Raw genomic sequence first — 144,179 nt, 5'->3', positions numbered from 1 at the left:
GTTTAATCATTAAAGTGGATCCTTTTTGAAAAGGAGGCAGCAGCTGAACAGTGCCGTTTCTGAGAGTCTGCCGCACACTGTCGGTGAAGTGAAAGATGTGGACAGAGCTTGGTTGCCTCGCTACCAATAGCAGACTTGGGGAGACCAAGCCTCCGATTTCTGGCCACATCAAAGCAGTGATTATGCAAATACCCCCCCCTTTTTTTTAAGAATAAAATGGAGGGGGAATTATTTATCAAACAATGAACCCCCTGCCAGGGCGGGAAACAATAGATCAGACTAGATAGCCCTTCTAGCCCGAGGCTGGGGGAGAGGGAAGGGGGTGGTGGTGCTGGCGCCCTCACGTTTTATTGGTCTAACCTAATTTCACTAATTCTCTTTTCACACATTTTCTTTGGCGGATTCGGAGGCCAGGACTTTCACGCTCCCGGGAGCGCCCTGCATTGGCGCGATTCAAGGGCTGCCTGCTTTATTTAATTAATACATTCAAAGCTCGCCTGGGCCCGGAGAGCCTGAGGGTGGGGAAAGACGGAGGCCGGACGTGAGGAGGAGGTGCTTTTAACGGGTTCCAGGTGTCGATGCCCAGAAGTCACAACAGGCCCAAGGCTGTGCGATGCAGGGGGCGCACGCGGTGGGCGGCAGCGAACCGCAACTTCCAGTCTCTCCAGCAAACCCGACCTTGCCGCAGCCGGGAGCCCAGGCGACCCAGACCGGAGGGTGGGCGCGGCAGAAGCGGGCCTTGAGCCTAGATATCCTCTGCGGGTAACGGGACCCTTGCTCCTTCCCGGCCGAGGCCGCCCAGGGCCTTCCGACGCCCTCACCTCCACCGGGCCCTCGGGGCTCTCTTCCCGAAACGGCGCCCACCCGGCTCCTGCCCAGGGGCGCCCGGGTACTCCTCTGGCTCTCGCTTCGCCTGGCGGCCCTCTGTTTTTTCTTTTCCTCCTTGTTCGCCCACAGATGAATGTATTTTAAATCTGGTGAAGGAAAATCAACCTTAAGTCCTGGGCACTTCAGAACAAGTATATACAATCAATGCCTGAAGCCTGACGGCGCCAAAGCGACGATCTACCCGGGGCAGGACCAACCCTCACTCTTCTCCGCGCTTAGGTAAACGCGCCGCCGCCGCGCGCCGCTGGCGCTGGGAAGATCTGGCAACTGTAGCGGTGTGGGACGGTCATCAGAACATTTCCATGGTCTTGCTTGAAGCGGCTCTCAGCAGAGAGCTCCAGAAATAGAATGGCTTGGCTTAGCTTGCCCAGGAACCTACTTGATACAGACAAACCAAGCTGGTCACAGGGCAGGGACAGTGGGGGAGGAAGGAAGGGATTAAATCGAGGAGCGACTATATTCCCTTCTGCTGAAGCTGCGACCTGTAATTCTCATTCTTACAGGGGAGGGAAGAGGACGACTGGGCCTCAACCCACAGGCTGTGGAGCTTGCGGTGGGTTGGGAAGGAAAACTCCTAGTGCGAAGTGAGGCAGAAAGAACGTTCTTAATCGCTAAAAGTGATCAGACGCCATAAAGAATAATTGCACCTGTTTAGTGTAAAATAGGGCTTCCCTGGTGGCTCAGTGGTAAAGAATCAGCCTGCAATGCAGGATACCCGGGGTTCGATCCCTGGGATGGGAAGATCCCCTGGAGAAGGGAATGGCAACCCACTCCAGCACTCTTCCTTGGAGAATCGCATAGATGGAGGAGCCTGGTGGGGGACAGTCCATGGGGTCGCACAGAGTCGGACACGACTGAAGCGACTAAGTAACAGCAGCAGTGTAAAATAAGGTGTGTTGTAGATAGAGAAGGAAAAGCCTGAGTGTAGATCACAGGTGGTAGACGGAATTCCTACCATATATGAGGTGCTTCTCATGTGTAAGAGGACCTGCAAACTCTGGCTGAATGAGACTCTGGCCCTGGAGTAGCTGTGCAGAGGTGACTGCTAGATTCAACTGGGTTACAGGTTAAGTCATTAGCTGTATTACCATTAATCAGACCAAATCAACTGAACCCTCTCTCCATCCATGCCTCTCCAAATAAGCCATTAGGGTCACCACCTAGTTATAGGATTCCCATGCCCCCTTCCCCCTCCAGTTGAGTTTTCCTGAGTACCTGCACCTGAAGAGTTGCCTCCCCAGACCTGTGTCAGGAACCTGTTTCTTGGCAAGTTTCCAAAAGAAGTCTGTTCTCACAACCACCATCATCACTAAAAGAACAGTGATTTGGCATTAAAACTGTGATGTTTTAGAATTCTCATACTACAATTGCTTGGCTTTTTAAACACTAGAAACATAAAAGTGTAGGAGAAATATCTCTTTCTCCTTATTAGATAATCAAGAGTGGTTATGAATAATAAAATCTTTAAACTACAAGAGGTTTTCCAACAAGTCTCCCTTACATCCAGAGATGAAAACCAAACAAATCCTGGGTTAGTTCTTCCTTTTATTAAAAATAGCTATTCAGTTATTAAACACAATAGTTCTACATGAACAGAGAGGAGGAGTAGTTAGGACATTTTAGAATGATCATTAGTTTATGCAGAGTAGTGGAGGATTTGTTTAAACCGGAAGCAGATATGAAATTCATGAGGGTGGGGGCAACTACGAACAACCAACATTTCTTTGCTGGCTTTTTTTTTTTTTTTTTTGGCTAGTGAAGTCTTGGCCACCCTTCTCTAAAGTGGTCAGCCTTCACTTGATCATCTTTGACCCAAGGCCAGTCAAAGAGCACTGATTTCTGCTTTGGAGACTGAGCGGCAAGTTACAGAGTTATGTATCCTGGTGATTAGGAAACCATTTTTGCTTTCTCTCTGAAGATGTTTTGACTGTGTAAACTGCTTTAATAAAGACTGAATTGGCTGACATGAAATCAGCTTCCAGTAATGAATTTATAAACACTTCAGTTATGTCACTGTGTTAGGGATCACTGTCTAGTCTCTTTTGTTTACAGACTATAGCTGAAGCTCAAAGAAGTGAAGTGTAAGAACCAAATTTCTACACACTCCGTCAAGATAGTTCAACTCCACTATTTTTTAAAAGAAAAGTTTCTGAACTTTGGTGCCCATCATTACTTAATTATAATTTAAATTCCCAAAACTTTTTTTTAAACTAATCTTGTTTGCTCAGAAATTGATTTCTTAAAAATCAAGCTTTTATTTGTATGGAGAGTTAACTTTTATGTCAGTGTTAGTGTCTTGAATATAATTCAGCTTCCTGTGATTGCTTAGACCTTATGTGTCAATGAAATCTACACACAAACATTGACAAAACAAAAACAAACTAGTACTCTACTCACTTTGATATAGGGAGTTAAGAAAAAAATGCAACTTATTCTTCTAAAAGCCACCTAAACAGGAAAGTAATAATGAAACACAAAAATTATGAAAATTAGATACTTTATTTATAGTTTAATCACAAGAACAATTTTCTTGTTCTTTCAAGACGTAAATACATACTAGAATAAACTCTGTAGAATATACAAAAAATACATACTTTTCCCATGAAATTTTTCTTTATAATAAATAGAAGGAAACACGTGTGTGGCTGATCCTGATAATGCTCCGTGTCTGCTTAGGTTTTCAGTCTGTTGATTTATTTTTAATCTCTTGAAAGAACGGGGGAGTTTCTTCTCCCCTAAAAGGTCGAGATAAATAATTCATGAAGCAATCCTCCCTCCTGATTTTTCCGTTTTCCTCCACATTTTTCCTTTTGATAGAGAGTTCAGCCTAAATTTCCACGCTTGCATTCAATCATTACAAAGCCTACAAATTATACAATGACTTCTAACCTGGCCCTCTAACAAAACAACTTTTTCCCCCTTATAAATCATAAGAGACAGATGGCAAAATGGAGAAGAAAAAGGAAAGAGAAGAGCAGGACAATAGGCATTGTGACAAATCTGGGAAACAGAACAAAGTGCACATCAGAGAGGGAAAGTTTGGTTTGACAGGTGAAATTCCCACAGCCCGCAGGCAGCACTGGGAATAAGGCAGATGCCAGCCATTGCAAATCTGTGGATAATATTATTACCGGTAAAATCATTCAGATGCTAAGATACATTTCTTTCTACTCGACATTAACATCTCTATGTAGAAGCAAAGGTGAAGAGATCACAGGAACCGGTTGGTTCCCCCTGGGAGATTCGCATGAATCGCACCGAGAGGGCAAGAGCGTCAGTCCGCTCTACAAACTCTTTAGACGTGTCACCTTTATCTCTTCCCAGCATCTTTTTACCTTAAGTGCCTCCCCCCTCCCCGCCCCAAACTCTACGATCCTCTTTGACAATAAGCTCCATCACACCAATAAATTAGAGAGCCCGGCTGAACTAAGGAAGCCCCTAGCCGAGGAATGCAACAAATAACCGAGTAATCAGAACGGCTACACATGCTCTGAGTAGTGAGACGGTTTCCCGGGCATGGAAAGCGGGGCCAGGAGCGGGGTGGGTGGAGGGCTTGATCGGGGGCAGGAAAGGGTACCCACTAAGGCCTGGCGTGGGTAGCAGAGACGGCAGTTCTAGATACAGTCCCTGACTATGGGGAGGTGAGGTGCGTAGCGGTGCTTGTCTGGAGGTGGGGGCTGCCAATAGTCCATGTCTGAACCCTCCGGGCTGGCGGGAGATAAAGTGCAGCTGTAGGGGGAGGTGGAGTTGGAGGACGCAGAGGAAGACTCCGCGGGGCTGTTTGTGCAGCTCCACGTGGAGGCGGGCGAAGGGCTGTCTGCGCTGTTGCTCAAGGCGGCGCTAGTGCCTCCCGGGCTCAGCAGGACTGCCTCCGAGAAGAGCGCCCCGGGCAGGCCGCCGCCCCCACAGTGGTCAGCCAGGCGCAGGGTCTCGGTGAGCGCCCATATGTAGTTGTGAGCGAAACGCAGGGTCTCGATCTTGGTGAGCTTGGCGTCCTCTGGGAATGTGGGGAGCACCTCGCGCAGCGCGTCCAGCGCCGCGTTGAGATTGTGCATGCGGTTGCGCTCGCGGTTGTTGGCCTTCAGTCTACGGGTCTTCTTGATGCGCTGTACGGTCTCGGCCGTCTTGGCGCCGCGAGAAACAGCCCTTGCCCTGGAAGGGCGCCGCTTGCACTCATGCACCACACCCAGCAGCCGCGCCGGCCGGCAGCCCTCTGCTCCTCCCGGCGAGCCGCCCAGCGCCGCGGGCCCGGCCTCTGCCCCAAGCTGCCGCCGCGCTCCGCCCGCCGCGCCCAGCTCCTCCTCTTCCTCCTCGTCAGCGCTGGAAGATACAGGGGTCAGAGCCGCCGAGGCGGGGGAGGCCGAGCCAAGCAGCACCAGCACGCCCTCCTCCTCCTTTAACTCCAAGGTCTCGGATTTGACGAACATCCTGGAGAAGAGAGCAGAGAGGGAGAAAGAACCAAATGGGGTCTGAATGTACCAGCAGAGGTAAGCTGTCAGTGTTACCGGGACTCGCTGCTGCGCGCCCGAGAAGACCCGCTCGGGATCGCGCCAAGGAGGAAAGTAAATTGGGGAGGAAACCCTGCCTGTGTTCTCCCAGCTCGCGGGCGCCCCTTGTTGTGACCCTGTCGCCAGCCAACTGGGTTCCGAACTCTGACACGCCCTGACAGCTGTGTTCTCTCCCGGGAAGGGACTGCGACCCCGCGACAAAAGATTCGTCGCGAGCGAAGGGCGTTCGGATGTGGTGGGACGCCGTGCGGGAAACTCCCCGAAGCTGGAAGCCGCAGCGCGGGTACTTACTTGGTTCTCTCTCTAAACGTGCCTCGGCGTCGCTCTTTGGCGCGTGCTGCGATTCTCCGCGCAGCCGGGAGCTCAGCGCTGCTCCTTCTGCGGGCTTGGAGGCACCGGGCCTGGCGCTGCTGCGGCGCGGCTCCGCGGGGGACCTCTCTGACCGGCGACTTTGCCAAGAGCCCCGGCGGCCTCGGCGACCCGCCCGGGTCTCGTGTGTTGTGGTGGTGGTGCGTGTCTGTCCTGTCAGTCAGTCCCTGGACGCGCGGCTCCTGGCACGCGACTCCCAGGCACTCCAGTTAAAGCGAAGCTGCTTGTGGTTCAGTGGCTGCGTGTCTGGCACACGACTCTCCTTAAAACCCCTTATATACCACCAAGAAAACAATCAGATCTGCCCCCGGGGCCCCCACCTCCCCCCCCACCCCCAACCCTCAGCCGCAGCTTTCTCCTCCCCTCCCCTGTGCTGGCCCCCCTTCTCCCCCGCTTTTCCCTACCCGGCTTACTCTTTTCATTGCATTATCATCATTCATTTCTTTCTTTCTTCACCCACTTCCCCCCCTCCCGTGGCCCTGCCATCCATCCATCCTCCTCTTTCCATCGCCCCCCGCCTCTCTTTCCCCCCTTTATCTAATCAGCATAACACGGTTCTAAAGCTCCCGTTGGAGCTCGAGGCTGCGGTCGGACTGCTGGAGCGGCGGCATCGGCTCAAGCTGCGGCTGTTGTCGCCGTCGCTGCCCATTGTGATTGGTGGCTCGCGCTCGGCTGGAGCGTGCCGCTAATTTATTAATGAATGGAGGTCGCGAGGCGCAGCTGGCCAATCAGGGCGCCCCGGACTCCGGGAGGCCTGCGAGCCACGCGCACAGGAGCCCGCTCCCTTTCAGCGGCTCATTAGGGGCCGGGGCGCTGGGGGCGGGTGGGGAGACCAAGGCGACCGCCCGGGTCCCAGTCCTCACGGCCGCACCCCACCCCCGTCCCGACGCGCACGCGCGCGCACCGCAAGGCATCCGGCGCTGTCTGGCCTCTGAGCTCCCGGACGTCGGGATCCTAGAAATTAGTTAATAGGGGTCAGAATCCCAGGAAAAGTAGTAAGCCCTCTGCTGCAGCCGGACGTCTCTTGGCAAAGCTTCTTAGGAACGGTCTCAGATAGGAAAGTATTTCAAAACGCTTTCGTTTGGTTAAAGGAGGCATAGGGTATGGATGGCGAGCTGTGCTCACTTGGCGGGCAAGCATGCTTAGGTTCCAGAAAGACTGACGTGGAAGGCTGAAGAGAGAGGATGTTGGAGGATTCATAGAGGCGTCTCCTGACAGAGAGATCGAGTAGAGGAGCAGCTGATGGACTTTTAAAGGAGGTGAAACTAAAAACACTGACTTATTACAGCTAAAAGGGGCCTCCTCATTTTACGTGTGACACACAGCACCATACAGGTTTTTAGTTTTCGGGGAAGGGTGGGGGGCGTTCGGGCTAACCCCTGTTTATGGTAGGGTGGGACCGCAAAGGGCTTCCTGCATAGGTGGCAGCGGGAGGGGCGGCCAGCTTGTAGCTCGGCAGAGCGAATGGGCTGCGTTGACATTTCCATGACCTCTGCTCCGCGCTGGGGGGCGTTGTAGGGACATGGGGCCCGTCCTCCCGATTCTCCCGGCTTTTCAATAGGAAAAAAGAGCTGGAGGGCTACTGGACCTCGGAGGGAACTTGTTCTGAATTGCTCAACAGCCATCCCTCCCTCCCTCCCTCCCTCCTCCTCCTCCTCCCGCCACCTCCTCCTCCTCACGCCCACCCTCTTGTCGAAGTGGCTGACTTCTTAGAACCACAGCACCCAGAAGTGAGTGCTGGGCCGAGTGTTAGATGGTGCATGGGGAGCGGGAATGGATCTGGACTCCAGTAGACTGCAGAGGAGTTTCTTTTGCAGATTAAGTTTCAGCAAGGCTCAATAGGAATGTTAAGATTTGAGAAGTGGTGAGAGAAAAAGAATGTTGTCTGTGGTCTCGGTCTCATTTGGATTGTAGGAATTGGAAACAAGCTGTATTTCAGAGAAAGGGTCGATGAAAGTGTTCGGGCAGGGTTTTAATTTGTTTAATGTTTCCTTCAGCGAGATAATCAGCAGGCTTGGAAGGCATAAAGTAAAGAAAATGAAAATTAGAATCTCATGAAAGGGACTGCTACCCGCTGCAGCTATCCAACCTCAGGCTTCTTTGTCTTGAAATAATTGCCACAATTTTCACCTTGCTGGTTGATACTTGTGCTTTGCCTCTCTTCCCCCCACCCCCACTTTAAAAACAAATTCCCTAAACATAATAGCATTATTTCCCTAGTTTCCTCCTCAGTTCTTTTAGAACAGCTTAATTTCATATGGTAGAAGTGCAGACATTAAACAAGAAAGAAGGGAAATGTTTAGTCTCTTCAGAACACAGCATCTGCCTGTCTCACCCTTCTTTGGGTGTCTCTCTCTGTATCATGAACCCGCAGAATAAGAACTTCATAAAAGAGTTTGTTCAAGAAAAAGATGCATCAATAGTGAAAGATACCAAAAGTGCTTACCATGGTTGATGCACACATTCGCATTATTTTATAGGATATGATCACTGAGGCCAAATAAGTAAATATTCTTGACAGTCCTCCTAAAAGAAAACTCTCTACTGTCTTGTCTAGTCAAAAATTGAAGGAACACATGGGAGCAGATGCAGGATTTTTGTATTAATTTTGAAAGAAACAGAATGAGAAAGCTAGATTCTGAGGAAATGATCAACAGCTGCTAAAAACAAATACTGGAATGATGGGAGATATTATGGAGTGTCAGCTTTTACATACCTACATCTCATGGCAGGAGTGGCCTGCAAAGAAAGACAAGCCAATAGGTTAATGTAATAGAAACAACGGAAAGTTTACTTTAGTATCAGTAGAAACATACTTCTTTAGATAGGTCTTTAAATTTTTGGTCTGGCTAGGAAGTGCTGGGTTGATTTGATGATAAAATATATTAGGGGGAAAACAGAATCAGAATCCAAGGCTTAAAGGAAAACCTGATGAATTTTGTATAACTCCAAACACACACCAAGGTCAAGCTGGTTTTAGTGAAACTAGCACTAAATGGATTTCTTTAGATGATTTTTAAGACTGTTTGGGTGTCTGATCCCTCAGTTTTTATGTTCTTCCAAGATTTTATGTTTTTATGATGCACTGAAAGGGTACGTGCTTTTCTTTGTCAAAACCCAAACTTTCTGTACTGTCTGTAAGAAGTTAATAATGAATATTTAAGAGTATCCTGTGTAGATATTTAGTAACAGTAAAATATTATTAGGGTAAATCGCACATTTCTGATTCTGGAAATTTCCAGGAAAGGAGATTCTTTCCAAAAGGAAAAAGTATGCAAAGAAACATAAGCTTGTGTACATATTCAAATGACAGAAATCAATCTCTAATCTATGTAGCCATAAAGATATCATGGAGTTTATGTAACTATTTTTAAAGTAAGGAATTTGTTGGCTATATGCAGTGAGTGCTTTGTGTTAGATTACTGTGCAAAAGTACACTTTTTTTTTTTTAATCACCCTCTATATTATCTTCCAGCTTCCCTGGTGGCTCAGTAGTTAAAAAAAAGTCTGCCTGAAATGCAGGAGACCTGGGTTCAATCCCCGGGGTGGCAAGATACCCTGGCAAAGAAAATGGCAGCTCACTCCAGTATTCTTGCCTGAGAAATCCCATGGACAGAGGAGTCTGATGGGCCACAGTCCATGGGGCTGCAAAGAGTTGGACTGAGTGACTAAACAATAACATTATCTTGGAATTTTAAGAATTTTGGTTCTGTTTTTGCTTTGTAGCCTTCAAGAAAAGCATCACTGTTCATAATATATCTGGAAATATTTCCTACTATGAAGAGTATTGTTTTTTAAAAGAAAAGAACATCAAGAACTATTAACACACAAGTGCAATTCAGAAGCCAGCCATTCACACTCAGTCGCAAAATTTTATTTGTTCCACATTTTGCTTGGTTTTGCTGAAAGAAAGCGATTTCGATTTGTACTCAGATTTCCAAAGACGCGGCTAGTGCCAGATATCCTTAGCTGGACCCTTCTAGCACTCTTTTAACTTAAATAAATTCAAGAGGCACTTGTGTGGTCTAAAAGATTGTCCAGATGAAACGAGGCTGAAATGTTATGCGAAGGGGGAGGGGAGCGCGTGAATAGCGTCAGTGAATTTGGTGACCGAGGGCCGCTCCTGTCCATTGCGTGAACTGTCCTAAAGGGTCAAACTGTTCATCTTCAGCCCCTCTTTCTGTGTGCAATCCCTAGTTTAAGAGAACAAAAGCTCAAAGCAGGCAGTTATCAAGAAATGGGAGCCCAATGATTTAAACTCATCCCCAAGCCTTAAAAAGAAAGGAGGCCCGAGATTGTGTAGGGAGAGAAAAGTGAAGTAAGGGGAGCAGCGAGGGGGGTGGAGACCTTTAGAAAGGCTTTGTTGTTTTTAAGAAGCTTGAACTTTGAGACGACCCAAGAGCCCTAAAGTTTAGGGTAGGTGTTGCTGTGGGGCCCATCCACACATCCCATCCACACTTCGACCTCACAAGTGGCCGAAGAGGACAAATGGTCACCCCACCATACTTTTGCTGCTGCAGGTGAATGTGGGGGGCGGGGGGCCCCCCCGAGATGGGTGTGAAGATAGGTCCTTTTCCCAGAAAGAGCAAAAGTTGCCTCCCCAGCCAGCCCGTCCCCCAGTTCACAGTAAACCAACTGTCCTGCATGCAAGGAAAGGGAGGGGCTCTGCTCTGCTAAAAAGGACTACATGATGCGTCTGCCAAGCATGGCTTTGTAGCCTAAATCCTAATCCACCCGGTTAACTCTCCGAAAGGCGGAAAGATGGAAAGAAAAAGTCAGTCAATCCTGAATAGCTTTATTTATTTGCTGGGGACTAGAAACACTCCGGTGTCCAGAGTGGTTGAAGACCGAGTGGAAATGATTAGCTCCCTCTGTATCCCCCCGCCCTTCCCCGCGGAGGGCTCTTCGCCACGCCAAAGTTCATTACTAGTGATGAGCAGATGGTGAAGCGCTGGGAGGCAGAGTGGGCTCGGATTTTTTGGGGGTCCCCTTCTGTGGAGGCAAGGAGGTCAAGAACAATAACAGTGTAAACTCATTACCCACTCCCTCCCCGTCTTCTTACTGGACCCCTGTGCGGAATTCTGTCTCATCCTGGATCTCTCCCTCGGGTCCTGTGGGGGAGGGTTTGTCACTCCAGTCCTGCAGAGGTCGGAGCTAGACTGGTGCGCGGCAGCTTCAGTGCGCCAGCCCCACCCCCTTCCGTATTTGGGGATCGGCCAGGCGAATCTACAAGAGGAGGTGCAAGGCAGAGAAGGTCGTAACCCCTCTCTCTCGGGACCCTTATTCCCTTGCCCTAAATCCGTATAGTGTGCTTTGGCGCCCCAAGCCAACCATTCAGAGAATCCAGCTTGACGCACGAGGTCTTCTGGATGGTGTTGAAATCCACCCGGCAGGTGCTGAAAGGCTCCCTTCCTTTTGCGCCCTCTCTACCCTCTTCCCACCAGCTCCGGAGAGGCAGCACCCGGCAGGCTTCTCTGCACTCGGTAGGCGACCCGCTGCCCGAGCACTCCTCTTCTTTCCCACGAAGGAAAGAAGTCACTAGGAGATTTGACCAATCTCCGCCAGCTTTCTGATTGTTTTCCTCAGGTAAGGGGAAAAGAACAGCCGGCTCTTGAATGGGGGGCTGGGGGCCCACTAGGGAGAGACGCCCCCCACCCCCCACCCCTCTGTGCCTGCAAAAAGGGACATTGGCCATCCAGGGGAAAGTGCAAGAAAGAGAGCACTAATCGCTGAACCAGGAGACAAACACGATTACCAGCTCCGAGCCTTGAGTCAGAAAGTCTCATAGACTTTAAGATGTTAATCCCCGGCATAATCCTTCCTTTGGCGTGTAGGAACAGTGCAGCCACAAGAGTTGTTTTGTTATTTATATTGGCGTTTAATAAAACTCAGCCAGTGGTGAATGGGCTGCCCACTCTCCAATGGTAATTAATTCCCTATTTCAGTGACCCAATTGTCCTGGGACAGAGCTGTGAGCCCGTCCCGGTGCCCCGGTCCCTCTTTGTGCGGATACATGGCCCTCGTGCTTCAACAGCTATGGAAACTCATTCTTTTGATGTCATTCAAGGAGTTTTCCTTGGGCATCTTCTAAACTTCAAGGACCCTTTTCTTTCTCCGTTTCATGAAAAGCAGTGCGAGCTTGACCACCTCTGTAGAATTTAATGATTTGGTGAAAGAACTCTTTGGGGTTTGTGTAAGGAGTTAGACAGAGAGAAAGGAAATTTGGCAGCCTGCTCTCTCGTGGGGACAGTCCCAAACCTGAAAAACACAAAACTCATTCAAAGCAATGGAAAAAAAGATCTGAAAGCTGATTTTCCCTCTCCTCTCCCCACTAAGGAAAAACGCACCCTCCCCAGACACTGAATTCTCTTCTGGAAATTATTGTTTGTTGATGATATAAATTAAAAGGGTAAGATTGGGATGAATAAATTCAAATCCTAAGCAGATAAAGTTCTTTAATTTGTTCCTTTGGACAATATCATCTTTCTACCTTAACGCACTCATCCAGTCACCCCTCCGTTATACATACACTGGCAATCAGTGGGTGCCAAGCACTGCACCAAGCCCTGGGAACAACCCCTGCACAAAATAGACACCATTCCTACCCCCATAGAGCTTACGTTTAAATCGGTAGACAAAAAATGGAAAAGTTAACACATATCAGAAAACCGTGTTAGGTAGACTATAAGACTGTAATGTAATACAGTGTCGGAAGAGAGCCAGGCTACGTTTTATTTTCACGGATCCAAAAGGATACTTTAGGACAGAAACCATTTGGGGTCGACCCTAGCACCTGATTAACTCATCTTTTCTTTCTCCCCAAATTTCATTCCCTCTGCGAGGCGTGAAGTCCGCGTAGCAAACGAACCGGCAGCTGCGGCCCGCGGGTCTTAGCCGCGCGACCGTGCAGTGGCCGGCACCACTTTCCGGGCAGCCAACCGCCCGGGCTCCAGGCCGGGAGGGGGCGGCCGCGACGCGCCGGGTAGCGCTCCCTGCCCAAGTAGCTCTTCTGTGTCTTTATACGCACTTCCAAAAAAACTTTCGCAAGTCACAGAAACAATTCAGAATTCAACTAAGAAAATACAGAGTGAACCATATGGCCTGGGTGGCTCGAGTCGGCTGCATTTTACTCCAGACAAAGAAGGGATTGAGAGTTGAAGGAAGGAGAAAAAAACCAACTTTCCGGCTGATGAAGCTGTTGTCTGGAGGCAATGATCCCAAATCTGAAGGCTTTATTCCGGCTCCGACGGAGACGTGATATGTCGTATGATTAGCATCTTTCATATTTACAAGAGTGGTATAGGCTGCCAGTCTTGAGAGAAAGGCTAGAGAAAGAAGGGGGCATATGCTGAAATGGATTTAGCATTTGAAAGAGAGAAAGGAGATCGGATAAATACACTTAAACGAGGATTTCGTTTTACTCCTGTTGAGTTCTAATGGATTGTTGATTGAGATTTTAGGGGCCTGGAACCGAGGTGTCAGCAGTAATTTAAAGAAGGCATTCAGTCCTCCCGCGCCTCTTTTCTCCGTTTCCCCCTCACCCCTCCCACCCTCTCTCATTTACGCCTTCAAGCAGTACCGGGGCGGGGAAGGCTTTTAAAACAAAACACAAAACGGGATCTCAGGCTCGGGCGCTGGCCGAGGGAGCCGGAAAGCGGCTGGGTTTGGAGGCGGCGCCCCCTACGCCCCAAGGCGGCCTGGAGGGTGGCACCCGAACGTCTGCAGGTCTGGCCGCAGGTGCGGGGCCGCTGCGCGCGCGGCGAGGTCCTGGTGCCCGCTGGCGGGGTCCGCGGAGGAGCCTTCACCGCGTGGTTGGGGGGGGGCGACTTTTCGCATTCCTCCTGGGATGCGCTCTGGGGCCTTCACCTGTGGCTCCGGTTACGAGCGCATAGGCTCGGCCACTTCTAACCTTCAGGCTCAAAATTGTCGACGGTGTGCTTCTGCGAGTCGAAATAAACAGACGCATAAGTCACCTCCCCCGGTAGTTCTCATGGCTGCCAAGTTTGAGACGAGCAGGCCTGGGTCCCAAGACTTTCGTTGTGAGGATTTAGCTATTTAGCAGCTAGAAGTGAGGCCAAGACTCAGTACTTTGGAGGAAAGCCCTGGACTCCAGACTAGGAGAAGGACCTCTTATGCGCTTGCTGGGAAAATACTGTATCTATACGGATCAGTATTTCTCCTCCCACCTACAGCCATTTCGAGATTCATTCTCCAGACTGCTTGTCGCTCCCCTGGTATTTTTTATTCTCTTCCGAATTGATGTTCAGTGCCCATTTTAGCTAGATGTCGGGTGTGTAAAATGTTGGGGAAGGAGTGCGAGAGGCACCAAGTGCCGTTGCCTTAGGCCTCATCCCCTGGATCCAGACACCCAAATTCCGATTTCCCCTCTGCTTCATCGCATTCCTGCTTCAGCTTGCTTGTCCTTAACTTTGTCACGCAAAATTGTACTTTGCCAAGTGTACCTGTGAATCTTTTGAGCTGTCCACATCTGCCAAGAGTAGAGATTGACTCATAATAAATACAATACTGCCACAATACCAAAATGTCAGGCAGACATTAAGATCATATTTAAGATCATATTTTTGATTGACATTTAGTTTTTAAGTTTTATTTATTCTTTGGCTGTGCTGAATCCTCCTTGCTGTGCAGGCTTTTCTCTTGGGGCTGCGAGCTGGGGCTACTCTCTAGTTGTGGTGCCAGGACTTCTCCTGGCCGTGGCTTTTCTTGTTGCTGAGTATGGACTCTAGGTTGCAGCATTTCAGTAGCTGTGGGTCCAGGGCTCTAGAGCACAGGCCCAATAGTTGCGGCTTACAGGCTTAGTTACTCTGCAGCACGTGGGATCTTCCTGGACCAGGGATCGAACCCATGTCTCCTGCATTAATAGATTCTTTACCACTGAGCCCCCAGGGAAGCCTGGATGTTTAATTTTTTAAAATTTCTATATAACGCTTAGTGTGACCCCAATACATATGATATGTATCTCTGACTGATTGCAGGGAAATACAAACACATACATCCTGGACAAAAAAGTATTCATAGTGGCTATCTTTTTGTTATTGGTAATTTAAATGTTCTCTTTTTGTGTTTTCCGAGTAAATTTTGGAACATTTATAATCAGAAATTGTTATTAAAAAACAACAACACTGGCCTTCTGCAAAGTGCCTCTGTCTTTTCTACTCTTATTATTAAAGATTGGGAGTAAATTTCAGATCAGAGATGTCTGAAGTAGGGGGAGTTATATCATAGAACTTGCTCACAGTTATAGTTAAGGCCCTAGAAGTTGGACCCTTTGGGTTAACATGGGATATTGTAGGGCTGCCCAGGTAAAGAATCCTGGAAAAGGCTTCCCTGGTGAAGAATCTGCCTGCCAGTGCAAGAGATGCAAAGATTCAAGTTTGAGCCCCAGGTCAGGAAGATCCCCCGGAGCAAAAAATGGCAACCCCTCCAGTATTCTTGCCTGGAAAATTCCATGGACAGAGGAACTTGGCAGGCTGCAGTCCATCAGGTCACCAAGAGTAGGACAGGACTGAGCACAAACACAGGATATTGTAACTTTTTTTTTCACAAACATTTAAAACTTGTTCTTGAACTATGATGGAAATGTTGTATGGAAGAGAAACATTCAGTGCTAATTAAAAAAACAATTTTGGGGGGAAGATAATTACTTTACAATATTGTGCTGATTTCTGCCCTACATCATGAATCCGCTGCAGGTATACACATGTCCCCTCCTTAAGCCTCCCTCCTATCCCCATCCCATCCTAGCCTCTAGGCCATCAAGACGCACTTGGGTTCAGCCCCCTGTGTCATGTGGGAAATTCCCACTGGCCACCAGGCTCCTCCGTCCATGGGATTCTCCAGGCAAGAGTACTGGAGTGGGGTGCCATTTCCTTCTCCAATCTATTTTACATATGGTAATGTATGTATTTCCATACTGCTCTCTCAAAATTTAATTTTTGTTAACTCACAGTTCCCGGGGGGTTTCACAGAGAAAGAAAAGCTTCTCAATGCTATTATTTTCTCTATTCTGGGCAAATCACATCTAATTTTCCCAGAGAGATGAGATCCCAGGGACTTGATGAATTTCTAAAGAAAGACTTTTTTACCAATGTCTCAAAGTAATAATTCTCTTATTTAATAATATTTGCTAACAGGAAATTACTTGTGTTTAATCTTTCTTAAATGTGTTTCTTGACCAGTCCTCAGAGGTGATTAAAAACTTGCCTCTTCTGTTATTCTGTGCTTGAATATTCGGCATCTAAAGCTTCTATTTTTAAAATAATCAGGATCCAGAAAATGTTTAATTCTGAATTTTGCTTACCTATGCTTTTAGGTCTTAGGCTTTCTCTGTTGACAGAAACCATCTTTACCCCAAGGAAGGCTATTGTGGGTTTCTGTTTAACTCTGCATTTTTAAAACAGCAATCACCACACTGAAACTATGTTGTATTATTGTCAGTGCATGAGGCAGCAGGACTTGGAATAAGAGAAAGGAAAGGATTTGCAAGAGGATAATTCTTGGCATTCTTCTCAGCAAATTCTCTTTTTCTCCGGGGTTTTTATTTTTGAGGATTTGAGAGTTCATTTTCTCTTGAAGGAAAAGAAAGAATAACCCCACAATGCAATATCGTGCAGAAAAATCAAGAGATATTTTCATGGTAAATGTTTACTAAGAAATTCTGAAAAAAAAAAAAAAAATGAAACAGGCTACAAATAGAAACTAAAATTTTATGTCAATATTAACCCACACTTGAACTCTTGTTACTGCCTTAACTCGAATATAGCTTTTCCCTTTAAAAAAATTTCCCAGCTGTAGAGACTGTGTCACTAAAAATTAGAGGGAAGTACAGCTTTAATATTTCCGTGAACCTAGTGACCACTGCTCTTATACCAATTATTGAGTTGTACTGGATTTGAGACCAACACTATTTCTCAGAAAACAAGTCATGGAGGCTCAAGGACATTGTTTTGGGGCTAAGTGTATTATTCCTTAAGTTGCCTGCCACGCCCAAAGAGACACATGGTATTTTGGATTTTGTTCTGAATGTTACTTTCATCCTCAGTCTCATGAAACTGGCATCAACAGTACTCACTTCTCCCTGTGCTGATGCTTGAAAACAATCTCTTTGTTTGAAATAAGCTAATTATGAAGTAACATGGTATTAAAATAACAGCCTTTTCCTTTCCTCTTATCCCAAGTGTTTTTCTTTTCCTCACAAAATAGGGATGAAATAAAAATATGCCGTACAGAATTTTAAAATAATAATGAAAACATATGCAGACAGTCTAATCAGAAGTCAGTAATACATTCCTTGGTTCCACACACTTGGCCAGGAAAGAATACCTTGATGTGATCTCAATCACAATTTGCTGGCAGCTGGAAATTTCTAATTCAGTATTTAAGAAGAAATAAACCTGTACCTATAGAACATACAGTGAATTTAATCATTGTAGGAAAGCTAAGTCAAAATTGAGGTCAACAAGGCATGAGGACTCACTTTTTTTATTTCCTCCTCTTTATTCATTAATATGGATCAGACAGCATGTACTTCATGGCTGTGCCAAGGCCGTGCAGATCAGTAACAGTGCTCTTGGCAAAACTTTTTTTCAAAGGGAATTAGTGTGTTTTTTACTTATTGGCTGCTTTGGGTCTTCTTTGCTGCACTTGGGCTTTCTCTGGTTGCAACAAGTGGGGCTTATTCTTTGTTGCAGTGCATGCCTTCTCACTGCGGTGGCTTCTCTTGTTGTGGAGCACAGGCTTTAGGTGCATGGGCCTCAGTAGTTATGGCTCGAAGGCTCTAGAGCTTGGATTCAGTAGCTGTGGTGCACAGGCTTAGTTGCTTCATGGCGTTTGGAACGGAGCACATTCCCAGACCCGGGATCAAACCCGTGTACCCTGCAGTTGGCAGGCAGATTCTTAACCACTGGACTACCAGGGAGGTCCAAAACTGTCTTCTAAGGGAATGATTTCTTTTGCAGTTTTTTCTTCATTTAGTTTTTCCCTATATTTTTATGTTGCAGTAAGTAGCCAAAGGAGGCAACATTTTCTGGAGTACTTTCCTAAAGGCTTATACGTGTGGCTGATACCTCATGAAAACTGGGGAAACAGGAACTACCTCTTGTAAAGGAAGCAGAACTACACTCAGCCTGTTGTTCAGTCGCTCAGTCCTGTCCGATTCTTTCCAACCCCATGGACTGCAGCACCAATAAAGTCTTTTTAATTTAAAAGCAAAAAAATAAATTCAAAGGAATCTCCTAGAGTACAGAAAAAGTCAAAGATATAAACAGCAGTAAGGATAAGATACTTATCATTCCAGGAGTCCATCATCTGACTAATAGGAATTTCAGAGAGAACAGAGAAACTGGAGAAGATGAAATTATCTCAGAAGTGAAGAACTGGCGAACAGATTTTAAACCACAACAAACTTCGTACAACAGAATATGCTCAAATTAACAGGAATGAACTGCTGATCCATGTAATAACATGGAAACACCTGAAAACATACTGAGTAAAAAGACTCAAAAAGAGTAGACACTGGTTCAATTTACATGAACTTTTAAGGCAGGCAGAACTGATCTATGGTGACAGAGTAGATTAGTGGTTACCTCACGTGGGGGAGGGATTGATTGAATTCGTAGGATTTTTGCATGTTAGAAAAATCATTTTGGTGGGAAGAGTGACTGTAAACAAAGAGCTGAGGCGCTTATTAAGGACGTATAATTTCTGGGCCTATGGGACCTGTGAGATCAGTTATCATAAATGTATTGTGGCAACATCTGCACGTTAGTATAATTTTTTCTCCAGCACCCTGCTGCCCAGGTGTAAGAAAATGGAAGAGGATGTTTGGACTAATCCCTGGAAGAACCTGCAGCAAAGAGGCAAGGCATCAGGACTGTTGAGAATGATTAAACACAATGGTATCTTGACAGACAGGAAAAGGCAAAAGGAGGCTGGTAGAATAGTAAGGAGTCAGGAGATGAGAGAGATGTTGGTGGAGCTGGCAAGTATGTGGAGGTGAAGTGAGGGTGAAGTTGTGGTCACCGACATGTTGAAGTAATTTCAGTTCAGTTCAGTCAGTTCAGTCACTCAGTTGTGTCCAACTCTTTGCGACCCCATAAATCGCAGCACACCAGGCCTCCCTGTCCATCACCAACTCCCGGAGTTCACTCAGATTCACGTCCATCGAGTCAGTGATGCCATCCAGCCATCTCATCGTCTGTCGTCCCCTTCTCCTCCTGCCCCCAATCCCTCCCAGCATCAGAGTCTTTTCCAGTGAGTCAACCTTCGCATGAGGTAGCCAAAGTACTGGAGTTTCAGCTTTAGCATCATTCCTTCCAAAGAAATCCCAGGGCTGATCTCCTTCAGAATGGACTGGTTGGATTTCCTTGCAGTCCAAGGGACTCTCAAGAGTCTTCTCCAACACCACAGGTCAAAAGCATCAATTCTTCGGCACTTAGCCTTCTTCACAGTCCAACTCTCACATCCATACATGACCACTGGAAAAACCATAGCCTTGACTAGACAGACCTTTGTAGGCAAAGTAATGTCTCTGCTTTTGAATATGCTATCTAGGTTGGTCATAACTTTTCTTCCAAGGAGTAAGCGTCTTTTAATTTCATGGCTGCAGTCACCATCTGCAGTGATTTTGGAGCCCCAAAAAATAGGTGATGACAAATCTCAGGCGATTTTTAAAAAGTATAGACAACATGGAATGAACTGTAAGATATGCTGTTTAGTGAAAAAGGCCAGGTACTGGAAGATGTGTGTGGTAGTTGTCGTTTCTTGTTGTTCAGTTCCCCAGTCGTGTCCGACTCTTGGCAACCCCGTGGACTGCAGCACAGTAGGCTACCATGTAAAAGGGGAGACCATTTGTATGTGTGGACTTCCATGTTAGTTAACTGTCTCCTGAAGGAAATATGGTATCAGTTGACTCTGGAGATGAGAGCTGGGTAGCTGGGGACACAGGATGGAGGGAGACTTTTCACTCTCTTCCCTTCAGTTCCTCTTGAATATTGACCCCATGCATATGCTGTTATCTATTAAAAATATATAAATAAAACTAAAAAACAAGGAAAAGGCAATAGATGTGCAATAATGAATACAAACAACACAAAATAAGGTCATCACACTTAGCATATGAAGGTCTCCTTCAAGTTATATATGCTTAGGTACATAAATGACCCAGTAGAAGATGGCAAGAGAAACATATCCTATTTGGTTTGTTTTGAAATATAGGAAAAAATGCTTAATAAGAAGGCAATCAAAGAAAAGAAAAGCAGATCACTTGATTATATTGTGTAAACACTTAGCATCTCCTGTGATGGTGCTGATCCCAAATTATAAATGCAAAATAGCATTCTGAAGAGCCATTGGCACTAAAGTTATATGTGTAGTTTCTTTGCAATATGTCATCTATTTTGTCCTTGACTCTTTATATTCAGTCAGCTTGCTTATAAAGTATGCCAGCACATAAAAGCAAGTCACATACAATATCTAGACTTAGTAATTACACTTTGCCTGATACCCTGACTCATGTGATGTCACCATATGGGTCCAGATTATCATTATGCATTCAAAACACTGGATAGGGCCCGTGATAGTTAAAAGAAGTCAAAGACCAGTAGGACGTGTCATTTGGTTTTACACATGCACACAACTGTGTTGAAAGACCTAGAATTTTTTTCATGCCTCAGAATTTGTCAACCATGTATGTGTCTTCCTCACCATGTATAGCCATCCGTCTTCTTACTTCTCACTGCCTTACTTGGTCCTCAGTGTCTGGTCTCAACCTCAAAACCCAAAGTGTGAAAGGCTGATACTGACTCTATCATAAGAAACCTGAGGATACAGGGAACCTGAGCGCAGGTGTATCTGAGCTCCCAATACATCATGGCCTTGTTGGTTCTTGGTTTATTTAGAAGTATATATTCCAAAATTAGGCCCCCCAAAAGCCCAATTTTCTTACTTCCAGGATTCCACTCAGTTTCTCTATTAGGAGAGCTGTAGCTTGCCCCATATAGGGGTAGAGTGATATGTAACGGATTCACCTATTCTTCATGCCTGGGCTGACAAATAAAACAAGTTGCACATGTCTGTTCCAGAATGAACCAAGCTATTCTCCATGTAACACAGACCAGCCACAGAGTAGATGCTTAGTGAATGCACTGACTTCAGTGGAGCCAAAGAATCTGTTCTGTTCTAAGAATCTACAAATCCCTCTTCATTCAGCCAATAAAATCAATGGACTTGAAGGTTTTGTTTTAATAAGCAATTGTTACCTTAAAACTCACTTAAATAAGTCTTCTCCACTAATTCTTTAACCTGCGAGTTGACTGCTTCTTAATTTTTCATACACACACACACATGCAGACCTTCATTTACTACATTAGCAAGACCAGATTTGCTCAGTTAGAAAGTAAAATAGTAAAGAATATCAATAATCAAGAGACTAATAGAAGAGTTTTTTAAAAATCAGCATAACTGGTGTTTTAGGATGAAAGGAATTCAAAGGCTTGCAGTGATATTTGGATTGTATTTTTCCTTTACTTTATAATTAAATCATACTAATATAAACCAAAAAACACAACTTGAACTAAACATACATTTCACTCAAGACTAATTACAAAACAGGCATTTCAAATCAGTGTTGAGCTAATGCTTTTAGAGCAATTATTTAATTTTCAGGGTCCAATATCTGTCGAGAAAATCACCAATTTCCATTTCATTCTTATTTAATATAAAAAAATCAAATTAGTATAAAGCTATTTCACAGCTGTCTTTAAATTAAACTGTAGTCAAGAAGAGCGTGAAGCATGTGGGGTTTGCTTTGGCATCTCCAAATCAAACATTCTTTTTGTTCAAATATTAAAGAACTATACCAATAGTTATGTTTTATCTTGAAGTTTTAAGCTGGGCTTTATAATCTCAGCTTTTAACTTCTGATTTTTCACAAGTAACTCAAATATTGAAACATATGTTTCTAAGGATAGGGGTTCACTGCAGAGTGGAGCAAAATATGAATCATAATTATTAGTTTTTCATTAACTTTTGATAATAAAAATCACCAGCTCAGTCACATTACTTTTTGTTGATAAATCAGTTTTTCTTCCATTATATCCAAACAGATCTTCTAGTAGCAAATGTAGACCTTCAAGAACTTCAAAGAAAAATCAACAATCCCATTTTTCTAGCAAAGTTTATTTACCAGGAAGGTATAGATTGTTCAAATTATTAGTAAAGTGTTGCATATAAATTAACCAAGTTAAATTAACAGCAAATCAGTCTGGTTTAATCAGAGAGGATTGTGGAATCTTTAGTTGCAGTCTTTCAGTTTGACAGAGTGAGTGACTTACCACTCAGGCAGTGCAGTGTAGCAAAAAAGCCTCAGTTGGATTGGTCTGGGTTCTAGCCCTGTCTTGTACTACTTATGGCCGATTAGATGGATCACTTCAATTTCTCTGTTGGCTTTATCATTTATAAAGTGGGGAAACTGCTTGTTCTCCTCCCTAGGGATCAATGTGGTGTTTGTAAAAGAATCTTGGAAAAAACCTAACACATATACCCAAATGCCTCTATAAAGCAAAGGCAATTGATGAGTGGATTTCAGTCTAGAAACTGGATTGTTTCATTCTATGATGCACACTTTTTTATAAATAAAAATTTAGAGAACATTCTTATTATTTCTTATGGCTGAGTAGTATTCATTATATAAATATACCACATCTTCTTCATCCATTCTTCTGCCAACAGGGACTTAGGTTGCTCCCATGTCTTGGCTTTCGTAAATAGTACCGCAGTGAGTCCTGGGGTGCATGTATCCTTCAAACCATGGCTCTCTCTGGATATATGACCAGGAGTGGGATTGCAGGATCATGTGGTAACTGTATTTTTAGTTTTTTTCAGGAACCTCCATAGTGTTCTCCCTAGTGGTTGCACCAATATACATTCCCACCAACCATGTAGGATGTCCTTTTTCTCCACATGCTCTCCAGCATTAATTATTTGTAGACTTTCTGATGACAGCCATCCTGACTGGTGTAAAGTGATAGCCCATTGTGGTTTAGATTTGCATTTTTCTAATAATAAGTAATGCTGAACATTTTTTCAAGTGTCTGTTGGCCATCTGTATGTCTTTTCTGGAGAAATAATCTATTTAGATCTTCTGCCCATTTTTTGATTAGCTTGTTTGTATTTTTGGTATTGAGCTATATGAGTTATTTGTATATTTCAGAGATTAATCCATTGTCAGTAGTATTGTCTGCAAATATTTTTTCCCATTCTGTAAGTTGTCTTTTTATTTTGTTCATGTTTTACTTTGCTGTGCAAAAAAGCTCTTAAGTTTATTTCTTCTCATTTGTTTGTTTTAATTTCCATTGCTCTAGCTGGTGGATCCAAAAAGACATTGCCACGATTTATGTCAAAGAGTGTTCTGCTGGTGTTTTCCTCTAAGAATTTTATAGTATCCAGTTTTACATTTAGGTCTTTAATTTACTTTGAGTATATGATGTTAGAGAATGTTCTAATTTCATTCTTTTACATGTAGCTATTGAGTTTTCCCAGCACCACTCACTGAAGGACTCTCTTTCCTCCATTCTGTATTCTTGCCTCCTTTGTCATAGGTTAATTGACCATAGGAGCATGGGTTTTATCTCTGGGATTTTTATCCTGTTCCATTGATCGATATATCTGTTTTTGTGCCAGTACGACATTGTTTTGATTCCTGTAGCTTTGTAGTATAGTCTATAGTCTGGGTGCTTGATTCCCCTAGCTGTTTTTCTTTCTTAAGATTGCTTTGACTTATTTAGGGTCTTTTGTGTTTCCATACAAATTTTTAAAAAATGTTCTGTGAAAAATGCCATTGGTAATTTGATAGGAGTTGCATTGAATTTGTAGATTGCTTTGGGTAGTATAGCCATTTTGATAATATTAATTCTTCTAATCCAAGAACACATTATATCTTTCCATCTGCTTGTATCATCTTTTTTTCTTCAGCATCTTAGAGTTTTCAGAGTGCAGGACGTTGTCCCAGAGGTCTCTTAAACTGTTGCAATTTCTTTTCATCCTTTTTATTCTGTTCCAGGGCAGCGATTTCCACCATTCTATCTTCCAGCTCACTTATCTGTTCTGCCTCATATATTCTGCTATTGTTTACTTCTAGTGTGATTCTCATTTCAGTTATTGTATTCTTCAACTCTGGTTGTTCTTTATATTTTCTGACTTTGTTAAAAACTTTCTGTAGCTTCTTGCTCTGTGCATCCATTCTTTTTCCCAGTTCTTAGAACATCTTCATGATTATTACTCTGAACTTTCTCAGGTAACCGCTTATCTCCACATCACTTAGTTGTTCTGGGGTTTTGTCTTGTTCCTTCATTTGGAAAATACTCCTTTGCTGTCTCATTTCATCTGTTTATATCTGTATTTTTTATATGTGGAAGGTTAATTATGTTTCTCAACCTTGGATAAGTGGCCATCTGTGGGGGATGTCCTTTATATCCTAGCAAGGGCCAGGGGCCAGCTGGTCCCAGGGTAGGTCTGATCTGCATCTGCAGATTTAGTTCCACAGGCTGCAGGATCTTAGTTTTCTTACTTCTGGTTCCTGCCCACTGGTGGGTGAGGCTGATCTGCAGGCTTGTGCAGGCTTCCTGATGGGAAGGGCTGGTGCCTGTCCACTGATGAGTAGAGCTGGGTCTTGGCCCTCTGGCGGACAGGGCCATGTCAGAGGATGTGTCTAGAGGTGGCTATGGGCTCAGGAAATCATTAGGCAGCTTGACTGCTGATGGATGTGGCTGTATTCCTACCCTGTTTGTTGTTTGGCTTAAGATGTCCCAGCACTGGAGCCTATAGGCTGTTGGGTGGGGCCAGGTCTTGGTCCCCCAGTGGCAGCCTCCAGGACCATTCACATCAGTGGATGCTCCCCAGTACCTCTGTCACTGGCGAGCTCCACAGTGCACCACACCACCCCAGAAGACCCTCTAAGACCAGCAGGAAGATCTGGCCCAGACTCCTATGAAGTCACTACTTTTGCCTAGGATCCTGGTGCACTTGAGACTGTGTGTGCCCTCCAAGAGTAGAGCTCCCGCACTCAAGCCCTGCTAGACGTCAAAACCAAATGCTCTAGAGACTCCTCCTCTTGATGCCAGACCCCCAGGCCTGATGTGGGACTCAGAACCCTCACTCCTGTGGAAGAACTTGTGTAATATAATTGTTCTCCAGTTTGCGGCTTGCCCACCTGGAGTGTTTGGGATTTGATTACATCAAATAAAATCTTGTTGAGTTTCTTCATTATGTCTTTGGATGTAGAATATTTTTTTGTTATTGCTAGGTTCCAGTCTTTTTACTGATGGTCTTTCAGCGGTCAGTTGTGATTTTGGTGTGCTCATGAGAGAAGAGCTCAAAGTCCTTCTGTTCTGCCATCTTTTCACATCATGAAAATGTGGTTCCTTTGTTGTTCATATTGTTGACATCATGTGGTGCTCAAGTTTGAATTCTCAAGAGAGCCTGGGAGTAAACTGGTCTATTAAGGTTACTCCTTTTCTTCCGGTTGTAAGACACACAATTCCAGGGTAGGATAGTAACTTCTGGCTCAGTGGGGCCTGTTTAGGGTAATGACAGATCGCTAAAGGCTTCTCTCCACTCCTGTCTTCCCAGATGGTGATACAGAGCTCAGCTGGGGCACGCAGCTGACTAGCCTGCAGGTGGCATCTCACACACTATCTCCAGGCCTGGGTCTCTGTCCTAGTTAACCTACTGAAGACACGTGGAGCTCACAGGGGTCTGCAGCAGGCAATGGGTGATTTCTGGGGTGTCTCCTATCCAGTTGTGTATCATCTGGAACTCAAGTTCCAGCTTTTATTTACATTTAAAGAGCACCTGTGGTGTAAACATTAACACTTTGTGGACAAGGCTTGGAGAATTACAACTTTTGTTCGTTAGATTCATTTTCTCCCAAACAAAATAAGCGTTTCATAGAGGTAGACTGGGTCATTTTTCATAGTGAATTCCAGTAAGCAATTTTCTGCATCTCTTTTTACTGTGCTGGATCTATATTGTGGCATATTATTCCTGTTGTGGCAATGTATTCCTACTGCAGCACACAGGCTCTAGAGCTTGCAGGCTCTCTAGGTACATAGTGCGGGCTTAGTTGCCCTGTGCAATGCAGCATCTTAGTTCCATGACCAGGGATTGAACCCATGTCCCCTGCACTGGAAGGCGGATTCTCAACCATTGGACCACCATGGAAGTCCTGCATCTTTAAAATAAATATTGAGTGACTTGAGCCATGAGTTTGTAATTGGTAAAGACAAATATTTCATTGATATTAATTATAATCAAGCCCTTGCTATTTTTCCATGAAAGATAAGTAAATGTTCCTTTGTTAATAATGGCTAAAAATCATACAAATGGTTTAACTTATTTATATACATAAATATAGACTATAAGCATAGAAAAAAGACTGAAGCAATGTATCAGCAATTATTATCTCTGGGTAGGGAATCTTTAGAAGCTTTTTATTTTTCATTGTGTACTCTTCTGAATTTTTCAAATTTTCTATAAGGGGAATGTATTCTTTTTATAATGGTTAAAATCCATTATAATATATACCAGTAACTACTGTGCAAACAAATGCACAGAAAAAAGACCAAAAGGAAATGAGCCAAAGGGAGTCTTTCATTCATTCTTTGTTCATCCAACAGATCGTTATTGAGCACCTACTACCGCAGAGTCATGGCCAGTTTTGAGCACCGCTATCTCTAGGAACGGACTTTTAGATACTTTTTTTTCTTTCTTTTGTACTTCTTACAAGTTTTACTGTGAAGGAATGTCCCTCATGGTCCAGTGGCTAAAACTCTGCATTCCCAATCTGGGCATGCAGCCCAGGTTCGATCCACGGTCAGGGAACTAGATCCCACATGCTGCAACTAAGACCCAGCACAACCAAATAAATATGTTTTAAAAGGAAGTTTTATTGTGAATATGTTTTTACTTACTGAATGATAGGGCAGTATATTTCTTAAGATTCTAATAGCACTGTAGTTCAGAAAGGAGCATGTTGGTATAACTGTGTAGATGCATTTTAAAAGATGAGTTTTTGAGATAATCACTTATTTTTGAAGTAACGTCCCCATAAAAGCTTTTTCCTGCTCCTTGAAAAATTCATTTCTCTAGAAACAGAGCCATAATTTTCAGAAAGAATTTTTATTGGTGAGATTTTATAGTTCCTTCAACATTTGCCTATCTTAATTATACTTTTTATGAAGAGCAGATTTTACTTATATTTAAATCTTTTTTCCCTCCCAATTACAAGAGTTAGGGAGTAATAAAAATATGCAAATGTATAATATAAAATGAATTTGAACTTTACAAACTATACCATGTCTTTTTGTGAATAAGATTTTTTATCTGTCAATTTATCTTTTTCAGCCTTTTTCTTCTGTTTTTCTTCTGCTTGTTTTTCAAGATAATCTTTAAGGAGATGGTCCAGTTGTGGTTCATACTGGCTTGCATGTTGCAGTCCACCTTCCCTCCCTTAAAAAGATACAAAACATGAGACAACTATATTTTACAGTGGTGTCCATTTCATCATTTCATTCATCACCCATAGTGGCAAATTCAGAGTAGTTCCTGAAACACCCCAGGCACTAACACAAAAGTCAGTTTTAATTCAAAATGCTTGAATTAAATACATTTTTGTTTTACCTTCACAGTGTTGGATCACACGGCCCCATAGTCGATTTTTCCTCAGACAGGCTAAATTTCCTACAATCAACAAATGCCTCCTTCCTCTGGTCAATGCAACATTCATTCTTTTTTCTGAATCAATAAATCCTACTTGTCTGGTCCTTACGCAGGACAGAATAATGATCTCCTTTTCAGCTCCCTGAAAAGCATCTACTGTGGACACCTGCACAGCTTTCATGTTAGGATGGTCGAAGTCCGCAGCACTGAGTAGGTGACAGAGCTACAGAGGAAAGATGACAAGAATCATGCGGCGCAGACAATGTCTTCATGAACCTACACCTCTCCGCCTGCCCTTGGCAGCCGTTATCATTTAACTAATAATGGGTAACTTTCATTTTGTTATTACTCACAGAGACTTAGTTTCTGAAATGATAAATCACTAGATGATAAGTTGCAAAGCAAAATCAAAGTGATCATTTATCTATTGCTGGGAATTCATCTGGATATGCTAATTTAGAGTTGATAAACTAATAATGAAACATGAAAAATACTAAAAGTAAATTCATACAAATTAAAACTAGTTAGAAGTAACTGGCTTGTGAGTAGATTAATATCTGGGATCTATCTTTGATTTACTGTTAAAATGTAACAATAGTGAAAGAACATTTTGGAAAACAGATTCAATCCCATCTGTCCCAAAACACAAAGCATACACCGTATTTCCTTCCCTCTAATTTGTTTATTTGCATTTTTGCCCCAACAGCTGTAAACGGAATTTAATTAAACCTTGTTAGGTTTACATCTAATTATATAGAAAAAAGCCACAGCAGACAAAAATCTAAATGCTGCTTTTTAATACCTTAAAGTCCTAAAAGCTTTTCTAGCACCAAACCAATACAACCTAAAGCACAATGAATGTAATACCAAATATTATAATATGAAATTATAATATTTAATAATGATAAGTATTATCATATTTAGTACGGACCTTGTACATCTGGGATTTGTATAATGTTATCACCCCAATCATGGAGCCCACTATTCCACTCGCAATCAGTGATTGAATCAACTTGAGTGTAAAAGCAGCTTCTGCCACATTATGAAAGCTGTTACCTCTTTCAATCTGGAATAAGAAACAGGACCTAGATTATATTTCCCAGAAATGCTACAGAAAGGCCAAGAAAGTCATACAGATAACTAACAATACAATTAAAACAGGAAACTAAACTGGGTTGACTCTTATCAACATTAATGTTATTTACCTGCTCCAGTCCTTTTACGTTATAGAAACACAGAGTTGGGAGCCATTCCAGTAAAGGGCTCCTCTCTGTTTCGGAAATGCCATTCATGAGATTTCCTTCATAAAACAGATCATTAGCAATAGCGCTGATTGTGGGGTGACAACGGTACTGAGTTCTCAACAGAATTGGCTTGTGACCCTAAGAAATTTAAGTACAGAAAAATAAGGAATTAAAACATTTTTTTTCCTTAGGGGGAAAAAAATCCACAATAATATTTTAAAGTTTAAAACTACTGCCTGCGATATTGTGCTCTTAGTAAATAAATCACAACTATGATAAAATGGACTATAAATAAAAAGAACTTTAAAAATTTTAATAAAAATATTTTCATAGTAAACTTTTTAATATTAAAATTATAAAACAAACGAATCTTAGACTAGTAAATTTGGTATCTAACATTATACCTTCAGAACCTATGTGGAGTTGGCCTAACACTAAATTGAAAAGAAATCTTTAAAAACAAATCAGAAATTGTTGGTGATAACCCATTAACTTTCCTCCTTGGGTACAAGCTATTTTTCACTCCGAATCTTCAAACAAATTTCCAATTATGCTAACACGTCATAAACTAATTCCCATCTATTTCAGGGCTCTCCTGGTCTTTATTTGCAAAATGTTCTATAATATTGTTTGAACATTTTGAAAAGTTACAAGGTACTCTGATAATAATATGTAACAAAATGCAGGGTTAGTGATCACATGGACAAAGGGGAAAAATATGTGAGGGAAAAAAATCGATCCCCAAAACTTTTAGGGCATAAATTTATGAACAGACAACCCATCAAATGGAAGAAAATATTTACAAATCATATATCCGATAAGGAATTAATATCTAAAATACATAAAGAACCCCTACAACTGAACAACAAAAACGACCCAATTCAAATATAGGCAAAGGGCTTGAACAGGCATTTTTCCAAAGATAAGTGCATGAAAGATGCTCAACATCATCATACATTAGGGAAAACACAATGAGATACTGCTTCACACCTATTAAGATAGCTATTAACTTTTTAAAAATGAAAAATAACATTATGGTAAAGATGTGGAGAAATTAGAACTCTTGCACATTGCTATTGGGAATGTACTGGTACAGCTGCTATGGAAAACAGTTTGACAGTTTCTCAAAAGTTGGATATAGAAATAGCATCGAAAGCTGAAATGAAAAAAAAGAAAATAGCATCAGACCCGCAGTTGCACTTGAGCTCTACAACAGTGGACATGGATAAGAGAAATGTTATAGCCTGTTTTTATTTTACAGCAAAATCAATATACTTACTACCCACTACTAAAATTCACAGGGGAAAGATTCATTTTATTGTTAGGTTATTAGTGTTCTCCTTTTCTTTAAGATGAGTATTTTCTAAACGACTCCAATTAAAATAATTTTAGGGCAAGGACCTGGTCTTGCCCTAAATATGTTTTATTTTCTATCAACCTACACAGTGTATAATCAATAACTGATAACTCTGTATGAATTTAGAAGTAGTACCATTAAGCAGAGTCGGTCAAAAAGAGTTTGTTCCAGTCCATTTTCATGAGCTGCATCAGAACCCTGAATAGTAGGAGGAAGCTGTTTGGGATCTCCAACAAGTATCAGCTTTTCACACTCAAACCTAAAACAAAATTCTAAAAATTAATCTAAGCAATGAGAAAAATATGCATTAATATCATTTATTGCACTGTTTTCTAAAATGTATTTCAAAGAATCTGAATACCATAAACTGTACTGTGAACATACAAGGCTACTAGGTGTATTCAAAGGCTTTCAAAAGTTATGCAGTAAGTAAAGAATCCTCTACATAACTTTACTTTTTTCCACATAAAACCTATTAAGTATTTCACAGAACACACTTTGAAAATAATGATTTTTAGAATCTATAAACTTAAGACTTAAAAACTTTCTTAGAAGTCATTTAGCTTAAACTTTTGTTTTAGAGATGAAGCCTATTAGGTTCTCAGGGGTTAAATGTCTTTTTAAATAGGAGTCATATATAGTAGGGGAAAATCCAAGTTTTGTAGAAAAACCTATATCCAAGTTTTAGCTCTGTTACATTCTATGGACACAGCAAATTATTTAATCTCTACAGTGTCAGTATGTTTATCAGTAACCTTGATATAATAATACCTTGCAAGGATTACTGCTGTTGTAAGGACTTAAGCATGTAATATGTTTAGTATACAGTAGATGCTCCATAAATACTGCTCCTCTGCCCTCTACGCAGGGCCTTACTCTCTCCATCCCTGACTCCAGGTTAGGGTGACCAACTGGTCCTGGTGCCCAGGACTGCCCCAGTTTAAACCCTGAAAGCCCCCTGATGCAGGAACCTCGCAAGTCTCAAGCAGAGCATAGCAGTTGATGCCCTCCTCCCTCATCCTTTACGCCTGGGGAAAAAGATCTGTAAATTCACCAAAATAATTGTGTACTTTCTTTTAAAAGTGTTTGTTAATGTTACATCCCCATTTTTTTTTTAAGGGAAGAAACCCCTTACTTTTGGTTACGATGTGTAGAGATTTATTGCCATATATATTGCATCAAAATATATTAACATAAAAGTACTGGTGAAGTAAAATCTAGTGTATTTTCAACACTTGTAAACTGGAAATCAGAAGATTAAATATTTACTATAAAGAAGGAAAAAGCAAAACAACAAAGAGGGACAGAACAAGGCCTAGGACTTGAGCCTATTAGTCTGGTCTAGTTTGGCACACCCTCCTCTACCTTTAGGATTCCTCAGAGATGCTTTAAAAGCAGTGTTTCAATGGGCTGCGACAGCTTAGATTTCATAGTTTCCTAAATTTTAGTAGATAAATTTTCATTTTCAACTTATTTTTCTTTATATATGTTATCTACTTTCATAATCTAAAAACTATTTCGAACCTAAACACTGGAATTATATCAAGGTATTCTTCAGTAGAGTTAGGTTCTTAAGCTGTGACTAAAGAGGCACCTTTAATCTGGTTAAGAGATCTGCAATGTCCCAACAGAATCCTAGCACTAGAACTTTCCAGGCTTTTATAAATTATGTGATTCAGGTGTCTAAACTATGATCTAACCAAATTTTGATATACTAACTCCTCCCCACCTCAAATTTCCTTTTACATTCTTTTAAAGAATCAGTTTAGTATTTGCATTGCTAGGAATTTTCACAAAAGTTTGGTAAGAGTTTCAACTGAGGAAATGTTTGAAATAACTGTAACATCTGAGAGTCTTTGGAAAAGAACCTTTCAGGTTACCTTGCAATGGGAAGGAGAGAAGCAGGTTCTGTTATTTGACTACACTCATCCAGGACAACCACAGGGAATTTCAGATCATTCATGCATGGGAACGGGCAGGCTGCACAGGTAACTCCGACTACTCGAACCTTCATTGTAATGAGAATGTTATTAACAACTATTAAACAAAAGAATATAGTTACCAAAGAACTTCTAGGCTAAAATCATAAATGAGCTGCTGCTGCTAAGTCGCTTCAGTTGTGTCCGACTCTGTGTGACCCCACAGATGGCAGCCCACCAGGCTCCGCCATCCCTGGGATTCTCCAGGCAAGAACACTGGAGTGGGTTGCCATTTCCTTCTCCAATAAATGAGCTAGTCCTAATTTAATCACCACCAATCAGAAAATAGGCCACTTGACATCTACATTTTCATTATTCCCACATAAGGAATTCCTCTTAAAAGAATTTTATTTATGAACAAGTGAAACCAATGAGCAATAGATTATAGTAACATATCAGTATGTTGGATAAGGATGTAAAATAAGCGTGTGTGTGCTAGTCACTCAGTCATGTCTGACTCTTTGCGACCCCATGGACTGTAGCCCACCTGGCTCTTCTGTCCATGGAATTCTCCAGGCAGGAATACTGGAGTGGGTTGCCATTCTCTTCTCTAGGGGATCTTCCCAAGTCAGGGATCGAACCCTGGTTTCCTGTATTGCAGGCAGATTCTTTACCGTCTGAGCCACCAGAGAAGCCCAAGTAGGTTCACATAAATGACTAATTTGCACTAGCTGAGTGTAGTCAAACTAAGCCTTTCTGGATTTGGTTGGGGAAAAAGGAGGGAAGTTAAGTCCATACTTGGGATAATAAAAAGCTAGTCTGAAGCATTCTGAGGACGCCTAGAACCAAAACTTATTGTAGACATTATTATTTCCAATTTTCTCTCCTTCACCATGAGAGTATTTATTACTCATCCACACCCTTTACTATATGACTTTGCAGCGCTTCCAACCAGAGAAGTAGGTGAAGTATATTTCCCAGCCCCACTGATGCTGGGCTTGGTCATATGACCCTGTTACAGCAAATGCAATGTTAGCAGACATGCTATGAACAAAAGCTTTACATGTATCTATAGGATCCAGCCTGCCCTCCTGCACTTCTGCCATCTGTCAGGAGAGGGCCATCATGCCACAGACAACTGTTCTCAGAATGAGAGGTTTGACCTACACCAACTGACCGTAGAATCACTGAATCATTAAGTTTGTTGTCTTCAGTTACTGAGATTTTGTTTGCTAAGCAATGGTATTTCAGCAGTAGCTCACGGAACCGGTGCGAAGCACCTTAATTGTCCCAAACTTCTTGCAGAAAGTGACCCATGTCCACCCTGTCCAACAAGTCAACAACCCTCTTTTCTTCCACTCCCTTTTCTTCCCCCATGCTTTGTTTATAGGAGAAAGCTACTGAAGACTTCTTTCCTCAAAGCTGACACCCTGTCTTGAGCCAGAACTTGACAAGGGCGATGATGCTACTTGCTACAGCCAGAGACCCTATGTGTCCAATGTGGGCTCCCAATACATGGGATCCATGGTCTGAGCCTCCCAGGTTCTCGGACAGATTTCAGACAGACCCTGAAGGGCTTGGTTTTCTAGGAGAGCATCAAAGATAAAATTCACTTGGATATTTTGCCCAGTGTCAATAAAATAAAACATGGATTGCATAGACAGGCACACTTTAGTTGAATCTAAGCTATCATAGTTGGGTTTTTTAATTTATTTACTTAAGGGAAATAAACAGGAATAATATTTCTCTCAATAGGAATAAAAATAATATAAATCATATATATAAATTAAAGAAATAAACAACTGACGCTGTTTCCTCTCACCTGTTTCAGCAAGGTTTTATTGGTCCCCAGTTTATGCTGCTCAATACTTTTCCTCACATAGACTCTTTCCATAGGAGTCAAGTCTTCTTTCATGAGTGCATGTAGTTCTTTTAATTGTTCATTTTCATTTTCTGAGCCAGCATACAAACTTAAAAAACAATTACATAAAAGAAGACCCTTGTATTCTATTTTAGTAATATCACAAAAAAGCAAAACACAAGAGTTCCTAAATTAACACCAAGAAAAAGGCTTTCTCTAGTCTTCCTCAAAATCCAGATTTAAGGTAAGAGTTATATAAAATTATACTTCTGTGCATTCTGTGACTTTTGGAATTTGGCATTCTTACCTGTAAGGTAAAACTGGCTTGGCAATCTTTCTGACACTCCCAACTCTGACAAACTTTTCAAATCCAAGACTAAGAAGCCTTTAAAGAAAACAGGGTGAAACAGATTTACTATTTAGAAAACAGAATCTAAAACAAACTTTCATATAATATACACATTATTAAAATAACTTTGTATAACAATATATTTTATAGTTATGTAGTTTAATGTGAAATGCCTAAACTCAAAGGCAATGTAGCTGAAAAACTTTTCATAAAATGTATTTCAGAGAATTTTTAAAAATATGTATTATCTTATGTTGAGGGCTCATGAAATGTTCATAAAATACTGATGTTAGAATTTATCACAAATAAAATTGCCCTAGGGACTCCCTGACAATCTACTGATCAAGACTTTGTTCTCTCACTGCTGTGGCCCAGTTCCATCCCTGGTTGAGGAATTATAGAAGATCCTACAAGCCGTATGGCATGGCCAAAAAAAAAAAAAAAAACAAAACCCCACAAAAATAAACAAAAAAGACAAAACTGCCCTAAAGACATCATGGAAAGCAATAGCTACCATATATTTAACGTCAAGATTTAGTGGGAAGAGTGTTAGCCTCTTTATATACCTTGCCTTGATAATTTAATACTCCTTACAGCTCTGCATGATATCTCATCTTAGAGATGAGGAACTGAAACTCAGAGCTGTAAGTCAGGTATTTTGCTAAGTCAGGCCACATGGCTAATAAGTGAGGCAATCATGAATCAAACCTGGGCAAGTCTGTCTACCTCCAAAAGATATGGGTGACTGTTCTTCCACACCCGTGACCCCCCTAGTAAGGGCTTTGTGCAGCAGCAGCCGTCTCCCTTCCCTCTTACGTATCTTACCGCTCCTGCTTTATGTGAGGAACAGAGGAGGGACTCATTGAACATCCAGACTTCTGAAACATCTATCACCTCAAATGGGGAATAAAGAACTGGAAAACGAAAGAAACTATGGCTCTCCAAACATCGTTTTCCTAGAGAATCTTGAAGCAATTTGTTTAATGTCAATCAATACATGAATAGACTTCAAGTTTTGCATTTTTTAAGTTTTTATCTTGGATAGCAGCTATTTTTCAGTCTGAAAAACTAGTTTATATATATATTTCAATATAAGTGTGTTAATTCTATGAGAACAGTGTAGTATCCTCATCATATCATGGGCAAAAAATATTTTATGTCTTCTCAAGAAATCCTTCATCCTATTCTGTCCATTGCGGTTGAAAGGCATTATCCAAGTACATAGCTAAATGTCAGTCCAGTGTGAAGAAATATCTGGGTCCAGCTTACACGCAGTTGGGATAGATACAGATCCTAACTGCAGTCCACATTCCTCAGGCCCTCATCAGAGGCTTAAGCATTAAAGAATCTCTTCTCTGTTTTTTGTTACCTTTCATAGTCAGTCCTCACTCTTCTAGCTCCTTGATTTTTCTCTTCTAAACAGATCGGAGTTAAATTTTTATCTCAAGCTAAGCAATCTAAAGTTCTTTCTAGTTTGTCCCCAAGTAACTGCTCATTATCCTGAGTCAAAAAATATCCTCAGCCACTGTTTTAGATTACTTAGAACAGTGCACACAGGTAGAACTTGCCTAGAGGGCAATCTTACAAAGTGTATCAAGAAGCTTTAAAACGTTCATATCTTTTGTTCTAGGCCTAGGTTTGTCCTCAGAAAAGAATCAGAAATGGAGACAAAGATTTATGTTTAAGGATCTTGGTTACAATATTATTTATAATAGCAAAAGCTTGGAAAGACCTTACTGATCAAAAATTGTTTATAGATCAAAACTCATGGCATATAATAGAGCTATGGGGAGGGAGGTGGGAGGGGGGTTCAGGAAGGGGAACATGTGTACGCCCATGGCGGATTCATGTTGATGTGTGGCAGAACCAATATAATATTGTAAAGTAATTAGCCTCCAATAAATAAATAAATATATATAAATAAATAATAAATAAATAAATATAAATTTAAAAAAATAGAGCTATGACAATTTTGGTTTCTAAGACAATACCATAAAGAAATAATCTGAGTAAAAAAAAAAAGCAGGACACAAAACAAACAGTATATACTGTTGAAAACTAAGTTTGGAAAACAAAATGAATGTGTGTATATGTACTGACAGTCTATAAAGAAATGTAATAAAATGTTAGAGCTGCATATTTTCTACTATACCCATTCACCTAATGCAATTATAAAAGTTAATTTTTAAAAAAGCTATACTTATAAATAATTGATTATTTCTCCTAATCAAACTTTATCATTTATGTTGAAATTCAGATCATTAAACATTGGAATACTGGTAAAACATTATGTAATACCTTCTTTGCACTTTTAAAAATCTTACACAAAAATTTTACCCTGTATAACAGATTGCACTATTGCTTCCATGAAACAGCAAGAAGCTAACCTTTTAGTTTGTAAGTAGGAAAAAAGATCAAGCTTCTCTGGTGGCTCAGTAGTAAAGAATCTGCCTGCCAATGCAGGAGACATGGGTTTAATCCCTGGGTTAAACCCCTGGAAGAATGGATCGGGAAGATCCCCTGGAGAAGGAAATGGCAACCCACTCCAGTATTCTTGCCTGGAGAATCCCACGGACAGAGGAGCCTGGTGGGCTACAGTCCATGGGGCCATAAAGAGTTATTTAGTAACTAAACAACAGCAACAAGGAAAAAAATCACATAGGAAACCTGATGATTTTGGCACAAGGATGGGATAAAGGTAAAACTAAAGGTGGATCCCTCTTATTGAAACCAAAACATAATTTAATCAAACTGTTAGCTATTTTACTTTTATGTGTTCATACAGGAAGGCAGACGAGAGAACAACCTGTAACTTGGTTCTGCAATTTTAGCCTACTTTCAAAGTAGCCACCCTAAGCTCCTGGGTCAGAGACAAAAGACTTTCACTCATGGCATAGGAAGCAGCATAAGCACTAATGTATCTACAGTGGTTTCCTGTGGTCCTCAAGTCGTAAGAAGAGACACAGAGAATGCAGACGGACACCTGCACTGCAGTGGACTGAGCTGTAGGAAAGAACACTGAGCCTGGACATCCACTATTTTTGTAACAAGAAATCAGCAACTCTGCTGTTGGTCCTGGAGGGAGATATCACATCAGTCAAGGTTGCTTACTGCAAACACAACCGGGAAAATGCGTTGGGTTAGCGTGGTCAGGCCATGCATGGTGGATTGCCTCCCCCAACAACATATGTCCTTGGCTAGATTTTTACATGAGTATCCCATCCTGTGTCAAAACTGTCAGGTTTCATATGTATTTTATCCTACTTACAAACTATTAAGTCAGCCTCTTCCTGTTTCATGGACGCTGGTTCTTGAGTCAGAGACAAAGGCCTTGCCTGTCCGGCATGCCCAGCACAAAGGTGCATGGACATTCAGGGCCCATGGTAGACTGCCTCTCAACAACAACCTAAAACATTAGGCACTCAAATACACCTGTCCTACCTACCCAAGAAGCACTCTATCAACAGCTACATTAGTAGAAGAAGAAATTAGAAGTTTCCACGGTCTTGCATTTCCAACTGTAAGAGCTTCACATTTTTCAAATAGTTGCACAAAAAACAAAATCACCACGGCCAGCAAGTAACTCTTTCCTGCTCCAAAAACACCTAATTATTTTGAAGGGGGGAAGAAAAGTAAAGGCAATATTGTAAATAAATTTCTGAAAAGCACAAGAAATATATCATCCATCCATCTCCCTCTCTCCTTCATTTAATTAATTTATTTAAAAATATTGTATGCCCACCATGTGTTTAATTAGCACAAGGAGTAAATGCATAGATAATCAAAGACTTTCACATTTAACGAGACCACAGTCGACTCAGGAAGATAGACAAGTAAAGAACAATGATAAAACAATACGGTTAAGTAACACTATTGGCATCAGAGAAAGAACATCTCTCTTTCCTTTGGTGGAGATGGGAAGCTTCCTAAAAATAAAAAGAATAGGAGAACTAAGTCTTCTGGGGTAAGATATCCCAACTCTTAAGGAAAGGATCATTCCAGGCAGAGATGTGACAAAGCATGAAGCCGTAAGTATTTCTGTATGGCCTGTAGCAAAAAGGCAAGAGAGGAGGCAGTCTGACAAAGAAGAAAAGGGGATAAATCACAAAGAGTTTTGCTTGCTAAGGCTAAAAGTTTGAATTATATTTTAAAGGCCAATGGAAATCAATGAAGAATTTTAAGCAATGGAACTGACTTAATCAGATTTTTTTTTTTTTTTTTTTAAGAAAAACTACTTGAGTGAAGCCTGGCTTGTTGCAGTTCATGGGGTTGCAAAGAGTTGGATACAACTTAGCGACTGAACAACAACTTGAGTGAAAATATGAAGAAAGGAAAAACTAAAGGTAGATCAATTAGAAAGCTGTGTGAGATCACGATAACTAATACATGCTAACTTTACTAAGTGCCTCCCATGTGCCAGGTACCATTCTGAGCTCTTTATCTATGTTAACATTTGATCCCCCAAACCTATGAGACAGATGCTATTATCAAACTTTATTTTACAGAGGAGGGAATTAAAGCTAAGAGAGCCCACACTCTCACTAACTAGGCGGTATGGAGGTATGTTAAAGACCTGGATTGAGTGGGTACAAATGAGCGGGAGGGGATAGAAAATATGAAATTAAAATGAAATATCAGTATGAAAAATAGGAGGAAACGAGAAGGGACATCTCAGTGACTGATCTAATGGGGGGAAAGAAACAGTAAGAGAGAGGGAGGAGGGTTAAGAGAAAATCACTTAATCTAGAGAGAAAGATACTAACGGGGGTTCAGGTTTGAAAAAATCTATTGAGTTATTCTGGAATCTTGTTTGACTAGGAAATTACAAAGGTGCAGATCGAGTGACACAAGCTTATATAACAATGTATTTACTATTGGAACTGTTTTCTTTCCTGCTTCTTACCGTGTATGATTGTGATAGGGAGGGTATGAATTGCCAGTTCCTTTGCTTCTTCAGCACTCTGGCGTGATGCCATCATTTGCGCTATCTGAATTAGAGCTGTGGCTTGATCCTTGTTTAACTTGTGCGCCTGAATTAACTCACTAGCCAACTTCAATGTTGCTTCTATACTGAGTAGTTCAAATTTTGTGTTGATATTTGAGAAGGCTGGTGGGATAAACTTTCTCTTATTGACTCTCTTGTTGTTCACTGTAGTTGATGAAGACCTAGTAAAAAGGCAGCGTGAAAAAGATTTTTTTTTAATGAAAGGTTTTTGAAACAGCTAAGTAGACCTATTTGTAACTTAGCCTTCACTTTATAAGCATCACAGAGAATATTTTTTTTGGAGACACAAATGAACATATACCCCAGTTTGGAGGAGGGTGGATGAAAACAGAACATTTGTTGAAAACCTACTATTTAACAAAACTAAAAAACTCAAAAAAAAAAGAAAAAGAAAACCTACTATACGCTGGCATTATGCTAAGCAATTTATGTTACTTGATGTAATCTTCACAACAACACTAAGTACTTATTTATCCCATATAGAGATATAGAAATATTAACCTTTTCCCGCAAAAGCACACAGTTAATAAGTGGTATGCTAACTTAAAAACCCATGTTCTGTTAAACAAAACCAACTAAGACAATTAATATAGCTTCCATTTAAGGTAAAATAGAAATAAACTGGTTTTATTTCTATTAAGACCAAATTAAAAAAAAAAAGACTGAATTCATTTCAAAGTAGATAAATGACATAATGGATAAGGATATTTACTTTTTTACCTAGGACTTCATTATGGTGAAAAAAAATGAAATACCACAAGTTAGATCATAACATTCCAAATTAGAATGTAGACTTTTTCTATCACTTTATAGTAAATTCAACATGTCACTTCCAATTTTTTAAAAAAAGGGACAAGGTGGTTGAGAAATTAAAAATGAAGATATAGGTTATGTCAAGAATAAGATCAGTATCAATACATATACTGTATTAAAGCTGTAAAATGTTACATAATTTTAAATGTTTAATAATTTGCAACATAAAAGTACAGATAAATAAAAAAAATAAAAACACTCAAAAGATCCTTAAGAAATTATTCCTTAAAAAATGAAAAATATCTGCAGTAACCCTTGTTAGCCCCAACCACAATAAATAAATAAACAGATTAATTGTTGGGAAATGATGTGTACCTCCCCTTTCTCTTTTTAACTACTAATGAAGAGGAACCCCATAATCCCTGAAAGCAGATTAACACTTTATTGGCAAAAATTTATGTAATGTACTTTTACTCCATTTTCATACTCATGATTAGTCACCATTTTTGAATACCACCAATGACCCAAAGGTAAACACTGACTTACATTGCTATCAGGTACTGTGTTAGAGGTAGAGTAGCTGGATTAAAGTAGTCCCGAATATTTTTTAAAGTGGTCAGCTCTGTGCTGGCATTACAAACCAATAAGGCGTGGACCACTGCTATAGACGGAATACAAAAAATGAACATTTAATGTAAACAAATGGACAAAAAAAATTAAAAAAAAACTATTAAATGTCCATATAACTCAGTTATATGGATTAGTCACAACATAAAATAAATCCTTAAGTATATGCAGAGGTCCTTTTATCCATTAAACCAGTATACTACCTGCTCATTCATACTTTATAAACTGTGTAACATATCAAATTTGGACTTCCATATATCAGTTAATGAAACAAGAACAACTATTTTGAGTTAGGGCATGGCAACACTGCTTAACAGCTGGCAGTTCCATTTAATCAGCATACCACATTGTACTATATAGTAGCATGTGTGTAATTTGAACATTTTTTTCCTCAGTTATTTTATAGAAATATAAGGAAAGCAGAAAATTAGAATGCTGTTTACTGGTGAGGAAACAACTGCAACAAATATGAAAATATGCATTCGAAAAATGACAAGTGTTCACTTAATTAGGCTCTTATTGAACTCAAGCTGATTGACGACGTTTATTCAGTTCTAAAGGGAAAAAAAAAATCAAGTTTAAAAAGTCTATGAAATAGGTGAAATGGGTCATTAAATGCTGTGTCTTAATTAGTTATGGATCAAATTCAACCATCAGAAATTATTCCAGAGATCAAAATGTATAGAGAAGTAACAGATTCATAGAATTGGATAGGGATTCAGCTTACCAGGTTGGGAAGATCGCCTGGAGAAGGGAAAGGCTACCCACTCCAGTATTCTGGCCTCAAGAATTCCATGGACTATATATAGTCCATGGGTTCGCAAAGAACCAGACACAACTGAGTTACCTTCACTTTCAGTTTGAGCTTACTAAAGCTTTATTAAAAACTAATAATAATTTAATAAATAAATAAGGCTCATACCCTATTGTGTTATTAAGAATTTCTTGGGACCTCCATGGCAATCTAGAGGTTAAGACTCCATGCTCCCAATACAGGGGGCACAGGTTGACTCCTGGTTAGGGAACTAAGATCCTGCATGCCACACAATATGGCCAAAAAGAAAAAAGAATTTCTAAAGGCAGATGATAAAATAGCCTCAAAATGAAAATCATCATATCCAACTGCTCACAAAATCTCTTGTAAAATCTACAAGACCTTCTCAATATAAAAAGTTTATTAAATGTATACTACTAGAATAAACCAAGAGAATTAAATAAATCAAGAACCAGAACTTATAAGAAATTAAGAAAATTCTCATTTATATTTTTACAAATCAATTATATACCATGTAAAATTCAACTATAACAGAACACTTAAGTGAGAGGTCAAGATTTTACTGCACTGTTTTAGCGCTCTGGGACTTGAGCTATAGAAATATTTTGTATACACATTTTTAGGAACATCGTATACAGTAACAGGAAGAAGTGAATGTGAAAGTAGCCCAGTCGTGTCTGACTCTGCGACTCCTCGCTGTCTGACTCTATATGATCCATGGAATTCTCTAGGCCAGAACACTGGAGTGGGTAACCTTTCCCTTCTCTGGTGGATCTTCCCGACCCAGGAATCGAACTGGGGTCTCCTGCATTGCAGGTGGATTCTTTACCAACTGAGCTATTAGGGAAGCCCAATAGGAAGTAGAGGCGGATATTTTTTGTTGGCTTTTTTACTGCTACCAATCCATCTGCCTCCACCCGCTCATGCCTGTGTGCTCAGTGGTGTAACCCCATGAACTGCAGTCCACCAGGTTTTTCTGTCCATGGACTTTTCCAGGCAAGAATACTGGAGTGAGTTGCCATTTCCTTCTCCTTTTTTGTTGGCTTTAGTCAAATAATCCCACACAAAGTTGGCAGGCTTGCTTACAGTGCATCACATGTCTTTCATTATTTTTTAATATAAAGTAATATGGTCATAGTAATACTTACTGTTAGTGGGCCAGTTTGAAGGGAAATAACCTTTCAGAGGTAGAAGCTCTACCTCGTTGATAGAGGATGGTCCAAAGAAAGTACTACATGCAATAAAAGTATCCAATTCAAAGTCTAGGGTTTTTGAAACCACCCAAAGATCATCTGAAAAGACAAACACTTTTACAGGTCTCAGAACAATGCTCAATCCAAAGCTACCTCAGATTTTCTTTGATGCTTAGTCCTACACTGTTTTTCAAAAAACAAATATGGTTATTATAATTAACATGATTCCACCCAAACAGAAAGCTGAACTCATAACATTTCATTTCCATGATTTTAACTCAATTTTATGCTTTTAAAGTTACTTCGTAATTATTTAAAAAAAACACTATAAAAACAATATCTAACTCATTTTTCTCTTATAAAACAGTTTTATAGCTACATTTGATTTTTCCAAGGGAGAATATTAGCCTAAAAAGATGCTCTGCGCTTTAATGGTTTCCATGCTCAAATAAATGTGGCAATCTGTGGATAGAATACAAGTTCTCTTAATAGACTTCCAGTTAACAGATGCTCCAGATTAATTAATGTTCTCCTTTCTTCTCCACAGTACACTGAGCACTCACGGCTAGTAGGCTACTTTCCAGACTACCCCTGCGTTATTTCTACCATCAGTTTGAATTTACACTTACAACGAGTCAATTCCATTTGTTCTAAAACTTACTTATAATATTAATAGCTGTATTTGCTGCTATACTTTCATAACTTAGTGATTTCCCTGGTGGCTCAGATGGTAAAACGTCTGCCTACAATGCGGGAGACCCAGGTTCAATTCCTGGGTCAGGAAGATCCTCTGGAGAAGGAAATGGCAACCCACTCCAGTACTCCTGCCTGGAAAATCCCATGGATGGAGGAGCATGGTAGGCTACAGCCCATGGGGTTGCAAAGAGTTGGACACAACTGAGCAACTTCACTCACTCTTTTATAACTTAATCACTATAAGTATGAAGGGGAAAATTATTGTTTAAAGAAAACTACGTTCCCACTTTTGTAAGTCCAATGCAAATCACATATTAAAACAGAAAAATCTTGAATTAAGGTTATTTGTTTAATGTGGAACCAATTTTTTAAATTCTTATATTAACTCACATTCAATACCCCCATAGAACTATTTTTTTAAAGGAAATATGTTTAGGAAACTGAGGAAAAGCTGACCTATAGTATAATTTATACCTAATTTACTGAAAAATATCTGCCAATTGAGGTAACATATACTTAAGCAATTTCCTATTTGCAAATACTTTATTTAATATTCACAATTTTAAAAAGATCTCCAATTCAAAATAGCTGACAGAAAAAAAAAAACCCTCTTTTTCTCCCTAAATCCTATTGAAACGACAGAAGAATATGAAATCCAAATCCAGTACAGTGCTAGCAAACAGCCAGCGGTGGGGCAGGGAAAGCCAGACTTATTTCAGAGATTCTTAAGGAAGTCACAAAGGGAACGGGACAAAAAGGATGATAAAATCTTACAAAATCTTACAAAGCTGGGAAACCACTAAACCTTCACAGATAGAAAGGAATTCTGAAAACACACACACAAAGAATTTCCCCCAACAGATTTCTACAAGGAATTATGGGTACAGAAGGCCAACTGGAACATTATTTAATAGATGATGGAATAATCCTATCACTCTTGGAGCAGTGGACTCCAAAATCCATCCTGAGGTTAAACTCTGGGCAAAAAACTAAGGCTACCAAGAGGACTTTGAGCATGAGAAATGCGGCAGCAAACCACATAACTGCTAAGCACCTAGGACAGGTAAATAGATCAGAGTCCATCAGCAGGTCATGTCTGTATGGGAATGTTGTTTTTTAAGTAAAACACAGTAACCTATGTTACGTTCTGGGTCAGCAGACATTTTAAATGTCAGATAGGTAGTATTATTACTATTTTATACATGAAGGAAAATAGTCACTATATATATATTTATATATCAACAAAAGATTACATGAAAAATATATAAAGAATGGTAAGATTATAAACAACACAATAATAAAATGGGTAAGAAGAAATATATAACTAATAAACACATGAGCTATTCAACATCACTGGCAAGCAGAGAAATGCAAACTAAAACCACAATGAGATCATTTTATACTCATTTGAGTATGCTGAGTCACAAGATAGGAGTATAAATTGACATCACCACTTTAGAAATCAGTTTGGCACTACAGCCTACAGGTTTGTGTGGCATTTTCATTTCCTGTAACAGCATTTTCATTCCTAGTATTATATCTAAAAGAAACTCTTGCACATCTACAGGATAGTGTAAGAATATTTATGGCACACTGTTCACAATGGCAGACCTTAGAAACCAAATGATCATCGATGGAAGAGTGAATGAACGAACTGTGGCAGTCACAAAATAAAATGCTATATACAAAACAAGTAATCTAGACTAGATTTTAGATCAACATCAATAATATCTGTATACTGCAGCAGTATATTATACTATTAAGTAAAAAAGATAAATTCTATAAGATTACTTACAGAACTATATCACTTGAGTAACATTTTAAAAACCTTAAAACTTAAAATATGCTTTCTAAGGACCTTATGTACACTAATTTGGGTTATTATGTTGGTTTCATGACCTACTCTTGTGATTTATCCTCACCTAGCTTGCTTTAGTTATTTGATTAGTTATTTTAAATGATAAAAGTGAGTCAACAAAGCAAAGCTAAATCTAGTACCTATTATAGCTACCTATAGTTCATACAAAGAGCACACAACACACCACACTTATAACTGAGCTACAAGGCTAGACTCAGTCACAGCATCATCACATCAACCCACCTTTGCTGTAAGCAGATGAACTTTCTTTCCGACTCAGTTTAAGATAAAGTTTGCTCTTAGGTTCATTATAAAATTCAGGATCTACAGTAGTAAACTTCTTTAGTTTACCGTACTGTTTTCTTTGAAAATCAAATCCTTTTCTGCAAAATGAGTAAGAGACAAAACTGAATTTGAATATTGAAGTATGAAGTTTTTTGAGATAATTAACATACATTTTATTATTCCAGGTGTACAGCATCATGATTTATGTGTATACTATGAAATTACCACCATGATAAGTCAAGTTAACATCCATCACCACACAGTCACAAAGTTTTTTCTTGTAAAAAAAAAATGAAGTGTTTTTGTTTATTTTTAAATAAATAAAGGGGAATTCCCTGGTGGCCCAGTGATTAGGATGCCAAGCATTCACTGCAGAGAACTTGGGTTTGATCCCTGGCTGGGGAACTAACATCCCACATGCTGCAAGGCATACCAAATAAACAAATATATTGAATTTTTTTAAAAAGCACTGAAGAACTCATTGCATGTATAAAAATTTTTTATTGTAATGAGAAATCTTACTTTTATCAACTTTAAAATATTCAGTAAAATAATATTAACCACAGTCACCATGCTGTATATTACATCTGCAGGACTTATTTTGCACCTGAAAGTTTCAAAGTACAAATGTTTTTTTTAAAAATTTCTTTAAAATAGAGTATGAAAAGGAAAGAACCAAAGAGTGTGTATGTTTATATGCTTTTATATACTGTTGTTCTGATTAGTCAATAAGTTATGTCCGACTCTCTTGTGACCCATGGACTGTAGCCCCCATGGACTGTAACCACGTAATTCCAGATGTTCAAGCTGGATTTAGAAAAGGCAGAGGAACCAGAGATCAAATAGACAATATCCGTTGGATCATCAAAAAAGCAAGAGAGTTCCAGAAAAACATCTACTTCTGCTTTACTGACTATGCCAAAGCCTTTGACTGTGTAAATCACAACAAACTGTGGAAGATTCTTAAAGAGATGGGAATACCAGATGACCTTATCTTCCTCCTGAGAAATCTGTATGCAGGTCAAGAAGCAACAGTTAGAACTGGACATGGAACAGCAGACTGGTTCCAAGTCTGGAAAGGAGTACGTCAAAGTTGTATATTGTCACCCTGCTTATTTAACTTATATGCAGAGTACATCATGAGAAATGCTGGGCTGGATGAATTACAAGCTGGAATCAAGATCGCTGGGAGAAATATCAATGACCCCAGACATGAGGATGATACCACCTTTATGGTAGAAAGTGAAGAACTAAAGAGCCTTTTGATGAAAGTGAAAGAGGAGAGTTTAAAAGCTGGCTTAAAATTCAACACTCAGAAAATGAAGATCGTGGCATACAGTCCCATCACTTTATGGCAAATAGATGGGGAAACAATGGAAATAGTGGCAGGCTTTATTTGCTTGGGCTCCAAAATCACTGCACGTGGTGACTGCAGCCATGAAATTAAAAGATGCTTGCTCCTTGGAAGAAAATCTGTGACCAACCTAGATAGCATTTTAAAAAGCAGAGACATTACTTTGCCAACAAATGTCTGTCTAGTCAAAGCTATGGTTTTTCCATGGATGTGAGAGCTGGACTATAAGAAAGCTGAGTGCTGAAGAATTGATGCTTTTGAACTGTGGTGTTGGAGAAGACTCTTGAGAGTCCCTTGGACTGCAAGGAGATCAAACCAGTCCATCCTAAAGGAAATCAGTCCTGAATATTCATTGGAAGGACTGATACTGAAGCTGAGACTCCAATACTTTGGCCACCTGATGTGAAGAACTGACTCATTTGAAAAGACTATGATGCTAGGAAAGATTGAAAGCAGGAGGAGAAGGAGACAACAGAGCATGAGATGGTTGGATGGCATCACAGACTTGATGGACATAAGTTTGAGCAAGCTCTAGGGGCTGGTGATGGACAGGGAAGCCTGGCGTGCTGCAGTCCATGGGGTCGCACAGAGTCCAACATGACTGAGTGACTGAACTGAACTGGACTGTAGCCAAACAGGCTCCTCTGTTCATGAGATTTCCCAGGCAAAAATACTGGAGTGGGTTGCCATTTTCTTCTCGAGGGGATCTTCCTGACCCAGGGATCAAACCTGCATCTCTTTCTACTCGTGCATTGGCAGGTGAGTTCTTTACAACTGAGCCATCTGGGAAACACACTTTCATATGTATATATCAGTTCAGTTCAGTTCAGTTGCTCAGTCATGTCCAAATCTTTGCGACCCCATGAATTGCAGCACGCCAGGACCCCCTGTCTATCACCAACTCCCGGAGTTCACTCAAACTCATGTCCATTGAGTCAGTGATGCCATCCAGCCGTCTCATCCTCTGTCGTCCCCTTCTCCTCCTGCCCCCAATCCCTCCCAGCATCAGAGTCTTTTCCAATGAGTCAACTCTTTGCATGAGGTGGCCAAAGTACTGGAGTTTCAGCTTTAGCATCATTCCTTCCAAAGAGCACCCAGGACTGATCTCCTTTAGAATGGACTGGTTGGATCTCCTATATATACACAATAAAAATATATTGTGTCAAAGACAAGCCTCACAGAAACATCATTACTTTTAAAAGAGACAGATAGGAATAGTATCTAAAATATAGAATACTTCAGTTTCTATAACTGTAAAATGGAGTAATAGATTATATTTCCATAGCTGTAAATTATGACAATTAAATAATATTGCAGAGTCTTTAGAAGAGTACCTGACATATACAAGCTCCCAATAAATGCTGTTATTATTAAATTATCATCCAAATGCTCATTATTTTACTTTTTGGGTAATTCAACTTTTATAACAACTGTTTCCAAAATGTAGCATTCTATGATACTATAAACTATGTAGCTGAGGTTTGTGAATGATCACTATGTATTATCCTGCACTGATAAAAATTATTCTTGGGATTTGTTTCAGAGTTTTCCTTAGGATTATGATTAATGTAAAAGTGGTTAGAAAAATGGCATTCCTGCCAGTAATCTTGATATTGCTGACACTGCTCAATGTTTGTTTAATGTGGTTTACTTGCTAAGTTGTGTCTGACTCTTTGTGACCCTGGGGACTGTAACCCAGCAGGCTCCTCTGTCCATGGGATTTTCCGGGTAAGAATACTGGAGTGGGTTACCATTTCTTTCTCCAGGGGATCTTCCTGCCCCAGGGATCAAATATACATCTCCTGCCTTCACAGGCAGATTCTTTACCACTGAGCCACCCCAAATATCTGCTCAATATTTAGAGGGGACCAAAAACAGCTTTAGAGAATTATTCCCATTTTATAGTTATAAAAACTGAGCTATCTTTTAGCTATTTTTCCTAACTTAATCTCTTTGAAAACTGGTGATGTGAGGTTACTATTTTGATACAATTAGAGGCAGTTACTTAGCATCATAAAACATACCTCACGAAAAGTTGGCATTCCTCATAGAGGGGTATGTTTTGACTTCTTAAGTAGAAGCCAATACTTTTTATATCACTTAAAACCATGCTAGGTAGAGATTTTTCCTGTGTTAAATATCCTGGGGTCATTTCTTCAAACCACTTAAAAAATTTACATTGGTTAGCTTTGGGTCCATCACAGGTATAAAAGAGACGACCCTGAGGGGACAAAGATATTGAAACTTAGTAAGAAAAATAATGTTTTTATTTACTTATTTATTTTGCTGTTTTAGCACCATGTTTGTCAAGACTTTTCTAAAGGCTGCTTGGAGACTTCTCAATATTATTTATGAATTCTTGCTTTTGCAACTAAATTTAAATCCAAATTTACAAACTCAGCTAACAATGAAGTAGAATATGCAAGCAGTGCAGGAAAGTTGTATTATGAGTGAAAGTACAGTTACAAGTACAAACCATCAGTCAACATTGTACACATTTTACTAACTTAACTTCTTCCATAATGTTATCAGCAATATGAATTAAGTCAGTATGCTTCTCTATTCCTCTGGCCTTATCAGTTTTGTTACTCATACTAGAGACCAGTTTCAGCCCTTACTTTCTTCAGGCTCATCCCTGCATTCGCTAAGCCCTCAGGTGGGGACACATTCCCTTCCCAGTGCTCTTCCTGTAATTTGCACATCCCTCCTATTTTATAAGTTCCAGTATTATATAAAATTCCCTTTTACATCTTTTTCTGCATCTGCTACTATGCAGCAAGTTCCCAAGCAATCTGAAAGCTGATCTTAACTCCTATTTTTGTTTCCTCGAATGCAGATCATCTTTCAGAAAAAAGGTACTGAGTGTTTACTACATGCTAGTTACTAATGCCTCAAGCAGAAGACTCCTAGTCAAGACTTAACACTTTAACCTTTTGTACAGCAACAGGTACCAAGACTTTTATAAACAAGTAAGTCTAACAAAAGGAGGGGAAGAGGGAAAAATACCTTATTTGGACCTTCCTTTTTAACCATGACCAGTTTTGCAGGCTGCTGATGATGGCAGGATGGCACATTATTGTCTACATTTTTCAGTTTGTCTCTATCTGATGATGTGTAAAATGATATGTCAACTTTTGAAAGAGCTTTGTGCAACCTTTGTGCCAATCCAAATAGCAATATATTTAAATGTTCTACAAAAAAAAATTTTTTAAGGTAATTAAAAAATATATAGATGAAAATTAAATACAAAAGAATTTCACATTTGTATCAGATATGTACTATTAGTTAAATCTGAAAATAGCCTTTGACAGAGTAAACTGTAACATAACATTAACATCCATTTTTAAAAAGATGAGTATTACTCTTGTATAAAAAAACAATCAACTAATCATATACCATACTTATAATTTCCTACTTGATTTATCAAAACTACCTCTAACACTTTTAGTTTTAAAAAAATTTTTATACTACATATTGAAAAAGATAATACAGGCATTTCCCACTCTTAAATTGTCTTAAATAGACAATTCTGATCTGAAATTAAAATATAAGTTACTGTCAAAACCTGGATTAAATATATAGAAAATACCAAATCTCAAGCAGAAATTTAATGTAAAAATTCATAATATAAGATACTACACTTTTTCACAGTTATACTATTGACATTAAGCAGCAATCAATCATAGTAAAATTTTTAAAAAAATCTTGTCTCATACCTGTGAGACAAGATGTAAAAATCTGCTTATAATGAGCAGGAGACTGAAAAACAGCTGGTATGTGAATTTGCCTTTGGGGAAGACATGCAGATTTTACTTTCTGTCCACTTGGGAAGCATAGCTCAGAGTCATTTACCTCCTAAAATGCAATAATTCAAGTTATTACAATAACTCCAGAAAAATACTGTTACTAATAAGCAAATTCTATAGATAATATTTTTTCTTTTGATTTCCAGAATGCACGAAAATCATTTTCTAATTTTAAATGAGAAATTGAGTACAGCAGGAAAGGCTATGACATCGCACTTTTAATGATAAATAAGACTAACTTTTCTTGTTGGCCCCTTAATAAATTTTTAAATATTTTTATAGGGAAAATTTAACTGATGTGAATGAATCATTATGTATCTCTACTTCTGGTCACAATTACAGTAAGAACTGTTCATAACCAATGTAAATAGGATGTACCTTTACCCTAATAATGATCTGGTCAGCAAAACTGAGCTGATAGTGAAATGAAAATAATCAAACCTGAGCTGACAGTAAAAATGAAAACAACAGTAATAGTAGTAGTGGAAGTGATGGTGGAAACAGAACTATAATTTAAGTACCTTTTATGTGCCAGATACTGCACCAGACACTTTCAAATATGTAATTTCGTGTTTACAACCTCTAGAAAGGTCTTAAGTCAAAGATGTGACTAGGACTTTCCTGGTGGTCCAGTGGCTAAGACTCCATGCTCCCAATGCAGGGAGCCTGGGTTTGATTCCTGATCAGGGAACTAAGATCCCATAGGCCACAACTAAGACCTGGTGCAGCCAAATAAATTCATTAAATAAATAAAAAGAATTTTTTTAAAAAATGTGACTGTAGCAAGAGTTCTGGAAAACTCTAAAAAAAAAATCCTAAAGCCACTGGCTTCAAGACTAAAATCATTTCACCTGTATGACTTTGGTAATTCTTTTGCTGAAATTCAGATAAGTACTGGAAAAGATGCACCAAGAAAACACTGGTACATTTCCTCACCTGTAAATCTCCTGTTAGACTGCAGTTGTAGTAGGCATACTCTCCTAACAAATTGTGAATTTCCTCAGTCTTAGAAGCCTCGTTTATATTCAAAGAAAATGCCTTCTTTCTGCAAACCCAATCTTGACTGCTAAAATCCTGCTGCTGCTGTTGAAGCATGTGTTTCATCATTTGTAAATGCACAGAGTCTAAAGAACTTTCATTCACAGCATCATTCTCTCTTTCACCTGTGTTACTAAAATGCATCCCAGAAACAGCCTCAGCAAAGAAGCCATCTGTTACTTTCTCATCAACTCTGTCTGGAGCAGTCAAGTTGCGCTGGCGTGTATTTTGATATTTCAGCCACTTGCTTTGAGTAGATGTATTATCAAGAAGTGAAACATCACTTGGAGTCACTTCCCTAGATTCGTTAGAGAAAGAACCTTCACTTTGGTCCTTGGGCCCAAAGCTAAAAGAAGGAACTGCTGACTCTTCACACAGGCTGAATATGGGAGAACCGGAAGACTTTTGCCTGTCACAGTCCATCATAAATGAACAAGAATCTAAGTCAGGTGGCCCACTGGCAGGTGGCAAAGTAACAAGTGGAGCTCGGGTTCTACTTACTTCAAAGGAAAGCCTTTGAAGGTTCTTCTTATTCTCCAGAGAACTTGATTTTTTCATTACTGAAAAAAAAAGCTGATTAAAAATGTATTATAGATATCACTCAATCTTTAGAAAACAGTGGGTATCCATACAAAAAAGCAAAAAGTACCTTCTGCCTTGTGCCAGAAAAAGAAAATCACATTTCCTTTTAAAAAATTTTAATGGTTTTGGTCTCAAAAAAATAAAGATTTCAAACTTAATTTTAGACTCTGAAACTTTTTTAAGGTTGATATTGAAATCCTTCTCTTTTTCTTTTCTTAGCTAATAATTTCCATTCACCACCACCACACCTACCCCACCAAATACTGCATTCTATTTATATAGCACTGAACTTTTCAAGTACTTTACAACCAAGAAGGGATTCATCATTCTCACTTTACAGATGAGGTTGCCAACCAAGGCCTAGAGGTAACATAAATACCAACTGGCAGAGTTAAGACAAGAAACCAAACTTAGGTTTTGTTCTCAACTTTATATTCCTTCTCCAGAGACTGAAGTTCAAGGTTTATTTATTGATGTGTTATAACCTCTCATATATTTATTATACTCATGGATTAATATGTTGACCTTCAAGGTAAAGAAGACTTTTAGCTTTATTTTGATACACTGTTATGTGATAAGAGTTCAACTGTGGTAAACACATGTTATGGCAGATTTTGGCTGAGTTTTAGAATTCCTTTCAGCATCACTAGTAGTTGATATATTCCTGAAAATATTAAAAGCAGTAATATTTGCTGAAAAAATAGTAATACTGCATGAGAACTATATCAGCTTAAAGTTTTTACCTAAAATGCTATGGTTTCCTATTTTATAATAATGTTCCTTCTTGACAGAGTTTCTGTTTCGTTGGAAATAAACCCTGGCAATCACTTGGGAAGGTAGCAGGACAGGAGGTAAGTCAATGGTATTCTTTTGTAAAGTGTTATGATGTAATCCTAACAAACTGCTTAAGCAACATTGACAGGAAAGTTAAACCCTGATTAAATAGTAAAAGTCATGGTAGGACTGTGTAGACCATCTGTCTGTCACTATCACTTCACTTGTTTTCAATGCTCACTCTTCCCACACTGACTCTTTCCTACCTTGCTTCCTCTACCACCCACACTCACTAAACCTTCCCCAACCCAATGCTCCAGGCACTTTACGGCTTTCATTTTTATATCATCCACCCACGACCAAAAAATTACCTACAACTTTACTCCTCACTCAGCCTAACTTCAGAATCAAGGGAAGATACACTGATGAGATTGCAAGAAAACAGAGAGGAACAGAAGTTAGTGGAAGAGATCCTATAGATATATTATCTTACCAAGAAGCAGGAAATTACTCATAGGGAAGAGGTGTAATGAGTGAAGACACAGAAGCCTGAGAATGCAGTTGAGGTCGCAGCAGTTGAAGAGCTCCCTGATAACGCCAGGATCCCAAAGCAAAAGAGGGGAAGCTAAGAGGTTATGAGGTCAACCATGACTGACATTCACAGTGAACCCGTTCCCTGGGAGGGGAAGGGACTATAGAGGGGCCAGGCTCTGGAGTTACAGCTGTGAGAAGTGTTGGCAATGGTAGAGGTCTGAGATGAGAAGATGAGAGGATAAAGAAGGTACCAGAGAGCTAGAAGGGAGTATTGGATTTGGAAGTAAGAGCCGTCCTCAACAGAAAAAGTCAAAGCAGAGTGTGGGAAGGAGTGAGGGTATAAGACAGTGAGTCTGGTTTCAAGATTATTTTTAGTTTAGCAGCAATCTCTCACAAAGAAGACGATGGCACCCCACTCCAGTACTCTTGCCTGGAAAATCCCATGGACAGAGGAGCCTGATGGGCTGCAGTCCATGGGGTTGTGAAGAGTCAGACACGACTGATCGACTTCACTTTCACTTTTTACTTTCATGCACTGGAGAAGGAAATGGCAACCCACTCCAGTGTTCTTGCCTGGAGAATCCCAGGGACGGGGGAGCCTGGTGGACTGCTGTCTATGGGGTCGCACAGAGTCGGACACGACTGAAGCGACTTAGCAGCAGCAGCAATCTCTCAAATGAAAAATTTCATTTTACATGGACAGATAGATTAGAACTCTAATTAGACAATTACGGGAGCAATTATGTACATTGAGAAAGTGAACATTACCAGGTAAAGTTTGCGTTTTCAGGGACTCCTCGGAGAATTCTAGCATGAAGTCATCATCTCTTGAGTTAAAAGATAAAGTAGAAACAGGGCTTAATGTTGAGATCTTCTGTTCTGGTGACATCACCTATTCAGAAAGAAGAGACAAAACTACAGACCAAAATCCTCTTATTGCATTTTTCCCCTATAGCCTGAACAAATTCTAGTAACTGTATTATAAAAACAATGCTTTCAAGCACATTGTGCAGAGCTATAGTGGGGCAAAGTTCCTCCCAAAAGGGGCAGGATAGAATAAATGCACTAAAATAAACAAGGATATTGGAAAGTGAAATACAGAACATAAACCTGTTGGATTTATTTGAAATGGTTCAGATTCTGATTTGGATTGATATGAGTTATGGGGATTTGGTTGTGAAGATCAGGTTCCAGTCTTAGGGACACAGGCTTAAGCAGACCTCATGTCTGGAGCTGGGAAGGCAACACTTCCTGTAAACCCAAGGCTTGAACAGCTTTCTCTTTATGTCCTTAGGTCTAGGGTATATCTACAGTTGATCTAAACTTCAAAATATTGCTTCTAAAGGGAATAAACTCTCAATATATTCCATATCTGAACAGTCATATCATCTCTATGTTATTCTCCTTCTAATAGGATTTAATTTTGTTGCTACTTCTAGAAATTAATCACCTTAAAAATCTAATATGGGTTGCAGTGCTCTGTGATAACCTAGAGGGGTAGGATGGAATGGGAGGTGACAGGGAGGTTCAAGAGAGAGAGGACCTATCTATACCTATGGCTGATTCATCTTAATATGTGGCAGAAACCAACACAACACTGTAAAGCAATTATCCTCCAATGAAAAAAAAAAATCGAGTATGAATTGAACAGAGCTGGGGCCAGGGCCTCAAAACCAGCTGGAATCGGGGCTTCTGCTGCCACTAACTCTGTCTCTTTCTCTCAAGGTCCGCTTCTGTGTCTCTCCCAGTAGATCAGACTCTTCTGCATGGCAGGAAGCACAGCCCACTGAAAAGTTCCTACGAGTCCCACCATTAACCACCGTAGCAGACGCTGTTGCTGTCCTGCCACGTCTCCCTGGCCTATCTCTGAGGTCATCTACAGTTGGGGAATTGCTCCTCTACCTGTCCCAGGCTTCCTACCTCAACATCTACATCTTTCTGTCTGAGGACAGTGGCTGGGACAGCAGGTAGAGCAGGCCAAACGTTCCAGGTGGTTAATATAACAAGGAGTAACCTTCAGCCAAAGAGATGGGAACTGGTATGTGAATACCTTACTTTTCTTATTCTTCAGGGAGGACAATCCTGAGTTTTGTTTTACAGGCCTCTTAGTGGGTCCCCAGTACGACGCAACGCCTTTTATTATTGCTTTCTTCCCCGTCTCCCAGTGTGACTGTGTTTGGAGATGGGGCCTTTAAGAGCTAATAAAGGCTAAATGAAGCCCTAAGAGTGGTGCCCTGATCCACCAGAATTAGTGTCCTTATAAGAAGAGAATTCTCACTCTCTTGCACTCTCTTTATCCATGTGCACATACCAAGGAAGTATACATGAGAACATAGTGAGAAGGTAGCCGTCCGTATGCCAGGAATAGAGTTCTCCTCAGAAACTTGATCTTGGACTTCTACCCTCCAGAACTGTGACAAAATAAATTTCTGTTGTTTAAGTCACTCACCCTCCGTTACCGCAGACTAATAGAGGCCTGCAGCTGACTCCACTCAGTAAAGCCCACTCCAGTCCACTTTGTTAAGTCAGAAATCCAGGAGGCTTTCTCCTCCCCTTCCTTCACTCTGCTCTCTACATCCAATCTAGCAACATCCATGCTTCGGACTCCAAAATTTATCTTAAATCTAATCACCAACTCCTCTATACTTTCACTGCCACAGTCTCTTCTTCAAGTCACTGTCATCTACAGCTCATTTTAACTGGTTTCCTTGCTTCCACCACAGTGTCCATCAAATCCATCTTCCACACAGCAGCCAGCAAAACCTTTTAAAAATGTAAATGTAATGAGTTTTCTGCTGAAACCCTTCAGTAATTTTGCAATGGAACATAGACCAATGTTAAACCTCTTAATCTGACCTGCAAGACTTCATGTATCTGGTCCTGCTCACTTTCCCAATTTCATTTGATTACTGCTTTCCCTGTGACTTTCCACAATCCAGCTACTACGCCCTTCGTTCACATTCTTGAACCCACCCAGCTCTTCAGTCTCAGGGTAATTACACTTGCTGTTTCTAAGATTCACCAAAATTTTTTACTCACAACTATTAAAACTGTTTAGGGGATTCCCTGGCAGTCGAGTGGTTAGGACTCAACGCTTTACTATCGGGGCTGGGTTCATCCCTAATTATGGAACTAAAATCCCACAAGCTGCAGGGTGTGGCCACAAAAACAAAGCAAAAAGAAAAACAACTTTGTTCACATTATACCTTATTTTTTTCCCACGAAGTCCTCTCTGTTGATTTAAAATTATTATCCAAATAATTATATAAATGGTCTGAATCTTTAGGAGGGAAATCTAAAATTGCTGTCGGGGGGAAAAAAGCATGAATATTTATATACTAGTTTGTTCAATGTCAAATAACTTTTTAATATTATATTTTATTTATAATATACTTACAATCATTTTTAGTCAAGTCCTTATTAAACTCAGCTCTCACTTGAAAATTGTCTTCAATAGTAAAGCTAGTATCTCCTTTTGGAAAGTTTTCTTCATTTGGAAACTAGAAAATAGAGATTCATTTATCAATTTAGAAAAAAGTGTGTATACATCCATAACTTTACCTATCTATATACACATACATATGTATGTAGTTTATAGTTATAACTTGAGACACAGAAAAACAAAGAGATGTTATGAAGCCAATTCCATTCAGGGAAAGTAGAGTATATTATATTTCATCAAATCTTATGGCTCATATTTCTTATCTCTTAACATCTTTGAGGTGGGAATACACCTTGAAAATAATGACATTTTTACAGACAACAGCTGTGACATAGTTATCTCTGCCTGTGCAAGTGCAACTATATGCAAGAGTCATACTGGTCAAATAATGATCACAAATATGAATTTGTGTATTGTTAATATTAGATATATTAAAACAATTCTATTGTTTATATGTCCTCAAGAAGATCAAACTACAGTTTAGCATCAAACAAAAAATACTGTATTCATGGAAAGACAAGAAAACAAAGCAGTGTGATATACAATAAAATCTATGTTCAAATAAATCTAAGAGTATTTCACTAAATATAACATTAAAAATCCAAGTGAAGGTGAACAAAGTTCTGAAGATCTATTTTGTAGCACTGTTAATGTACCTCCCACTACCAAAGTGTGCACATAAAATGGTGAAGATTGTAAATTTTATAGTATGTGTTTTTTACCACATTTTTTAAAAGGCAGTGAAAAAGCACTGTGTAAGGTTAATTGACTAGTGTTAATTTCTTAGTATCATACATTATAATGGTGCTTTTTACAGTTAATTATATTATCTTGGGATGTTATGAAATACAAGATAATTTTTTAAGTTCAGATACTACTTTGTGCAAGCAATCTGTCACACTTCTAAAAGTTCTCATCTCTTTTGGTATATCCAGTCATTTTGCCTTAGAACACTTTTTATAAACTTGGGATATAAAACATGACCATACTGATGTATGTGAAAATATTTAAAAATAAAACAAATGGACATAAATTTCTTTTTCAGTATGGAGTACTTCTTTATTCTCCTCTCAAAAACAAAACAAACAAGAAATGAGAAATAGAAACACCTCTTACCTTTGATGAAACTAAAAAATAATGGTATCCCTGAATTACAATATATTAAAAGGACGGGGAAACAGCATAGGCTTAGCAATATGGAAGAAAGTCAAACCAAAGTACCGACTACAGGAGATCCTAATAAGAAATAAACAAATTGATAAACCCCAATAACCATGGTAATGCTCTGTTTCTTAAGGGTGGAGGTTACATGGCTGTCTTCACCGTGTGGTAATTACTGAGCTGTGCACTTATGGTCTGTGTACTTACTGTGTATGTTTTATGCTTTAATAAAAAATGGAAAAATTTTAAATCTCTTTAACAGATACTGTTTCAAATACATGTATACATCCTTTTCTCAATAACCTCTTCTATCTGGTAGCAGTGAGGGTACTTGGCATCTACTTAGTGGGGGAGAGAGGTGGATATTAGAAGGAAAACAAATCTAGTAGCTGTTATAAAATATATTTTCTATATACAATCTGCCTATTTGCTCTTGTCATGAATTCCTAATATTCTCTGAAGTGAAAAATAATCAAGTTCCTGATCCTAAAAAAGGCAGTAAATCTTTCAAACAGTTTTGTCTTACTTAGTTTGATTTATGATGCTTCATGTGAATTTACTAAGCTGTTTTTTTAACTTACAGCTGTACGAGGATGTAAATATGCTTTCTTTGCAAAATTTAGTATTGACATAAAGAAAATGATTTGGCAAGGTGCGACTATAACAATAATTTTACCTGCAAGAAGTCAATCTGCATACAAGTGCTAGGCAACTCTGGTGTCAAAAAACAAGTGTTTGTTGTGCAGCTTTCATACACAGTGCTATCCAAAAACTGACTGCATTCAACCTGTGAGCTGTGTCCTCTGACCATCACAGCACTAGAAGCGGATCCTTTCACTTGGTGCCCTTGAAACTCAACAGGCTACAGTAAATTGTTAAAACGAGTAGTGAGAAACATATTTAAATGCATATATACAAAAAAACAATGCATAATTCAGTTTTCTATTAAGTATTACTTTTTTTTTTTTTTGGCCGTGACACACAGCTCATGGGATCTTAGTTCCCCAACTTAGGATCAAACCCAGGCCCTAGACAGTGAAAGCACAGAGTCGTAACTACTGAACCACCAGGAAACTCCCCACAGCTTTGCATTACAGACATCGTGTGCGTGAGTGCATGCTAAGCTGCTTCAGTCGCGTCCAGCTCTTTACGACTGTGGACTGTGGCTCACCAGGCTCCTCTGTCCATGAGATTCTCCAGGCCAGAATACTGGACTGGGCTGCCAGGCCCTCCTCCAGGGGACCCTCCTGACCCAGGGTTTGAACCCGTGTCTCCTGCGGCACCTGCACTGCAGGAGGGTTCCTTGCCGCTGAGCCACTGGGGAAGCCCCCATAGCCATCCTATTACGCTACAATGAAGTTTCTTCTTTTCTGTATACTAACTGAACTGCAAGCTCCTTGAGGGCAGAAACTCTTGCGCTTCTAGGTATTGTGTGCATTTAACGCCATGCTTGGAATGCAGGAAGGGAAGAAAGAGAAGGAACAGAGGAAGCATTTCCTTTGTTTAAAGGTTTTGTAAACTATCAGGCTATTAGCAAGGGAGATGCTGGGCTCTTAGCCTCCCAGATAATTGGTTCCTGTAGCTCTGAGGACAAACGAGGTCTAAGAATACCAAGACGGACATGGACATGTACTTCCGAGGGGTGCTCTCACCCACTCGAGACCTGGTCTGCTTTCAGACTGCAAATGGCTTTCTTTGCTGCCCTCTTGAGGGTTCTAGGATTTTTACTCTACACAAGGTGACAAAGTCTACCCAGAAGATGGAAAAATAGTGTGTAAAACTGAAGGAAAGGATGTAAAGAATGAATTTATTTCTAACTGATAAATTAACAAAGTGACAATAATATATAATCTGAACATTCTTACTTAAAAATGGAGATTTTAAACCACACATTTTAAAGGAACTAAAATGCCTCTGGAACAGGAGTTTTGTTGAAAAACACTCTGAATTTTAAAATATAACACATATCAATAAAAAAAGTCTAAACCTTTAAAGACTGTATATTTCTACATTGTTTGATGGGGAATACAAATTCTCTATAAGCAAACAGATGCCTTGCTTTGTTTGCCGCTATGCCTGTCTTTTCCAGAGGTATGTTGAGTTTTAAGAACAGAATCATTATTTACAAAACCCACCCATATATATCCTGTTATCTCTATCAATTTTTGCTGTGGAGTGGGTAGTACTACTTAGAGCTTTCGTTATATATACTTCTACCCATTTAGCCTGAAGTAAAAGTGGTGAAGTAAACTATAGTAAATGAAAAGCTATGGACATCTTCACTTTGTTCTGCACTGAACACTCATTAACGGTACTTTATATATATCATTGTGTCCAATCCCTAAGGTATCCTATGTATACATAATGCATTAGTCAGTGACAGAGGGAGGGCTCAAGAGCAAAAAAGGGGTAGCAGTCATTAGTTTTTCTTGTTCTTAAAATCAGGTTAATTCATTTTGATCACTAACCTGTCTATGAAAACTCTAAAGTTGTGTAAAAAACAGCAGGAAAACATAGTGAGTAAAAAAATCAATTCACAAATTTTACCTTGGGGTCTTTACAGGCTTCTCTCTCCACTTGTTCAGGAATAACAGCTAGAAAAGCAGTCTTTTCTTCAGTGCCCAAGGGAAAGAACTAGGATAAAATATCAACTGGTGTGTTAGCTAAAATAACTTTATAGGTGGTTTATGAGTTTGGTGGGAAAATGTTCCCAAACTTAAAGTACACGTCATCTCCATCTCGCATCTCTCTAAACATACACACAAACTATCCCTGGCAAAGGAGTGCTCTAGCAAAGAAAGGACTATACTAGTTAATGTAAAACCTCAGCATATTAGAAAATTTTAATTCTAAACTTTAATTATCTTCTAAAACAGTATGTTATAAATCTCATACTAAAATTTATGTTAATGCAGATTATTCAATTCAAAAATTAATGTGAAATTAAAAGAGGAAAATCATAAAAAGCGTAACACTTTATTTAAAAAATGAATCATTTTCTAGCAACTCTAAAACACAAAATATAAAAAAAATAAAAATAAAAATAAAACACAAAATATAGACCACAGCAACTAGTCATTTTTAGTTCAAGTAACTAAAATAGCCATAATTTCTCAGGTGAACTACAGACTTAGAGACTTTGAGACTTAACAAATGAACTCAACTCTAGGAGTAATTTTATGTTTAATAATTATGAAGAAAAAAATTGTCACTAAAAGAGGTAAACTGTTATTTCTTCACACAATGGTCACTTTCCTTTTATAACTCTATAAGCACAACTGCCAATCAGGTAGCTCTTAGAAACATTCAACTCATATTTTAGAACTAGCATTTTTAATACTAGTGAATTTAAAAAATTAATTAGCATAGCATAATAGCTTCTAGCTCCTTTGCTATGTGTGACTAATTACACTTACAGAACTAAAGTGAAAGTGGCATTAAGTATATCCTCAAAGAGCACTCTAACTTTAAATTTTGGTGGCTCAGAGGTTAAAGTGTCTGCCTGCAATGTGGGAGACCGGGGTTTGATCCCTGGATCGGGAAGATCCCCTGGAGAAGGAAATGGCAACCCACCCCAGTACTCTTGCCTGGAGAATCCCATGGAGGGAGGAGCCTAGTAGCCTACAATCCATGGGGTCACAAAAAGTCGGACACGACTGAGTGACTTCACTTCACTTCACTACTATATATGAAGAGTTTGTTTCAGAGTTGTAGCAAGAAAGCTATTATAAAAACAAAAATGTACTTCAATATTAATACTAAAGAGATTTAAATTACTTTTATTTTGCAAAAGATTATACTCATTATCTCATTACTGTGAGATTATAAAATATTTTGCTTTAAAAACATATGACATTTACTTTAAATGGCAACTCATCCTGAAGGGAAAAACAGTGACAGCGTTTATTTGAAATTTATACTTTGTGATAATTATCACAGAAAAAGTTTAAACCGTATTTTTTTAAGTGAAAAAAAAATAAGAATGTGATCATTTGTAAGTTAAATTAGGAAGCTACTGTTATGTTGTACATTTGATCCTGTAATACTAACTTAAGAGTGAAAAATGATTGAGTCCCCACAGTGAATTTTGTTTTGTTTTGTGCTGTTTTAGGCAACACAGCCTGCAGATGCAGCTGTAACTGTCAATGGCAATTCTTGCATTAGGTAATGCTTGCAAGTTTGCAAAATTAGCTTTATGATAAAAGATTTGTTATTTAACCAAATCCTATTGGCTACACAGGGCACTTATACAAGCCAGTAGGTTCATCTAAATGAGTAGAAAAGGGTAACTAATTACAAATAAATTTGAAAACTGGCAATATAAAACACAAACATATAATTACATGCCATACCTAAATATACAGATACAGTATCTGATTACATTTTTAAAGTTAACTCACCTGCAAAGACTGAAGTGATTCACTTGGTTCAGCTTCATTTTCTTTTATCATCTTAGGAATAGAACATTAATATAAGCCAAAAGGTAATAGTAAGTTAGAAAAAATAAAGGACACCATTGCTAGTAATCAAAGAAATAAAAGGTGTTGATTAAATACTATTTCACTTAGGAAGAATTTTAAAAGATCTTAGTACTGATAAATATAAAGTGAAACAAATATTCATATTGTAAAACATTAAAATATTTCAATCTGACTTATATCAACATCTAAGAAAGTTGTTCTTGGCCTTTCAAATTATCAGTTCCACTTCTGAGAATTGAATGTAAGGAAACACTTTAAAATGTAAATAATCATTTACATGCAAAATTATCTACTAAAGTTTTATTTGCAAAAGCAAAATGCTAGAAATCATCTAAATGTCCAAAATAGGGAACGGCTTGTCCAAAGCATAGGATATCCACAGGATGGAATGATAAGTAACCTTTAAAAGGTACATTTAAGAGTTTTAATAATGTGAGAAAATAAAATACGATATTAAGCAGAAAGGATATAGAACTATTTAGAAAGGACATAAAACTATTTGTACCCATTAATCTAACCACATTTTTTAATACGCCAAAAAAAGCTGGAACTGTTAACAGTAATTATCTCCAGGTGATATACATGCTGTCGCTCAGTCATGTCTGACTCTTGAGACCCTACAGACTGTAGCCTGCCAGGCTCCTCTGTCCACGGGATTCTCCAGGCAAGAATACTGGAGTGGTTTGCCATTTCCTCCTCCAGGGGATCTTCCTGAACCAGGGATCAAACCCATATCTGTTATATCTCTTACACTGGCACGAAGGTTCTTTACCATTCAGGTGGTTTGGTAAGTTTTATTTTTTTACCTTTTTCTGTATTTAAAAAATGAGGAAAAAATTGATATAATTTTTTAAAAAACAGTAACATGAAAAATAAAATATGATACAAACTAGGGGTAAATGAAACAATAAAAGAAATGTTTCTTCAATCGTGCTAAAAGCATCTTCACTGGGAAACACTAATTTAGATAATTTATTCTAGAATTTCAATTCAACCCTAATTAGTATTATTATTTTTTACATTATTTCCATGGTTCCCAAACTGGTGTAACAAGGTACTTTGGGGTGCCTCAGTGTACTCAATGGGGGCTCCACAAGATGATTTAAATTTGAGGGAAACACCATGTCATTAGACATCTGTCAGAAACTGAACAAACTACTAATTCAAGGTAGCTCAGTTTCAACATCAAATCTCCTGTCATTTCTGTCAGTGACATCTTATCTTTGTGAAGCTGGGTTTTAAGAAACTGCTATGATAAAAATCAATTACCATGCAAAAATCAGTGTGGACCTAGAAACTGAATCTATTCCAAGGTTTGAGAAACTGGACAGTGTCGAACAAGTACATGCATTCCATTAGTAAATGTTTAAAAATAAAATGCTTATTGTAATCATTTCACAATCATATATGCATATCCTACATCAAGTCATTATATATCTTAAACTAATACAATGTTATACTGTTAATTATATCTCCATAAAACTGGAAAGAAAAACCAAAATGCCTGCCAAGTTAATTGGGCATGGTAAGTTTTTAATACTACTAACTAAGTAAATGGAACTGCTAGGTATTTCCTTTGGCCAAGTGATGCATAAAATCACTGAGATACAGGGGAGGTGGTGAACCAAGAGGCCTTCAATCCCTCGGTATTTCTATAATATCATTACAAATTCTAGAGCATTCTATATGAAAATAATAAATATACTGACAGAAAAAAAAAATGTACCTGATGAGGATCCTGGTTCAGATGAGGAGACTTTGGTATAGCTTGTGAAACTATTGTAGTCAATGGTTTCCCAGCTATAATGGACAAAATCCAATGATCTTATTCGTCAGACATGTAGTAGTGCTCTAAAATTTTTTAAAACTTATTTCTAAAACTGAGTGAAACAGGGAATGTAACCATTATTTTGAAATTACAGTATGCCAGACACTGTGGAAATAGCAGTGAACAAAACAAGTCCCCTTGAAAACAGAGGGACACGGAAGGTAAATAAATTCAGCTTGTGATACAAAAGGATTTCATAACACAGGGCAATATGATAGAGTGGTTTTAGCTGGATGATCTGGAGAGATCTCTCATGGGAAGAAATGCTGAAACCTGAGGATAAGAAGACCGGCTATTCAGGAATAAAGATGTTCAGGAAAAAGGCAAAAGAAGTGTTAAGACTCTGAGACAGAAAAGCTGGTAAGGCTGCAGAATGCAAAGGAGGACAGGGTGGCCAAGTCAAAATATCTTATTAGTTATCTGTTTAAAGTGGGATTTTTTTTTTTCCCTTAAAAGAAATTCAATAATCTCAGTTTCTTATAAAGTCACCAATAAGACTATAATTTTTAAGTGATTAATTCTGATAAAATGAAACAAACATAGCTATCCAGTGTAAACTTCATTTTTTACCAATTATTATTTTTGGTTTCATTATTTTTCTGTAAACATTCAGACTATATTTAAATGAACAAAAATTTTAGAACTTGAGCTTATTTATAAAAAGAATTTTTTAAAGGTACTGGATGAAAATTATTTTTTCCTTCACTGCCTTCACTCAAGAAAAAAATTCTAAATTAACATTTCTAAAATGTATCCCATTATCTCACAAAAACTTTAACATATTGGAGAAAATGTGTTTTATGTTTTTAACATTTTCACACATCCTAAAATGGTGGTAAAACGGATTCTTCTCTAATTCTGAATTAAAATCCATGAAGTCATTTGTTAAATTCTAATAAGAAATTTCATCTCTTCAAACTGTCTCAAGAAAACCAACTTAGTCATTTTTTTAGAGAAACATCTATGTCAGAAAATAGTCGATCCTCATTATTCACAGATCCCACTCACTAAAATTTATTTGTAACCCCCCAATCAAAGCTATGTTTCTGAGGTCATTTGCAGACATGCACAACTATGAAAAAATGAGTTTCTTGATGTGCACATTCCCAGCTGAGGTAGAAGGAGACACTCCGCCTGCTAATTTCAGCGCTCCTTCTCCAAGGGCCCCTTTTGTGATCTGTTTAGTACATTTTTCATAGTTGAGGGCTTTTTATTGGTGACTTTGCTATTTTAAATGTTTCCTAAGTGTAGTGCTGCCTAGTGTTCCTAAGTGCAAGAAGGCTATGGTGTCCCTCATGTAGAAAACAAGTGATAAGTTTTATTCAGGCATGAGCTAGAGTGCTGGTGGTCATAACTTCAGTGTTAATCAATCACCAGTATATGTTAAGTAAGGCCTCTTTAAATGGAAACACACATAAAACAAGGTTTTACCACCATATGACCCAGCAATCCCATTCCTAGGCATATACCCTGAGGAAACCAGGGTTGAAAAAGACACATGCATCCCATTGTCCACTGAAGCACTATTTATAATAGCTGGAACAGGGAAGCAACCTAGATGCCCACTGACAGATGAATGGATAAAGAAGTTGTGGTACATACACACAATGGAATAATACTCAGCCATAAAAAAGGAACGAGTCTGAGTCAGTTCTCATGAGGTGGATGAACTTAGAACCTCTTACACAGAGTGAAGTGAGTCAGAAAGAGAAAGATAAATATCGTATTCTAACGCACATATATGGAATCTAGAAAAATGGTTCTGAAGAATTTACAGGGCAGCAATGGAGAAAGAGACACAGAGATCAGACTTATGGACCTGGGGAGAGTGGAGGAGAGGGTGAGATGTAGGAAAGAGTAACGTGGAAGCTTACATTACTGTATGTAAAATAGATAGTCAATGGGGATTTGCTGTATGTCTCATGAAACTCAAACAGGGGCTCTGTATCAACCTAGAGAGGTGGGATGGGGAGGGAGATGGGATGGTTGATTCATGTTGAGGTCTGATAGAAAACAACAAAATTCTGTAAAGCAATTATCCTTCAATAAAAAAAATAAATAAAAAACCAAGGTTTTATACTAATTAGCTGATGAAATGTTCTGACCAGAGGTTTGAAGGAAACTAACCCTGCATTTCTCCTAACCTTCATTTCTCCTAAAAGCAATGGCCTACTGTTCACTAATTTAGTGTTTGGTAACTTTACAGAATATATATCACACAAATAATGAGAATTAACTATAATCCTCTTCTCTAACTTGATGAGAAGAAAAAATTTCCCAAAACTAAAATTTGTAATTCCTAAATCTTATATTAGAAATTTATATCCTTATCTGATATTTCATCTACCCACATTTATTTTTCAATAGTTTTTCATTTTTAATTTTTTAGAAAATAAACTATAATAATAACCATCAGGTTTAACTACATTAAAAAAACATTTTCTAGGTATAATTTATTTCTATTTTTCTCAGGGATTCCTTGAGATAGTCAAATAAGAGTTCAATTTTACTTTTGAATATTATAAAGTACATTGTTCAGTGTTCATATGTACATAATATTAATTATGTCCTACATTATTTTTCTTTAAAAAATATGCTGTTGGCAAATACCACAAGCCAAGTCAAAAGGCCAATCAATAACATACTGAAAGAAAATATTTGCAACATATATCATAGATAAAGGGCTGATATTTCTAATCTTTAAAGAATTCTTCCAAGTAAAAGAGAATAAAAAGACCAACAACCATGAAAAGACTGGATAAAAAGGTAGAACAGACAGTTCGAGAAAAAAGACAAATGATGTTTAAGTATATGAAAAGCTCAATTTCACTTGTAGTAATAGAAATACAAATTTAAAATATACTCTCATTTCTCATCTATTAGATTGGTAAAAATTCAAAAGCTTGGCAACACACTCTACTGGCAATGCTATGCTGAAACTGGCACTCTCTTACATTATTAGTGGGAGTGAGAAATGTTATGATTCCTTTGAGAGAATTCTGAAGTATCTAACAGACACACACTTACTCAACAAACCTACTGCTAGGAATCTGCTCTGGAGACACACCTGCAATAACATGCAAAAACCCAGAGAGTTACACAGATATAAAAGCTTACTCACTGTCACATTACTTCCAATAACAAAATACTGGAGACTGTTGCACAAATGATGGTTCAACCCCACAGTAAAATATTACACAGCTGTAAACAAATAAAACAAGGATGAGACCTGCCATTCTAACCTTCAGGATTGCTATCTGGCTCATAGGTCTGCAGAGTTCCTTGTTGTTTAAAGGAGGTATTTTTCAATGCTTCCAAGCCTTCCAAAGCCGTACTGTGTTCAGTCAATGATTTTAAGAGAGAAATGCTATTTACTAATCCAGAAATTTCTGAAGAATTTCTAAGATTATTCCAGTATTGTTTGCTTTCTCCAGAAGTTTCTACATCAATATGGTCCTGGGATAAACTTTGACTCCTTCCCACCTCTTCAGATTCAGGAATATGTGATTCTGTGTCTTTGGAAATATGTGTTTTTCCCAAAGGGTAACACAAAGAATTGGAAGCTTGGGTCTGTGATTTATCAGGTGCAATACATTCTTTAGAGTGAATCTGTTTGGCATTTAATAGCTGGATACTGTTACCACTGCTAGAGGTTAATGGTAAAACCTGATTGGTATTTTTGTCTAAGTCACTTCCCATAATAAAAGCCCGAGTCTGAGCCTGTTCTGAAAATAGGTTGTTTTCAGGTTTCTGATCAGTGGCTATGTTTAAAAAATGAGGAATATGTAAATGTGTGTTCATACTTTCAGATTTACTTGGGAAGGAAGCACTAATGGATTTATTAGCACCTTCATCATTTTCTACATATCTATCATCAGTCCACTCTAAAGATGAGTCAAAATTGCTTAATGTGTCACTACACACCTCCTTTATTTCTTTCCCAGTGTTTCCAGCTTTCCAAGTTTCTGTGTCATAATCTACACAAGTTTTATCACAAAACTGTGAAGGCAGAATCTCTTTCACGGGCAATGTCTCTGAAAGTTTGCCCCCAATAGATGTTAAGAGAGGCAGATGTTCACTGCCATCTTCTTTACAACTTATATTCTCACATCTTGAATTGCTGCTATTAACCAAAGGTGCCTTTACCCAATCCTCTGAATCCTGGGAAATTTTGCTGCTTTCCTGTGCTTCCTCTTCAGTGTCACTGGTTTCGAAATTGTTTAGATTAAATGTGACTTCCACAAGTGGCTGTGATATATCACTCATGGGTTCATGAATACTACTAAGGCTTTCATCATTAGTGCTACTTTTAGAAAATATATCATCAGAGATCCCAGAATTGTTACTTAGTGAAGATTCAATTTGTAGATGTTCATACTTTTCTGGTGTTCCATTTATATTTGTCTCCTGTGCTTTTTCTCTAAGAAGAATTGATCCTTTTTTGCCTATCTGGTCATTTTGATCAACAGATCTTTTATTATTTTTTTGAAAGTCAGAATCTAACAATAAGCCATCATTTACTACAATGCTACAATTAATTGGTAAGCTACTGTTTTCATAGAATGAAGGAATTTCTAGTTTTCCTTCTTGATCCCAGGATTGATCATTATCATCTATTGGCTTATCTTCATTATACCTTTTTCCCTTTTCAGCACATGTTTCAAAGATCTGGATCCTTTTTTGCATCGAAAGGTCTTTCAAGTTTAAATTACCTTCTTGGGTCTTGGGTTTCTCTTCTGTATCTTTTCCATCTACTGTAGAAGAATGTCCAGGAGAACTCTGTGAGGATAAATACATGGCCCACCGGCTTTTATTTCTCATGGCGTTTTCTGATTGATGCTGGTTGTGCAAACTTTCTGTGCTCTTCACTTCAGCATACTGTTCCTGTTCAATTAAGCAATTTGGTTCAGCAGGAATTTCTAAACTTCCTTGTGGCTGTATCTGAGGGAAATGGCCTATAATCTCAGAATTTAGCTCCTTAGACATACTTGTAGATGTGGACTTCAAAAGAGCTAATATCTGGGCTTTGCTTCTAATGTTTTGTGAAACTCCTAAACCGTGAGACGCCACACTATTTCTTTTCATGGACTCATCATCAGTCAGTAAAGAATCTGAATGCTTATTTACAGAACTGACAGGAGAGCAAACATAATTTTCTTCACATAGCACTTCTGGGTTAATCTTGAAGGATGGAGTAGAGATAACTGAAGAAAAAGGTATGCCATTTTGCTCTCTGTTCTTGTAAGTGACAATGTTCTCAGAGTCTGTTGGCAAATTACTTGTATCTTTCTTGCCAATTGTAGAAAACAAAGGAGGTGTGCTGTACAATGGAGAAAGAAAAACAGGACCAGGTTTCTCAGACTCAAGTGAAGCAGCTGGTTCACTATTTTCTATAATAACCGTTTTCTTTGGCACTTGACGTGGTCCTTGAAAACCCTAAAAATATTAAACAATTATTAGCTATTCTATAGACAATAAAGAAAATGTAAAATCAACTGGCTAAAAAAGAAAAAAGAATGTGCATGTTTTACAAGATAAAGTAACAATTAAAATATAAATTTTGGAAACTTCCCTGGTGGTCCAGTGGCTAAGACTCTGCACTACCAATGCAGGGGGCCTGGGTTTGATCCCTGGTCTGGGAACTAGATCCCACATGCCACAACTAAGACCCAGCATAAAAAATAAGATATAAATTTTGCTATGCTAAAATGCAAACACTCATTTCTATTAAGATTAGAGTTTACTTCCTTTCTACCATAGTGAAAGTGAAAGTGAAGTCGCTCAGTCCTGTCCGACTCTTTGTGACCTCATGGACTGTAGCCTACCACACTCCTCCATCCATGAGATTTTTCAGGCAAGAGTACTGGGGTTGGTTGCTATTTCCTTCTCCAGAGGATCTTCCCAACCCAGGGATCGAACCTGGGTCTCCCGCATTGTAGGCAAACGCTTTACTGTTTGAGCCACCAGGCAAGTCTTTTCTACCATAGCCTATACTATGAAGTACTGTTTTAATCATACAGTACAACAGCTTTACAATTCACTACTTCTTGAAATGTTTTTATAAACATATATTGATTTATTATTTTCAACAGAGAAACTTACAGTAAACTTCCTTTTTAAACCAGCAGGCTGACACCCAAGGGATCGGCCAGAAGACATAAACCTCTTTGAATTTAATGCTGGTGCTTCTTGAATGACATCCTGCTTGACAGCTGTGCTTCCAGCAACTTTAACCTCCTCAACTGTGATTAAGTACCGATCACTTTCTAAATCATCTCCAGGTTTAACCTAAATTTTAAAGAATAAACATCAAAATCATATATGTCTAATTATTTGATTATATACGTGTTGCAATAAGCTTCCAGCACAGGCAAAGACACAATGGATATTCAATAAATAGTTGCTAAATGAATCAATAACTAAATTATTTATTCTATGCACTAGTTAACTATCAACAAGCACACAAAAAAGTAATACAACAAAATAAATTCACTAATTTGTTTATTCAGCAATACATATTAAGGATTATATGAGCACTTTTGCTACATGCTGGGGATACAAAGACAAACAAGAAAACTGCTTCATCTCAAGGATTTCACTTAGAATTCATAGAATTAAATATAATTCTTAAATTAGAGCTATTAATCAGTTATATATATATCTTTATAAATTAATTGAATTAGATATATAAAATGATCACAAATTATTATAAGCTATTACTTAAACAATTATATTCCTAATAGCATTTCTAATCAAAATAGCATTTCTAATCACTTTAATAAACAGAATACAGTACGATTACCATTTCAGACTGCAACATAAAAAGATCATCAACCTAGCTGGTAATATGGAAAATCTGTGTATTATCATAGATAAGGTACTCAATCTTTACTCATGAAATAACTTTAAATGAAATAACAATAACCATTGTTACCATCAGTTAAGGATCTACTAAAATAATGCTCCTCCTAGACCCTCTTTTGATCAATATTAGAATTCCACCACCATTTTTGTCATAAAATTTTAAAACAGATTAAGTACCATGGCCAAAATCAACACAATGATAATAACAATATACATTTTAGCACTTTGAGAATCACTGTACGAAACAGCGAGGCACTTTACCTAAGCTATTTCTAATTTTCTGACCAATCAAGTAGAATACATCCATGGTCCTCATTTTATAGCAGATAGGGCGAACACAGAGAGGTTAGGTTAGCTAGGAAGAATGTGAAAGTGGGAAATAAATCCAGAACAAATAACTTCTACTGTCCTTATTCTTTATACTAAAATATGCTTTTGGTTCCCTTTTCCTCCTCCAGAGAAAAAACATGAATATTTGAGAAAATATTTTAAATAAGAACAATTTCACAAAATATATCCCACTGTAGTTCTCTGCTTATCAAAACCACATAATAGAGTTAGAATAACTTTTTTAGCTCAAATCCTAGCCTTACCACTTTAACTCTATAAACACGGGTAAATTATTTAATCTTTCAGTACTATACTCTTAGTCTATAAAAATCACAGGGCTATATAAAGATTAAATAATATCTAAAAGCCTTTAACAGAGTCTAGCTAATAATAAATGTTCAATAAATACTATCTATAATTACTAACATTAATGCCATTACTATACTATTTAACAATATTCACAAAGGAAGTAAAGATTTTTTAACAATAGTTTAAATATAAGATATATTAAAATACCTCAGGGCACTTAAGAAATAAACTCTCCAAACATCCTCCTTTGTCATCATATAAAATTGCCTATATTAAAACAAAACAAATATTAACAATGTTTAAAAAAAAAGGACACAACATAATTCTACTTTTCTTAAATATCTTCAAAGCACATAAAAAGTTGTTATATAAATAAATCATGTCTTAAAGGATTACCCACTTTGTAAATTTGGATTAGAAAGTACATCTATCTCAAATGTTTACTAATCATCCATTCAGTGTGTATAAGAGAGCAAAGGCATACTCATAAATTCAAGAAATTAATCCCTACCAGGAGAATCTTAGAATGAAACTGGGGAGAAAACAGAATTGGAATAAGTTACAGGAGGCAAATCAGGAAACAGTATCAGTAAAGAGCTTATTGTAATGGTGTGATATGAAGGATCAAGGAGATGATTAGAAGTTGAAATAAGTCCTCAGCAATGGGATAAGACAATTGTTTGAGGCATAAAAAGTAAAACTTACTGAATATGCAGGATATGGGAGAAAAAGGAAACTAAGGTGATGATCATTTTCTGGCTTTCTCCTGTGTCTCTCTAGCTCTCTAGCCATGCTGCTCACTGTTCAGTCGCTCAGTCATGTGTGACTCTTTGCGAACCCATGGACTGCACCAAGCCAGGCCTCCCTGTCCCTCACCATCTCTCGAAGTTTGCCAAGTTCATGTCCATTGCATCAGTGATGCCATCCAGCCATCTCATCCTCTGACGCCCTCTTCTTCTGCTTTCAATCTTCCCAGCATCAGGGACTTTTCCAATGAGTCAACTGTTTGCATCAGGCAACCAAAATACTAGAGCTTTAGCATAAGCCCTTCCAACGAGTATTCAGGGTTGATTTCCCTAACTGATTTGACCTCCTTGCTCTCCAGGGTACTTTCAGGAGTCTTCTCCAGCACCACAGTTTGAAAGCATCAATTCTTTGGTGCTCTGTCTTCTTTACAGTCCAGCTCTCACAACCGTACAATTTTATGTGGCCACTGGGAAGACCACAGCCTTGACTATAAGGACTTTTGTCAGCAGAGTAATGTCTCTGCCTTTCCACGTTGTCTAGGTTTGTCATAGCTTTCCTGCCAAAAAGCAATCATCTTCTGATTTCATGGCTGCAGTCACCATCTGCAGTGATTTTGAAGCCCAAGAAGAGAAAATCTGTCACTATTTCCACTTTTTCCCCTTCTATTTGCCATGCAGTAATGAGGTCGGATGCCATGATTTTAGCTTTTTTAATAGTTTTAAGCCAAGTCTTTCACTCTCCTCCTTCACCCTCATCAAGAGGCTCTTTAGTTCCTCTTCGCTTTCTGCCATTAGAACAGTATCATCCACATATCTGAGGCTGTTGCTGTTTCTCCCACCTGTCTTAATTCCAGCTTGTAACTCATCCAGCCCGGCAGTTCTCATGATGTGCTCAGCATGTAGATTAAATAAACAGGGTGACAGCAGACAGCCCTGTCGTACTCCTTCCTCAATCTTGAATCAATCAGTTGTCCCATACTGGGTTCTAACTGTTGCTTCTTGACCCGCAAACAGGTTTCTCAGGAGACAGGTAAGACGGTCTGTATTCCCATCTCTTTAAGAGCTTTCCAGTTTGTTATGATCCATACAGTCAAAGGCTTCAGCCTAATCGATGAAACAGTTTCAAAATGAAACTCAAAATCTTCATTGTTCCCTCTAAACGTGCTTTTCTTTTTCAGAGATCCTATCTTACTCAGTACCATAAGCATAATACAGAAACCTAAAAGTCACTCTGGATTCTCCTCTCCTTCATATCCACGACCTTCAGATTCTGTATTTTCACAATTTCTCTCTATTACCATTTCTCTCCATTGTCAATGCTAATGCCTGCATGGTCAGAGCCCCATTATGTTTTGTCTATATTATTCTACAACCTCTTTATTATAAGTCTTTCTAAATCCAATCTTTCATCCTACATCACTTAAAAGGTATATTAGACATAGCTGCCAAAGGGATCTTTCTAAAAATAGAAACACAGTTATGTCATTCTTCTGCTCCTAATCTTCACTGGCACCTCAGACTGAGCACACAAAGTCCTTTATAATACGCCTCCTGCCCACGTCTTTAGCTGTATCTTCTACAGTTTTCCAACATGGACCCTTATTCCAGCCACAGTCAATTGTTTCTAGTTCCCAGGAGTGTTTCACACTGTGCTACACCTCCACATTGTTACAGCCATGACACCATCCTCTGCTTCCTTCCCTCAAACCTATCAACTTTGTTTACAAAATGAAACAAATACTCAAAAGAATACTCTTCATCCAGAAAGATTTCTTTGAACCAGAGTCAAATTTTAACATCTCTCATTTATAATCTCATAAAATCTTAAGCATATCTCTGTACGTATTTTAATTATTAGGCTCTTAGATAAAAATTAGATAAAAGTCCCTTGAAGACAAAATCTATAACAATAGTTACTATTCACTGCATGTTTTAAATGTGCCTGGTACCTCCTTAAGAGGTTTGTTTTCTTACAAGTAGTCTTTCTAAAAAGACTTCTAAAAAGTTTCTTTTACTGATAATTTCAGAGTGATAGATATGTATTAAAGAAGGGAATATGGAGATCTTTAACTGCTGGCTTCATTCAGGATACAATCTTGCCAACGTGTCCAATATGTTATCAACTCATCTGTAATAAAGTTCTTCTTTTAAATTTGATAATATTAAGAGAAACAATAGAACCCACATCTCCGGCATTGGCAGGTGGATTCTTTGCCACTGAGCCACCTGGGAAGTCCAAAATATACAACAGATGTAGATTCAAACCCTGGGTAGAGAAGATGCCCTGGAAAAGGAAATGGCAACCCACACAGTATTCTTGCCTGGAAAATTCCATAGACAGGGGAGCCTGGAAGGCTATAGTCCATGGGATCACAAAGAGACACAACTCAGCAACTAAAAAACAATTGTTTATTTGCTGAGAGTAAATCTTAAAAGTCCTCATCACAAGGAAAAGAAAAAGAATTTTTCTAACTATGGATGGTGATGGATGGGAAACAGACTTACTGTGATCATTCTGCAATGTATACACATATCAAATCATTAAATTGAACGCTTGAAACTAAAATAATGACATGTCAGAAATATACCTCAATAAAATAAATGACTACAGTAGATTGCTGTCCCTCATCCCTTCAGTGGAAGGCCTATATAGAACAAAAAGGCCAAGAGAAAACTCTTGCCTGTCTCTGAACTGAGACATCATTTTTTTCCTAACTTATAACTCAAACTGAAATAATGGCTGTTCTTGGGTGTCAGGCCTGTTGGCATAAACACTAAAACCACATTATTAGTTCTCATGGGTCTCCAGCTTGCCAACTACAAATGTTGGAACTTGTCAGCCTCCACAATCACATTACACAGTTCCTTCCAATAAATCTCCCTTTCCTCCATAGAGAAAGAGATAATTTATGTATCTTTATATATCTGTACAAAAGCATGAAGGCCTGAGTCCTGAGTAAAAATTTTAATCATGGGAAGACAATTAGCCAGCAGAAAATACTTAGAAGTGGACAGTAAGCAACATTAGGGGAGTGTGGTGTCACAGAAGTCAAATGAAGAAGAGGTGATATGATGAATGAGGAGACAAGGGTATTAAATAAGGTCATGAGAACGGATAAGAGTAGAACATTTAAATTTGACAGATGAAGATAATGATAATCAGGGTGGGAAAAGAAACCCATAGAAGGATCACTATATCTAGTAGGGTCAAAGATTTATCCTAGTAAATAGTTCTCTCAAAACTTGATATCAGAAAATAATGAAGAAAATCCAAAAACAGAAGAAAAGAATCCTACACATAATTTCAGAAATTTGGCAGCTTTTCTAAAATGTCAACTCTATAGGTAGCATTACACTGTGAGCATTATTGTGGTATAAATATACTTTATAGTAGTTTTTTTGGTATAGTTAAACTCTTACTACTGCAATGAAAAAAAAGTGCCAAAATTCCTAAAAAGTTTCATATAAAATCTGTTTTTAAAAATCAAAGGAAATTAAATAGTATTAACTGACTTTTATAATCCACAAATTAATCACTGTGATATAGGAATAATTTGACAACTTCTGTTTTCACATCATATCAGCTTATGGACATATCTAAGGTTTTATCTACAGACTTTTCTTAATATTCAATCAAAAGAACCCAACTTTTAGACTCCTTAGTACACTGTTTTGCACTTACTTTGTTTCCTAAGTGAGTGATCTTCAGAATTCCATCTTGCCATACTTTTGACTTCTTCATCTTTTGATGAGTATATAGTACCTTATTTCCAAAAGTATAAAGGAAAGAAATGGTTTCTACTTATACGTATTAAATGTTATATATGTATTTTTATACCCTTCCTTTAAACAAAAAATATGTAAGACATCACAAGGATCTTTTATTTATTAAAATAAAAGCACAGATATCATAACAATGAAACATCAATTTAAAAGAAAAGGAATAAAGAAACCTGGTCATTAAAGGCAATGGAGGGGAGAAAGGAGAGGTGAGAGTATAAAAGGGTCCTGACACCAAACAGGTTAAGAACCATTAATCTAGATAGAATAGACGTGCCAGTCTTTCAAGAGAAAGAAATTATGCCCTGGTTCCAAGCTTCCAAACAATTTGTTCCAAAGAACTTTGCATAACCAATGTGACTGGAGAAGGAAATGGCAATCTACTCCAGCACTATTGCCTGGAAAATCCCATGGACAGAGGAGCCTGGTAGGCTACAGTCCATGGGGTCGCCAAGAGTCAGACATGACCAATGTGAACTCTAGGGTTGACAGACAGAATACAGGGCAATATTTAAGAGATGCATACTCATACTAAAAAATTACTCACTGTTTATCTGAAATTCAAATTTAACAGAGTGTCCTATTTTAGGTTTGGGTTTTTGTTTTTCTTTGGTTGCACTAGGTCTTAGTTGCAGCATGGGGGATCTTCTATCCTCACTGTGGCATGTGAACTTTTAACTGCAACACGTGGGATCTGTTTCCCTGACTAGGGATCGAACCTGGACTCCTTGCTTTGGGAGCAAGGAGTCTTAGCCATTGGATCACCAGGAAAGTCCCAGGTTTGGGGTTTTTAAAAAATTTATTTTAGGTTTTTTAGCTAAATTTGGCAAATCATTTGTGAAACATGAAAGGAAGGAACGAAAAAGGAAACAGTGAAAACAAATAAGACTTACAATAAATTCTTGGCTTTCCATTATTTCTTCTGAAATTAGAGTCAGGTGCAGAAAATAATCAGTAGTCATTCAACTATTTATAGCACCTAAAATGAAAAATGACAAATATTCAACCCTGATGAACAGAATAAGTATCAACTACAATTTTTCCCCACAAACTCTTGACCAGAGAGAGGTGTTTAAGTGTTGAGACTATGTAATCACCAAGGGAAACACACATGTAGGGAATTCCCTGGCAGTCCAGTGGTTTGCACTCTGTGCTTTCACTGCAAAGGGCTGGCATCAATCACTGGTCAGGGAACTAAGATTCCACAAGCTTCTAGGGTAAGCCAAAAGAAAAAAAAACAATCCACAGATGAGTAGGCTGCAGACATTTTTCCAGGTGCCATAATATATATCAGAAAATGGATTCTCCCCTCCCCAGAAGCTTGGTTTCTCTAAGAGCTTCAATTTTAAAATTCTCTGAATTGCTACGATCACCACAAGATGGCCCCCTTGCATTTCAATTTTTTCCTTTTACATTTTCAAAGTCAATGTAACACAGTATCTAAAACCAAATATACATTATAATACACTCTCCAAGGAAAAACTTTTTCAATATAATTGCAATGAGTACTATGTTTATCCCATGCTATTGGATAAAACTTATTGTGGGCAAATCTGGAAATCTAAAATCACTGACAATGAACTGAAGTAAACAGAGATGCCAAAGAAAAGTATTATTATTTTTAACCACTGCCTTAGATCCCTGGGCCAATAGCATTAGCAACACCTGGGAGCTAGTTAGAAATTCAAATTCTTGAGTCTTGACCTATTAAATCATAAAGGCTGGCATTGGGGTCCAGTACCTGTAATTTAAAAAGCACTGCAGGTGACAGTGATACACACTCAAGTTTGAAACCTACAGGTATTCAATAAAGCAATAATGTGCAATTCTGGATTAAATTCATCCTTTATATGCATAAAATGTACAAAAATAGGCCATCTACATGTTATTTATAAATCACATATATTTAGTACTTACTGTGTGCTATGTACTGTGTGTACATAGCGCTAGGCCAAGATACTAAAATGAACAAAATACTACTCCTAGTCTCAAGGAATTTCAGTATAGCAGGGTAATAAACATTAATTACAAAAAATATGGAAGGAAGAGCACTGGAGGGGCACCCAACTCAGTCTAGGGCATCAAACAAGGTTTCCTGAAAGACATAATGCATATACTGTAAACCGAAATAATCATTAACCAAGGAAAAATTCCAAGGAGAGTATTTCCAAATAAGAATAACATGTACAAAAAAGCTGTGGAAGGCATAATCGAGGAACTCTAGTTTATAATCAAGTGTAAGATAGTGAGTTGTGAGAGATAAGTCTGAAAAAGTGAGCAATAACAGGATGCGAAGGGCATTCTATTTTATGCTAAGTTGTTCGGACTTTTTAAAAAGACAGTAGGAGGCCAAGGCAGAATTTCAAGAATAAGTTAACATAATCTGACTTGGGTTTTACAAAGATTGCTCTGGCTGCCAAATGGAGAAAGGGCAGGGCAAACGGTACACAAATGAGATATGAATACTTGTCCCATGATATAGTTCACAGCACAGGGCCAGACCTACAGAGGCACTGCCTTTCAGAAATATAACTCCATATCCTAATCCCTCCCCTCCAGCTAACAGGATTGATAGGTGCCTAGTGAATGCCAAGAAGATAACAGAGGTCCAGAGAAACACATCGTTGACTGCTGCTTGAACAGCAACTTGCTTCTAGCCACTGAGTGGGTTAGACATACTATATATGTAGATAAGACTACACAGTGTCAACAAAATGCTTGGCATGTAGCAGTTAACATTAGATCCCTTTAATAAGTTATTATTTATTCAGTGTAAATTATATGCTAGAACACTGTTAAATGCTTTAAATGTTTACACCTTATAGTACAGATACTATTTTTTATATTCATTTTACAAAAACAGAAGTGAGGTACATAAGTATGTAATTTGCCTAAGATCATGAAGTAAATAAATGGCAGATTCAGAATTCAAAACTAAGTAGTCTAAATTCTGGTATTCCCATTCACAAAAACTACATTATGTGACTATGCAAAACCTACTATAGCAGGCAAGAATGGGACTGGATTCTTTACATACAATATTTATCAGTTTCATAATCCTGAAAAGTTATTACCATCACAATTTACAGGTTAGAAATCCAGTATTTACTTCTTCAGGATTACTTATATGCTGTTTACCCACTGCAAAATAAATTCCCCCATTGTTTTCCTAAATTAGAAATATTACTTGAGGGATTTGCAATGTAAAAGGTATTGAGACGGTCAAAACTCTTGTTAAGCGGTAGATTAAAGGATTACACTTCAAAAAAAGGGGGAGAGATTAGTGTTTTGTGATAATTTAGTACAGAAATACACACATATCTTCACACACACATTATTGTGGTTTTTTAGCTTTATGTATAAAATTCGGTGTTATCACTAAAATATGACCTGTTCTTGCTAAGTACGATGAGATGTTTTTGGTCCTTTTCTTTTGGAACAAGCAGGATCTTTCGAATCCCTAAGTGGTTCACAGATTTAAAAATTTAAGAATCACGAGCCCAATAGCCTTTTAAGAAATGGTCCAGTCCAGACAACCAAAAGATGCTCACATTTCATTTGCCAACGTTCTAATTATCACTATCTTGTGTAACCAGATGACAATGTCAGTCCTAAAAATAAACAGCAAAACCATCCCGGGTTCTCACACGGATACCGGAACTGCCCAGCAGGAGTTGGGGGAAGGTGGTAAAGTCGAAGCACTAATTATTTACAGGTTGCTGGGGCAAGCCGTGAACCAACCTTGTCTCCACACAGCTTCCTTACCGAACCCCGTCTGGCGGAGCAAACTCCTTCGCCCGTCGCATCAAAATCAGTGACAGCACCTCGAGCTCAAAACTCCAGCCTGTCTACCCTCACTCCCCAGAAACTCCCGAGTGGAAACAGCTCTTTTAACTTGCTCGTTGCACAAAACCCACTTTCGAACTTCTCCCGCGAAAAGCCGTGACATCATCAACTCGCGACCGCACCAGATCAAACCCCACTATTTAGCCCTCCCACCACGGCTCCGGACCTGAACGGCCGTTTTCAAACTGCCAATCAAGCTCCTCTTTGGCTGCTAGCCTCTGTGGCGACTGCGTTCTCCGATGTCCCGCCCCCACGTTGAGCGGGCTTACGCCTGTGACGTAAACGACGGTCGCACAGCCTCTGGGCCTATCTTTTCCAAGGCGTTCGGAAGAATTGTCGCTCGTGTGACGCTAAAATAACCACGACTATAAGGTTCGGGGGACGCGAAGGACTGAAGAACGCAGTCTCTGGCCCTGTATTTTGGGAATTGGACAGAGTAAGTTCTAAGTGGACTCTAGGGTAGCCCAGGTTGGGTGAGGTCTAAATTACTTTCAGTCTTTTCCTATGCCGGTCCTTTCTGTCATCTCTGGTCCTTCTCATCCCGCCCCCTCCCACCAACCCATCAGAATGCCCTAGTAGCCTGGTTCTCTGTGCGCACGCGCAGGAGTCCTCCGGCAGCCCTTGCAGTTCCAGTTTTCTAGTGATTGGGGGCGCTTGCCGTCCGGTTTTGGGCGGTTTGGGGGTAGTCCCGCGTTTGACGGCTTCTTGAGGAAGGACGGGTACCTAAAGGGGCAGTAGTCAAAAGGGGAATTGCTTTTCTTCGCAGATTCGAGTTTTGGTGGCCAAAAGATAGCGAATGTGGACTTGTATTTTTAAATTAAGTCATTTCCTTTTTCAGAACTTTCGTCTCTATCATTCAGAGAGCTGAATATCCAGTTATGGAAGGAAGAAAAAATACAGTGTATTATTGAGTGCGTTAATAGACATACTTAAAAAGGGAAACAGATGAGGCGGTTGTTTAGGGGAAATGTGCTAGCAGAAAGCTAGAAAGAGTAAGATGCCGTTTAACCTGGGCCTTGAAAATTGAATAGGAGTTGATAAGACAAGGAAGACGAGAAGCTTTTAAAGCAGAGGCACAGAGACAAGAAAGTAGGCAACGCTGGATAGTCAGATGTGACTAGAACTATAGTTCTTAACCTTTTTGACACACCGTTTCCTTTTAAAACGTGATTTAAAAGATATGGATGAGCCTCCCAGGAAAATACATATACATGTCTAAACATTTTCTATAACCTTTTAAAGAAAAATTGTGAAAGACGTTGAAATAGCCAAGAAAAAAGGTGTCTAGCTTACTTTTCCAGCTTACCTCTGCTTTTCATTGTCATTGAGCTATGTTACAATTATGTAAGTTATAATTGAAATAAGTCTTAGAGTTATTGCCCTGATTAGTGTTACATCTGTTAACAAGTTTGTTTCAGTATTTTTGCTTGCTTGTATTTGTGCTTGTCTAGTTTCTGAGTTCACCTTTGAACTGGTTTTTAGCACTTAACTAGTTCCCTGGTTAATTACTTAAATAAAATGATTGACGTGTTCATTTTATAAATGTAGAAAAGTCATGATTTCACCTTTTCTTTAAAATTTACCTTTGAAAATTTCGTGGGATTTACATTGATTTTTGAAATCCATCCCAAATTCCATGGATTTCAGGTTAAGAATTTCTGAGCCAGGATGTAGAGAATGGACCTGTGGACACAGTCGGGGTGGGGAGGGAGAGAGTGAATGAATGGCGAAAGTAGCATCAACAGATACACACTACCGTGTGTAAAATGGATAGCTGGTGAGAAGTTGCTGTATGACACAGGGAGCCCAGTCCGGTGCTCTGTGATGACCTAGAGGAGTGGGATGGAGAAAGGGGAGGGAGGCTCAAGAGTGAGGGGATATATGTATATTTATGACTGATGGTGGCGCTACTGTTAAAAAAAATCTTGCCTCCCATTGCAGGCAATGTAAGATGCAATGTTAGATCCCTGAGTCAGGAAGATCCCCTGGAGGAGGGTATGGCAACCCACTCCAGTATTCTTGCCTGGAGAATTCCTTGGACAGAGAGGAGCCTGGATGACTGCAGTCCATGGGATCACAAAGAGTCAGACACTGCTGAAACGACTTAGCACGAACACACAGATGGCTGATTCGTGTTGTTGTACAGCAGAAACCAACACAACATTGTAAAAAAAAAATTTAACAATTTAAAGAAAGGATTTCTGGGTCAAAACATAGACTACATGGTAAAAGGTTGCAAGAGGTTCTACTAAAACGTAGGCAGTGTGAAAGTTAAACATACCTGAGCTTACTTACCTAGCTAGCTTTAGCCAGGTCACTTAACCTTTGAGCCTTTGTAAAAAGAAGTTAAGAGAAATAACCTAGAGGGATTATGAGGATTTAAAACAAGGTGTGTAAAGTAACTGGTGTTACACAGTAACTTTTATACTTTGTTTAAACCCTATGAAACTAGTTGACTCATTTAACATTTTTTTAAAAATATATGCTGTTACCAAAAGATGCTAAAGAATTATTATTGTTGAAAGTTTTAACATTAGAGTCACAAAATTAGACCTGTGTTTAGACAAGTTACACAGCTTCTGTGAAGGATGGAGGACTTCTTGAACAATTTATAAACTATTTCCATATTATTATAACAGTAGTTGTGGAAAACACTGGATGAAGATAGGAGCCATTCCAAAGGTTACATTGATAGGGGTTAATGACAGATTGGTAAATGATAAAATGATAATAAATAACAGATATTGTTGACTGTGTGCTGTATAGCAACAATGGAAAGTGCTTTATCCATTTTGATTAATTTTTAAAACAACCCTATTATGTCAGTATAAATTTTATTCCACTTTGTAGATCGTAGAAAGTTGAGTTCACTTGCCCCAAATCCATACAGCTAGTAAACAGCTCGACTGGTTAACTAAGTAGAATATATCGTCCTTAAATAAAATGGGGGTGGTGAGAAGAACAGCAGAACAGACGTTGCTAAGAAAGATAAGAACTTTGATTTGGAATGTATGGAATGACAGTGTACCTATTTGTTATCGTAGGACATTGAAAAAGTAAACTATGACTATCATGTAACTTCCTGATCTTCTGCAACCAATGTGTAGGGAAGAGAACTTGTACCATAGCTTATTTCCTGTTTAATCCATATCTGTACTCGAAAATGAAGGTATATTTGATTCTCTACAGATTTTTAAGATTGAAAATTGCAGAGTGTTATTCACATGGGGCAAGATTTTCTGAACTTAATTATCCAGCCCCCCCCCCCCGCAAAAAATATATATATATATTTATATATGAGAAAGGAAGGAGAGTATCAGGGCTGAGAAGAGAATGCTGGGAAAAGTCTGATTTCTGGGAGATTTGTGGCTTTCTCTGTTTATGCAGTTTTGTCCACGGTCTCCTTAGATAGTGGCTTTGACGATGAAAACAAATGGAGAAGTGGTGTGTGTGTGTGTGTGCAAGAGTACTGGAGTGGGTTGCCATTTCCTTCTCCAGGGGATCTTCCCGACCCAGGGATCGAACCCAGGTCTCCCACATTCCAGGCAGATGCTTTAACCTCTGAGCCACCAGGAGAAGTGGTAATCTGCCCTTTATAGATTTTTCAGATGAAAGAGTTAGTAGTGAATTCTTTAGTGACAGTCATAGCCTACATTTATATTTTGTTTATAATTCTACCCCCTTACAAAATAACTTGAAATGCTCAATACTTGACAATTTATTAGATGCTATTAGTTATATTACTTAACTATAGAGTAAATGCCAAGGTTGTGATCAAGCTGAAGTCTCTGCCTTCGTAGTGTTTATGTTATAATGAAGCAGGCAATAAAATTATAATTCCAGGTAGGAATAAGAGCATATAAGTATAGAAAGTGGTGAGTGAGGGAGGGTAGGGTTATGGTTGGCAGGGAAGGGATATTTTAGATTTGGTGAAAGAGAAAGCCTCTTTGAGAAAGTGACATTTGCGGAGGCCTGGGTGAACAAGGTGTGACAGGAAAGCTGGGGAACAGCAGGAGCAAAAGCCGGGAAGTGGGATGCATTAGACTGTTCAAGGAACAGAACGATGGTGTGTCGAGGTTGTAAGGAGCACCCTGAAAGAAGTTGCAAGTGATGACGTTAGAGCGAAATCCCCAGGCCAGATCTAATAGGACCTATAGGCCCCAATAAGGATTTTTTATTTTATTCTGACTGGGATAAGAAGCCTTTGGAGGATTTTGTTCAAGAGATTGACATTTTATTTATATATTTAAATGATCATTCTGGCTGCTCTTTGGAGAATTGATAATGGAATGTGAGGATGTGTTTGAACTGCAGGCAGGACACCCGGGATAGCTTGGAACAGGTGGTTGTGATGGAAGAAATGAGGATTCATATGAATTTTGAAAAGCTAGAGCTAACAGAAATGCTAATGAATTGGCTGTGGGGTGTGAGGAAGAAATTAAGAAGGATTTCAGTGTTTTTGCCCTCTCAGCAATTTTCACTGGTATTTTCTGAGATGGGAAAAACTAGGCAAAAAACGTGGTTTGCTAAAATTTGAGAGTTCAATTTAAGCTTGAGATATGCTTCAGATAAATAAGTGAAGAGGTCAGGTAGGTATTTGCGTGTTGGAATGGGGAGATAATGGGATAAGTCGGGAGTGGAGAAGATAGGTTTGTGAAACATCAACATACAGAGCCATGGAGCTTAAAGCCAGAGACCCTCTGAAAGGACATCTGTGTAGATAAGGGAGCCCAGTACTGCCTGCATTCAGTCCTGGGCATCATGAAAAGGTAGAGCAGACGGAGTCAGAGGGTCCAGAAAAGGAAATGGAGAAGAAAGACAACTCATGGAAGCCAAATGAAGAAAATGTTTTCAGTGAGGGAGTTAGCAATTGCAAATGCTCCTGAGAGGTCTGGTAGACAGTGGAGATCCTAGTTTTCAGTTTCATTAGAATGATGGAAAGGAAAGCCTGACAGGATGGATTGAAGTGAGAGTGTGAGATGAGAAATAAATGGTTATGCAGCACCTGATTGTTTTTCTAATGATTAACTTTGGCATGTACTTCCATTTTATGAGTTAGGCTACCATCATCAAAATAAATAATTACCTATGTTTTAGAAATTAGTACTTACCCGATCAACAGAAGCCTGTTTTTAAAATGCCAAAATACTCTTCCTTTGATGAGAATGCACATTTAGTTGGAGGTTTGAAGTGAAATGCATTAATGGCTTCGTACCCTACTTTGGAACAAAATCTGTTTCTATCTGTAGCATCACTGCTGCACTTTCAGATTATAGCTGACAGTCAGACTCAGGAGACACAAATAGGCTTTAATCTAATAACTGTTTACTGAGCTTTAAAGGATATAAGACAGAAGATAGAGTAGGGGCAGAATCTTCATCTCATCTGGAGACCTAGTCCCAGTCTTCCCAAAATACAGTAATTAACCCAAATCCACTGCTTCCCCCACCCCACCCCCGCCCTTATCTGAAAGGCTAGTATGGTGCTTTGGTCACCTTGATACCAAAAAGCCCACCAATCTATTCTATCATGCTGGTCACAGCCTCAAGGCCTGCATGCATACCAACTAATAGCATCTCCCACCCCAGTACACCAGAGAAGACAGATGAAACTTGCCATTTGTCTTAGTATCACCCCAGACTTCCTGTTAGTTCTTTGCTTACTCATTTTTGTGTGTATTTATAATTTAGTGTATCAATTGAGATGACACCATTCAACAGATTTTTGTATTACTATATACCAGGATATGGGAATGTACCAGTGAGCAAAACAAATAATTCTTACATTCTAGGATAAACAAATTAGTAAGGTTTTAAGTGCAGTAGAGAAGACAGGGAGATAGTTGTCTGTCCAGAACTTTGCAGTCTTGTCAGCAAGTAAAGAACATTTTTAAAAATCGAAAGTGTTTTTCTCTCATTGGAGGTTGTGATGTGAACATGTCAGTGTATCATTCTATACTAGAAAGTATGAAAAAAACGCTGTTGACATAAGAGAAACAGGCAAAATCAAAGTTTCCGCAGCAAATAGTGAAAATGTTTGTTCTCTGGTAGGGATATTTGAGCCCATTTCCCTTCAGATAAAGGCTAAATTAAGTATCTTTTGTTCACTAATTATACTTAATATTTACCTTTTCTTCCTATTTGACAGAAATGGAAACTGAAAGTGGAAATAAAGAAAAGGCAATGGAAGAAAGCATAGAAAAGAAAAAAGAAGTAGAAAAAAAGAAACGGTCTAGAGTTAAACAGGTGCTTGCAGATATTGTGAAGCAAGTGGACTTCTGGTTTGGAGATGCAAATCTCCACAAGGATAGATTTCTTCGAGAGCAGATAGAAAAATCTAGAGATGGATGTAAGTTTCCTTAAGAGCTGTATCTACTTCTAATCTATATATGCTGCATATAATGTACAATATACACAGTTGAAAATGTTTTTGAATCTTTTTTAAACTTATGTTTTCATTAGATGTTGATATATCACTTCTTGTGTCATTCAACAAAATGAAAAAATTGACCACGGATGGAAAGTTAATAGCCAGAGCACTGAAAAGTTCTGCTGTTGTAGAGGTAAGAGTCGTTACATATATTATGTGTCACATGATTCTGTTAATTAGTATCGACTTTATGTACTGTTTTAAAGCTGGATTTAGAAGGCACCAGAATCAGGAGGAAAAAGCCACTGGGGGAAAGACCAAAGGATGAGGATGAGCGGACTGTGTATGTGGTAAGCCATTTTTTCAGGAAAAGCTCAGAACTGTTGTCTCCCAACAGAAACATTGTAGGTTTCAATTTAAATAAAGCTTTATATTCAGTTAAGTTTTTAACACTTTTTTATTATTACTAATTTATCATAGGAACTACTTCCCAAAAATGTTAACCACAGCTGGATTGAGAGAGTATTTGGGAAATGTGGCAATGTTGTTTATATAAGTATACCACATTATAAGTCTACTGGGGACCCAAAGGGATTTGCCTTCGTGGAATTTGAAACAAAAGAACAAGCTGCAAAAGCTATTGAGGTAGGTCCACAACCTAAAAGAAAAGAGAAGGAAAATTACTTAGTGTTTTAAACAGTAACAAAATTTTCCTTATTTCATTTCAGTTTCTTAATAACCCACCAGAGGAAGCACCAAGAAAACCTGGTGTATTTCCCAAGACAGTGAAAAACAAGCCCATTCCTGCTCTCACAGTAACTGGTGAGTTATTATTAAATACTTTATTAAACATAGATGAAGTAAAAATAAGTAATTAAAATAACATTGTTACAGAAGAAAAAAAAAAGAAAAAGAAGAAGAAAGGCCGAACAAAGAAAGACGACAATATCCAGACCAAGGAGTCAAATATGGACGCGAGCAACGAAAGTGTCTGTAAGAAAAGATCAAGGACCACATCTGAGAGCTCTGAAGTAGAGGTTACTGAACCCCAAAAGCAACCCACAAAGAAAAAGAAAAAACGAGAAAAAAACGAAGTATCCAGCTTACCTTTAGTCAAAGCAGGGAAGAGGAAAAGAAGCGGCTTTGAAGATGCAGACTGCCTTACTCCTAAAGCGAAGGTTAAGAAGGTGTCTCAGAAAGACAACGCTAAAAAAGAAGCTCCCGAAGTTTGTAAAGAAAGCAAAGGTATTTCTGACTTTATGTTTAGGATTAGATAAGGAGGGTTTTCTTCTTAACTCATGTCTTTATTTCTTGTTAATTTAGAATTAGAAGTCTCTACGGAAGAGGAAAAGGATACTGGAGATATAAAGGACGGATCCCTACTGAAAGCAAAAAGAAAGCATAAGAAAAAACATAAAGAGAGGCATAAAATGGGAGAAGAGGTTATTCCATTACGAGTACTATCAAAGTAAGTCACCGGTACAAATTATATTGTTGGCAAATGACACACTCCATCACCATTGCTAAAGTGCAATTCCAATTTGAATTGAACAGAGTTGCATATTAGCAACAGTAATGGCCTGAAGCCATGATCTGCACAGAAGTTGCACAGTGTTGAGGTTTAAAAAGGAACCACCGCACTAAAACATGGAAGCACTTATTTTTTTATGAAGTCACAGCAAGTGCCTCCATGTTAAAGTAGAGGGTATTCCTTAATAGATTTAAAGGTACATCTTGAATATACCAAAGACCAGCAGTTTAAGTAAGTACTCCTTGCATTTTCTTGAAGATAAAATGAAAAAAGAAGACTTACCATCACTAAAACATGGAAGCACTTACTTTTTTAGCTACAAAGCAAGTACATCCACGTTTAAGTGGTGGGGAGCCCAGTCTTGGGAAAAATAAAAACGTGAATTTTTTTAACCTGTAAAAAATAACCTGTAGAAAATAATTTGGGAACAGAATAAATGCCTGACAAACTTACATTAAGCAAAATGGAAATAACAATTTCACCGTTAAAAGGACTGCTTGTTACATTTTCATTACTTTCAGAGCTTCATTAATAGCCAGTTTCAACAGTTTTGTAAAATGCCAGATCGTAAATCCTTTTAAAGTATTGACTTGGAGACACCTCCACTGAAACATGGAAGCACTTACTTTTGCTTTACACAGCAGGTACCCCCATGTTAAAGCAGAGGGGATCCCCTTTTAGCTTCGATAAATTATATAAAAGTTGCCATCCTGTATGCAGTGGCGTAATTTGGATTCACTTCTACTAAAACATGGAAGCACTTACTATTTCGAAAGTCACAGAAAGTCCTACCATGTTAAAGTTAAAGGGAGTCCATCTTCTCAAGAGGTGGAAGAGAAGTAGAAGAAAGGAAATGGCATACCTTTTAAAAGAGAGTTTCTTTCTTAACTTTCCTGGATTACACTTTCCAAAGACTCCAGTTTTCCTCTTGGAGGGTTAAAAGGCAAGGACTTTGGGTACTTCTATTTATACTATTCTTAACCCCTGAATTCCTTTTCCCTTTTTATCTCAGAGAATCATTACAAGAGCCCTTTGTTATTCTAATGTATCAGCTCTCAGGGAATGTATGGTCCTGGGTGGGTCTGGATTTTTTTTTTTTTTTTTTGAAGTATACAGATGTCAATGTTAACAGTTAAAACCATTACCACAGATATTCTCCTCTTTAAAAAAAAAAAAAAAAATCCCCTATCTGCTTGTTTGATGGCACAGATTAGGGTAACAATGAGTGCTCCTGCAGAGCCAGGAGAGGCATTGTGTTTCTATCTGGAGGAGCTCTAGCTGTTTGAAGAAACCTCTACACGTTAAATGTATGTAAATAAATAAATTGCTTCCATGGGGTGTTTTTTTTCTTCTTAGAAATTCCTTTGACTCCAGTAAATACTGAAGAATGTTACCTTTCAAATTGGAAGCAGTTTAACAAATCTTAAAATTTTAATTTTTCACCTAGAGTTAACTGACTTTTCTAGTAAATGTTACTAGTTAGTTGACTCAGTGCTTTTATTTTTGTCAGTCACATATTTGAAAAATACTCAAGAATTGAATCAGCAAATAAAAAACACTTAATCTGAATGTTGAGACAGAGGGAACTCCCCTTTTCTTGTTTGCCAGATAGACTTAGAACTCAGGAAATAATTTAAGTGTGTTTAAAGAAAGATTGGGAGAAGGAGTGGTTGTAAGTCACTGAATGTCTGTATTTTGAGACTTACTTTTTATTTAATGATCTGTTGTCACTGTTTAAAAGTACAATTATTTTCACTACAGAACAGAATGGTTGGATTTGAAGAAAGAGTATTTAGCACTGCAAAAAGCCAGCATGGCTTCTTTAAAAAAAACAATATCCCAGATAAAATCACAATCAGAAATGGAAACAAATGGAGTACCTACTAATTCCGGAATGAAAAATGAAAAAAGTAAGCATCAATATGATAGTTTTTGTAACATTATGTTGTACTTATGCTAAAACACACTGAGTTATCGTAGGATAAACTTTAGCTTTTGAAACTCAATTATATACTGGTTGTTATTAAAGCAATTACTGATTTCTCAAGTTGTCCAGATGTGATTTATCCTTAACCTAAAAATATTTGAAGGGCTCATTTTAAACTGAATCTTTTTTAATCACATAAATTTTCTCTATACAGTTTTCCTTAGTAATCAAAATTAGTGATGAGTGCCTAGTCTGTAGTTCATCGCATTTGTAGAAACAAAGATGATCTTTGATATTTATATTCTAAATTCCCATAAGTTGAAAATAAGTTCCACATTTGAATTGTAACGGTGTACCTATACCTGTTTATTTCTTTATTGAGTAAAACAATTTGTTATTGGTTCAGTGAAAGGGGACATTTTTTCTTTAAGGTTTTAAAAGTGTTCTAATGGTAAAAGTTTGCATTTACAGTAATAAGAGTTTCTGTATTTTACTTTATGGTAATCTGTAATAAATAGTATAACTTAAAACATAATGGCCTTATGAGTAAGTTTAAATTACTTAAATAAAACTAGGAGACCATTACTGATACTCTAGAGCAGGCCTATAAGCGTTAAATTATTAAATTAAGAGATATTTTTCTGGTCGTCTTCTTTTCGCATCAACAGCAAACAGTGAAGAGTGTGGTCCTCAGGAGAAGGTTCATGCAGCAGGACCGCAGTTTGTGAGTGGTGTGATTGTGAAGATCATTAGCACCGAGCCTTTACCTGGCAGGAAACAAGTCAAGGTAATGCTTTTGAATCCCCATGATAGTTGTTTCTCTTTCGTCTTAAAAACCCCCATGTGAAAGTGTTTTGAATATGGAAAATAAGGCAAATCAAATTAGAATTTGTTCTCTTGTGGTAAACTGCTTATTGGGTTTGATTCCATAATAACCCTTTAAGTCTGACTTGAAGCAAATTCTGATACCTGAAATTCCTCACTGAATCAAATTTATAGTGAATTTAGTTTGATCCTTTATAGGAAAACAGCAATTTGTGCTTATTTTTATTGGTGCCCCAATGGTTGTATATAGGAAAAGGATGAAACCCTACTGTAGTTATTATAGCAAAAGAGGAGATTAAGTTAAATGCTTTCCCAATATTTGTTTTCTCAGGGGATCTTTTCTGTTTTTTCAGAAAAAAATCCAGAGAAACTAGATTTTGGAGCAATACTTAGGTATAAAACTTTCATAAAGATTGAACTAACATTAAAGTTGGTTTGTGATTGTTTCTAAAATAAAGCTGTAACTATTTGCTGTTTTCTTATTTGGAGCAAACTAGAGAATTTGTAATTTGTTTTCATTAGAGCTTTTAGTTTTCAATAAATTCCTAAAAGATTTTGTGACTTAAAAAAAATCGGAACTATTTTGAAATAAAAGGGATAGTGTGCATATTTTTCACTTACCGTAGACTTAATTTTTGTCTGTTAATGAATCCTCTTGAGAATTGAAATTTTCTCCTGAAAAAAATGCAGGGTTGTTGTTTTTGGCAAGAAGAGCCTTTAAAAATTTTATTTCTAAAAGTTTTTTTGGTATTTTCAATCCACACCGATTATTTTAAAATTTTTGAAACAGTTACAGGAAAGTGTAAAGTATTTTGAAAATCTCCCCAAATTTATAGTTTACACTTTAAATTCCTCTCCCTGCAGTTCTCGTCTTCTTTTTTCATTTTATAGAGTTTATCCCCTACAGCATTTTGTACTAGCATGGCAATATTTGTTATTCACATACTCTTTTTAGTGGGAGTACCCTATTTACTTTTAAATTTTGTCATCCATTTAAGTGAAACACTTTCTTTTTAATCTAAGTAGTGTGTTCTGTAACATAGCAAATATATTTATAATTCTTAGCTGAGGTCAGCACCATATGGTATGTTGTTTTGGTTTTCCATAGACTGTTACCAGTCAACATTTTTTAACTTCTGTAACCATTAAAGTTGCTCATTGTAACCATCTGTAAGCACTGTTTATCTGAAACCCTATCCCTTAAAATCCTATATCTGTCACTAACACGTAAATCTAGACTCTCACTATAGTATTGATGAGGAATTTGGTCAATCCCAAATTGATGTACTAGCTTGCACTTCAAAATTTGGTAGCAAAATAGACTTTGCAATAAGAAGGATTAAAAAATTGAAGATGTAAATGCTGCGGTGGTTAGTCAGATGGCCCAAGTTTTAAAAGAAAAATTACTCAGAGTTTGTTATTTTGAATAACTGGAATAGGTTTAATTATATTTATCAGAGAGATTTTATTATCTAAATGGTAATTATGTCAATTACAAATTGTTCATTTTTGATCACCAAAATCATAAAATAAATACATTAACCAGGTTATTAATTACTTACATTTTGCTGGAACAAAAACTGAGCTATGATTCTTAACTGCTGTCTGTGAATTGCCCATGTGATAGCCAGGTTAATTTGTCATTCTAAGAAGGGTTTTAAATCTGGAGATTAGCCTGACATTATAATGGATATTTAGTAAATATGTCAGTTACAAAACTCTCGATACTATCAGTAAACACATTCAAAATTCATCACTTAATACTTTATATTTCCTTCTTTGTGTTTAAATTAAATACTCATTAACTTGATAGAGAAATGGGAAGAATTGGTAAGTATATTTCTCTCCAGTTTTCAGTTTTTAAATTGAATTTGCCTATAAAGTGTCTATTTTGTGATAGGCAATGTTTTAAGTGTTGGATAAATTAAGACTTAGTACCTGGCTTGTGTTAATATATAAGCATGGATTTTTACTACTTATTCTTTATTATTAACTAAGGCACTTTTCTTATGAAGTAATATTTCCAGGTATTGCTGAGTTCTTTCTGTAATTCAGAATTTTAAAATTCAACATCAAAATGTAATCTAGGGAATTCTCTGGTGATCCAGTAATTAGGATTCCAAGTTCTCACTGTGAAAGACTTGGGTTCGGTCCCTGGTTGGGGAACTAAGATCCCACGAGCCAAGACGCGTGACCAAATAAATATTTCTTTTAATAAATAAATAATCTAAATTAGTTGCATCTTGAAATTTTAGGTTTAAACTCAAGGGGTTGAAGTAAGTAGGGCTTTTTTTTTTCTTTCAGTTGGGAACCTTCAGTTACTTTAGCTTTATGAATGGAAGTTGATGAATTAAGAATTAGTGTAACATTCCTGCATAATTACCTTGCTTACACTGTAGAACCTGCTGTGAAAAAAAAAAATGACTTGGGAATGCAGGAATCTTGTTAATTTGCCCTCACAGCAGGCTTTATAGGTAAAACTTCTCATTGCTACGTGACTCTAAGAGGTTGCTTAGATGTTTTACCAGAGTAAAACCTCTGGCCCTATCTGTAGTCCCATAGACAACTTGAGAACCAAACATCTTTCTGTGCTCCTTGAAACATTTTTCACAAGTGGTTATAAAGAGTTTGCATATATTTTAAGTCCTAAACGATTTTATACAGGTAAGTGGAAACACACCTTCTTCCTTAATGCCATTTCAGTTTTGCTTTCATTTTACTCTTTAACTACACCCAGACATGGAACCCTTCTTCTAAATTTGAGGGTTAGAGGAAAGTGTTTGTACATTCTGTACTATAGATCTTTTTTCCTTATGCCACATTCCCATCTAGTACAGTTTTAAAGATACTGTTGAATGAAAGAAAGTTGTTAGAGTTGATGTTAAATTGGTCCTCAACTTTGTCCAAGTCCATTTCTAAGAGCATTTGTTTTGAGGTCTTTTATTGGGTGGTGGTTTGGTTTTTGGTTTGGGGTCTGTTTTGGGCATCTTTCTTATTAGCTTATGGGATCTTAGCTCCCAGACCAGGAGTTGAACCTGTACCCTTGGAAGTGAGAATGAAGAGTCCTAACCACTAGACTGCCAAGGAATTCTCCATTTGTATATATCTTAGAAGCTAACTGAAATGAAATAGTTACTCCTAATTTGAAATGATATATGGCTCAATTTTATAATAGATCCTACACTGGAATAATTTTAGAATTATAATGAAATGTTTTTATTATTTATTTTAAGCCCTTCTAAATTCTAATGCAGGACACTTTGGCAGCAATCTCGGAAGTTGTTTATGTTGATGTGCTGGAAGGAGATACAGAATGCCATGCTAGATTTAAAACTCCTGAGGATGCTCAAGCAGTAGTGACCGCACATTCGGAAACTAAAAAGAAACACTGCTGGAAACTAGAGATTCTTTCTGGTAAAAGTTTATAGAACCTCCTCTTTTTTTTAATTTTAACAATGCTTATTTTAGGGTGATTGTTTTATAATTTCTGAGTTTGGCAAATGAAACTGGGGGAGGTTTCTTTACACTAATATGTGCAAAAAGGCATTAAATAACTCAAGACAACTATTCTGGTTCTACTGAAAATACAAAGCTGTGGATGTGTTTCTTCGTTTATATCCTTATGTTCAGTGATGAGCATTTTTGTGTTTGTTTGTTTTTTTAAAGGTGATCATGAACAGAGGTATTGGCAGAAGATTTTGGTAGATAGGCAGGCCAAACTTAATCAACCTCGTGAAAAGAAAAGAGGCACTGAGAAGGTAATCAGTTCATAGTTTGTAATTTAAATTTCTGGCTGTTTTCTTTTATAACTTGGTGGTAAATGATTATTTAAAGATTGTCTTAATGGTAGAAAGCACAGTGTATTTAGAGTGTAGTTTTTAAAGATATGAGTCTCTACAGATAAGATTGAGAAACTATGCATATCATTCCCAATAGCAATGGTAAGCTTTATTCCTTTTTCTCTAGAGTAGCTGACAGGGGAAATAAACAAGCTTAAATTAGTACATTAAATAATTTATAGAAAAAAAATAATTTAAAGCAAGTCTGTCAATAATTTTACTTTTAAGAATTTGTCAGATGTTTATTGTTGCTAGTAAGCTGTTTATTCTTTTTAAAAATATTATATGTGTAAAAGTTAGTACATCTTAAAGTGCTTAGAGCAAAATAGGGCATATAATAATTTATATTATCAATTTCTAAATGTATTCTGTAAAAATCAGTAAAATCCAAAAAGATGTATGTGCATTATTTTATGAAAAATCATACTTCCTATGTTCTGAGTTTAATTGTTCCTATTTATAAAATTCTTTTTTTTATAATTGGAAAATCAAGTTTTTTCTTCAGCCTTGCATCTCCTAGGATTCATTGGAATTTAAAATGACTTGGGAGGAGGTTTTCTACTAATCTTTGTTAATTCTCTTTCCATGAATGCAGACTGAATTTGTTGAGATAGGGAGGCCTCCTTCCTCTTTAAGGACTCTTTCAGGTCTATGAGGTGTTAATTTCAAAGCCTACTTAAGCTTTGATTAACTTAAATGTTAAAATCATTAATCCAGAACTCACAATTGAAATCACTTTGTTAAATAATATTTTTCCTTCTAATTGGTGTAAAATATCATTTAAATTGTGTATATTTTTAAAACTAGAAAAAAAGCAGTTTTGTATTTAAGAAAGACTCCATCTGTATAAAGTAAATTTGAGACAAGGAAATATACATTGACAGAGAATTTTATAAATTGGGTTGAAACCAGTGAGTAGTTCTATCATTGAATTGAAGAGTTCTCATGTATTGATTAACAGGATCAGGCTTTTATCATTAGCGTGATTTGTATGTTAAGCAAACATCTGAAAGTAAGATGAAGGAAAGACCTGCCATAGGGGTCTCAATTCATTCTACCTCAACCAAATCTTTCTAGTGTACCCTATCGCGTTGAGCATTTTAGTAAAGTTAGATAACAGGTATTGGAGACACAGTGAGGCTTTTCTCATTTTTCTTTAGCTTGTAAAGCACATTTGAATTTTTTGTTGTTTTTATCAAAATCGTCTTTCCTTTATAAACCACTGACAGGTCAGCTATTAAACAGATAAAGATAGAATTCATAAAATTTGCGAAAAGCATATGGTTGTGAGTTTTAAACACTTAAGTTTTGTCTCCACTGATCAGTTTGCTTTTAGTTTAATCTGAAAGTGACTTCCTAAAAACTTAGCACAATTGAAAAAATGAAAAATAAATAACAGTGACTTCCTGCCAATGACCACTTATCACCAGCTTAAGAAAACTATTTTAATGAATAGTCATTAAAATCTGTGTTTATAAGAGAATAAGATTTTCATTTCCTCCAAAGCTAAATATGCTACTTTAGTTTTTCTATCAAGAAACCTTTTGGGCATTTTAAATGATCTTCTTCATTCTGCATAATTTCATTTGCCTTCTTTAAAATTTTTGATTATTTATGTATGGGTGTAATAATAAGTACTTTTAATAGCAGATCCTTATTTAGAATATTTCTCAAATTTGTAAGCAAAGTGTCTTAATACTCAAACCCCAAGGGATATGATGAAACAAAAATTGGTCCTCAACCCTCCTAAAATGTCAAAAAAATTTTTTTAATTTTATATGGACACATTGGTGATTAACGGTGTTGTATTAGTTTCAGGTGTATAGCAAAGTGATTCAGTTACTACACATATACATGTGTTCTTTTTCAGATCCTTTTCCCATTTAGGTTATTACAGAATACTGAGGAGCGTTCCCTGTGCTGAATAGTAGGTCCATATTGGTGGAATTATGGTTATTTATTAATTAAATGATAACCAAATTATTGGTTATTTTTAATTGAAAATAATTTTAGTAGTCTAGAACTAAAATGCAAGGATCTTAGATAATTCAAAGATTTAATATCTACATTTAATAAGCTCTAATTTAGGTAGTTCTCTCTGTAACTGATTTGACCTGAGCTTAATTATCTCATTTGTTTTCCTCTTCCCCTTTTTAAAATATTTTATTCAAGCTAATAGTTGTGAGATTTTTCTAGTCATAATTATCTTTCTGTTTTTAGGTATCCAGTTCCTTCTAATTTCTTTCTAATTTTTTCTCTGTAGTTAATCACCAAAGCTGAAAAGATTAGACTCGAAAAGACTCAACAAGCAAGTCAACACATTAGATTTTCTGAATATGACTGAAAAAAATTTTTTGTTTTCCTCTTCAGATTTCACTGGATACTAGAGCTATTCTTAGGAATATCTTTTTTTTTATGGTGGTAATGCATAATGTTTTTCTAAAACCTACGTTTAATTAAACAGTTGTTCTTAAATTTGTAAATACGACTTTTCCTGAAGACAGTTACATTGTTTACCACAGTTTTTCTGTAAACCCTGCGTTTGTTGAAATTATATGACACAAATCAACCTCAAAGTGATTTAGAAAATAAATGTTTGAAATTATCATTAAGTTTGCTGTTTTTATATTACAAAAACAACATATATGCAAAAATAATAATACTATCTAAATAGCTTGGAGGAAGTGTTTAACAGAGAATGATCATTGTGCTTTTTATTTTGTAACTTGCTTTTTCCATTTGAAATATCTTAGATATCCTTTCATGTTGATTTATACAGAGGCATGTGTGTGATATTTCATTCTGTTTATTGTACTTCGCCTGTCCGAGCTTCCGTTGAACTGACTGTATGAACTGTTTGCAATTTAAATGTTTTAAACATACTAAGTTTGTTTTCATAAATGAAGTTAAACATTTTATTTTGTCTAATTTTGATTAGACAAAATAAAATGTACCAGATGCTATAAACAAAGAAAAGAATATCTTCTAGGAACCAGCCTTTGGTATAATTGAAGTGTATCATTTTATTCAGGAAAATCACAGAAGTGAGTGTTGAAGGCCTTCCTAGAACTGAATGTCCAGGGATGTACATGACTGGCATCTTAATCTCTCATCAGGATATCAGGAAAGTACTCTGGATGACCTTGGGATTCATTTCCTTGGGCTACAAACCCATTTCTAGTGCCATCAGCTTTGTCCAGCAGTGGGGGATTAACTTGGATGTCCCTTGGATGCATTGTGGGAGGCAAAGAATCAAGAATCTTTTCACTCCTATGGGCCAGAGATTTGAAGAGATTGGCTGCATCAGGTTAGGGTAGCAGCAGCTTACTACCAAAAATAGGCATGCTGGGAGGTTGCCACTGACTCACTAGTTTTTCTCTCCCTATGAAGAAAACCTAGCATACACACTCATGAAGAAAAAGAATGATCAGTAAATTCTTGCTAAACGCTCTTACAAAGATTATGACTAAATATGCTCTGGTTGGTCCTGAATAATCAATACTAGGTGTATGTCTCAAGGATTCAGTTAATTTCAAGGGCTGTCATAAGGTGACTTTGGAGAGGTTATCAAGTAAACTTTCAGAAATTCTCCCCTTGGCAGTCTTTAAAACAAAATAGAAAGAAAGTGAAGTTGCTCAGTCGTGTCCGACTCTTTGCAACCCCATAGACTGTAGCCTACCAGGCTACTCCATCTATGGGATTTTTCAGGCAAGAGTACTGGAGTGGGTTGCCATTTCCTTCTCCAGAGGATCTTCCTGATCCAAGGATCAAACCCGGGTCTCCCACACTGTAGGCAGACACTTTACCGTCTGAGCCACCAGGGAACCCTAACCCAAGACACTGTTGTAGCACTTGGGAGGCATTAGTGAAGTAAGTCAAAGATCCCTCTCTCATGGTGCTTATATTCCAGCAGTAGGTAGAGACAATAAATAAAAATAAGTAAAAATTACAGTGTTAGATAAGTCCTAGGCACAAGCAGAAAAAGATGGAGGGGGAGAAAATTTCATTCATTCATTCTTGCATTTGTTCTTCAGTTCACTTAACTAACTAAAGGAATACTTATTCAACCCCGGCTTCCCTGGTGGCTCAGATGGTAAAGCATCTGCCTACAATTGCAGGAGACCTGGGTTCGATCCCTGGGTCGAGAAGATCCCCTGGAGAAATAAATAGCAACCCACTCCAGTATGCTTGCCTGGAAAATCCCATGAACTGAGGAGCCTGGTAGGCTACAGTCCATGGGATCACAAAGCATTGGACACGACGGAATGACTAACATAACACTAACTAACATATCAGACACTCACACTGTAGACTTGAGAGACATGAAGAAAAGGTAAGGTCCCCTGCCTTTGAGGAATTTACAGCCTTGAGGGACACTGGCAAGTCAACAACATAAACTGGCAGTACAATATAAGTAGCAGGACAGTTACTCCAGATGATACGGGATAGGTTCCTGAAAGAGTCCTAATTCTGCATGATCTTGTAAGATATATAACCTTTGATCCTTCAGGTAAGTATATTCCCTTCCTTATCTAACACTTAGCACATAGTAGCTGCTTAATAAATGTGAGTTGAATATGTGCTTCAGGATGTTCCCCAGGATCAGAGCTTGATTTAGTTGCATAAAGGATATTTTCTCTTTCGAGTCACTGATTCTCAGTGTTCATGTTCCTTTTTTTTTCAAGTGTCTGCTACACGCCTATCTGTCTGTCAGTGGGGTTTGCTTCCCTTAACTGCAGTACTGATTTAAGCACTTTGCAGTAGCTCCGTATCACTTTTACAAAGAAAACCTCATTGGCTATTGTCTTTTGTTGGTTGTTTGCAGTGTTATCTCAGTGAAGTAGGTGCCAGTGGTATCACCACTTTAAAAATGAAGAAAGCTGAAGCACTTGCCAAAGGTCGTAATAGATAGCTAGTCTAGGGTTTAAACTGAGTTTCTCTTACTCTGAAGACCACACATTTAATGATTAGGATACCTCCCTTTCTCCCAACCTCTTGCCAACTTCTTTTCTTCCTTATTTCCTTTTTAACCAGTGTTTTGCATCCCATAGTAGAGATGTACTGCAATTTATATAACTGTACTTCTACTGGACTTGTAGTTGTCTGCTCTATTTTACTACTAAAAGCAATGCTGCAATAAGCATTGTATCCCCCACCTTTGTTGACATGTGTATGTCTGCATGATGGATTTCTGGAATAAAGATTGCTGGGAGAAATCTATTTTATATAACGTGACTGAAATAGTCCAAAAATGCTGTAGACTTTCACTGCCAGCAACAGTTATTGCATTCTTATAAATATCTTCTCCCATTCAATCTCTTGCCTTTCAATTTGGTTTATGGCACTTTTATTTTATAGATATTTTATATTTTTACAGAACTATATCTTTGTTTTCTCTTTTCTTGGCCCCACCACATGGCTTATGTGATCCCTGACCAGGGATCAAACATGGGCCCATGGCAATGAAAGCACCGAGTCAACCACTGGACCCTCAGGGAATTCCTAGAGCCTTATCTTTTAATCTGCTGTTAACAGAACTTGATTTCTCCTGAAACCTGTGAGTCCTGTCTGTACTTCATTTCTTGATTTTGATACCCAGAAGATAGAGTTGTAAGCAGAAATCTTTCTTGAGTTAGCATGGGTTGAGTCTGTTCCTTGCAGCCAACCACAACCTTAAATAAATATCGTACTTCAAAAAAAGCAATACCATTCTTAAAAAATAAATCATACTTTTAAGTTCATGAGTTTATTAGGCAGTAGTAATTTCTCAAAAACTTAGCAGACTTCCTATCTGATTTTAGTGAATTCCACATGCTAATAACCACATCCTTGGTTTGTTTTTTTTAAGACATACTTCTGTGCTATCTTGGTTCCTTACCTCTCTAGATTTAAGAGAGCTTCGGTGGCAAAGTTATACTATTCATTTAAAAGTTTTTCCCCTGAATTCCCTTATTTTTTTAAACTTTTTAAAATTGAAGTATAGTTAATTGACAATGTTGTGTTAGTTTCAGGTATATAGCAAAGTGATATATGTTTTTATATTTATATATTTTCCAGATCCCTTTCTATTATAAGTTATTACAAGATACTGAATACAGTTCCCTGTGCTATATGGTAGGTCCTTGTTTTTAAATCACACATTTTTAAAAATGCCTCAGAAAGTTCATAATAGAGAAAAGCAATCGGAATGAAAAATTAGGAAAGAGTTACACTAAGAAAGAGTCAACCTTGTCCCTTGTACGTGGTCCACACTTGTCTGTTGACCTTCTTAATGATCCTATACCAACAAGGCTGCCTTATTCCTATAGAGGCACAAGTCTTACACTGAAGGCAGTATTTGCATAGGTTACAATGTGAATGGTGTTCTTGGATTTGTGCAGTGCACAGTCTGCTCACTGTTCATGGCAGCCCAGTGCACAAGAATCTTCAGCTTTTTGTATTTTGTATTTGAGAATATTCTTCCACTGTTGAAGGAAAGAAAACAAAAACTTAACATTCTTTTAAATCATCACAAATAGGTCTGAGGTAATCCAAACCTAGAGTCAGGATTTGTAATATAGACCAGATCATCATCTAAGTAGAGACTTCAGGGTCAGGAATTAAGAATCTCTAAATGTGGTCCATCTTCCTGAGATTTTCAACTACTAAAGGACACTATTAAGTTTTTCATGATTCTTTTCTGTAGCAGAACTTAAAGCTTAACTCCACTCCAAAGGTATGGAATATAATTTATGTTAGCAGAAGTTTTTAGATTTGCTTTGTCTTGACTAAACAGGGCTTGGTATTAAGTGTTTTAGTTTTTAACACTATAAACCAATGAGGAAAGATTCAATAATAGAAAAGTGAATAAGGATTAGCAAGTATTAATATAAATGGCAGAGGAACCAGAGATCAAATTAGCAATATCTGTTGGATCATCAAAAAAGCAAGAGAGTTCCAGAAAAACTTGACTACGCCAAAGCCTTTGACTGTGTGGATCGCGACAAACTGGAAAATTCTTAAAAGAGATGGGAACACCAGACCACCTGACCTGCCTCCTGAGAAATCTGTATGCAGGCCAGGAAGCAACAGTTAGAACTGGACATGGAACAACAGACTGGTTCCAAATAGGAAAAGGAGTCCATCAAGGCTGTATATTGTCACCCTGCTTATTTAACTTATATGCAGAGTACATCATGAGAAATGCCAGGCTGAATGAAGCACAAGCTAGAATCAACATTGCTGGGGGAAATATCAATAATCTCAGATATGCAGATAACCACTCTTATGTCAGAAAGTGAAGAGGAACTAAAGAGTCTCTTGATGAAAGAGAAGAGTGAAAAAGTTGGCTTAAAACTCAACATTCAGACAACGAACATCATGGCATCCAGGCCCATCACTTCATGGCAAATAGATGGGGAAACAATGGAAACAGTGGCAGACTATTTTTTGGGGCTCCAAAATCATTGCAGATGATGACTGCAGCCATGAAATTAAAAGACGCTTGCTCCTTGGAAGAAAATCTATTACCAACCTAGGCAGCATATTAAAAGGCAGACATTACTTTGCCAACAGAGTAATTCCAGTACTTTGCAACTGGAATCCATAGTGTAGTATACAGAGTAATAATTATACCAATGAGCAGTTATTTGAAAGAATAACTATCAATATCAGCATGCTTATATCCCTGCAATAGACATAGCTGATGCCAGGCAAAGAAAAGGCTATTTTATGTCTTCAAGCCATTTGATGAGCCTCTTGCTTTGTTAATCTTTTGCCTGGAATAGATTTAGATTTGTATTTCCGTGAGTCTCTAGTGGCATGAGTAAATAAAAATTGTCATGATTTAAGGAGTTTATTTTCCTGTACTTAGAGCAATTCGTGGAATTACTTATGAAGTAACGTTTCAAACATACACCTGCCTAATCCCTATTTTAGGGATATGGACAAAATTAGGATGGATCGTTAGCAATTAAGCGTCTTGTGGGTTAACTAGTGAATTCATTGTTCAGTTGATAAATTACATTCTCAACCGAATGAGTATAGAAAATAATAATGTACATCTTTACCTAAAATACTACAAAATTCATTATTTCTGTTGCAGCAGAAGTCAGCGCACAAACTAAAGTGTCCTAGAAATGTAACTTTATTTTCCTATATAATTCAACTCGGTTTCAAGCCCCACATCCCACAGAGGATTTTAATCTCAATCAATTGAGGCTTCTCTCCCTTTTGCTTAGTGTTGAGTCAGAATTCTCCACACTTGCAATACCCAGTTGTGGAGGCCATTTGCTCCAGAAATTGAGAAGACATCAAATGTAAAAATAATAAATTTGGAACTCGTCTGGCATGTTTGGAACATAGCAAAGAATTTCAGTTGCTGAAAAGGTAAGTAAAAAGAAAGAAGAAAAAGATAAAACGATAGGTTGATAAGGATCAGTTCAGTTCAGTTCAGTCGCTCAGTCGTGTCCGACTCTTTGCGACCCCATGAATTGCAGCACGCCAGGCCTCTCTGTCCATCACCAACTCCTGGAGTTCACCCAAACTCAGGTGCATTGAGTCGGTGATGCCATCTAGCCATCTTATCCTCTGTCGTCCCCTTCTCCTCCTGCCCCCAATCCCTCCCAGCATCAGAGTCTTTTCCAATGAGTCAACTCTTCCCATGAGGTGGCCAAAGTATTTGAGTTTCAGCCTCAGCATCAGTCCTTCCAATGAACACCCAGGACTGGTCTTTAGGATGGACTGGCTGGATCTCCTTGCAGTCCAAGGGACTCTCAAGAGTCTTCACCACCACAGTTCAAAAGCATCAGTTCTTCGGTGCTCAGCTTTCTTCACAGTCCAACTCTCATTTCCATACATGACCACTGGAAAAACCATAGCCTTCACTGGACGGACCTTTTTTGGCAAAGTAATATCTCTGCTTTTGAATATGCTATCTAGATTGGTCATAACTTTCCTTCCAAGGAGTAAGCATCTTTTAATTTCTTGGCTTCAATCACCATCTGCACTGATTTTGGAGCCCCCCAAAATAAAGTGACACTGTTTCCACTGTTTCCCCATCTATTTGCCATGAAGTGATAGGACCAGATGCCATGATCTTCATTTTCTGAATGTTGAGCTTTAAGCCAACTTTTTCACTTTCCTCTTTCACTTTGATCAAGAGGCTTTTTAGTTCCTCTTCACTTTCTGCTATAAGGGTGGTGTCATCTGCATATCTGAAGTTACTGATATTTCTCCTGGCAATCTTGATTCCAGCTTGTGCTTCTTCCAGCCCAGTGTTTCTCATGATGTACTCTGCATAGAAGTTAAATAAGCAGGGTGACAATATACAGCCTTGACGGACTCCTTTTCCTATTTGGAACCAGTCTGTTGTTCCATGTCCAGTTCTAACTGTTACTTCCTGACCTGCATATCGGTTTCTCAAGAGGCAGGTCAGGTGGTCTGGTATTCCCATCTCTTTCAGAATTTTCCACAGTTTATTGTGATCCTCACAGTCAAAGGCTTTGGCATAGTCAATAAAGCAGAAATAGATGTTTTTATGGAACTCTCTTGCTTTTTCCATGATCCAGCGGATGTTGGCAATTTGATCTCTGGTTCCTCTGCCTTTTCTAAAACCAGCTTGAACATCTGGAAGTTCACGGTTCATATATTGCTGAAGCCTGGCTTGGAGAATTTTGAGCATTACTTTACTAGCGTGTGAGATGAGTGCAATTGTGCGGTAGTTTGAGCATTCTTTGGTATTGCCTTTCTTTGGAATTGGAATGAAAACTGACCTTTTCCAGTCCTGTGGCCACTGCTGAGTTTTCCAAACTTGCTGGCATATTGAGTGCAGCACTTTCACAGCATCATCTTTCAGGATTTGAAATAGCTCAACTGGGATTCTATCACCTCCACTAGCTTTGTTCATAGTGATGCTTTCTAAGGCCCACTTGACTTCACATTTCAGGATGTCTGGCTCTAGGTGAGTGACCACACCATCGTGATTATCTGGCTTGTGAAGAATTTTTTGTATAGTTCTTCTGTGTATTCTTGCCACCTCTTTTTAATATCTTCTGCTTCTGTTAGGTCCATACCATTTCTGTCCTTTATCGAGCCCATCTTTGCATGAAATGTTCCCTTGGTACCTCTAATTTTCCTGAAGAGATCTCTAGTCTTTCCCATTCTGTTGTTTTCCTCTATTTCTTTGCATTGATCGCTGAGGAAGTCTTTCTTATCTCTCCTTGCTATTCTTTGGAACTCCAATTTCAAATGGGTATATCTTTCCTTTTCTCCTTTGCTTTTTGCTTCTCTTTTCACAGCTATTTGTAAGGCCTCCTCAGACAGCCATTTTACTTTTTTGCATAATCACAGAAAACTAGCCAATCTGATCACATGGACCACAGCCTTGTCTAACTCAATGAAACTAAGCCATGCCGTGTGGGGCGACCCAAGACAGACAGTTCATGATGGAGAGGTCTGACAGTATGTGGTCCACTGGAGAAGGGAATGGCAAACCACTTTAGTATTCTTGCCTTGAGAACCCCATGAACAGTATGTAAAGACAAAATGATAAGATACTGAAAGAGGAACTCCACAGGTCAGTAGGTGCCCAATATGCTACAGGAGATCAGTAGAGAAATAACTCCAGAAAGAATGAAGGGATGGAGCCAAAGCAAAAGCAACACCCATTTGTGGATGTGACTGGTGATAGAAGCAAGGTCCGATGCTGTAAAGAGCAATATTGCATAGGAACCTGGAATGTTAGGTCCATGAATCAAGGCAAATTGGAAGAGGTCAAACAGGAGATGGCAAGAGTGAACGTCGACATTCTAGGAATCAGAGAACTAAAATGGACTTGATGGGTGAATTTAACTCTGATGACCATTATATCTACTACTGTGGGCAGGAATCCCTTAGAAGAAATGGAGTAGCCATCATAACAGCCAAAGAGTCCGAAATGCAATACTTGGATGCAATCTCAAAAACGACAGAATGATCTCTGTTCATTTCCAAGGCAAACCATTCAATATTATGGTAATCCAAGCCTAAGCCCCAACCAGTAATGCTGAAGAAGCTGAAGTTGAATGGTTCTATGAAGACCTACAAGACCTTCTAGAACTAACACCCAAAAAGATGCCCTTTTCATTATAGGGGACTGGAATGCAAAAGTAGGAAGTCAAGAAACACCTGGAGTAACAGGCAAATTTGGCCTTGGAGTACAAAATGAAGCAGGGCAAAAACTAATAGAGTTTTGCCAAGAGAACGCACTGGTCATAGCAAACACCCTCCTCCAACAGCACAAGAGAAGACTCTACACATGGACATCACCAGATGGTCAACACCGAAATCAGATTGATTATATTCTTTGCAGCCAAAGATGGAGAAGCTCTATACAGTCAGCACAAACAAGACCAGGAGCTGACTGTGGCTCAGATCATGAACTCCTTATTGCCAAATTCAGACTTAAATTGAAGACAGTAGAGAAAACCACTAAACCATTCAGGTATGACCTAAATCAAATCCCTTATGATTATACAGTAGAAGTGAGAAATAGATTTAAGGGACTAGATCTGACAGAGTGCCTGATGAACTATGGATGGAGGTTTGTGACATTGTACAGGAGACGGGGATCAAGACCATCCCCATGGAAAAGCAAGGGAATGATATCATGAAATATCAGTCCAATAAAACCAACATCAGTATGTAACTCTTTGAAGTGAAGAAGGAAAATCAGATACCACTGAAAAAAGATTAGAAAGCCACTAGAATATCTCGGTCATGAGAAAGTAGATTTAAGTGAAAATGGAAAGGGTATGAAGATTTCAAGGCCTGGGTCCAAGGAAGAGCTGACAATCTGGATTGATTTATCAGACATAAATGTTGATGGAAGTAGAACAGCCAAAGCCTGGGATTTTAGGCTGGGTAGCAGAACACAGCAGTTGATTTTTTAAAACAATAAAAAGGGGTTAAGATGAGAATTGATTTTCAGAGGTAGGGTAGAGGCATGATTCTTAGCTTCTTAATATGTGCTAATTTGGGGGTGGAATTCTAAGTGGTAATGTCTTACAGGTTATTGGACAAATAGGAACCATGATCAGACGATGGCAAGAGGCCAAACACAGGGATTTGGGTTTCCCCCACATAGCTGTACTATGGAGGCTGTGATGCTAGAGCAGTACTCTGGAGAAGAGGGTATAAGGTCACATATATCATTTATTTATTTGTAACGTATATTTAGTCATTTAAACATGCAAAAGTACAGAATTAAAACTCAATGAGTGCTCGCTTCGGCAGCACATATACTAAAATTGGAACGATACAGAGAAGATTAGCATGGCCCCTGCGCAAGGATGACATGCAAATTCGTGAAGCGTTCCATATTTTTGAAACTAGATCACTTTTTCACACCGCACACAAAGATAAACTCAAAATGGATTAAAGATCTAAATGTAAGACCAGAAACTATAAAACTCCTAGAGGAGAACATAGGCAAAACACTCTCCAACATAAATCACAGCAGGATCCTCTATGATCCACCTCCCAGAATTCTGGAAATAAAAGCAAAAATAAACCAATGGGACCTAATTAAAATTAAAAGCTTCTGCACAAAGGAAAATATAAGCAAAGTGAAAAGACAGTCTTCCGAATGGGAGAAAATAATAGCAAATGAAGCAACTGACAAACAACTAATCTCAAAAATATACAAGCAACTCCTGCAGCTCAATTCCAGAAAAATAAACGACCCAATCAAAAAATGGGCCAAAGAACTAAATAGACATTTCTCCAAAGAAGACATACGGGTGGCTAACAAACACATGAAAAGATGCTCAACATCACTCATTATTAGAGAAATGCAAATCAAAACCACAATGAGGTACCACTTCACACCAGTCAGAATGTCTGCGATCCAAAAATCTGCAAGCAATAAATGCTGGAGAGGGTGTGGAGAGAAGGGAACCCTCCTACACTGTTGGTGGGAATGCAAACTAGTACAGCCACTATGGAGAACAGTGTGGAGATTCCTTAAAAAACTGGAAATAGAACTGCCTTATGACCCAGCAATCCCACTGCTGGGCATACACACTGAGGAAACCAGAATTGAAAGAGACACATGTACCCCAATGTTCATTGCAGCATTGTTTATAATAGCCAGGACATGGAGACAACCTAGATGTCCATCAGCAGATGAATGGATAAGAAAGCAGTGGCACATATACACAATGGAGTATTACTCAGCTGTTAAAAAGAATACATTTGAATCAGTTCTGATGAGATGGATGAAACTGGAGCCAATTATACAGAGTGAAGTAAGCCAGAAAGAAAAACACCAATACAGTATTATACAGAGTGAAGTAAGCCAGAAAGAAAAACACCAATACAGTATACTAACACATATATATGGAATTTAGAAAGATGGCAATGATAACCCTGTATGCAGGACAGCAAAAGAGACACAGATGTATATAGCGGACTTTTGGACTCAGAGGGAGAGGGAGAGGGTGAGATGATTTGGGAGAATGGCATTGAAACATGTATAATATCATGTAAGAATCGAATTGCCAGTCTATGTCCAATGCAGGATACAGCATGCTTGGGGCTGGTACACGGGGATGACCCAGAGAGATGTTGTAGGGAGGGGGGTGGGAGGGGGGTTCATGTTTGGGAACGCATGTACACCCATGGTGGATTCATGTCAATGTATGGCAAAACCAATACAGAATTGTAAAGTAAAATAAAAAATTAAAAAAAAAAAAAAAAAAAAAAAACTCAATGAAAGTAACCTAAGTATTCAGAAGAACCAGTGTTTAAGTCTTACAAACAGCAATTGCACTAACAACTCTCTTCAATTTCTTATTGAAGTACAACTTGTACACTGAAAACTGTACTTTATTTTATTTTATTTTTAATATTTATTTTTATTTATTTATTTGACTGCACTGAGTCTTAGTTGCAGCATGTGGGATCTAGTTCCCTGACCAGGGATCGAACTGAGACCCCCTGCATTGGGAGAATGGAGTCTTAGTCACTGAACCACCAGGGAAGTCCCCTGAAAACTGTACTTTAAAGCTTAGTAAACATCAGTGAAATTTTACAAAAGGAATACATTTGTACCCAAATAACCAGGATAACCAGCACCCAAATCAAAAAACAGATAAGTACCCTAGAAACCTGTCTCACTCCCTTCACCAAGTGAGGACTCAACATAGATTAATTTCACCTGATTTTGTGCTTTATGTAAACAGAAACATTTAGATGTTCTTTTTTGATCACTGTTTTGCTCATTCCAAAATTACTTCTAAAAGAAAAATCCTAAATCATCAGAAAGAGACTAATTGTTTACATAATGGTACATTTATACAGGGCTTTCCTGGTGGCTCAGTGGTAAAGAATCTGCCTGCAATGCAGGAGACATAGGTTCAATCCCTGGGTCAGGAAGATTCCCCTGGAGAAGGAAATGGCAACCCACTCCAGTATTGTTGCCTGGGAAATTCCATGGACAGAGAAGCTTGGCAGGCTACAGTCCATGGGGTCACAAGAGCTGGACATGACTTAGTGGCTAAACTACCACCATATTTATACAATTGAATACTCTGTTGCATTTAAACTAAAGCGGAGAAAAGATGTTACAAACCAGTAATATAGTATGAGCCCATCTGGGCAAACATATTAAAAAGAGAGTATCTCCTTTAAAAAAGCATATATCATATATGTGCTGTTAAATGTATTAAACACCCTTTAGAATAATACACAGGAAACTTGGTAATAGCGATCTCTTCAGTGAAGAAGAACCGAAGTAAAGACAAAGAATATTATGTCTTTCTGTCCTGTTTGCATATTTTTAAAAATGCATTACTTATATTTAATTTTTTAAATATAAATAGAAAGTTGAAGAATCCTCTAAACACAATTCTTACAGTTAAAATGAGAACCCTTCCTGACGTTTGTACAATAAGACATTGGCCCTTGAACTTAAACTGTAGTGTTGGAAAGGCTCTGCAGATTCTAGGAGGAGATGGTGACCCACTTAATTGTTTGTTTAAGCTGTTAAAATTGTTGGTTTAAACTTTGAATCAGGCCATTTTCACAGTCATCATTTTGAAAAAACCATGGAATAAAATTGGACCGATAATTAGTATGCATATCTATTACTCAGGAAATCCAAACAGTTTTAAAAGAAAGTAATGGGAAGAACAAAAAGAATGGTTGGAAGCTTTAGCTGCTATTACTAAGGAAACCAACTTTATTTGCCCCTTCTCCAGATTAAAAAATTTTTTTTTGATTAAGGGTAAGGAAGGAATACTAAATAAAGGAATGGAAATATTTTTTTTTAATTATCTCAAGTATTGAAAATTAACTTTAAATTTTTTATTTAAAAAAAAGTCACCCTGCTATTATATCTCAGATACATAAATAATACAAATTCTGAGGAAAAAAATAGAAAATATATGAGAAAAAAAGAAATTCATCAAAATTCTATATATCTTATTATACTGTTTCATAACTTTCTATGTTTACCGAGTAGTATACTATAAAGGTTTTTCTGTCAACAAATATATTCGAGTCAGGTTTTTAATCTGCAAAGTAGAGATAGTAGTATTACCTACCATTTGGCACAATCATTCATCAAATCTCTTAAAATAACATCCTTATTTTTAATAGCTATTTGGTATGCCATTATGTTATCTCCATAATTTATGAATCAATCCATTATTGCTTGACATTCAGTTTTCTATTTTTTTATTATTCTAAGTATTCATGTGTGCTTAGGATAAATTCCTAGATATGTTCAGGGCAGGTAAGGAGTGGAGTATAGAGAAGGCTGGGCCATGAAATCTTCAGTAAGGCCCTGCTAAATATTTCTAAAAGCCTTTCTTTGCCTCTCCTATAAAGTTAATATGGTTTATGCTTTGCATGTCAAGAACCTACTTGCTCCTGTGACCAGGACTGATGAGACCAGAGCCAAAGGCACACACGTGTGCTGGCCTGGGGGAATCCAGTCACTCCAGTCAGTGCGCCAGTGGGCCCCGCAGTAGCCTCACTCTCGGATGTAGCTCGCTGAGGAGCAAGCTGAGCTAATGGGAGGTTCTCCAACAGGACTGCTTTCATCACAGGCTTGACTGGAATGGCTGATGAGTTGACATCTGTGTCATATTCTAAAGTAATCTGAGTATGTCTCTCTCCTGCCACTTTAAAGGATCTAACCTTCCATCTTCAAAATGAAATAAGAGAAACTGGAAGAAAGGAACACCTAATGAGAAATTTCTAAGACACTATAATTTTTTTTTTTACCTCTGAATATGCCTGCTGTTTCTGAGCACCAGTTGCTCACTGTCAATGCCTGAATGAATCCTCAGATATGCTGTTTCTTCCCAATTGTGTGTTCAGTATTTTAGTTATCTGATTAAAACACTTCTCTAAAAATAAGCTGTCTGAGATATGCAGATGATACCACTCTAATGGCAGAAAGCGAAGAGGAACTAAAGAGCCTCTTGGTAAGAATAAAAGAGAAGAGTGAAAAAGCTGGCTTAAAACTCAACATTCAGAAAACTAAGATCATGGCATCCCATCACTTCATGGAAAAAATGGAAACAGTGACATGTTTTGTTTTATTGTGCTCCAAAATCACTGGGGATGGTGACTGCAACCACAAAATTAAAAGATGCTTGCTCCTTGGAAGGAAAGGTATAACAAACCTACACAGAGTATTAAAAAACAAAGACATCACTTTGCCAACAAAAGTCCATCTAGTCAAAGCTACGTTTTTTTCAGTAGTTGTGTGGGTATGAGAGTTGTTCCATAAAGAAGGTTGAGTGCCAAAGAACTGACGCTTCTGAATTACGGTGCTGGAGAATACTTGAGAGTCCCTTGGACTGCAAGGAGATCAAACCTGTCAATCCTAAAGGAAATCAACCCTAAATATTCATTGGAAGGACTGATGCTGAAGCTGAAGCTCCAATACTTTGGCCACCTGATGCAAAGAAGCGACTCGTAAAAGACTCTGATGCTGGGAAAGATTGAGGACAGGAGGAGAAGGGGGCTACAGAGAATGAGATGGTTGGATGGCATCATCAACTCAGTGGACATGTGTTTGAAAAAATTGCGGGAGATAGTGAAGGACAGGGAAGCCTGGCGTGCTGCAGTTCACGGGGTCACAAAGAGTCTGACACAAGTTAGCAACTGAACAAGAAGAAGCTGCTAATCACATTATGCTATTCCCTCGCATTCCTCACTGATCCTACCTAATACCAGCCCTCATGACTGTTCTCTGTTTCTATGGACTTATTTTGGTTTAGACGGATCTGGCATTAGTTTCAGATTTAATATATCATATAACAAGACTCATGGGATCGCAAAGAGTCGGACATGACTGAGCAACTGAATTGAACTGAACTGAAGAGTCCTAGGAGATATATTTTACCTTTGAGGAAACTGAGGTTCAGAGAAATTGAGAAACTTGTCCAAGGCCACACAGCAAGTAAATGGCAGAGCTAGGATTTCAAACGAGGTGTCTCCAGTGCCTAGATCTGCACCTGGTACATAGGAAGCATCAAAAAAGAGATGCTGGTCACCTCAAAATATGCAGAAAAAGAATTTACCAAAATTCAACATCCTTTCACAATAAAATTCTCAACAAATTAGGTATAGAAGAATGGATATCAACATAATAAAAATAAGAAATAAAAAATAATAAAAGAAATTTAAAAAAATAATAGAAATACCACAAATAGTCAAGTGTATCGTAGGGTAAACAAAATCCCCCAAATGTACTGCAAAAAATTGTTCTTTAAGCTCAACTGAGCCCATTTTCTACCACTCTTAGAAGCAGTCCCTCTTCCTACAGGTGAACACTAACGTATATGAGGGTCATGTCGTGTGACAAATGAATCTGTAAATGCTAGAGCACACTGAAGTGTAGCTTCATAATCACACTCAGAATTGTGGAAAAAGAAGTCAGGGAAGAGCATGCTCTCAGTTCCCAATTAAGGAGGCTTTTCCATACTAATCAAATTGTCACACTCTCAATCCTCTCCCCCTCTTTCCTCTTCTCCTCTCTCTCTTTTTCTCCCTTTCTCCTTTCTGAGCATGTATGGTTTGCTTTTCAAGGTCAACATACATGTTTTATGACTCCATCATGTTTGATGGACCCACAGGCACACAAGAGGAACTGAGATAGTGAGAAGAGAGAAGAAAATACAAGAAGGATGGCGTCTGCTGGCCAGGAGGCTCCCCAGTGATTTTCTCTGGTTTATATCAAGTAGGAAATCCTTACACTTCTTTTCTCACCATCCTAGTGGCTTACTTTCCCAAAACAAAATCTCATTTCTATATACTTTTGGCCAAAAGTTAGTGCTGACCCTTAACATGTATTGAATGAAGACCATGAGTTCTGACTTTTAAATACTTTGTTCTCCGTAGCTGTTAGAGTCCTAAACTGGTTTGGAAAAGTTTCTCTTTGAAATCATCACTTCCAGGTTGTGAAGTCTTGGCAAAATTCCTACACTGATTTATTATTCCTCAAATCTGCTCTTGATTTAAATTCATCATGTTATCCTTGATATAGATGGACCCCAGAGTGAACAATTAGAGCTCAATTATAGATGCCTTCTTATGCATCTAGACTATCAAAAAGAAAAATAAAGCTCAGGATTAGTACTGGACTGTATAGCATCACATTTTCCCTCCTATTTAATATCTTTGACATTTCTAAAATATCAAGATTTTTAAGAGCTATTTCCAGCTTTGTTGCTGCTCCAGTTAAAGATGGTGAAACTCAAGTCTTAAATGAAACTGACATTGTACACAAAGGATGTAGCAAGCAGTGACTTCACCGGTTTGATTAATGTAAAGTGGTAGAGCCTTCACAGTTGAAGGCAAGCGGAGGTTCAGAAATGTTCTTCAGAAATACAATGTTAGCATTGGTTCCAAAAAACCTGAGCTACTTTTGCATGATAGAAATTTGGTGTGTTAGAGATTTTTTTCCAGCCCAAGTTGTTGTTTGGTTGCTAAGTCCTATCTGACTTACATGAGAATTATTTTACATAGTGATGCTGAGGGAACAGGGGAGTTATAAAGCAGATTAAGTGTAGAAACAAAAGGAGAGTGATATAATAGTGCAAATAAATTTGTCTTATTCACAACAATTCCTGCTCTAAATGACTTATATTGCCAACAATATAAACCTGTGGATTTTACTTCAACATCAGCATGCATTTCAGATGTCAACTTTTTTTAAATTGTTTTTATCACATCTCTGCCTCATTATAAATCTATCAAGAGTCCCTGTTTACTAGTTACCGTATCTCTCAGTTTAGCATTCTGGGCTTACTGTCAACTCTCCAACCTCAACTTTTGTTATTCTCTAACATGACCTTCTTCTTGAGCCAAGTTAATTGGCAAATAGCACCCAGCATATGACTTGCTAGTTCCTCTCTTTGAGCCTTTGGAAAGGCCATTCTGTAAACCTGGAATGACTATCCTGCTCTCTGCCAATCCATATCTATCACTTCCTCTCAATGCTGATCCAAAACTTCAGGGAGCCTTCCCACTGTGATCACTTCTTTGCTGTGTATTCTCTAATCACTTAAGTACCGTGGTGCTTCTTACTAATTTCCTTAAATTACTTCATGTGATGGTTGTCTCTACAGAATTGGGACTGACTCTTTTTTTCTTTGTTATTTGAATTGAATTTAGCACATGGTAGCACTCAGTGCTGTTTTCTGCAGGAGATTCAAATGCTCTTGCCACTATTTGTCATAAAAATTGAGTTAGTTATTTTCTATTTTAAAGCCACTGAAAAGGAAACACACAGAAAGATTATAAAATATAAAAATGAAAAGCATATTGGCTAAACTGATACATGGGAGTGTGTACATAAACCAAGTGAAAACGAAGCAGTAGCCTCATATCCTTCATAGATAAAGGTAAAAGCATAAATAAAAAATTGAAATCATCTTGCAAAAATAACACATATACACTTATTTCAACTCAGTAAAATGTTATGCATACCTACTTCATACAGTTTAAATGGTGTTGGAGATTAATTTTTCTGTAAATTTGTTTTTTTCCAAATTGAGGTATAGTTGTTATATTTTATTAGTTTCAGGTGTACAATACGGTCCATATTTATATAGATTTTACTCCATTTAAAGTCATTGTAAAATAATGCTCTATTTCCCCGTGCTATACAATATGTCCTTGTTACTTGTTATACATACTAGTTTATATCTCTTTGTAAATTTGCTTGAGTATAACAAAAACCAAGACATGAAAGATGAATGATGGAAACTGCTAAGTTCTGCTTCTTTGAGAGATGTGAATAGAGTCCTCCCTTCCCTCTTTTCCTTTCTTTCAGAAGCCCACAAGGACTGATGAAAAGCCTAGTCTGAGCATGGCGTTAGAGGCTGTGATCTCTCACCAGGTGGTCATCCTGAAGCTCTTTAACACTGCAAAGCTCCTGCACAGGGCCCAGCTTCTCTAGTTCAGTGGTTCTCAAGCTTTAGTGTGTAGCAGACTCCTTGAGGGGCTGGGTGAACTTGTTGGGCTCTACCTGCAGGGTTTCTGATTCAGTAGGTCTGGGGTGGGACTGACACTCTACAACTGAAGCAAGTTCCCAGGTGATGGAGACGCTGCTGGTCCAGGGGCCACAGTTTGAGGACCACTGTTCCCGTGTCCGTCTCATGATTATACAGGGAAGTGTATTATTAGCTCATAGAACACATTATTGGAATCATCTGGCTTCTTCTACTTGCTTACGCCCCACATCATATTCCCTTCTGGGGTAACCTATAGTCTGCTTCCAACATACTCCCTCTCTATTTATACTTAATTTCTCTTCCCTTAAGATGTCTAAGTAAAAAAAGAACACCATCCTTAAAATAGCCTTTCACTCCATCACTGCTTCCTAACTTACCTATGCCAAGAAAGAGAGAGTTATAATTAAAAGTTTTCCAGGGCAAGTTTTGGACGACTCTGCTTTAGTTGGCATCTAAAGCTGGTGTTTAATCCTAAGGCTATGAGACCCTGTGCAGGGCAGAAGAAGTGTTTGTTTTCACTACACCTCCAGCCCCAATCTGTGTATCATTGAAATGTCTCTACTGATCCTATACTTACCTTTGAAATACCTTGAAAAATTAGGAGGGAGCTTAAGACCTTTCTTACATTGTTCTAATCTCAAAACGTTCTTGAAAATTGACTTCACAGAGACACAGAGACTTGAAGAGGCCCTGGGTACTGGTGTGAGGGTGTGCGTGCTATCAGAAGTGAGAAGAATGCTGTCACCGCATGACAAATGTTCCTGCAGCAGCTGGGAAGGCATACATGGCTCCCAATATGATACAGTGTATTTTTGTCTGGAGTCACGTAGCCTCTGCCTTTAAATATCCAGTTCACACTTGGAAAAGATGGTCCAAATACAAGATCATTTTAAATGTCTAATTATTATATGAAAATAGAGAATTGCAAATCTTGGTTTCTTAAATTTTCCCATTTTAAGGTTGAAATAAGGAACAACAGAATGTGTTCCTTGTTGATAGCATCTTATTTTGGCAGACTTACACAGTCTTTATTTCTTACTGTACGATGTGGCTATATTTAGTTAAGTCATTCCCTTCCAGGCCCTTGAAGTAATTTTTCTCCTTTGGCTCTAGCGCTCTTAGAGGAAAAGGAGAGATCTATTAACATGAATGAGAAATGACCACAAAAGAGTGATTTATTTATTTATTGTGTTGTTGTGTTTTGTTTTTTTTTTTTTAGTTGCAGCATCCAAGATCTTTAGTTGAGGCCTGAAGATTTTTTTTTTTTTTTAGTTGTGGTATGCAAACTCTTAATTACAGCATGTGGGACCTAGTTCCCTGACCAGGGATGGAACCCAGACCCCCTACATTGAGAGCATAGAGTTTTAGCCATGGGACCATCAGGGAAGTCCATAACAGGGTTTTAATACAGTGGAATTTCTGAGATGAGGTTTAGATTTTCTTCAGTTGTCTAGATTAATGCAGTATTGTTTCTGGCCCCCCAAAGAGGCTTGACTTTCTGCCAAATGATCAGGTAGATGAGTTTATCTTTTGATTTCTAAGACTGTTCTGGTCCGTGCTGTTTACCTCCTTGGATGTCCCATCTGATTCTCATGCCTCCTTTCAAGATTATACTTTTACTAAAATATTTTCTTAGATAATGAATTTCAAATGGCACTATATATGGTCATTGATTTATTCTTTTGGCAAATATTTACTGTGTAGCTATCAATGGCTAAGCATCAGCAATAAAATATATATCTGCCCTTGTTGAACTTAATGCACTAGTGGAAGGAGACAGCAATCAATATAGAAACACATATACACTATTTTGGATTATGACACATTCTATGCAGAAAAATAAAGCCAGGAAGGGTTGGTGTCATTGAACAGATGACAGTTGAGTGAAGAACTTGCAGGATATGAGATTGGGGAGGCTAGGTTTTAAGTCCAGGAAGAACAAATGCCAAAGCCCTGCGGTGGGAGTGTGCCTTGGCTACTGAGGTGCGAGGCTCCCGTGGCAGCTGTGGAGTAGATAGGGGACAGCACGGTAGAGTGTGAGGCCGAGCATGGAGCTGGAGATTGGGTGATAGCAGTCCTTGGGGGTAAGGAGGTTACTGCAAAACATTTTTTTTTTTAAATTTTCATTCTAGAGCAGATGAGAAGCCACTGGAGGGTTCTGAGCAGAATAATGTGACCTTAAACATCGTAAAGTACTTCTCTTCCAAGACACAAAACTGTAAAGATAAAAATAGGGAATTCCCTGGCAGTCCAGTGGCTAAGACTTGGAGATTTCACTGCAAGAGGCACAGGTTCAACCCTAGTTGGGGCATTAAGATCCTGCGTGCTTGCAGCATGGTCAAAAAAAATAAAAGTAAACATAATATACAATTCTATATATATTATATGGTAATAGAAATAGCCATCACATATTGGCCAATTAATACATATGTGCTAGCACTGTGCTAGGCATTTTACAAGGAGCTTCTGAAATAGAATTTCAGGGGTAGGAAGATATTTTTAGGCACACGGTATCATCTTTCTGAAATCACCTCATTTTCTCTCTTCCTGTGTCTATAGATAAGACCAGCCAGGCAGTGCCCTGAATTTTGCTGGCAATGTGAGCATGAAGCTCTTCTCTTAGTGACAAAAGGTAAAATAAAAAGTAAAGAGAAAAGTTTCAAAATACATTGTTCCAGAAATAATATTCTCACTGTTAACCCATCATTAGAGGGGAACCCATCATTGCTAATTCATCATAAAAAAATTCTGAGCAACTTTTAATGCTTCATATTCTCTCCCCGCTTGGACCCTAAGTTCATTCAAGGATGATGCAGGACAATTATTTCTCTTCTCTTTCTTAAATGCTCTGCCTGCGCCAGATTTATATTGAGAGTCCCTAGAGTTGATGGCTAATGCAAACTCCTGTGTCAATTCAGTAGTGCAGGGTCTCAGGCAACACACGGGAAAATTCCTAGAGCTGTGTCCTACCGGCCACTCTGAAATTCTCCGTCCCTTTCTTTCCTTTGACATGCACCCAAGTAGACTCCGTAACCTGGGGTACTGACATGTGAGTGATACTGCTAAGCACCATTTTGTGACACTGAAGAACCTCGGCAATTTCTGTCTCCCTTGCAAAAAAATCCTCAGATGCCTATGCTGGCAAAGGATTTAAACTCATGTTTATATATGCTAATCTATTTAATTCAGTTGCAACAAATACACATGAGACTCGATTATAGTTGTGAGAAGAAATAAAGATTAAAAAAAAACCCATCTGCTGGCATTCTATTAGTCATTTAAAATATATTGCTTCATTTAAGACTTACATTTGCAGTTGGGAACTATTAGCTTCATTTCATCTAAAGAAACTGAAGTTTAGAGAATTAAATTGCTTAATGAAGTTCCCACAATTAGTAAGTAGGAAAGTCAGGAGTAAGATTTCAATTTTAAATTACATCAAAACCCATGTTTTACCAGCACAAATGATAATGTTTTATAAAGTAGAATATAAATATGAAGCATACAGTTTCTATACAGTTTCATTATTTCCATGGAACATTGAACATAAGTAAACTATTTAAATTGTGTATTTCTGTGGCAAGAGATTTCTTTGATTTTTTATTGAAGTGAGAATGTCTCCCAAACACAAGGAAGTTCCCTAAAACAAGGCTGATCATTAGGAGCTTAAGGGATCACGCAGTACCAGCCTGAATCTCACGGGTATTTGCATTGTACACAGGAGTGGGAGTGTAGGCTCACCACATCTTAGTGTGTGTCTCCTCAAGGGCAGGACAGAGGAGAAGGGTGGGGGGTGGAGGGCAGGCGCTGGTGTTCGGCAGGAGGCCAGATGCAAGATGAGAAGCAACAGCAGCTGAGGACCCAGGGCCTCTGAAGCCTGTCCTTCCTCTTTGACCTTGACTTACTCTTTCCATTTTCTTTGACATCCAGCATCAGCCTTCTCTCACTCTTGTCTTTTCCCTTTCTTGAACTGAACAGGTGAGGCTTCCTGCATTCCTTTGAGAAAAACTTTACAACAATATGAAACTTCCATTCAAGGAGGCAACTTTATTTTTCCCTTCAAGATGAAAAGTTAGGTTATTCTCAATTGTTGATGACCAATAACATGGTTTATGGTGAACTGCAAGGGGCATATATACATACATTTTTAAAAAAGGCAGGAGGAGGGGACTTGCCTGGTGGTCCAGTGATTAAGAATCTGTGCATCCCCTGAAAGGAGCATTGGTTTGATCCCTGGTCGGGCAAACCACATGCTGCATAGCGTGGCCAAAAAGAAAAAAAGATAGAACAGTGTATGCCAGGAATTAGCATTGTTGCTTGGATTACAGCTCTTGCATTCCTTTTTTCTTTCCCCTTGTATACATTTTATACTGTTCTTTAGTGAACATTGCTTTTTTAATCAAGAAGATGACGATTGTTGTTCAGTCACCCATTTGTGTCTGACTCTTTGTGACCCCACGGACGGCAGCACGCCAGGCCTCCCTTTTCCTCACCATCTCCCAAAGTTTGCCCAAGTTCATGCCCATTGCATTGGTGATGCCATCCAGCCATCTCATCCTCTGACGCCCTCTTCTCCTTCTGCTCTCAATCTTTCCCAGCATCAGGGAATTTTCCGATGAGTTGGCTGTTCACATCATGCCAGGAATTATCATTGTTGCTTGGATTACAGCTCTTGGATTCCTTTTTCTTCCCCTTGTATATTTTATAATGTTCTTTAGTGAACATTGCTTTTTTAATGAAGAAGATGAAGATTATATGTAACTTTAAAATGTGTATATGATGACTTACCAATATATTTAAAAGTGGAAAACAACATATGAATTGGAAAGGCTACATAAGAACAGATGTAGCACCAAGATAGAATTAAAAACACTAAATATAATAGGTGGATAGTTAAGGAAACTGTAGAGAGTCTAGCATGGAGACTTCTATAAGCCTTCTTTTTTTGGAAAACTGTTCAGTAGACGCTAATAGCTTTCTGAGGAAGGAACGGCTGAAACAACCACTGAGCTTGATGGGTTAACCTGCTTAAACTCTGATGGGTGGGTTAGCAATAGTCAAAGACAGATCGTATTAACATCCAAGTAAATTCCATTCCATTTCATTCCAACTGACAGTCATTTAAAAAGTCAGTTGGGATGGGAATTCCCTGGAGGTCCAGTGGTTAGGACTCAAAACTTTCACTGCTGGGGCCCCAAATTCAATCTCTGGTCAGGAGACTAACATTCCCAAAACCCGGTGGCTAAAAAAAAAAAAAAAGAAAGAAAGAAAGAAAAGTTTTTTATTTAAGTATGTTTATGAAAACTGTGTGGAGAAGGAAATGGCAATCCACTCCAGTATTCTTGCCTAGAGAATCCTGTGGACGGAGGAGCCTGGTGGGCTGCTGTCCATGGGGTCTCACAGAGTCGGACACGACTGAAGCGACTTAGCATCCATGCATGCATTGGAGAAGGAAATGGCAACCCACTCCAGTGTTCTTGCCTGGAGAATCCCAGGGACAGAAGAGCCTGGTGGGCTGCCGTCTATGGGGTCACACATAGTCGGACACGACTGAAGTGACTTAGCAGCAGCAGCATGAAAACTGTATGGAAAGATGTTAAATGAATAAACTGGAATGTGAAATTGTATTTATAGGAGGAAAACAAATGGGTTTTTTTTATTTTTTTTGGCTGCTCTGGATTTAATGTTTATGTAACATGGATGTGGTTTGGATTTCTGACTCATCAGATACAATCAAAATTTTAAGCAATTCAGCCTTCCAAAGAACCAGCCACGAAGTCTGAAATACCAGTGTTCTCAGGGCATCGGGATTAGCAACCTCTACCTGCTTAAATTCTGTGAACTGATTTCCTGTGCTTTCTCTGGGATACGTTCTTCAATTAAGCCAATATGATTTTGTCTCCTGGAAACCTGAAGCTGTGACTGTATCCCACTCCAGGACACGACGCTGCAGCACGCACAGTCGCTCATTTCTGACTCTTTGCGATCCCATAGACTGTAGCCCACCAGGATCCTCTGCCCACGGTATTTCTCAGGCAAGAATACTGGAATGGGTTGCCATTTCCTTCTCCAGGAAAAATATTATTATTTTTCAATAAGTTTTTAAAAAATAAAAATAATCTGAGCATTAGAAAATAGACTGGAAGGAAATCCACTAATAGTCTATCAGTGACTTTGAGGGTGGAGCCTGAGTAAAGTGTTTTTCCTACTTCCATTTTTCAATATTTGCAAAACATTTTAGGTGTGTTACTTTTGAAATAAATGGTAAAGCCATAGTACTAGAAGTTTAAAGCTGCCTTTTCACCTATTAACCAAAAAATTTGAGAAAGATTATTCTTCTGGGATTTTTTACTGAAAATTTAGATGTCTAAGCCTCCAAAAATTTTTTATGTTCACCAACTTCAGTTTAATTTTGGTCTTATGTATACAAATACTTAATAGATATATGTTAAATGAATGTTAAGTTATTAGGCAAATTATTCATTATTTTTGACCCAACAATCCATATCTGAAAATTTGGTGTAAAATTATAATCCAAAATTAGAAACATTCCTTCAGGGCTGCTTATAATAAATAAGGAAGAATTGGAAGGAGCTACAGGCAGAATAGTGATTGAAATAGTAACCATTATAAATGCTGCTTTTGAATACTATGTAGACAAAAGGCAAAGCTAAATATGCAATAAGATGATAGATTATGCCCAATAATGTCATTATGTAAAAATATGTTGCGTCTTGCAAAGTACTAGGAAACGAATATACAAAACATTAGTAGTAGATTTAGGGAGATGTAATTAGGATAATTTTCCCTCTATTTCCTTAAAACTATTTTTTTATAGATGTAGCTTGTTTTTTAAAGGGAAAAATTATCTTTAAAAAAACAACAGCAACATCACTCAAAAAACAATCTGGGAAGAAGAGGGATTACTTTGTATGAACATGAGTTTTGGCTTGGGCGCAGGTGACAAGTGGCAGAGTTCAGACCCTACGAAAGGATGAGCAAATGAATGAATGAAGACAAAGTCCTCTGCATTCAGGCCAGTTTAACTGCTATCTTTTCCCCATATCTCATATCCAATCAGGTTTTGTCAGCCTTAGCTCCAAAAATAACCCAAATCTGACCTTTCTTATCACCTGCACTGGTACCACCCTAGTCTAATGTACCAAACTTCCAGAACTGGGCATTTGTAGTAAGCTCTTAACTGCCCCTGCCCCTACTTTCATTCTTGCTGCATACAATCTATTCTCCATAAAGCAGTAAGAGCATGACGCAGAGTTTCTCACTCTTCCACTCTAAAACCTCCAATGACTTTCAGTGTCAATCAAAATGAAGCTAGAAGTCCCTACTGAGGCCTATCCAGCCCTTTGCCTCTGCCCCACCTCACATATCTCTGACCTCATCGGCTACCCGTGTTCAGTCCATTTTGGCCACATTAGCTTTTTGCTCCTTCCTTAGGTCCTTTGCAGCTGCCTTCCCCTCTGCCTGGAATTCTCTTCCCCAAAATAACTGCAAAGCTTGCTTCATCACTTCACTTAGGTCCCTGTGTAAATGTCAGCACATCAAAAAGAACTTCCCAGATTCTCCTATTATAAAAATAGCCCCATTTCCATCCACCACTCTCCTGTCATTCTCTATGTCTTTATTCTTCTTTGGGTTTCTCCATAGCCCCTTTAACCACCTGAATATTCATATTCATATTACATATTCATTTGTAATATCTATCGCCCCTACCATTACCCTGGCTAGAACATAAGCTCAGTTGAAGCAAGGTATTTTCTTGTTGTTTTCTCAATACTAGACACAAAAATAATTTTTTGAAAATTAAAACACAATTAGTAATTGTAAAATGATTATTGATACAATCACCCCTCTGAATTATCTCAAAGATTTGTAATAAGGGCATCTTAAATTCATTTCTTCTTTAATTTCAGTTTTGAAAACTGAAAAGTTCCAAAACATCCTACAAAAAATGCGGTGTTACACTGAGTGTACAATGACAAGTGCTAGCTATCTGGCATACAAGGTACCACAAAGTAACTTGTATACCAAATAGGAAATATTTTGGTGGATTGCATTGCAAATTTTAAATATACTGGTTAGCATTAATTCATATTGGAAATGATGTATAACTTATGACAGAAGAAATATGGCAGCAATTATTTTTTTATATTTTTCTGAGGTTATGTCTCTATGTGACTACAGGGATCTGAAACTTGATTTCAACCTCCTGCCTGCAGATCATATTAACAATTACCTAGAAATACTCGTTCCACAGAGCATGCCCTGTACAGTTGTCTCAAACAATTTAGATGCAGTTCAAGAAACAACAGTTAGAACTGGACATGGAACAACAGACTGGTTCCAAGTCGGGAAAGGAGTCCGTCAAGGCTGTATATTGTCACCCTGCTTATTTAACTTATATGCAGAGTACATTATGAGAAATGCTGGGCTGGATGAAGCACAAGCTGGAATCAAGATTGCCAGGAGAAGTATCAATAACCTTAGATATGCAGATGACACCACCCTCATGGCAGAAAGTGAAGAAGAACTAAAGAGCCTCTTGATGAAAGTGAAAGAGGAGAGTGAAAAAGTTGACTTAAAACTCAACATTCAGAAAACTAAGATCATGACATCTGGCCCCATCACTTCATGGCAAATAGATGGGGAAACAATGGAAACAGTGAGAAACTTTATTTTTGGGGGCTCCAAAATCACTGCAGATGGTGACTGCAGCCATGAAATTAAAAGACGCTTGCTCCTTGGAAGAAAAGCTATGACCAACCTAAACTGAAGTGAAGTGAAGTAAAATGAAGTCGCTCAGTCATGTCCGACTCTTTTCGACCCCATGGACTGTAGCCTATCAGGCTCCTCCGTCCGTGGGATTTTCCAGGCAAGAGTACTGGAGTGGGCTGCCATTTCCTTCTCCAGAGGATTAAAAAGCAGAGACATTACTTTACCAACAAATGTCCGTGTAGTCAAAGCTTTGGTTTTCCTAGTAGTCATGTATGGATGTGAGAGGTGGATTATAAAGAAAGCTGAGTGCCAAAGAATTGATGCTTTGAACTGTGGTGTTGGAGAAGACCCTTGAGAGTCCCTTGGACTGCAAGGAGATCCAACCAGTCCATCCTAAAGGAAATCAGTCCTGACTATTCACTGGAAGGACTGATGTTGAAACTGAAACTCCAATATGTTGGCTACTTCATGTGAAGAACTGACTCATTGGAAAAAACCCTGATGCTGGGAAAGATGGAAGGCGGGAGGAAAGGGGGACAACAAAGGAGGAGATGGTTGGATGGCATTACCGACTTGATGGACATGACTTTGGGTAGGCTTGGGGAGGCCTGGCATGCTGAAGTCCATGGCATCACAAAGAGTTGGACACGACTGAGCAACCGAACTGAACTGAACTGGTTCCACAGAGCATGCCCAGTAGCGTTGTCTCAAGCAATTTAGATGCACTGAATGTTATGATCCTTGCTAATGAATGTATTCTGAGATAATTTAACTCCTCACCGGTTTTGTGATCTTGGCCAAGGGACTTAACCTCTCTAGACTGCAATATCCTTGTCTGTATGGGGATAATAATAGCAGACAACTAGTAGGCTTACTATAGAAATTAAATCAGATAATATCTGTTAAGCAGTTTAGAAGAAAGCAGAGGTTCAGGAAAAGTGACATGTTATTAATGAATATAGAAGGAAACTGCATTTGCTACATTTGTGCTTTCACGACATGCCCAGACTTCCCTGGTGGCTCAGATGGTAAAGTGTCTGCCTGCAAAGCAGGAGACCCGGGTTCAATCCCTGGGTCAGGAAGATCCCCTGAAGGAAATGGCACTCCACTCCAGTACTCTTGCCTGGAAAATTTCCATGGACTGAGGGTCCTGGTGGGCTACAGTCCATGGGGTCAAAAAGAGTCGGACACGCCTGAGCGACTTCACCGTCACTTTCAGTGCCCAGCCCCAGTAAGTGCTTTATTCAGTAGTGCAGAGCTCATGCTCTGAGACCAGACCCGAGCACCTGGCTCTTTCTTTTCCTTTTGATATTTGTTTATTTGGCTATGTTGGGTCTTAGTTGTAGCCAAAGGATCTTGGTTGCTTCAAGCAGGCTCAGTAGTTGCAGCAGGCCAGGTTCAGTTACTCACAGTATGTGGGATCCTAGTTCCCCGAGCAGGGATCCAACCTGCATCCCCTGCATTGTAAGTGGATTTCTTAACCACCCAGCGGTCCACCCATTGGACCACCAGGGAAGTCCCCTAGACCGCTTGTTTCTAACCCTGCCTCTGACACTACCAGGGTGATCTGGCGTAATTCGCTTAAACCGGGAGTCGGACACAACTGAGCGACTTCACTTTCACTCTTCACTTTCATGCACTGGAGAAGGAAATGGCAACTCACTCCAGTGTTCTTGCCTGAGAATCCCGGGGACGGGGGAGCCTGATGGGCTGCCGTCTATGGGGTCGCACAGAGTCGGACACGACAGAAGCGACTTAGCAGCAGCAGCAGAGTTGTCCTACGGAAACGGAATATGAGACACATAAGCTATTTAAACTTTTCTAGTAGCCATGTTAAAGAAAGTAAAAGAAACAAATGAAATCAACTTTAATAATGTATTTCACTTATGCCAATATATGCAAAATGTTATTTCATCATGCAATCAATGTAAACTAATATTAATGAGATAGTTTACACCCTTTTAATTTGTGTTAAGTGTCTGAAATCTTATGTGTACTTTACCCTGACATCTCAATTCAGACAAGCTACATTTTAAATGCTCACATGCCATATGGGCTAGTGGCTATCATGTTGAACAACTCGGCTTAAACTTCTGCCTCAGTTTTCCTATCTGTAAACTGGGTGTAAGAACAGTACAATCTGGAGGGTAGGAAGGAGGGTGAAATGCGTGAAGAAGGTCAAAAGGTGCAAACTTCCAGTTTTAAAATAAATAGATCATAGGGATGTGATGTATACCATGGTGACTATAGTTAATAGTACTGTATTACATATTTGAAAGTTGCTAAGAGAGTAAATCTTAAAAGTTATCACAAGAAAAAGAAATTTTGTAACTATCCATGGTGAGGGATGGTACCTAGACTTACTGTGGTGGTCATTTTGCAGTAATACAAATATTGAAATCATGTTGTATACCTCAAACTAATATAATGTTATTTGTCAATTATACCTCACTTAAAAATTAAGATAACATAAAAAAAACCCTGTCTAGTGTGATTAAATGAGTTATTAGATATGAATGCTCAGCACAGTTTTACAGTCCAAATAACAAAACCCTCTCCAAAAATGGCCTGGTGGTCTGTCAAGGGAAGAAGAGCCACTCAGAGTAGAAGAAGGGAGAGCTCGTGACGGAGCCTGAGTAAAGCTATAATCCTAAATTAGCAAAGGTCACAAGATTGCTTGTAATAGGCACTGACAGCATACATTTAAAGGGTTTATAAGATTTGCCCAGTGAAATCTTAATGATCTATCATTTTGCTGAAACTTCAACTTTCTATTTATTATTGAAGTATACCCCTATGTTATTTTTCAGGTGCTCAGTTTTGCAAGAGGAAATGTCAAATAGGCAACTACTCTTAAATTATTTTCTTTAAAATTCTTTTATTTTACTGTGGTAAGTCCACTTAACATGAGAGTTACTCTCAACAGATTTCTAAATGCACATGACTGTTGACTATTTGAATTATTATCTTACTCTGTTTGCAAACAAGTCAGTAAGAAGGGTGACTTTATCTCTATTTTTCAGGTTATAGATCTTATAGGTGAAATTAAGGGAGATAGCCAAAGGTCACCCAAAGAATGAACAAAGATTTGGGCCTGTATTTATCTGTCTCCAAAGCTCATGCTCTCTTCATATACTGAAGAATACATAGACCATGTCAGATTTTTAATTAAATTGACCTTGTGATTCGCCTTTTACAATACCATACATTAAATACCATTTCTATCTAAAGCTCAACGAATCATGAAGGAAAGCAATCTTAGTAGGCAAAAATAATTGCCATTATGACTACCATCCTAGAATTCATGACCATTCTCAGAAGAAAGTCTTCAGGACCTCATTCTGAATCTGTCTGTGTTTTGTTACAGCAATTTGTTTCTGTTACAGTTATAGCAATTTTCACAATGTGGCTTCCAAACTTGTAACAGATCAGAATGGTGTTAGAAGAGCAGCTGCCTCAGGTGGCATATTGACAACAGTACTAAGTGACAAACGATTTCATATCAGCAAGGAAGGAAACAGAAAAATGTAGAGGGAAAACTTAAATACTTCAAAGAATAGCAATAAGGAGTCATTTAGAAGAGTCAAGCAGTCTCTGTATTTTTTTTTTTTTTTAGAATGCAGGGAGGTTAGAATATATCTTAGAAATTTTTCTACATAAAATGATTAATATAAAAAATTTGTGATGCTTATAAGAAACACTGTCAGCTATCCTTAAATATCTCCATCCATCTATCCACTAGACACTGTATTTAAATTGAACCCAGAATCCACGAAGTTTGCATTCAAGTGGGGAAGAGAGACATATAAATCATCATTACATTATGACGATATAATACCTGTCACATGTAGGCACTCAGATGTTTGTTGAGTGAATGAATGAGTAAGATAGGTAAAATAAGGATGTAAGACAGATAAATTTAATGAGACTGATATGGGAGCAGGAGTAGCCGAACTTAGAAGAGGGATCTTAAGCAGTGTTTTAAAGACTGGAAGAACATTTGAGTGATAAGGAGCAGCATGTCTGAAGGCAGGATGGTGGAACACGTGTGCAGGTATAGGAATGGTAGATGGGGGTAGACTGTGAAGAGCTTCATGCGCTGAACTAAAGAGTTTAGATTTTTTTCCTGAGTACGATACAGAAACTTTGAAGGAGTGGAAGCAGAAGTGCCCCCTGATTAAACATTTGCTTTAAAAAGATCATTCTAGGATAGATCACAGGACTGGAGTGGGAGAGGCCAGTCAAGAAGTTCCTGCACTAAACCAGGAAGGAAGAAAAAAAAGGCGGTGAGAGCCTGAAATGAGGTTGTGGCAACTGTGAAGAAAGAGGAGTAGACTGGGACAAAAGAGACTGGTATGAAGACAATTTAATAACTGATGTGGCTGTGACTGGACGAAGAGAGAAAGGAGAGTGAGATAACCTCTGAGTTTCCGATCTTCTCTGTGAGAACATGGAAAGCAGCGGAAGTGGCTTTGGACACGCTGAGTTAGAGATGCTGACAGAGCCTGAATAGTTGACCTATAAAGGATGTTTCAGCCTCATTCAGGTCTCTCATTATTATTCTCCATATTCCCTTTTGCACTGTAAAAAAAGAAGAAGAAGAAGGCATAAAAGTGAGGAATTTATTCCAAGGACACAAACTGAAATTTGCTTGCGTGTTAAACTGAAAAAAAGAGAGATATTTATCTTAACGGCTAACTAATATATAAGCACTTTCTGCAGAGGAAAATAATTGCTTAGTTTGGGGATCTAGACATTATTTTCTTTGCCACAGAAATAAACTACTCTCCATTTCTCTCCTGTTCTTTCTGATCTATTTTTACAAAGTCACGTTTATGTGCCATCTGCAAACCAATGAAATTTGCTATTCAGATTTTCCCAGTTGCCCATGAATATTCTACTTCTATTTACAGATTCTTAAATCACATTTTAATTTATTAAAAATACATAAAAGGTCAAATGTACATTTTCCCATCTATAAATCTACATCTAACTTGATTTCCTACGCTTATATTCCCCCTATTCCCTTACCAAGAATTAACTTCGCTAAGGAAACAAGTTCTATTATGTGCAAGAATTCTTATGAATTTGCACAATTGTTTTCTAGTTTCCTTTTTTAGAACAGTGCTTTTTGAGAGCATACTGTTTCACATTTTCTGAAACACCTTAGCTGTTTCAGCAATTGTGAAGTTAAATGTGTCCTAAATTGGTAGTTTCCCTCAGTCTTCCTTTGCCTTCAGTTTGCTAACTGCTCTGAAGGGGCAATATTATCCTAGTACACTAAGATACTCCCTGTTCTTCAACAGAAGTTTTTCCGAACACAAGGGTGAGTCCATGAAAAACTGCTCGCCTGGGTGCCCTCCTCAGATAGCTGGTTTTTACCTTAGCTCTTCACGCACCAGGCACTCTGCCCTGGTTGAGCTGGAAGATATCCCAGTAGAGAAGAACGTCAGAAGTCTTCTGGGTTTCTTCCAACCCAAGGTGACTGTTTCTCTCTCTTAAGTTCAAATTAAATCGTGTTGACCAACTAATAAAGCACATAACAAATGCAATGTTTTTTCAATATTACATATTTTCTGTTGGAATGACTGTCCTGAGCCACACCCAGGATGATATTCATGAAGTTACCATTATACTCCTGAAAACAGCAATGGCCTATATCAATCTCATAACATAATTCCTGATGGTTAGAGTTACTGTGATTTGATTTCTTAAAATAAGTTGTGATAGGAGATCCTGTGGCATCTGATAATAGCACACTGCTTGTAGTATTAAGATTCTAAGTTATATCACTATGCAGTAAAATGGAATGAAAAACTCACTGGTGGATGCAACAACTTAGGTGGGATTTCAACAAAAAAGTTACTCTCAAAAGGTAACATACTAATATATGATTTCATTTATATCCAATATAACATTTTTAAAATTAGGACATTTTAAGATAGAAAGGACAGATTAGTGCTTACCAGTGTTAAGGAGAGGTATCTATAAAAGGGCAATGTGAAAGATCCTTATGGTATTAAAACTCTTTAATATATTGCCTTTGGTGGTGGATATCTGAGTCAACATAGACGGTAAAGCTGTATAGAACTTAATCTATGCCTACCTTCGTATACACACACACACACATACACACAAAGTTCAGTTCAGTTCAGTCGCTCAGTTGTGTCCGACTCTTTGCGACCCCATGAATCGCAGCACGCCAGGCCTCCTTGTCCATCACCAACTCCTGGAGTTTACTCAAACTCATGTCCATAGAGTCAGTGATGCCATCTAGCCATCTCATCCTCTGTCGTCCCCTTCTCCTCCTGCCCCCAATCCCTCCCAGCATCAGAGTCTTTTCCAATGAGTCAATTTTTCGCCTGAGGTGGCCAAAGTATTGGAGTTTCAACTTTAGCATCATTCCTTCCAAAGAACACCCAGGGCTGATCTCCTTCAGAATGGACTGGTCGCATCTCCTTGCAGTCCAAGGGACTCTCAAGAGTCTTCTCCAACACCACAGTTCAAAAGCATGAATTCTTCAGCACTCAGCTTTCTTCACAGTCCAACTCTCACATCCATACATGACCACCGGAAAAACCATAGCCTTGACTAGACAGACCTTTGTTGGCAAAGTAATGTCTCTGCTTTTGAATATGCTATCTAGGTTGGTCATAACTTTCCTTCCAAGGAGTAAGCGTCTTTTAATTTCATGGCTGCAATCACCATTTGCAGTGATTTCCAATCCCCCCAAAATAAAGTGGGACACTGTTTCCACTGTTTCCCCATCTATTTGCCATGAAGTGATGGGACCAGATGCCATGATCTTTATTTTCTGAATGTTGAGCTTTAAGCCAACTTTTTCACTCTCCACTTTCACTTTCACCAAGAGGCTTTTTAGTACCTCTTCACTTTCTGCCATAAGGGTGGTGTCATCTGTGTATCTGAGGTGATTGATATTTCTCCCAGCAGTCTTGATTCCAGCTTGTGCTTCTTCCAGCCCAGCGTTTCTCATGATGTACTCTGCATATAAGTTAAATAAGCTGGGTGACAATATACAGCCTTGACGGACTCCTTTTCCTATTTGGAACCAGTCTGTTGTTCCATGTCCAGTTCTAACTGTTGCTTCTTGACCTGCATATCAGTTTCTCAAGAGGCAGGTCAGGTGGTCTGGTATTCCCATTTCTTTCAGAATTTTCCACAGTTTATTGTGATCCACACAGTCAAAGGCTTTGGCATAGTCAATAAAGCAGAAATACATATTTTTCTGGAATTCTCTTCCTTTCTCCATGATCCAGCGGATGTTGGCAATTTGATCTCTGGTTCCTCTGCCTTTTCTAAATCCAACTTGAACATCTGGAAGTTCACAGTTCACGTATTGTTGATCCTTGCTTGGAGAATTTTGAGCATTACTTTGCTAGCGTGTGAGATGAGTAAAATTGTGTGGTAGTTTGAACATTCTTTGACATTGCACTGGGTGTTGAAGACCGTAACAGTCTGCGAAGGGGTGAGCAAGATGAAAGGAGGGACAGGAAAGACGCAGGAACACAGAGGAGTGACTTGCATGGCCAGTCCCTGGGATGGCGACATGCTAATTCAGAGAGGGAGATGGGGCCCAGTTCATGCTTAAACTCGGACTTCATCCTGAAGGCACTGGGAACCCATCTAAGGATTTTTAACTGACATGTTGAAATACAATTTGCTTAGAAAGAAGAGTGTGTGGAGACAGGTTGGATTGGAGAGCACACTAAGGGAGTATCCTTCTGGAAAGTCGTTAATCTCTGGTTGATGGTGAAGGTCACGCGACTGAAGTGGGTGGGGCGGGTGGTGGGTGCGCCCTCATGAAGGTCTACCGGCAGGTGGGGGCGAGCAGCGGCTGCAGGCCTCTCCCTGGGGTCTTCAGTTCAGCTTCTGGTGGCTCAGACGGTAAAGCGTCTGCCTCCAATGCGGGAGACCTCGGTTCAATCCCTGGGTCGGGAAGATCCCCTGGAGAAGGAAATGGCACCCCACTCCAGTATTCTTGCCTGGAAAATCCCATGGGTGGAGGAGCCTGGTGGGCTCCAGTTCATGGGGTCGCAAAGAGTCGGACACGACTGAGCGACTTCACTCACTCACTCACTCACTCACTCTCCAGCCTGCAGACTCTCCTCGTGGAGGCTCTCCATTTCCGCCCTCTACTCGGCGACCGCGACCCAAGAAGCTCCCACGCCCACCTCAAGGTTATCCAAGGTGGCCGAGCGCGTCCTGCAGGGCCCTGGAGACTGTGTGGTTTCAGAGGAAGGCCTGCCCCGGAGACAAGAATGAAGAGTTCCGGCTTCCTGAAAGAGAAACCAGCTGAAAGTTCCTGAGCTCATGAAACTAACGTTGAAATAGGGTTTCTAGGTCCGCTCCCCCGTGAGCCAGAACCCCTCCACTCTGCGTGGCCCCTGCGCGTCCAGACCCAGAGGCCCCAAAATAACACTTTTTAAAAAAGTTCCTTTGTAAAATCAAGTTCATTTTTATTGTTTTCTTCCCTCTCTTTCTGGCAACTCCCTCAAATAATAAAAAATCATCATTTTTATTTCATGTCTATTTGTAGTATTTGTGCTATTTTGAGAAAAAAAAAAAAAGCAAGCATATGACATAAACTTTGACTTTGAGATGATGATATAGGTACTGGGAAATAGAGTATATAGATAAAATATAGATACTGTACAATAAGCATTATACATAAGTATTATATATACGTAAAAAAAAAGTAGGAATTATACAATTGCTACAGACAGTAAGTGGTAATAAATCATCAGAGGATGAGGCAGTTACAGAAGTTTAGGGGAATCCAATAATACTTTTGCTAGCAGGCCAAAATAAATGTGGGGATTTATCTAAGAATGAGTGGTTCAGCTCTCAAAGATTTATGTAGAGAAAAGATAGGAAATAAAATTGAAGACCAATAGGTCAGTTCTAACATGTAGTCTTCAATATCAGTTTGCTAACAGTCTATATTTAATATGAAAATAAAACTTGGATCAAGATCTATATAAGTAATTATCCTTCAATTAAAAAATAAATTAAAATAAAAGTACAAAAGGAAAAAAGATCTATATAAGTTAGAATATCTGAATTTCAGTCTCTTGGTTTGTTTTGTGTCACAGAAACTCCTGTCCTTTTAGTTGATTAGTTTTAAGATTGTTTTGGAGCTTATGCATATTGGTTTGAAAAGTGAATATTGTTTTAGTATGTTTATTTGGGAATGGGCCCAATTATCTTTAGAGATTTATTACCCTTTTCAAATTTGTCTGGAAGCTGGAGACTTTTCTAACCCTTTGCTAGGCTTCCCTGGTGGCACAGTGATAAAGAATCAGCCTGCTAGTGCAGGAGATGTGGGTTTGATCTCTGTGTAGGGAAGATGCCCAAGAGGAGGAAATGGCAACCCACTCCAGTATTCTTGTCTGGGAAATCCCATGGACAGAGGAACTTGGCAGGCTATAGTCCATGGGGTCACAAAGAGTCAGACGACGTAGGGACTAAACAACAACAGGGTATATTTTGGAATGCAAGGACTAGGGTTTTAGACTACAAATCCCAGCTAAAATATCAACTATACTGTATTAAAACTATTTTCTCTTATGAATAAGATGGGTCCTTAGATTCTTTTCCAGTTATATATGGAAGTAGAGGAGGAAAAAATGCCCGCAAGCTGACTACAAAGCTCTTGCCAGGTGCTGTGCTGCGGGTAATGATCCTCAACATTCATATGCCATACTCGCTTATCACGTACAGGGTGCTGTCACAGGTATTTCATTCTCAGGCGTGCAGCCCATGAGAAAAATCAGAATGGGTACAGTAATGGCACATTAGTGGCAGACCCATAACTTCTTAGGAAGTTGATTCAACTTTTTATGTGACCTAGTCTGGTGACACATTGAAGCATTTATTTCATATTATTCATGGTCTTCAGCTCATCTGAGCAAACAAGGAAAAGCAGGTGGAGGGAAATCAAGCCCCAGAGTTAGAAAAGGAAAGAAAAGAACGCTTTTTAGTCAGAATCAGAAAACACCTGGGAATTTTAATGAAGTTCCACAGTAGTAAAACTGACAAAGTATTTGACAGGGGTTCTGAAAACAGTGCTTACTAGCCATGTGACTAGGGTCCTAGAAGGAGACTTCTCTGGGCCTTATTTTCCTTAACTGTAACATAAGCATCACGTTCTTCTGCTATCCCATGTATTAGCTGTGAAGACCAAATCTGTGATAGAAAGCCTGCAAATGAAAGAGTAATTCTAATGGGGACTTCAGATTAATGAAAAAATATATCTAATATTGTTTCACACTCACTTAATTCCCAGACACAATAATTAAGTGTTTTATACCCCAGTTAGACCTCCTTCCCCAACTAGACACATACATACACACACAAAACAACTGATGAGGTTTAAAGCAGTAACTTGCTTAATGTAACAGATATAAGAGACAGAATCTGAACTCAAAGCCAAGTTTGTCACACCAAAAAAACATACCTTTATTTTTCTGGACCTGCACAAATATGTATGCATTTTGGCAAGATGGTAATGAGTCTCCATTATGAAACAGAAAACAGAAGCTAATTGGAAACCTTGGAGAGGTTGGGGCCCCTGTGTTTCTAGAAGCTTGATTTGAAATGCTAATTAATGCATCTGTAAAATATATTATGTATTCATGATGCATATAATAATATTGGGGGAGTTTTGTGACTCTAAGAAAATCACAAGATCATGAATTTCTGTGTAAATTTCAATTAGTCTGTAAGAAGTTATAATCCATCCTTAGAGGAAACAAAGCATTCACCTTTGAGAAGTGTTGGCCGTTTTCTGAGAATTGTAAATCAAGAATTATGTGGTTATGTTTCTTTTTTTTTTCTTTTTAAAGTACTGTTGTGCAGCATGCAGGATCTTAGGTCCCCAACCAGGGACAGAACCCGTGGCCCCAGCGCTGGAGTTCAGAGTCGGAACCACTGGACCACCTGGGAAGTCCTGTGCTTATGTTTCTTTGCTTCATATTTGATATAATGGTCTCTCAAAATTATCTGTACAAAGACACATACGTACCTTACACACACACACACACACACTTTCACACACACAGTTTGGTGGAACTTCAATGCAGTCAGCTATCTCTGGTTATAGATTATGATTCAAAATTGTTTCAAGTTGTGGTTCTTTAAATCATAAGCTTTACTAAGTACTTTTTTTCATACTGTTCATGGGGTTCTCAAGGCAAGAATACTGAAGTGGTTTGCCATTCCCTTCTCCAGTGGACCACATTCTGTCAGACCTCTCCACCATGACCTGCCCATCTTGGGTGGCCTCACAGGCATGGCTTAGTTTCATTGAGTTAGACAAGGCTGTGGTCCATGTGATTAGATTGACTAGTTTTCTGTGATTATGGTTTCATGTGTCTGCCCTCTGATGCCCTCTCGCAACACCTACTGTCTTACTTGGGAAAGTTCTTACTTGCTGCTGCTAGGTTCTTTTAAAGTTGGACTGCTGCTGCTGCTGCTAAGTCGCTTCAGTCGTGTCTGACTCTGTGCGACCCCACAGACGGCAGCCCACCAGGCTCCGCCATCCTGGGATTCTCCAGGCAAGAACACTGGAGTGGGTTGCCATTTCCTTCTAGGCACTGGGAATTTAGAAAAAAATAAAATCCAGCTTTAAGTGTTAGGCACTAGTAGTCTGTTTGGGGAGACAACTGTGTAGACAGACAAATTATGAGAGTGCAAATATTATAACAGAACTAGGAAAAAGTGCTTATGGGACACAGAGAACAAAACTCTAGTGTGTCTGAGGGAGTCAGGAAGGCTTTCTCTTGATGCAGGTGTTGCCAGGTACATGGAGGTTATCAGATGAAGAAGAGAGATGAGGGCATTCTGGCCAGAGAGAACCCAGCACAGGTGAGGCTTCAGCCACCGGCAAGGCTAGCTTTCAAGAACTGAGAAGTGGCGCTTCCCTGCTGGTCCAAAGGTTCAGACTTCCAGCTTCCAAGGCAGGGGGCGAGGGTTTGATTTCTGGTCTGGGAACTAAAATCCCACATGTCATGTGGCTCAGCCAAAGGAAAAAAACAAAACAAGACTGAAGAGAGGCAGGAACAGAACATCAATGAGGAACAGAAGGAAACAGGCTGAAAAGATCAGTTGTGGGCAGCCTGGGAAAGGCAGGCACTAGGGAGAAAAAGTCCCAACCAACTAATAACTTGAAACAATTTTATTAGGACAACAACTACACCAGAAATAGTTGCCTAAAGTAAATAGTATGTGAATGGCATGAATAGCATTCCATTATACATCCCAATATATGGAGTTTATGTAATGGATGTACTCAATTTAGGTGATTTCCAGGTTTTATTGTTTATTTGTTTATGTTTTTAGTATTATAAAGAGTGTTGCAAGTAAAAAAAGAATTTGTTCCTGTTCATGATTATTTTTCCAATTCAAAAGTTATGCATATTTTTAAGGCTTTTTTTATACAGAGTGACAAAGTATACTTCAAAGTGTTTGAACCAATTTACATCTCTATCAACAATGCCTGAATATTCTTTCTGAAACTCTAGGGAAATTTTCATTACTTGAAATCTCTTCTCTGACAGTTTATAAGTGAAAATAGTATTTTGCATTTGAATTTCTTTTATTTTTAATGAGTCTAAACTTTTTTTTCATCTGTTCATTGGAATTCACTATTCTTTTGTGAGTTTTCCTAAAATCCCTCCTTCCTTTTGATAAGGTGTTTGTCTTCCCCACATACTAAGGATGTTAACTCCATCTGTCCATAAAAATTGTGTAAATACTTTTTCTTGGTGTTATTTAACTTTTAAAATTTTTTTCTCTTCATACATATAAATATATTACACATTTTCATACCCAAATTATAATAATGTGAGCTTTTAACATAAAGAAATATTATACTCTCATATGGGAAAAATCCATCTTTTTCTTTTTTATTCTTTTATAGCTATCCATAAAACTATACAAAAAAGGTCTTGATCACCTGGATAACCACGATGGTGTGGTCACTCACCTATAGCCAGACATCCTGGAATATAAAGTGAAGCGTGCCTTAGGAAGCATTACTACAAACAAAGCTAGTGGAGGTGATGAATTCCAGCTGAGCTATTTAAAATACTAAAATATGATGCTATGAAAGTGTTGCACTCAATATATCAACAAATTTGGAAAACTCAGCAATGGCCACAAGACTGGAAAAGGTCAGTTTTCATTACCATCCCAAAGAAACGCAATGCCAAAGAATGTTTAAACTATAGCACAATTGCGCTCATTTCACATCCTAGCAAGGTAATGCTCAAAAATCCTTCAAGTTAGGCTTCAACAGGGTGTGAACTGAGAACTTCCAGATGTTCAAGTTGGATTTAGGAAAAGGCAGAGGAACCAGAAATCAAATTGCCAACATCTGTTGGGTCATAGAAAAAGCAAGGGAACTCCAGAAAAACATCTACTTCTGCTTCATTTACTACACTAAAGCCTTTGACTGTGTGGATCACCACAAACTGAGGAAAATTCTTAAAGAGGATACCAGACCACTTTACCTATTCCTGAGAAACCTGCATGCAGGTCAAGGAGCAACAGTTATAACTGGACATGGAACAACGCCGAAGAATTGACGCTTTCGAAATGTGGTGCTGGAGAAGACTCTTGAGAGTCCCTTGGACAGCAAGATCAAACCAGTGAATCCTAAAGGAAATCAACCCTGAATATTCATTGGAAGGACTGATGCTGAAGCTGAAGCTCCAATACTGTGGCCACCTCATGCAAAGAGCTGACTCATCAGAAAAGACCCTGATGCTGGGAAACACTGAGGGCAAGACGAGAAGGGGGTGACAAAGGATGAGATGGTTGGATGGCATCACCGACTCAATGGACACGAGTTTGAGCAAACTGCGGGAGATAGTGAAGGACAAGGAAGCCTGGCGTGCTGCAGTCCATGGGGTTGCAAAGAGTTAGACTTGACGTAGGGAATGAACAATATAGCTATCATTCTTGAAAACATCTCCTTCAACACAAAAGGTATATTAATATGAAGAAGGGCTTTTACTTCAAAGTAAAGGGATATTATAGATTTTATCCTGAGGGCAATGGAAAGCTATCAGGGCTTTTGAAATCAGAGAATATCTTTTTTAAGGAAGGTAATTCTGGCTGAATTATGCAAGATGTCCCAGGATACAAAAATATCTGCAGTGTCATTATTAAAAAACTACACTAGGCATAGCTGAAATCCTGGACTGAAGCCATGGATACGGAGAAAAAGAAGCAGAATGTTACCGTATGAGAGTTCCCAGGGTCTGGTGAGAGATTATAGAGTGGAAGAAGTGTAGAGAGGCCTAGAGTTACAGTGCAGTTTCTCATTTGAGCCACTCAGCTGATGGTGAGAATCTTTATCCAGTTTAAGAATGAAGAGGATGGAGCAGGTTTTGAGTATTTGTTATATGGATGGATAGATGGGATGGATAAGAAAAAAGGAATGTGTTATGCTTTAAATATTGCCTATTCTAGGGACTGAATAATGTCATTAGTTAACCCCCTGGAGCAAACACTTTCCCAGAATACTCTTCACTGTTGTGGCAGGTGACAAGTGATGCCAAGATTTATGAAAGTAAAAAGGAAATATTTCCCAGTCACAAAATTATGTTACAAATCTACCTATCCATATCTATCAATCTCAATCTCTACCTCTATTTTTGTATTTGTTACTTACCTATCTGTCTACTTCAAACCTTAACATTATTTATTGATATGCTTCTTTTTTGTTAATTTGAATTAAATGCCCCAAGCCACTAGCGACTGAAGACTCTGTTTGGATTTCCATGTGCCCTGTCATGACACAGAAGAGCAGGAAGTCATAGCTGAATTACTGTCATTTGCTTGCCTTACCAAGTTTTCCCCAATTCTCTGAAATAGAGTTTTTCTTTTTAACCATCTTTATCTTCAGCCTCCTATTATTTTTTCTTTTCTGTTACGCTGAAGTATAGCTGATTTACAATACCATATTAGTTTTAGGTATATAGCAAAGTGATTCAGATATACATTTTTTTCAGATTATTTTCCATTATATTAGGTTATTCCAAGATGTTGAATATAGTTCTATGCAGGAAATCCTTGCTGCTTCTCTAATTTTTTAAGTCTTCATTTAAAAAATGTATTCATTTATTTGGCTGCCTGGGTCTTATTGCAGCACACAGGATCTTCTTCCTTGCAGCATGCAGGATCTTTTTAGTTGCATCATTCAAACTTTTAGTTGGTGCATGTGGGATCTAGTTCACTGATCAGGGATACAACCCAGGTCCTCTGCACTGAGAGCCTGAAGTTTTAGTCAGGACCACCAGGGAAGTCCTTATTTTATGTATAGTAGTGTATATTTATTAATCCCATACTCCTAATTTATCCCTCCTATGACTCAGCCTCTTATTGTTTAGGTAGCTATCATTACATAAATAGGTAATAATAGTAAAGAGGAGAGGGAGAAACTGGGGAATTGAGATTGACATATACACACTACTATAAATAAAATAGATAACTAATAAGGGCCTACTGTATAGCACAGGGAACTCTACTTGATACTCTGTGATGGACTATACGGGAAAATATTTTTAAAAGAGTGGATATATGTATAACAGATTCACTTTGCTGTAAAGCAGAAACTAACACAGTGTTGTAAATCAACTATATGCCAATAAGAATTTAAAAACTAAGAGTCGGACACGACTGAGTGACTTCACTTTCACTTTTCACTTTCATGCATTGGAGAAGGAAATGGCAGCCCACCCCAGTGTTCTTGCCTGGAGAATCCCAGGGACGGGGGAGCCTGGTGGGCGGCCGTCTATGGGGTTGCACAGAGTCGGACACAACTGAAGCGACTTAGCAGCAGCAATAGCAGCAGTGACTATATTATTGAGTTTTTACATTATGTGTTTATAATGTTTATGTACATTGTCTCATTTAATAGTCACAGTAACTGTAAAGTAAGTACTATTATTGTTTCCATTTCACAGATGGGGAAGTATAGAAACATTAACTAGAATTTCAAGGTAGTAACTGACTTTTCAGTTCACCATCTTAACCAGCATACTACGTTGACATCCTAAGTTTTCACCTTGGTTGACTAGAGGAAATGCTTGTAAGGGGTAAACAAACAATTTCTATGATGTAACTTCATATTTGAACATGAATGTAATTCTTATCTACACATTTGAAAAGCCATAGTATAGTGTTTGAGTTATAGTATAGAGTTTGGGCTTGAAGATTTGAACTGGAATTCAAATAATGATTCTGTAGTCAAACAAATTTGAAAAAAATATTTAATTATTTAACGAATATTTATTGAACATCAGTGTGTCAGGCACTGTACAAAGTGCTGGAGGTTCTAGGTATTTTTAACAATGAGCTGGACATCCTTGATGGTCCAGTGCTTAAGAATCTGCCTGCCAATGCAGGAGACACAGGTTCGATCCCTGGTCCAGGAAGATTCCACATATGGTGGAGCAACCAAGCCTGTGCACCCCCACTACTGAGTCCACAAGCTCTAGGGCCCCTGAGCCAGAGCTGCTGAAGCTCATGTGACTAAAGCCTGTGCTCTGCAGCAAGAGAAGCCACTGCTATAAGCCTCCGCACCTGCAATGAAGAGTAGCCCCTGCTCACTACAAATAAAGTCTGCACACAGCAACGAAGATCTAGCAGAGCCATAAATAAATTTAAAAAAAAACAAACAGTGAACAAACCACTTCCCTGTCCTCATGCTTACCTTCTAGTGATAGGTGAATGTCAATAAACCAATCAGTAAATACATAAACTCTGTCAGAACAGTGACAAGTGTATAGGAGAGATGCTCTGCAACGTAATAGAAACAAGAAGGGTACACTGTTATTATCTTACAGCATATATTAATTTTCTAGGGGTGCTATAAGCCACCAAGCAGGTGGCTTAAACCACAGAAATCTATTGTCTCACAGTGCTGGAGGCTGGAAGTCTGTGATATAGCTCTACAGGGTTGGTTCCTACCGAGGGCTATGAAGGAGATTCTATTCCATGCTGCTTTCCTAAAATCTGGTAGTGTGCTGTTTTCTAGGTAGATCGTCTCAATCTCTCCCTTAATTTCACATTCTAGTTGTTCTCCCTATCTATATGTCTATATCCAAATTTTCCCTTTTAATAAGGACACTGGTCATATCAGACTAGGCACCCACTCTACTCTAGTATGACCTCAACTTAATTACATCTGTAATAACTCTATTTCCAAATACAGTCACATTCTGATATAAAAAGGATTCAGATTTCAATATCTGCATTTGGGGGTGGGGTACATACAATAGTTAGAACTGACATGAAACAACAGACTGGTTCCAAATGGGGAAAGGAGTACATCAAGGCTATATATTGTCACCCTGCTTATTTAACTTATATGCGGAGTACATCAAGTCTATATATTGTCACCCTGCTTATTTAACTTATATGCAGAGTACATCATGAGAAACGCTGGGCTGGAGGAAGCATAAGCTGGAATCAAGATTGTGAGGAGAAATATCAATAACTTCAGATATGCAAATAACACCACCCTTATGGCAGAAAGTGAAGAACTAAAGAGCCTCTTGATGAAAGTGAAAGAGGAGAGTGAAAAAGTTGGCTTAAAACTCAACATTCAGAAAACTAAGATCAAGGCATCTGGTCCCATCACTTCATGGCAAATAGATGGGGAAACAGTGGAAACAGTGACAGACTTTACTTTTTTGGGCTCCAAAATCACTGCAGATGGTGACTGCAGCCATGACATTAAAAGATACTTGCTCCTTGGAAAGAAAAGTTATGACCGACCTAGATAGTATATTCAAAAGCAGAGACATTACTCTGTCAAAAAAGGTCTGGCTAGTCAAAGCTTTGGTTTTTCCAGTAGTCATGTATGGATGTGAGAGTTGGACTGTGAAGAAAGCTGAGCGCTGAAGAATTGATGCTTTTGAAGTGTGGTGTTGGAGAAGACTCTTGAGAGTCCCTTGGACTGCAAGGAGATCCAACCAGTCCATCCTAAAGGAGATCAGTCCTGGGTGTTCATTGGAAGGACTGATGCTGAAGCTGAAACTCCAATACTTTGGCCACCTGATGTGAAGTACTGACTCATTGGAAAAGACCCTGATGTTGGGAAAGATTGAAGGCGGGAGAAGGGGATGACAGAGGATGAGATGGTTGGATGGCATCAGTGACTCAACGGACATGAGTTTGAGTAAGCTCTGGGAGTTCGTGATGGACAGGGAACCCTGGCGTGCTGCAGTCCATGGGGTCGCAAAGAGTCGGACAAGACTGAGCGACTAAACTGCACCGAACTGACAATTTACCCCATAACAGGGTAATCAGCAAGACCTCACTGATAAGGAGATAGTGGCACCAAGGCCTGAAGGAAGTAAGAGAATGATCCCTACTGATATCTAGGGGAGGAGTGGTCCAGATACAAAGGACCTGGGACCTGAGCAGGCCTAGCATGCTCAAAACCAAAACAAAGAAACAAGGTCAGTGTGGCCATGGTGACTGAGTGAGGGGCTGGCTGGAAATGAAGTCTGAGCCATGGTGGGCAGGAATGGAGGATGGGTTACATAGATCTTCTTACATCAGGAGCTGGAGAGGCCTTGGTTGTTACTCTGAGTGAGAAGGGGAGACGCAGGAAGACTTTGAGCCCTCCCAGGTGCTCTGCGTGAGCCACAGGTAAGCAGCAAGGCTGGAGAAGCAGACTGTTTAAGACTTTTGCTATCAGGCACATGAAAGATAACGGTGATTTGGACTAGACACCTTGTGGTGGGAACACAGAAGTAGTTGGAGTCTGTATGAATTGCCGTTAGAGCAAATGGGGATCGTGAGAACAATAAGGAATTTAAAATATCTCTGAGGTTTTTGTCCTGAGCATCTGAAAGGCGGGAAAAGCTATACTAGAGCAGTTAACTTGGCCGTGAAAGATAAAACAGAGCCCAGTTTCTTTCCAATTAAAAATAAAAAGCAGCTCAGTTTTGCACAGGATCAGTTTGAAACTCTTAGATATCAATCAGGTAGAGGTGAAGACAGTTGGCAATAGGGGTTTGAACTTAATGGGGAAGATGAGAGATGGAGACATATATTTGGAAATACATATCAGAATATAGAGTCTATTCAAAGCAATGAAACTGTGAGATCCACAACAGAGTTGTTGATTAACAACCGAGATAGAGAAGAAAAGGAGTGCCAGAACTAGAGGTCTAAAGATGAGGAAGAGCAAGTAAAGAAGACTGAGGACAACCAACCAGCGAGGTAAGAAGATGATCAAAAGGGAATGGTGTCCAGAGGCTAAGGGAAGACATTTTCAAGAAGGAAGGAGTGATTTAAAAGACTCTTGTTTAGAGGACAAGCCAAATGAGGACCGAGAATTGACCATTAGACACAGCACTATAGGGGTCAGTGGGAAGCTTGTCATTTAGAGAAAGTTTTGTGGAGAAGGTGGAAGAAAGCCTGCCTGGAGTGAGTTCAAGGAAGAATGTGAAGAGAGGAACTGGTGGTGTTAAAACTTTACAGAGGATCTTGCTGGAAAGCAGTGTAGAAATTGAATACTAGCTTGGGGGAGAGAGAAAGGAGGCAGAGGAGGGTGTCTGTGGCAATGGGAAAATTAAGAGGCAACAAAGTAATCTCTTGAGAATCATCTTCTTATCTGTTCAGTTCAGTTCAGTTCAGTCGCTCAGTCATGTCCGACCCTTTGCGAACCCATGAATCGCAGCACACCAGGCCTCCCTGTCCATCACCAACTCCTGGAGTTCACTCAAACTCCCATCCATCGAGTCAGTGATGCCATCCAGCCATCTCATCCTCTGTCGTCCCCTTCTCCTCCTGCCCCCAATCCCTCCCAGCATCAGAGTCTTTTCCAATGAGTCAACTCTTCGCATGAAGTGGCCAAAGTACTGGAGTTTCAGCTTTAGCATCATTCCCTCCAAAGAAATCCCAGGACTGATCTCCTTTAGAATGGACTGGTTGGATCTCCTTGCAGTCCAAGGGACTCTCAAGAGTCTTCTCCAACACCACACTTCAAAAGCATCAATTCTTCGGCGCTCAGCCTTCTTCACAGTCCAACTCTCACATCCATACATGACCACTGGAAAAACCATAGCCTTGACTAGACGGACCTTAGTCAGCAAAGTAACGTCTCTGCTTTTGAATGTGCTA

General features: G+C 38.6%; 3 protein-coding genes and 2 non-coding genes across 8 annotated transcripts; 3 read left to right on the top strand and 2 right to left on the bottom strand.

Annotated features, from left to right (window-relative positions):
* Window positions 1–4,459: 4,459 nt before the first annotated feature.
* Window positions 4,460–5,665, bottom strand: NEUROG2 (neurogenin 2). Its single transcript, XM_040237447.1, has one exon. The coding sequence runs from the start codon at window positions 5,313–5,315 to the stop codon at window positions 4,503–4,505; it is 813 nt and encodes a 270-aa protein (XP_040093381.1). The 5' UTR covers window positions 5,316–5,665; the 3' UTR covers window positions 4,460–4,502.
* A 21,276-nt stretch (window positions 5,666–26,941) lies between these two features.
* On the bottom strand, window positions 26,942–80,420 carry ZGRF1 (zinc finger GRF-type containing 1). The gene is made up of 30 exons (XM_040237444.1): window positions 80,193–80,420; window positions 77,345–77,430; window positions 76,354–76,434; window positions 72,133–72,192; window positions 70,525–70,710; window positions 67,665–69,858; window positions 64,321–64,394; window positions 62,514–62,564; window positions 60,661–60,747; window positions 58,790–58,975; window positions 56,908–57,010; window positions 56,717–56,814; window positions 54,279–54,402; window positions 51,519–52,180; window positions 50,493–50,631; window positions 49,783–49,967; window positions 48,801–48,997; window positions 45,381–45,520; window positions 42,539–42,682; window positions 40,535–40,649; window positions 39,134–39,396; window positions 37,676–37,835; window positions 34,189–34,266; window positions 33,843–33,990; window positions 31,982–32,109; window positions 30,237–30,360; window positions 28,706–28,882; window positions 28,432–28,566; window positions 27,462–27,723; window positions 26,942–27,290 (listed from the first exon to the last, which is right to left on the bottom strand). Exons 2-30 carry the CDS (start codon window positions 77,411–77,413, stop codon window positions 27,130–27,132), a joined length of 6,531 nt encoding a protein of 2,176 aa, XP_040093378.1. The 5' UTR covers window positions 77,414–77,430; window positions 80,193–80,420; the 3' UTR covers window positions 26,942–27,129.
* Window positions 69,992–70,064, top strand: TRNAG-ACC. Its single transcript has one exon. It is a non-coding gene; the product is annotated as a tRNA-Gly (tRNA).
* Window positions 80,421–80,560: 140 nt separating the features above from the next.
* LARP7 (La ribonucleoprotein 7, transcriptional regulator) lies at window positions 80,561–97,396 on the top strand. 4 transcript variants are annotated; one of them, XM_040237446.1, is made up of 13 exons: window positions 80,561–80,733; window positions 86,445–86,645; window positions 86,759–86,859; window positions 86,933–87,016; window positions 87,147–87,311; window positions 87,395–87,488; window positions 87,564–87,911; window positions 87,990–88,134; window positions 89,959–90,107; window positions 90,793–90,911; window positions 94,204–94,363; window positions 94,616–94,707; window positions 97,052–97,396. In XM_040237446.1, exons 2-13 carry the CDS (start codon window positions 86,447–86,449, stop codon window positions 97,130–97,132), a joined length of 1,737 nt encoding a protein of 578 aa, XP_040093380.1. In that variant the 5' UTR covers window positions 80,561–80,733; window positions 86,445–86,446; the 3' UTR covers window positions 97,133–97,396. The 4 variants fall into 4 exon arrangements, 2 of the variants coding, with proteins under 2 accessions (XP_040093380.1, XP_040093379.1); XR_005720590.1 differs by having other exon boundaries at window positions 80,562–80,733; window positions 94,183–94,363; XR_005720589.1 differs by having other exon boundaries at window positions 80,562–80,733; window positions 87,561–87,911; window positions 94,183–94,363.
* Window positions 97,397–107,024: 9,628 nt separating this feature from the next.
* Window positions 107,025–107,131, top strand: LOC120862306. The gene has a single exon (XR_005720736.1). It is a non-coding gene; the product is annotated as a U6 spliceosomal RNA (small nuclear RNA).
* Window positions 107,132–144,179: the final 37,048 nt, after the last annotated feature.

Source organism: Oryx dammah, unplaced genomic scaffold (genome assembly GCF_014754425.2).
Source record: "Oryx dammah isolate SB20612 unplaced genomic scaffold, SCBI_Odam_1.1 HiC_scaffold_3, whole genome shotgun sequence".
Taxonomy (NCBI): Eukaryota; Metazoa; Chordata; class Mammalia; order Artiodactyla; family Bovidae; genus Oryx; species Oryx dammah.
The sequence above is the reverse complement of the archived record's forward strand: the minus strand, read 5'-3'. Positions and strand labels throughout refer to the sequence as shown.

What these genes read in the sequence shown, in the direction of transcription:
- LARP7 (XM_040237445.1), top strand. Translation starts at nt 86,447, where the DNA reads ATGGAAACTGAAAGTGGAAATAAAGAAAAGGCAATGGAAGAAAGCATA. An exon ending in AGTTTGTAAAGAAAGCAAAG is followed by an intron (nt 87,912 to 87,989) that starts GTATTTCTGACT and finishes TTGTTAATTTAG; the next exon opens with AATTAGAAGTCTCTACGGAA. An exon ending in GAAACTAGAGATTCTTTCTG is followed by an intron (nt 94,364 to 94,615) that starts GTAAAAGTTTAT and finishes GTTTTTTTAAAG; the next exon opens with GTGATCATGAACAGAGGTAT.
- ZGRF1 (XM_040237444.1), bottom strand. Translation starts at nt 77,413, where the DNA reads ATGACTACTGATTATTTTCTGCACCTGACTCTAATTTCAGAAGAAATA. An exon ending in GTCTAACAGGAGATTTACAG is followed by an intron (nt 50,632 to 51,518) that starts GTGAGGAAATGT and finishes ATTGCATTTTAG; the next exon opens with GAGGTAAATGACTCTGAGCT. An exon ending in TCTCTCCTTCCCATTGCAAG is followed by an intron (nt 30,361 to 31,981) that starts GTAACCTGAAAG and finishes ATTTTGTTTTAG; the next exon opens with GTTTGAGTGTGAAAAGCTGA.
- NEUROG2 (XM_040237447.1), bottom strand. Translation starts at nt 5,315, where the DNA reads ATGTTCGTCAAATCCGAGACCTTGGAGTTAAAGGAGGAGGAGGGCGTG.